Source organism: Vigna unguiculata, chromosome 5 (assembly GCF_037176805.1).
Source record: "Vigna unguiculata cultivar grain cowpea cultivar isolate G323 ecotype 2 chromosome 5, ASM3717680v1, whole genome shotgun sequence".
In the NCBI taxonomy this organism is placed as follows: Eukaryota; Viridiplantae; Streptophyta; class Magnoliopsida; order Fabales; family Fabaceae; genus Vigna; species Vigna unguiculata.
In genome coordinates this window covers 49,784,965-49,898,826 of record NC_140796.1, presented here as the reverse complement: position 1 = coordinate 49,898,826, position 113,862 = coordinate 49,784,965, and the positions used below count along the sequence as shown (strand labels likewise).

General features: G+C 31.5%; 16 protein-coding genes across 29 annotated transcripts; 15 read left to right on the top strand and 1 right to left on the bottom strand.

Annotated features, from left to right (window-relative positions):
• Window positions 1-4,638: 4,638 nt before the first annotated feature.
• On the top strand, window positions 4,639-6,203 carry LOC114182970 (glucan endo-1,3-beta-glucosidase 14-like). The gene is made up of 3 exons (XM_028069782.2): window positions 4,639-4,752; window positions 4,828-5,855; window positions 5,956-6,203. The coding sequence occupies exons 1-3, from the start codon at window positions 4,698-4,700 to the stop codon at window positions 6,025-6,027; spliced, it is 1,155 nt and encodes a 384-aa protein (XP_027925583.2). The 5' UTR covers window positions 4,639-4,697; the 3' UTR covers window positions 6,028-6,203.
• Window positions 6,204-16,549: 10,346 nt separating this feature from the next.
• Window positions 16,550-19,981, top strand: LOC114185784 (glucan endo-1,3-beta-glucosidase 14-like). Of its 4 annotated transcripts, none has more exons than XM_028073700.2 (5): window positions 16,550-16,810; window positions 17,146-18,179; window positions 18,300-18,420; window positions 18,801-18,970; window positions 19,750-19,981. In XM_028073700.2, the coding sequence occupies exons 1-3, from the start codon at window positions 16,756-16,758 to the stop codon at window positions 18,366-18,368; spliced, it is 1,158 nt and encodes a 385-aa protein (XP_027929501.1). In that variant the 5' UTR covers window positions 16,550-16,755; the 3' UTR covers window positions 18,369-18,420; window positions 18,801-18,970; window positions 19,750-19,981. The 4 variants fall into 4 exon arrangements, with proteins under 4 accessions (XP_027929501.1, XP_027929500.1, XP_085530234.1 ...); XM_028073699.2 differs by having other exon boundaries at window positions 18,801-19,047; XM_085674108.1 differs by having other exon boundaries at window positions 18,801-19,850.
• A 1,880-nt stretch (window positions 19,982-21,861) lies between these two features.
• Window positions 21,862-24,050, bottom strand: LOC114185463 (Calcium-binding EF-hand family protein). Its single transcript, XM_028073197.2, has 5 exons — window positions 23,563-24,050; window positions 23,412-23,458; window positions 22,919-23,094; window positions 22,562-22,580; window positions 21,862-22,357 (listed from the first exon to the last, which is right to left on the bottom strand). The coding sequence occupies exons 1-5, from the start codon at window positions 23,915-23,917 to the stop codon at window positions 22,247-22,249; spliced, it is 708 nt and encodes a 235-aa protein (XP_027928998.1). The 5' UTR covers window positions 23,918-24,050; the 3' UTR covers window positions 21,862-22,246.
• A 2,728-nt stretch (window positions 24,051-26,778) lies between these two features.
• LOC114183088 (rho GTPase-activating protein 5-like) lies at window positions 26,779-30,242 on the top strand. Of its 2 annotated transcripts, none has more exons than XM_028069942.2 (5): window positions 26,779-27,276; window positions 27,721-27,841; window positions 27,989-28,108; window positions 28,948-29,178; window positions 29,445-30,242. In XM_028069942.2, the coding sequence occupies exons 1-5, from the start codon at window positions 26,918-26,920 to the stop codon at window positions 29,883-29,885; spliced, it is 1,272 nt and encodes a 423-aa protein (XP_027925743.1). In that variant the 5' UTR covers window positions 26,779-26,917; the 3' UTR covers window positions 29,886-30,242. The 2 variants fall into 2 exon arrangements, with proteins under 2 accessions (XP_027925743.1, XP_027925744.1); XM_028069943.2 differs by having other exon boundaries at window positions 26,786-27,258.
• Window positions 30,243-33,078: 2,836 nt separating this feature from the next.
• LOC114183090 (uncharacterized) lies at window positions 33,079-35,235 on the top strand. Its single transcript, XM_028069944.2, has 3 exons — window positions 33,079-34,330; window positions 34,592-34,756; window positions 34,896-35,235. Exon 1 carries the CDS (start codon window positions 33,233-33,235, stop codon window positions 33,935-33,937), a length of 705 nt encoding a protein of 234 aa, XP_027925745.1. The 5' UTR covers window positions 33,079-33,232; the 3' UTR covers window positions 33,938-34,330; window positions 34,592-34,756; window positions 34,896-35,235.
• A 2,151-nt stretch (window positions 35,236-37,386) lies between these two features.
• On the top strand, window positions 37,387-41,964 carry NLP1 (nitrilase-like protein 1). Of its 5 annotated transcripts, XM_085674031.1 has the most exons (11): window positions 37,422-37,553; window positions 37,672-37,746; window positions 38,326-38,491; window positions 38,877-38,925; window positions 39,834-39,925; window positions 40,087-40,238; window positions 40,314-40,360; window positions 40,474-40,507; window positions 40,768-40,934; window positions 41,256-41,352; window positions 41,628-41,964. In XM_085674031.1, the coding sequence occupies exons 3-11, from the start codon at window positions 38,406-38,408 to the stop codon at window positions 41,801-41,803; spliced, it is 900 nt and encodes a 299-aa protein (XP_085530157.1). In that variant the 5' UTR covers window positions 37,422-37,553; window positions 37,672-37,746; window positions 38,326-38,405; the 3' UTR covers window positions 41,804-41,964. The 5 variants fall into 5 exon arrangements, with proteins under 5 accessions (XP_027926042.1, XP_027926041.1, XP_027926044.1 ...); XM_028070241.2 differs by lacking the exon at window positions 37,672-37,746 and having other exon boundaries at window positions 37,387-37,558; XM_028070240.2 differs by lacking the exon at window positions 37,672-37,746 and having other exon boundaries at window positions 37,401-37,553.
• Window positions 41,965-42,111: 147 nt separating this feature from the next.
• On the top strand, window positions 42,112-43,713 carry LOC114185786 (casparian strip membrane protein 3). The gene is made up of 3 exons (XM_028073702.2): window positions 42,112-42,987; window positions 43,088-43,211; window positions 43,296-43,713. Exons 1-3 carry the CDS (start codon window positions 42,674-42,676, stop codon window positions 43,509-43,511), a joined length of 654 nt encoding a protein of 217 aa, XP_027929503.1. The 5' UTR covers window positions 42,112-42,673; the 3' UTR covers window positions 43,512-43,713.
• A 1,626-nt stretch (window positions 43,714-45,339) lies between these two features.
• On the top strand, window positions 45,340-46,381 carry LOC114186224 (putative germin-like protein 9-2). Its single transcript, XM_028074264.2, has one exon. The coding sequence runs from the start codon at window positions 45,578-45,580 to the stop codon at window positions 46,190-46,192; it is 615 nt and encodes a 204-aa protein (XP_027930065.1). The 5' UTR covers window positions 45,340-45,577; the 3' UTR covers window positions 46,193-46,381.
• A 2,286-nt stretch (window positions 46,382-48,667) lies between these two features.
• LOC146886516 (uncharacterized) lies at window positions 48,668-51,472 on the top strand. 3 transcript variants are annotated; one of them, XM_085674151.1, is made up of 5 exons: window positions 48,668-48,901; window positions 48,986-49,047; window positions 49,506-49,569; window positions 50,206-50,355; window positions 51,209-51,472. In XM_085674151.1, exons 4-5 carry the CDS (start codon window positions 50,233-50,235, stop codon window positions 51,260-51,262), a joined length of 177 nt encoding a protein of 58 aa, XP_085530277.1. In that variant the 5' UTR covers window positions 48,668-48,901; window positions 48,986-49,047; window positions 49,506-49,569; window positions 50,206-50,232; the 3' UTR covers window positions 51,263-51,472. The 3 variants fall into 3 exon arrangements, with proteins under 3 accessions (XP_085530277.1, XP_085530276.1, XP_085530278.1); XM_085674150.1 differs by having other exon boundaries at window positions 48,668-48,906; window positions 48,990-49,047; XM_085674152.1 differs by lacking the exon at window positions 48,986-49,047 and having other exon boundaries at window positions 48,668-48,906.
• Window positions 51,473-53,613: 2,141 nt separating this feature from the next.
• LOC114182978 (uncharacterized) lies at window positions 53,614-54,956 on the top strand. 2 transcript variants are annotated; one of them, XM_085672864.1, is made up of 2 exons: window positions 53,614-53,799; window positions 54,423-54,956. In XM_085672864.1, exons 1-2 carry the CDS (start codon window positions 53,670-53,672, stop codon window positions 54,794-54,796), a joined length of 504 nt encoding a protein of 167 aa, XP_085528990.1. In that variant the 5' UTR covers window positions 53,614-53,669; the 3' UTR covers window positions 54,797-54,956. The 2 variants fall into 2 exon arrangements, with proteins under 2 accessions (XP_085528990.1, XP_027925589.1); XM_028069788.2 differs by having other exon boundaries at window positions 53,616-53,799; window positions 54,408-54,956.
• An 8,351-nt stretch (window positions 54,957-63,307) lies between these two features.
• Window positions 63,308-64,129, top strand: LOC114185881 (uncharacterized). Its single transcript, XM_028073822.2, has 2 exons — window positions 63,308-63,470; window positions 63,586-64,129. The coding sequence occupies exons 1-2, from the start codon at window positions 63,341-63,343 to the stop codon at window positions 63,972-63,974; spliced, it is 519 nt and encodes a 172-aa protein (XP_027929623.1). The 5' UTR covers window positions 63,308-63,340; the 3' UTR covers window positions 63,975-64,129.
• Window positions 64,130-73,521: 9,392 nt separating this feature from the next.
• Window positions 73,522-74,899, top strand: LOC114184259 (NAC domain-containing protein 90-like). The gene is made up of 3 exons (XM_028071549.2): window positions 73,522-73,775; window positions 73,867-74,156; window positions 74,287-74,899. Exons 1-3 carry the CDS (start codon window positions 73,622-73,624, stop codon window positions 74,587-74,589), a joined length of 747 nt encoding a protein of 248 aa, XP_027927350.1. The 5' UTR covers window positions 73,522-73,621; the 3' UTR covers window positions 74,590-74,899.
• An 8,683-nt stretch (window positions 74,900-83,582) lies between these two features.
• On the top strand, window positions 83,583-85,362 carry LOC114184016 (capsanthin/capsorubin synthase, chromoplastic-like). The gene has a single exon (XM_028071241.2). It carries the CDS (start codon window positions 83,695-83,697, stop codon window positions 85,189-85,191), a length of 1,497 nt encoding a protein of 498 aa, XP_027927042.1. The 5' UTR covers window positions 83,583-83,694; the 3' UTR covers window positions 85,192-85,362.
• Window positions 85,363-86,416: 1,054 nt separating this feature from the next.
• LOC114183148 (mitochondrial fission protein ELM1-like) lies at window positions 86,417-91,089 on the top strand. Its single transcript, XM_028070054.2, has 10 exons — window positions 86,417-86,737; window positions 86,811-87,022; window positions 87,105-87,201; window positions 88,750-88,899; window positions 89,025-89,151; window positions 89,805-89,917; window positions 90,006-90,069; window positions 90,168-90,261; window positions 90,466-90,574; window positions 90,692-91,089. Exons 1-10 carry the CDS (start codon window positions 86,549-86,551, stop codon window positions 90,791-90,793), a joined length of 1,257 nt encoding a protein of 418 aa, XP_027925855.1. The 5' UTR covers window positions 86,417-86,548; the 3' UTR covers window positions 90,794-91,089.
• A 2,707-nt stretch (window positions 91,090-93,796) lies between these two features.
• On the top strand, window positions 93,797-98,906 carry DCP1 (decapping 1). Of its 2 annotated transcripts, XM_028072877.2 has the most exons (8): window positions 93,797-94,118; window positions 94,206-94,246; window positions 94,362-94,411; window positions 94,910-95,054; window positions 96,205-96,261; window positions 97,012-97,138; window positions 97,736-98,191; window positions 98,351-98,906. In XM_028072877.2, the coding sequence occupies exons 1-8, from the start codon at window positions 93,960-93,962 to the stop codon at window positions 98,405-98,407; spliced, it is 1,092 nt and encodes a 363-aa protein (XP_027928678.1). In that variant the 5' UTR covers window positions 93,797-93,959; the 3' UTR covers window positions 98,408-98,906. The 2 variants fall into 2 exon arrangements, with proteins under 2 accessions (XP_027928678.1, XP_085530094.1); XM_085673968.1 differs by having other exon boundaries at window positions 93,797-94,246.
• Window positions 98,907-103,586: 4,680 nt separating this feature from the next.
• LOC114183350 (Leucine-rich repeat (LRR) family protein) lies at window positions 103,587-107,400 on the top strand. 2 transcript variants are annotated; one of them, XR_003604346.2, is made up of 11 exons: window positions 103,587-103,782; window positions 103,872-103,943; window positions 104,049-104,141; window positions 104,361-104,442; window positions 104,574-104,630; window positions 105,410-105,474; window positions 105,562-105,657; window positions 105,780-105,866; window positions 105,965-106,045; window positions 106,126-107,009; window positions 107,162-107,400. XR_003604346.2 is itself a non-coding variant. In XM_028070354.2 (10 exons), exons 1-10 carry the CDS (start codon window positions 103,684-103,686, stop codon window positions 106,879-106,881), a joined length of 1,488 nt encoding a protein of 495 aa, XP_027926155.1. In that variant the 5' UTR covers window positions 103,587-103,683; the 3' UTR covers window positions 106,882-107,096. The 2 variants fall into 2 exon arrangements, 1 of the variants encoding a protein (XP_027926155.1); XM_028070354.2 differs by lacking the exon at window positions 107,162-107,400 and having other exon boundaries at window positions 106,126-107,096.
• Window positions 107,401-113,862: the final 6,462 nt, after the last annotated feature.

Genomic DNA, 113,862 nt, shown 5'->3' with positions numbered 1-113,862 from the left:
CAATTAGAATTCAATAGTAATTATTGATGAATATTTACCAACGAATTTATTAATGGGTTTGCGCTTGTCAATAATTACCTTTGGGATCCATTAGTAAAATTTATTGACGAACATTTTACTCACATATTTATGACCGTTGGTAATTTGTGGTTAACTCAGATTACCGATGGATTGTGTCCATCAATATTAAACGATTTTCTTGTAGTGATTCTTCTCGTATCGAGCATTAAATAAGCAAAAAATAAATTTAATTGTCATTTAATTAAAAATGCTTTTTTTCAATGCTTAGTCACATTAAACATTACTCAGTAATGGTCCACAATACGAAAAGTTGGTATTATGAGAACACTTTTATTATTTGGATGAAAACCTTCATCCATAGAAAAACATGATCAATCCACCTAAACACACAAAGACATATGTAACTTATATAAACTTATAATTAGTATTGCAATCTTTTGTCAAGTGTTTTCTACAACACTCAAAGGAGTTTCCTTACAATCCTCACTACCTACAAACTCCATCAATTATTTTCTAATACTTATCTAGAAATTTAAAGTTTATTATGCAACAAGGCAACGTAATGAAAAACACCAATTACCTACAAAAAAAGTATAAAATAATAATAGAACAAATATATTTATTAGTTCTTGGAGAGATTCACCGTTACGATAATCAAGATATGCATTTGCAATAATAACATCGTCATTCACATAAGGATAACAAAATCATGAATTGTTTCCTTCTTTTATTATTTATGCATTAATATCCAAAATGCATGGATAAGTTGAAAGCATGAGCCACTAAATACATGCATTTGGTGATTTAATTAAATATTACACATATAACTAAACAAAACATCATATCAAACATAATGTCAATTTAAAGATATTATAAAGACTATCAAAATAAAAGACATGATAATCAATTATACAAAAATTAACTTAAAAATAAAAATGCATTAAAACCCGTCATGTTCAAGAGTAACATGACATGAATACATAGAACTATCATTAAGATTGTAGTTGGCTTCACCTATAATAACAATACGATTTTTACTAAAAAAAATCATGATCTTTAGATAAACCATAACACAATTTTTTTCTGATCATATTTAAAAAGTTTGATTCCTCCTATCACTTTTAGGAATAATAAACTTTGATCATTTCAAAATTACTTTTATGTTTACGTTGCTTTCGCTTGACTATGGAGTTCAAAGCAACTAATTTGTTAGTCGTTTCTAATTTTGTTTCAACTTTGAAAAATTCATACAGAAATGTTTCGTGTGTTATTTTTTTTTAATCAAACTTGTTTAACATGTACCGTGGTATTCGTTCACTAGTGCCATATATTTTGTAATTTAGGAATGATTTGTAGTTTTTTTATTCTGCAATTTGTATATTTAATTCGGGAGAACCGTATCTGCATTGTTTAAAAAAAAGAAGAATGAACTAGGTGTGATATGTTTGTATTTTTATTAATTTAAAATTTTATATATATATATATATATATATATATATATTTAGCTATATATTAAATATAAAAGTTAAAATGAACGAGGAATATATATCTTTGAAAATCTTTTTCAGTTTTCTAAAGATTCAGGGGCTACGCTTTTGGAATTAAAATATTAACTTTTTTCTTTTTTCTTTTAATTAATTTGGGAAGATGGTGATAGACTACTCTTAACCAATCAAAGCATGGATTTTGTTGACTTTTATGTCTTGTATGAACAAAAATAAAAGTTGAAAACTTAATTGTATGCGCCACAATTTATAGACCATTATGAACAAAATTAAGAATTGAAAACTTAATATTATAGTCCTCAAGTTATGGACCATCAAAATCATTAAGGATTCCCACTTGAAACATTACATGTATAAAGTGTTAGTTACGTGACAAACTCATCATAGGTTTGTGTTTAGATTATAATTAGGTGAATGACTTCAATTTACCAAAAATTATGGTAATGTTTTCGGTGGAGACAGTTTTCGTTTTCAAAATTAATTTTCAAAACAAAAACACTTTAGAACAACTAAATAACTTATTCCACAATTTTGAAACATTATTATATTAATTTTGTGATTTAAAAAAATATATTCATAAATTTAATTTCTAATCTGAAGAAGATTTAATTTATTTATAAGTTTATAATAAATTTGAAATTTTAAACTGAGTCTTCAATATATTTGTATGATATCTCAAAAAAAAAAATATTTTTTAATTAAATTTTTATTATCAAATTTTTTAATTAAACTACGTCATTTTATTAGAATATATAAGATCTCTGATTACAGACATTGTGATAAATATATGTAACTATTATTATTATTATATTGTTTTATTATTGATAATTATCGATTTTATTATTGCTGTTATTGCTGTTATCAGTGTATTTTAAATATAAAATAATGAATAAAAATTCAACACCGAATATAAATTCATCGTATCATTGTATAAATATATTTTAAAATTAATTTTGACATGATACAAATCCTTAAACTAGTTTATTTTAAAACTAAAATTAATCCTGAGCTAAAAACAATTTTCAAAAACTAAATTATAGATATAATTTTGTTTAACTTACACCTTAAAATTATCTTCAAGAAGAATTTTGGTATAATTTGTTATAACTGTCAGAAAATAATTACCTTCTAATAATTGATTTTGGAAAACTTTTAGTTAAAAACTGCACACATAGCATAATAGAATGATTGATATTTTTAAGGGTTGGAGAATGAACCCACTTATTTATGTGAAAAGTGGAGGAAAACTCTTTTCATATAGTAGTTCTAGGAGTTTGAATTTTAAACATGCAAGAATGATATGCTACTCAACCTCATTAAGATCCTTTCCAGTAAATAAATAAAAAATATATATAATATTGATTATCTTTTAAAAAAATATTAAATTTACAGAAAAATCAATCAAATAAATTTATTTAAAAAATAATGTAATGCTCTTTTCAGATATCTTATTATCAAATGTGATCGTAAACAATTTAACATGAAGGTCAAAGTTAAAAAAGTAATACTTGAAATTAGATTTTATTATTTCAATTAAATAAAAAATAAGTATATGAAAATTATAATTAATTTTTTTTAAGTTTTTAAATAAAACTATCAATTAATTTTTTGATAGAAAACTTTATCAATTAACATGACAAGAATAAACATTTAAATTTGATTCAATGTCGTATAAAATATTATATACTTTTTACTAATGCGTGCAAAGAATATTTCTCAGCAAGTATTTTTATTTAGTTATCTAAATTAAAATTTAAGAACGTTACACAAATATTAATTGATTTTAATGAGATCAAGTTATTTCATTGAAGACAATGACACTAGATTAAATTATGATATGGTTAATCATATATACTATTTATTATAATGATTCTAAATTAAGAAAATCGTGCTAAATAAATGTTTAAATAAGGCACATCACACCAAATCAAATATAAAAAACAATAAATGAAAAAATAAGAATTATGTTAGTCTGATTGACATGGATTGATCTATGCATTAGAAGTAAAAGATATTTATATTCCAAAATTAAGCAATAATATTTCAATTTTAAAATTAAAAAACAATACATTCTTTTTTTTTAAATGATCAACACCTTTTTCTCTTTATTCATTAATATCTCAATATATTTAAATAGTAAAAATATATTTTAAAATTAAATGATAATATGCTCTTATAATTGTTTAAAATAAAATAAAATAAAAAACAATAAGAATAATAATAATAATTTTATTATTTTTCATTACAATAAGCAAAATGAACACAAATGCACGTTTTAGTAGTGTTTATATAAAGTGCGTACAAAAAAAGTTAATTAATGAAAGCAGTTGCTATCCTATACACAACTTCATTATATTATTTAATCATCAATGAAAAAGGACACGAGGATATAATACAAAATATCACGAATTTAGATTTTGTATTGATTGTATTGATTTTGTTGATTTGTGACCTTAAGTATAATGATTTATATTGATTTTGATGGTTTAAAATATATTAACTTTTTTATATATAACAAAAATAAATATATTTTAAAAATATGAAGAAAGAAAAGATAGAAGAGAATCTAATTTGATCATCGAACACTGATATTCTTTTTTATTCTTTATTCACTATGTCCTCTCTTCAGATTCGGTAAATAAAATGTTAAAAAACAATCAACAAAGGACAATAAAAAAGAGTTTAAATAATTAGGAGCAAGAGAAAATAATCATGATTTATTCTGAAATTTATCATTCATATTAATAATGATTAAAATAAGTGTAATTGGTAAAACTATATTACAGAAAAGTTTTCAGAAATCAATGTATGAATGATTTCTACTAAAGTTTTTAATTTGTAGTCTAATATAGCGATAATAATTTTTATTTAAAAAAAACATATTCCTATCTCCTCAAAATACTATATTGGGAAATTTAGCTCACATGTAAGAGTTTATGCGAGTCGAAACATAAAATAATGTCATAAAAAAATTAAAAAAAAAATAAAATAAAATTGCAGAGAGAAAAGCATATTGCATTTCCTAGTTTCCACATAAAAACAGCAGAGGTTTGTTGTGTATAAATATGCAATAACATTGCTACTTTGCAATTTACAAAGCTTGAATATTCAGCTCGAAAGCGTAGTGGCCTAGGTTAACGGTTAACCTTTATATGCAGTATCAGACTAACAATGAAAACTTCTTCATTCTTCGTGGCTTTGCTGTTGCTGTCTCTCACTTTTTCAGGTTTATTATCATTCACAAACTAGAGTTATCTCTTTTCTGTATATTCTGATGATTTTCTATGACAATTTTCTTCAGATTTGTTTGTGCAAACCCGGGGCTTTAATTTTGGAATCAACTACGGACAACTTGGCGACAACCTTCCATCTCCCTCTAGTGTGGCTGCTCTGATAAAATCTCTGAAAGTCTCCAAAATCAGACTCTATGATTCTAATCCAGATATTCTATCCGCATTCGCCAATTCAGGAGTGGAGTTCATCATAGGAACGAGAAACGAGGATCTGCCGAGCTTGAAAGACTCTTCTAATGCTCAGAGGTGGATTCAGCAACATGTCCAACCTTATATTTCCCGAACCAAAATCACTTGTATAGTTGTCGGAAACGAGGTGTTCGACTCCAATAACCCTCAGCTCACAACAAGTCTTCTCCCTGCAATGCAAAGTATGTACAATGCTCTTGTTAGTCAAGGACTTGCACAGAAGGTTACTGTTACTTCTGCACATTCTTATAATGTTATAGCCTCCTCATACCCTCCTTCATCTGGGGCCTTCAGACAAGATCTGATACAGTATATTCAACCCATTCTTAGCTTTCATGCTCAGACCAAATCACCTTTTCTCATCAATGCATATCCCTTTTTTGCATACAAGGGAAACCCAAACCAGATTTCCTTGAACTATGTGCTGTTTCAACCTAATTCAGGGTCTACTGATCCAGTTACCAATTTGCATTATGATAACATGTTGTTTGCTCAAATTGATGCTGTCTACGCTGCCATTAAGAGACTGGGCCATACTGATATTGAAGTCAAGATTTCAGAAACTGGTTGGCCTTCTAAAGGTGACCCCGGTGAAATTGGAGCCACACCACAGAATGCAGAAACATATAATAGTAATCTGCTGAAAAGGATAGAACAGAATCAGGCTACTCCTGCAAAACCATCTGTTCCAATTGATGTTTTTGTCTTTGCACTCTTCAATGAGAATTTGAAGCCTGGTCCTTTATCAGAGAGAAACTTTGGTCTCTATTATCCTAATGGCAACCCAGTTTATAACATTGGATTAAAAGGTTATCTTCCAGGAATGATTGGGAAGTCAAATTCTAACGTAAGTATAAAGTTTCTTGGCTTTTTTATTTTGAAACTTTTTAAAGTAGATGTCTGTGTCTATTTGATGTATCTAATGCTCTGTTGTTATTGTTATGCAGGTGTTGTGTATTAATTTTGTTGTCTTCCTATTACCATTTTTTATGTTCACCTCGGAGTTTTCAAGATACTGATCAGGAATATAACAAAACCAATAACTTTTTAGAATTCATTCTAACAAAGGTGACTAAAATTTTAATATTGTTGATATCCTTTCTATTATTTAGATTACAAATTCTCAGTTGAAAAGTTAGTTACCATAAATAATGAAATTAAAATTGTTTTGATGTAGTTTTTTTTATTCTTTGGTTGCAAGAAAGCTAATTCTGCTTGTAAATCTCTAATGATTAAAATTTATATTATGATAACAAATTAGTAATGATCACGGGTATTAAGAGATTGATGTGAACATTAATGTTTTAAATTAGTAACATCATCTTATTAATCACATCTTACAAATCTTTTTATTTTGTTATTTATTATTATATCGTGTTATTATTATCAGATTAATTACGTATTTTATTATTGATATTACTATTATCATATACGGTCTAATAGAAAGATATACGATAATTTAAATTCATCATTAAATTAATTTCGACATGACAGAAATCTTTAAACTAATTTATTTTAAAACTAAAAATACTCTTAAACTAAAAACATTTTTTTAAAAAACTAAATTCTAAAAATAATTTGTTTATCTTACACTTTGAAATCATCTTCAAGAAGAAATTTTGTATAGTTGGTTATAACCGTCCAGAAAGTTGGAATAATTGCCTTCTAATGATTGGTTTTTGAAAATTTTTAGTTAAAAATGCATACAAAAACATAATAGAATGATTGAATTTTTGTAGGGTTGGAGAATGAATCCACTTATTTATGTGAAAAGTGGAGGGTTGCTTTATGAAGAAGGGTGATTTGAATATTTTGTTTATAGTTGAATATTCATGAAACGATATAATTAATAAATAGAATAGAATAGAATCATATAGTAACTTATCATATATTCCTTTCTTTTCACGACTTGTTTTTGTTATTATAAAAAATTACATATATAATTGCGAAGAATATGTGTTAAAAACTCTTTTCTAGAAGCACTAAATGGGATAATGCTTGAAACACTCACCAACTTATATCATTTACATATATATACTAATACACTAATACAGTGTTTCTCTGTTTTAGAATTTAAAAGTAACTTTTCGATTGGAATCTTATGATTGGCAATGAAGAAGATTTGAGTGTTTTTTATGAGCGTTGGTTTTAACTATATTATTTGAAAGGTTAATAGAAAAAGGTTCTTTAATAGAAGAACTATTTAGTAATGCTTTTTCCATTAACAATTATTCTTAACTCTTTAATCAATGCCTTCCAAATAGAGTAATGTTAGATTCTCCTTCAAATTCTCTTCCAAATCTTCCCACTACTTTCTAAAGTGTTAAAGTATTAAAAAAATATAAAATATTGAACAAAGTGTAAAGTATTAGATACAAGAGTTAATATTCTTTTTCTTCTTTTTTTTGCTAAAGTTGTCTTTATTTCTTACACTTTCAAATTGATAAGTTCAATAATGCAATTTTTGAAAATATGTAATTTGATTTGTTTTAGTTAAATGTAATATTTAGTGATAGTTTTATATCATCGCAAAATTGGTAGAAGGATTAATTGATTCATATAATTATTGGATTTATTATTTCTTTATATAAAGACTCTTTGATAGTTTGCAAGTTGACATTGATATAAATTTGTGAGAAGATAAAATGAACAAAGTCAAATATTCTCTTAAAGTTGATAAAGATGTTGACATTTGCATCATAAAGAAAATTGCATATTGTTTTGATACTACACAAGATGACATTTTGAAAAACTCTATAAGAAGATAAAATGAACAAGGTGAGATCATGATGTTAGCTCCTATGAAGTGTTTTATGGAAAAAAAAAAACAATAAAACGACAACATATTTTGACCCAAATGTAAAGATTAGTTGCGAATTTGATTTGAAGAAGTTTTCCATAGAAGGAATTCACGATGAAAGAGTAGCTTTCCAAAAAGAAGTGGCAAGAAATAAATTTAAAATTCATCTTCCAAAATTTTTTATGGAGAATTTTATAAAATAAAGTTTCAATTTTAAGTAAAGTTTGAATGTTTTGTATTTTTTCAATTTAACATTTCTATTCAAAACTTGTTATAAAATACAAATAGACTTAAGATTCACATTCCTAGCTACGACTTTACATTTATTTACAAACAATGAATTAACATTTATTTATAAGCAATCAATAATCAATGGTGATGTGATATATTAATGGATAGAAATAAAATATTCCCCTAACATTTAAAATTGTATAGCATGTATTCATAATGTTTTAACTAATTTAAAACTTTTTACGTTAATATTGGATTTCATTTCATTTGAATGTGTGTTCCTTTTCAACATGTGTTGTTTTATATTTATTTGATCCTTTGGTTTTTATGATCTCCATCATGAATAATTGTAATTTTAACAATATATGCCATTTTTTTTCCAGAAAATCTCATTTTCTTGTGAATCAAATCTTAGTCGATTCTGAGTAACTAAAAATACAACTTTTGCAATGAAATTTTCATTTTTACGAGTATGATGTTAGTCATCTAATCTTCTAGTAAATAACAATTCTTAGTTGTTTTTATCATATAATGCAATTTCTTGTCAAAATAAATGATGTTATGCATACTTTTAAAAGTTAAATAACCTGTAAATATTTACAAGCTAAATTTCAATCAAGATCTTTTATTTCCTTCTTTCAAGAATAACTTTGTCCGCAGATGAATAATATCACATATCCATAAAATGACTTGTGGTATTAGAAGTTTAAACATCAAAAGTTAAATTTATATTCAAGACCTAACCTAAACATCTAAGTGTTTCTCTTCAACACTTTAGAATTCCATGAAATTCAGCAAGATCAATCCGAATGTAAGTTATTGCATGAAAAGAGGAAAAAAAAAATAGACATTTTAGTTTAACGTGAAGAGAAAGACCAATCTCACACACAGATTTAGAATTACTAAAAATTCTCATATTATACGAGAATATTTTTATAGTTTGTTAAAAAAATTTACAAGAAAATTTTTTTTCTATTATTTTTTTCTAAAAATTTTAATTGACAAATAATTCTTTCATAGATAATTATTTCTTACAAAATTATAAAATTCGTAAGTATTTTTTACAAAATTTGTTACGAAAAATGTTTTATACAAAATATTTTGCGAAAAAATTGACAATAATTTTCTGCAAATTTTTTTTTATAACAAAATTTATAAGTATTTCTTAAAAAAAAATTAATAAAAAATATGAATTTTTTTAATAAGTGTACTTTAAAGAAGGATATATACTACATGAGTGAGAGAACATGTAAGTATAAAGAGTTTCATGAATGAAAATGAGTGAAAGAAAAAAAAACTTAAACATATATGTAACGATCAATGCATTTTCTGTGATTAAAAAAAAAGAACTTAATTCGATTGTTAGTTCGGTCGTAGAAACCAACACTTTCATTTATTGATCGGAAGTTAAATTTCTCGCTAAGATAACATTTACCAAATACAACACTTTCATTTCAACTTATATAACTACAAATTTAGGAATGAAAATTTAACCAGATTACTATTTTAATCCCTAATTAATATTACTGAAAATTTATTTAGTTACTATTTCGATTATAAACTGATAGACGTCATTTAATAATTGTTTCAGTTATAATTTGGACTTATTTATTTCAATCATTAAATGACTCATTTATTGTATGACACTATTTTTTTATAATCACATACTCCATCAACGGTCAAAAAGTTTCATTTTAAAATGTGAAGACTTGTACATGTTAAACTTTGACCGATTTTACTTGGGACCAATATTACCTGACACATGGTTGATTTTACATACTTAACTATCACATCAAATTATCTTAATAATTATGAGGATTACTAATATGTGCTTTTTGTAAAAAAAAAGAAGAAGAGGATATTTAGTGATAACTCAAAACTAAGGTGTTGGAAAAATCTGCCATGTTTGCAGATTTCCAAGCAAATGCTGCTAACAAATGAGCAGTGACAAAATAGGCTGAGTTTCTAATGTTTTTACTTTCGAATTTCGAATCCATTTTCGGGAGTTACTAATTCATATACAAGTCAATCATCTTGTTTCTTTCGATTTTACATTTTGTTCATATTAAATGTTGTAAAATTTAGAAATATTATTTGCGGTTACAATGCTCAAATTATATTCTTTTAGGAAAATAACTCGGAAATTCAATTCCCCTTACTATCAATTTATTTGATAAGGCATTATATATATTTTTTTGGCAATAAATGTCATGTGAAACCCTTTTTTTTCTTTTAAAAGATGCAAAGTTTCATGACCAAAAACACTCTCCTTCCTTTTTTTCCCATTTTTTCAATTTTCCACATCTCTTAAATAACCCATCTTTCTCTTTCTCATCTAATCCTCGTCTTCTTGTGAATCAGAGACCAGATTTTGGAATTGTGGTGGAGTCCTCCTCGAATCCATTTGAGCAATTTCTCTATTTGTATTAGTTGAAAATTCAACATTCTTCTTCTCTTTTAGTTTAGGGGTTGTTGCATCAAGTTCCTTTAATGCATGTGGTTCTTAGAGCCTTTGATTCTGACCAGAGCCTTATCCTTTTATATTCTTTCGTTTTGGCTTCTCTAGGTTGAATTGGGGTTTTGGTATTGTATCATCTTGACGTTTTCTTCATTTCAATATTGGTCTACACTAAAGGTAAGGAAAGCTAGGTTTTCTGTTAAATTTTAGTGTGAATTGATCATTTTGGTAGTGAATGTGATGTTGTATGTTGAATTTGATGAAATTTATATTTATTTACTTATTATTTGATTGTGCTTGGTCTTGATTTGGAAAAAAACTTAAATTTGTGTTTTGAGCAATTGGGTATCATCATAAATTCTATAAACCATTTGTAATAAAAAAAAACATTAAAGGAAAGGTACCAAATTAATCAATTGCTCAGGTTTAATTTTTTCCCAAATTGTTGTTCTAATACACCGTTAGATACCGTAATAGCACCATCAGGCGCCACTGAGACAATGGCCATTGACTTTGGGGCACTGGGCACCGCTTATGGACCTTCAGGTGCACAAGTCAGTAGGTTCCAAGAGTTGTAGCGTTGGACGCCACTTCTCAGCGTCAGGCGCCACCCTGTTTTTTCTAGTTTGCATTCTTCTTGTAAAATGAAGATTCTCACTTTATTAACCGTCTAATCGAATTGAAATTTTGACAATTAATCCTAGACGTGTGATTCTTCACTTTGAACAATGATCATTTTTTTGAAGTTTGTGGTTAGAGAAATGGTTTTAATCGTTTTGATATACTTTATGTATGTATATGTTTAAGATTGTAAATTGTCATTAATCGAGATAGAATTATTGATATGTGAATATGAATATGTGATTGAGGATGTATAAGTGTGAAAGTAATGAATTATGGTGATAGTATTGTTGTGAAACTGTGATGATAATGGGATTGTTAATGTATATGAGCTTTGTATGTGTTTGACGTAATTACATAGGTCTCATAGGTAGATTTTATGGTGGTGTTATTTTAATATATGCATTGAACTATGGATTCAAGTAAGGTGACATCCTGAAACTCTAATGATCATTCACATTCAAATAGAGTAGAATGAATCATGTGGTGGGAGTAGGAGGAGGTCCTAGTTTATGGTAGGATAACGAATTTAGATAATGATGGATTAACCTTGTGTGTGGTAGGGTGAAACCCATTGAAAATGGCTTTGTGGAACAATAGATGCCACCACAAATGCAAGTCTCTAGTGAATCCAATTCCAAATGCATATATACGAATAATTGAGTTTAGTATTAGCTGTATGCATGTGTACAATTATATGAATTATTGTAGTTATTCCATCCACCTCTTATAATTGATATGAGTTAAATGTTATTAGGATAACTCTTTTGTATATTATCTTACTCTTGTACTTTGTGATCTTGTGTTGTTTTCTTTTTTTTGCGATGATCATCATTCTTGTGTGAACAGATGAATGCATGTTTAGAGACACTTATGAAGGATGAGAAGTTCATAATTAAAATTGTGATATTGTATAGAAATATTTTTGCAGGTTTGATGTTGTTGTATAAATAGTATACTTTTATAGTCTGAATTCTCTTAAGACTGTATTCATATATTTTTTTATTCGATTAATTTATCTGTAAATATTATTATAAAATATTTTATTTTATTAATTTTATACTATTAAAATTTAAAATGGGATTGTACACGTTACCTTTTAATACAAAAAGTTACTAAAATTTTCAACCATGTATGAAATATGTTTAGTTTCATTTAATAATTTTATAAAATAATAAAGAAATGAAATAAAAATATTTAAATATACTCTTCGAGACAGTATGGTTGAGATCGAGGCGAAAGTTAAAGAATGAATATATTTTGCTTTTGATAGCTGAAAAGTGGTAATAACAGAGAAAGGTGAAACCATATCTGAAGCTGAAAGACGCGGTCAGCGCAGTGTCCGAAACCCAAACAATATTGACGCGGAAAGACGTGCGGCGTCTGAGGTGTCAACGTGCTTTCAGAGAAACGGTGCTTAACACATGGGCCATTTTTTTTCTTTTTACCAATCCCAATATTAATTCATTATCAAATAATAATTAATTAGTTAGTCACATCTCCATAGACAAAGGGAAAAATTAGGTAGTAAAATTAACAATTAAATTTATTTTTTATTTTTTATTTTCAGTAAATTTTGAAATTAATTTGTTTCAAAATTTTGAATCAAGATAATTTTTTATCTTTTAAAATACGTAAATTTAATTTTTTAATTAAATTTTATTAAATTTATTTAACATTTTAAATTTGTTTTACAATAATATTTGACTTAACACTAAAACAGAAATGTGTTAAACACTATAAACAACTCAAATACAATCTTGAGATGCTTACGAAATATCAAATAAATCTAATAAAATCTGATTAAAATAACTAAATTTACATATCTTTAAGAGAGGAAAAATTAAATTAGTCCAAAGTTTTGAAATAGACTAATTCCAAATTGTAGTGAAAGTTAATCTTAAAAAAATTAATCGTACATTAAAAGCCTCTAACAGAACAAATAATTAATTAATTACTTGTTAACCTCTTACAATTCTGAACTTTTTTTCGACATTACCTCTAAGCTGTTCCTGTACTACTCTTATTTTCATTCTAAAACCAAGCTTTCACGTTTTAGGCGTTTGTATATCATTTAAATTATTTACTGTATGAACATAAAAGATGCTATTTTCATTTTCCACATTAATATATTAAATTTATTTACTACAATATATTAAAATTATATACACATAGTCACCGATTATATGGATCAATTAAGGTAAGTTGTCCAGTTTAATTCGTGCTCTGGACTTTGAATTTTGAACATGCATTAATGAAATATCGGAAAAAAAAAATTGTCGTGGTGGTCCAATACTGGAAGAAAACTTTTGTCCTCCATATTGTTACTCAACCTCGTTTGAAATAGGCTCTTTTCACTTAAATATTTCAAAAACGTTATCCCATTTATCAATTGTGAATTCTCATTATTTTAAGCATTCATCAATGTTTTGTAATAAAGTTATAATACTAACTTTACCATTGTCAATAAACCACCAAGTTTTGTATCTTAAGATTTTTTTTCTCTAACATCTAAAATTCATGGTTTCATACATCTATGCCAAATTTGGAAGAAAAACATTTAATTTTTTCTAGCTTTTAAGAATGTCTTGCATCTTACAAATCATCTCACAATAACACTTGTGTTTTACAAATTATCTAATAATAATGTTTACATTTTACGAGCTATCATCGGAAAAAAAATTGCATTTAACAATTATTATAAGGAAAGGAATTATGATTTACAAGTCATCATTAGAAAAAAAAAAAAACTTGCATTTTACCAGTTATCATCCAAAAAAAACTTGAACATTTTACAAGTCATCATTGAAAAAAAGCTTGCATTTTACAAATTATCATTAAAAAAAACACTTGTATTTTGCAAGTAATCACCAGGAAAAAAGGCTTGCATTTTGCAAGTTATCATCAGGAAAAAAACTTACATCTTACAAGTTATCATCGAGAAAAATACTTACATTTTACAAGTCATTATCGAAAAAAGGCTTGTGTTTTACGAAGCATTATTATGAAAAAGGATTGCGTTTTACAAGTCATCACTTGGAAAAAAAGTTACATTTTACAAGTCATCATAAAAAAATAAACTTACATTTTACAAGTCACATTGGGGAAAAAAGCTTGCATTTTATAAGTCATTATAAAAAAAAGTCATCCTAAATTGACCATATGCACAATTCGACTGAAAATTCCTCATTTATAGTCCTATATTGTTTCTAATTTTGCATAGATGGTTCCACTAATGGCCTCAACACCTCATTATCACATCTCAACTCTCCCTGTTGCGGACAAAAGTCTTCAACTCTCTCACGAGCTCCTTATTTTGTCTTCTTTATTCTTCCATCATGACTATAAATCATTATCCCTACAATCACAGTAAAATCAATAGCTTCCCTTACCTGGACTGCTCAAACCCAATATCTTTGAACAATAGACCTCCTTCAACTCACATGATACTCTATCTATACACAAAAATATCACAAACATGATCAGACCATAACATCATGATCACTGATTAATAGAGACTCAAAGGAAAAGACTAAAACATCACATTATAATTTATTAGTTGATCTTGATCAATTCGCCGCAATGAATAATCCTATGGTTTGTGTTCTTCAAAAGGATAGACGAACAATGAAAAATTTTAGAGAAAAGAAAAAGAGTTCTTAGAAAGGTATTTTTAAAAAAATAACATGTTTTCTAAGTAACAAGATCTTTATATGAAATTTATAATTATACATAAACCTTTTATTGATAAAATAATATAATTTTATTATTTTAAAACACAGTCTTCCCTAAAACATAATATTTTAAGTTCTCACGAAAAATAACATAATGTTATTTTGTTTTTTTATGAAAAATCAACACCTTTCCTCTTTACATGATTAATATATCCTTTTATATATATATATATATATATATATATATATATATATATATATATATTATATGTTAAAAATATATTTAAAAATAAAATGATATTAAACTCTTATATTTTCTTAAAAGAAAGTTAATATCTCTCCTGCTTTCAATTTTACATTTTTTTATTTGAGAAATATATGATTATATTATTATTTAATTTAAAAATAAAAATATATATATTATCACGAAACAAGAAGCAATAAATATATTAAGCTTTCTTGCAGAAAAGATTAAATTGTAGTGTTATTTAATTTAAAAATTTCCATTTTATTATTAATAATCATATCACCATGAAATAGTTAGTGAAATTTAATACGAATAAGATTCACATATAATATATTTTAGATCTTTAATTAAATGTGCTTTATATACCTTAAATAATTTACATGGTTTTCATCATTTAAGATTATTTTAGATAATCATATCAGGTTTATACAAAGCGCGTACGAACAAAGTCAGTTGATGGAGACTGTTGTTATATATACACAATTTCTTTATATTATTTAATCATTAATGAGAAAGGACATGGGGATGTAATACAAAATATCACGGAATTTAGATTTTATGTTGATTCTTTTGGTTAGTATATTTAAGTACAATGATTTACATTGATTTTAATGATTTAAAATATATTAAAAATTTATAATATAACAAAATGAATATATTTTAAAATATAAATAAATAAATAAACACAGATATTGATATTCTTTGATTCACTGCGTCTTACTGTGTGCCTTTCTCTTGATAAATGATCAGCTAGACCAGATAAATAGAATGAAAAATGATAGTTTGCTACACTTTTCTAAAACTGCGTAAACACACTTTTTTATTAATATTATTTTCAATAATTTAATTTATATTCTAAATTTCTGTCTTAATTTAATATTTTATTAATAAAAAGGAATATCAAATGAATGTAGTTTTAGAAGAGTGTGTGAATTATCATTTCTCAAATGAAATAATCACACCTTTCAAAAGAGAGGAACAAAGGAACTAAAAGAGAACCTAAATGATTAGGAACCAGAACAAGTAATCGTTATTTATTCTGAAATTTATAATTTATACTAAGAATGATTATAATATGTGCAATTGGTAATAAAAATACTACAAAATATTTTTTAGAAATTATGTATAAAATGACTTTTACTATAATTTGTTGTCTAATATAGTGATAGAATTTTTATTAAAAAAATATATTTTCATCTCCTCAAAATAATGTTTTGAGATATTTAGCTAAAAATCATGATTATTATGATTTCTTGTAAATATTATTAGTTAGAAGATGTACCAAATTTTGAAGAAAAAAACACTTGTTATACCGTATGTCTCTGAAAAAAAAAACGGAAATAGAAAAAATGAGACAAATGATAAAAAAAAAGTCAGGTGAAAAATTCAGATATTTTACATTGTAGATGGGAACATGCAAATTCTCACGAAATATTGAATAAATCTCAGTATGTCGGCGGAGTTGCTAAGGTTGCTGCTACCGATGCAAGAGTTTATGCTACTAAAGTTAATAGCAGAAACATAAAATATTGTCATAAAAAAAATATTTGAGAGAGAAAAGCAAATTGCATTTCCTAGTTTTCACATAAAAACAGAACAGGTTCGTTCTGTATAAATATGCAATAGTTCTGTAACAATGCATTTTGCAGAGCTTGAATCTTCAGCCTGGGAGCGTAGTTGTCTTGGTTAGAGGTCATACGCGGTATCAGATTAGCAATGACAACTTCTTCCTTCTTCTTCGCTCTGCTATTGATTCCTCTTACTTTCTCAGGTTTGCTATCATTCACAAACTAGTCAACTGAACAGATTGTACAATTACATCAATTGTTGTGGCTGTGGAGTTATCTCTTTTCTGGTTTTCTTGGCAATGGACCACCATTCTAAACTGGGATCAGAATATTATTCCTTAATTTAGCTTTCGTATTTTGTCAACTGGGTTTGAGTATCTATTCTCCTACCTCTATATATTATAAGTTTTTTTTGGTAATCTGAATTACTACTTCGTCAGTGTTTCTTAATTGTCTGCACCGCCTGACTCTGTTAAAGGTTTTATTTTAATCTCTTTTCTGTATATTTTGATGATTTTCTTATGACTATGGTTTTCAGATTTGTTTGTGCAAATCCAGAGCTTTAATTTTGGAATCAATTATGGGCAACTTGGCGACAACCTTCCATCTCCCTCTAGTGTGGCTGCTCTGATAAAATCTCTGAAAGTCTCCAAAATCAAACTCTATGATTCTAATCCAGATATTCTATCCGCATTCGCCGATTCAGGAGTGGAATTCATCATAGGAACGAGGAACGAGGATCTACCGAGCTTGAGAGACCCTTCTAATGCTCAGAAATGGATTCAGCAGCATGTTCAACCTTATATTTCCCGAACCAAAATCACTTGCATAGCTGTTGGAAACGAGGTTTTCGACTACAATAATCCTCAGCTCACGACAAGTCTTCTCCCTGCAATGCAAAGTATGTATAATGCCCTTGTTAGTCTAGGACTTGCACAACAGGTCACTGTTACTTCTGCTCATTCTTACAATGTTATAGCCTCCTCATTCCCTCCTTCATCTGGGGCGTTCAGGCAAGATCTGATACAGTATCTTCAACCCATTCTTAACTTTCATGCTCAGATCAAATCACCCTTTCTCATTAATGCATATCCCTTTTTTGCATACAAGGGAAACCCAAATCAGATTTCCTTAAACTATGTGCTGTTTCAGCCTAATTCAGGGTCTACTGACCCAGTTACCAATTTACATTATGATAACATGTTGTTTGCTCAAATTGATGCTGTTTACGCTGCCATTAAGAGATTGGGTCATACTGATATTGAAGTGAAGATTTCAGAGACTGGTTGGCCTTCTAAAGGTGGCCCTGATGAAATTGGAGCCACACCACAGAATGCAGAAATATACAATAGTAATCTGTTAAAAAGGATAGAGCAGAAACAGGGTACTCCTGCAAAGCCATCTATCCCAGTTGATGTTTTTGTCTTTGCACTCTTCAATGAGAATTTGAAGCCTGATCCTGTATCGGAGAGAAACTTTGGCCTCTATTATCCTGATGGCAACCCAGTTTATAACATTGGATTAGAAGGTTATCTCCCAGAAATGACTGGGGAGTTCTATTCCAAATCTAAAGTAAGTATACATACACATGAGAAATTCAGTCACTTTAACTGTGAAAAGTTTCTTCACTTTTTGGTTTTGAAACTTTTTAAAGTGGATGTATATAATGCTCTCGTTGCTATTGTTATGCAGGTGCTGTCCATCAATTTTGTCTGCATATTTTCATTTCTGTTGTTCACTTGGGAGCTTTTAAGACATTGATGAGGAATATAACAAAACAAATAACTTTCTAGAATTCATTCTTTTGTTAGAGGTGAGGAAAATTTTAATATTGTCCATATACTTTTTTATTCTGAAGTGTTATATTCTATCTTTTCTTTACAGTTGCAGTAAATAATGAAACAAAATTCTCTTTTTTATCCTTTGGTTGCAAGAAAACTAGTTCAGCTTGTGAACTTGTGATGATTCATGTTTATATTATGATAGCAAATTAGCAATGATGACGGGCATAATTAGATGTGAAATCTGGAAAAAAGAATTCAAAAGTGTATTTGATTCCATGAAGTTATTCTTTGACTTTTTGACAGTACTACTATTGCTAAATATGTAATCCGAAAAATGATATGATGGGAAGGTTTTGGAACCAACCACAGCGTGTAAAAGTCTGTGCCTAAATGGTATCTCTTTATGCAGAGGCTGTCAAATGCTGTCCAATTAGTGCTAGTGCATGCACCAAGTGGAGTCTGGTGCCCCTGTAACCACCCTCAGAAAACCTTATTTTCTTCACCATGTCCATTAAAAAAATGGTGATGGGTCTCCACCTTCATTATCTCCCACTTGCAATCATGCATGTGAATCTTCTGGTGAATAAAATTCTCCTTGTCTTCAGCTATACAAAAGTCCAATTTCTGTTATATCAAACGTGAAAGAAAGCCTTCAGGTTCTCCCTTGACAGATAATCAAACCTCGTGAATTTTGTCCTTGTTTTTCAACCTTATCTCATATGTGTCTTCTCTTTCAGCCACGTTAATTTTTATCTACTATCAAAGTAAAACACTGTCCACAAATTGATTTCCTTTATCAGTGAGTTATAGCTTGTGCTCATAGAATTTCCTTTGTGTGAACTGTTCCAAAGTCAATTATGTTACATTACATGGTATGTTGTTGTGAGAATCTGAATGGAGAAAAGTTTCAACTGTGGAACATTATTTGCGAGTGTAATTGTGCCTCTTTGTTGGACTAGAATGAAATTATGTTGAAGATTCAACAACAAAGTCATAAAAATTGGTCTGGAGGCGGCTGTTAGTGATGGTCCAGTAGTGTTCAAATAGGGTTCTTACATCAGCATAGTTCAATTTGGATGAGTTTCACAGATAGGAAATGAATGGAATAAGAAACATAATTTAATACAAGTTCAGACAGCTTGGGACAGTAACGTAAGGATAATGTGTGCGTCATTTAATAGGTATATCCACTAGCATGTGCCACAAATATCGGATAAAAAAAGTAAAACACTATTTTTTTCATGAAAAAACTAAAACAAACCAGAACTGTTTCTGCTTTTGATTTTTTTTACTGATACTGTCTTTTATGGAATGGTTGATTCATATTGTTGAATTAATATTTATACATGTTTTTGCAGGAAGACAGATTCAAGGCAAATTCTATACTTTTTTTTTGTGCACAGCAATGGGAGGAGTTCTAATTTGTGTAATTTTTTTTTAGCTTAATCCATTCATATGATTTTTTTTCTTTCACAGTATGCAATAGTCAAAGGTATAGGCCAGAATTGGATTCATGATTTTTTGACAGAAAGTTGATACAGAATAAAATATCTTGGTTTTTTGACGGAATAAAGTAATCTTTTAGATGCACGTTATGAATGAATTTCTTCTGTTTATTAGTTGGCAAGTTTAATAACGTTGATTTTAATTTAATTTTTCTTTTATAGTTTTAAATTTATTTAATAACAACAAAGCTGAAAAAGAGATAGAAGATTAGGCGTGTAAGAAACCAGAAAGGGAATCTCCGAAGAAAAGATTTATAAGAAAAACGCGGAATCGTTTTATTTATTTTCTTGTTGTCTTCTTCTTAACTGCAGACATAACAAATAACATATATTTTGATTCGAAGGAACAATTACATTTTGTATTTGACAAATCACACGTGAATTGTATTAAATGAAATTCGTGTAATTTTATTTATAAAAAGTTCTGTAATTTTTATACTTAAGATATAACAATATTATACGTTTTTAATATCATAAAAAAAAACGATACAACTTTACTAAAAAAACTGAAAAGAGTTAGTTTAAATTTGTTTTGCACGCTTTGCTTTTGTTGAGATTCTTTACTTTGAAGCATTGATTGAATGGTGGGCCTCCCCTTCTTGAGATGTTTTGGGCTTTGAGTTTAGAAAAAAAAAATAGTATGAATATGAATATGAAATTTTAGGCCCACTTGAGAAAATGAAAGTTTACCAGCAATTTGAATGATTGCTCTAATAAATTGAATGGGTGGAGTTTGTGGAGGCGTACATATGAAGTTTAAGCTATCATATCATAATATATTAAAAAAATGAAAATGAAAACTCATATATTGGAGATTACATAATTACAAGATCTTTGATTATAGTTGTGTTGCACAGATTATGATGAATGACTACAAAGCTAATAATGGCCTCAACAATGTGAACCGAGGAATTCATTATTTGGAAGACAGATTTTAACTGCAATTGTTAATTGAAAAACAATGATTAAGACAAAATAATCCTTATTATAAAAAAACAGTTCATATTAGAGATATTTACTTACTATTTAGTTAATTGTAATATAACAACTTATAGTTTGACTTATCTTTTCTGATAGACTTGTATTTTTCTTCTTTATTGTTTTAAAGCTCTTTACATTTGTATGAACTTATTTCAGTATAAATAAAATAATTCATTTTTGTGTTTCTTAGTATAATTTGAGTGATTAAATTTTGGATTTCACGAATTATTTTCCATGATTACTAAGGAAGATTTTAATCCTTTCATCATTCTTTCATCTAATAATTTATTATGTATGTTTATATGGCATCTCTTATGAGACAAGTATAAATTTTTTAAAGAATAAGATCGAAATTTAACATAAACTTCAATTCTGTTATGCATTATGTCTTGAAAAAGAGTCACCATTATTTTTTATAAGTCGCATCAGTATTTTTAAGCCCAAAAGATATTATCTTAAAAAAAATGTTTTCCATAGTGTAATAAAGGTATTTTTTGTTTTCATATCCTCAAGTATCACTTTAGTTTGATTATGTACTGAAAATCCATCAATAAATGAGAATAACAGATAATTCAAATTCGAAATTTTGGTTGTTGTCCACTAGAATGTCAATATATGGTAACGAAAAATTATCTTTGATACTTTTTTGAGTGACATTCTTTTCCTTTTTTAAATAATAGAAAATCTTAATACTACACGCAAGTTGGAAAAATATTATGATGATATTTGGCGAAAGAGTACACATGATGGTTTTGTTATTTGTCTCTTTTCTATTATAAAATTTATCTGCCCACTATTTTATTCGTGTATATGTAAGCATTATGTATAGTTTTGACCCCTCACTATATTTCTATCCTTGTCTTCTTTTCTGATATACAAGTGATACAAAGATTCTTCTCAATGATCTCATGTCAGCATGTATGGCAATAACGTAGAAGTTAGTGTTTTCGCTTTGATTTTTGCTTCTTTTGATTGTACACAAAATTCATAAAATGTCGTAATATTCATTCATTACCACTTTTCATTTTCTTCTTATTGATAAATACTCAAACAAAGTATGGGTACATAGCACATCTCACCCCATAGTCATGTACAACTCTTACATAATGTTTAGAATCAAAAGTAATAGAAAAAAAAAAAAGTTTAAGCACATACATTCTTCTATATATATACACACATTTCCACCACTCACCACCTACTCTCTACTAATAACTTTTCTTGCCACAAACTCCCCTTGCTGGTCCAATAAATGTAAATGAATGAGGTATAATTGTCGGAACTCAAATGAATATAACGAATTAAAAGTTTCTTCACAACAAAACAATCAATTGAATGAAGCACCAAAGAACTTGGAAATCTCTGCGATTTATCAATCATAAGATACAAGGAAAGGAAGAACCATGGTCATGAAGGCATCGTATGAAAGTGTAGCAGAACCAGTATAACGTGTGTCCTTCTCCTTGAATTTATCAGTGAGACCCTGAAAGTGAAACAAGTAATTAACACTTTAACAAACACAAGTACATATACAAGAACATCTTTTTCTTCTCCAAGTTTATATGTAAAAAACAATGGAACATGTGAAACTTGGTCTATATCAATGGAAGGGATGAAACAGAAACACAGATGAAGAAATGAGAAATAAGAGGCACGTCAATAGAGTCAAAATCTCGTTGAGTTTTACCTTAATAATCATCCCACACCTGCATACATAAAAAAAAACAGAACATTAGATTGATGTAATGGCATTGACATTTTCAAATACAACAAAAGCTAATCTAATCCTCATTTGAAAGATTTCAGGTCACTAATTTGGTGCTCCAAACATTAGCTACAGCAATGTTGTCCTCAAATCATCGTTTTATCATTGCATGACAAGTTTACAACAGTAAAACTTGTCTACTTTGGTGCAAGAATAGAGAAACATCATTCGAGGACAAGATTGATGTAATACCAATTATTGGACCAGATTAACGATCCAAAGTTCTTTCAGTGACCAAAACGATAAAAAATTTCAATGACCCAGATAACAATAACTTACTCGACAAAACTGTCAAAACAAAGCTCAACCCTTCTTCCACTTCCATCACCATACTTGGAAAGCAGAAGTTGCAGAACTGAACCAGGTACAGCATAACCAATACCATACAGAGCATCTCTTAGTTCTAATGGATCAATTTTCCCACTCCTGTCTTTATCATATCTCTCGAATATTCCCTACAAAATTGAAATAGCTCATTTAAGGCAATTACATAGATGAAGATCGATCATAAAACATAATTTATTTAACTTTTTTTGGTAGTGAAAGCAGAGACACCATCAAAACTATTCAGTATAATAAAAGCTCATAATTTGATGAAGTACTTGTCAGCATAAATCCACCCAAGTTTTATCTAGTTAAATTAAAACTACTCAATTAGCTCATGAATTATACACAAATTTCAAATTTAAGACGATTCATAACCTAGCTCAACACGAACCGTGCTTATCTAGAGAAAGAAAAGAGTATAAGAAGAAATGAAAAAGAGACTCACTCGCCATTGACCAAGGCAACTCCAGAGTGCTGCAAATTCCTTTGGTCCTGCGAAAAGGCACAAGCGATAGCCAATTGATATCAAAACAATGAAAACCCCAAAAAAGGAAAACAATAGAAAAAAAAAATTGGAAGAGAAGTTAGTAAGCTACCAACTGCGAGGGGTTGGTGTGGATTCTTGAAGAGGAACATAAGGAGACGAATGGTGCTGAGATTAAAACGGTGAAATCCAGAAGAGAGAGCTTGTTGCAGTTCCCGCTCATCGATGAAGCCACTCCGATCCCTGTCCACCATCTGAAAGCTGGTAATCACATCCTGGGGTGTCCCTGGTGGAAAACTTGAAGACCCAGATGAAGAAACGTTGGCATAATTGTAACTGGAGGAAGAATTTGAAGGCGGAGGAACATTGGAAGTAGAAGTCTGATAGTAACTAGAATATGGAGGTTGTTGAGGCGCAGATGGAGCATACTGAGATTGATGTCCGTATCCACCGTAGGAAGAAGACATGGCTAGTTACAATACAACCTTGGTGTGTGGATTCAAGTTGTTCAAGTTGCAGAACACGTAGAGAAAAAGAGAGAGATGTTTCAGATAACGGTAGTTTGTAATTTGGAAAAATTGAAACTTGAGGAACACATTGTGATTTAAAAGTAACGTTGTTATAGGATTTGACGTAACGAGAGAAATCGAGAGACGCCACGAAAGCGTTGTTTGAAAAGACGTGGTCAATATCGGTAGTCCATGCCGTGTTTCGTGTCACCAATAATTATCCTTAACCAAACATAGTTTTAACAATTTGATTAATGGTAACAGATTTTTTATTTATTAAAATATGAAAAAAAAATTAAGTTCTTAAACACTCTTTCAGTTTTAAAATTGTTGTAGTTAATTTCGGAAACTTTTATTGATTAGTGTTTTCATTTTTCAATAAATATTAACTATTTTTAAATAAATTATATTAATGTTATGTTGTTGTAGAAGTAATTTGTTTACTGCATAGGTCAGATTATGTTAGAAAAGTTGTCTTAATCATGTTTATTATTTTTTAATCTGAGTGTAAAGCTTTAAACGTTAAGCAAGCGACCAAAATAATACTTTTTAATGCATTCTTGTATAACTTTGATACTTCCTTCACATCAATTAAAGCAATACACATTTCAATATACAAATTGATTTTGTAAAACCTAATGACAACTAAAACGTTTTTTAGACATTGTACATTTGTATTTAAATCATCTCACGTGTGGCTTTCCAAATAGAGATTTTTCTTTCTTTCATATTCTTTTTTCAAATAATTTGTTGAGAGACAAGAAAATTAGGATATAATGTCTTAGGGAAAAATGAAAAGCTTCAAGGTAAATGTTGTGAAAATTGACAAAAGGACTTAAAAGAAAAAATATTTTATTTAGGAACAAAATACATGATAAATAAAAACATAAAAATAAAAATAATAATTCACGTCTATATACATTTAATTCTTGATTTGACTGAAACATGTACGTTGTCGGTGAACCGTGGTGTCTTTGAAAAGTATTCAGTTTTTTCGTTTATTTATTTTTTTTTGTAAAATCAATTAAAAATTTTAATGTTATCAATTAAATGTATACAGAAAAGAATGTTAATCAAGTTTAAATATTTAGAAAACAAAAGTAGAATTAATATATATTATATATAGCTTTACAATAATTAGGAAAAGTAACAACTTGATAACTCGAATTGGGCCTAAGGTGGGCTTAATTTGTTTAATGGATGTGATTGACATCTTTCATAACCTAATGCAAAGCCCAAAACCACAACATTGGGTTTGATAACATTTATTTAATTTTTATTTTTAATATATAAAATTGTATGATTACAACTGTATTCTTCATCATAAATGTAATATAAATAATTTTTGATAGAAGAAATAATATTAAAATAAAATTAAAGTCATTATTTAAAATTATAAAATTTTAATTTATTTCTAATTATATTACTTTTATTTTTATTATATTATTATTATTATTTTATTCATTAAAGAAAGTTGTCATTATTATTATTATATCATTTAAGTTTTTTCATGCACATTTCAAAAAGTAAATAAAAGTTAACTATGAGTTAAATCAGAGTGACAATCACGTAAATTTAATGAAATTAATGAAATGACTTTTCTTACATATCTCTTCATGAGAGAGTGTCAAAATTCAGAAGTCATTTGCAACTCAGCACTCACAGTTCAGAAGTCAACCTCTTCCTTTTTATTTGTATGAATAATACTCGAATGGATCTAAACACAACATAAGTAATTCAGTAACTTGAGTGTTAAAGAAATAAAAAGTCAAAATGATAAATAACTTGTGCATGTGTGTAATTAGGTGGGACAAAAAAGGAATTTTTGTAGAAAATTTATGATATATTATAAAATTTATTTTAAAGCTATTTAATATTATAATATTCAAACTAATATATAAAAAATTACTAGCTGTAAAATAATTAATTTTTTTAATAAAAATTAAATGTTAAAAGAAATTTATTGGATGAAAAAGAAAAAGAATATATATATATATATATATATTATTTAACTAAATTACGTATAAAATTTTCGATTATTTTAATTAAATATTATTAGTATTTTTTAGGGTTAAACTAACTATAATTAGCCCAAAAATATTATCATTCAAAAGGGAAGGATTGAAAACTTACAACTTTTGATTTATTTATTTTATGGATACAATCCCATGCGTATTAATTATGACTTTAGTAATAAATACTCTTCCATCATTCATAATCTAAAAGAAGGATTTCAATAAATTCTTTAAATAGAAACTAAACATAATTAACTCTGGTCTACCAAATTAATACAATAATGACAAATACTTATAACATAAAAAAAGATTGTGCTCTCTGTCATTCTATAAATAGATACACACACCAAACTGATAAAACAATCTGCAGAATTCAAGGACAGAACTAGGTCATCACAATATTAACTTTTTTTATTCATAAGAAATTAAAGTCTAATTTCATGTCAACTAAATATTGGTAGGTACAAAGCTCCTATATTTATTAAATATTAAACCCAATATAAATAAGTTTGTGACGAATGGGAACTGAAAAATGAATAATATAGTGTTACATTACTGAACTGTAAAAGTTCATTATTATGATATTCTTTTACAAGTTTTCACCCTCTTCATGTGTTGAGTTTATGTTGTTGTCTGTGATCTGTCTTTAGTTCTACTCTTCATGTCCCTGTTGCTGTCTTTCTTTCTCTCTCTCTCTCTCTCCACTCACACACATGAAATATTCACAAGCGTGACTACATGTTGAACGCTCCACAACACGCAACATAAAAAAAACCAAGTTAATGATTCTCACGTCCCACACCCTACAAACACTACAACACTTTCCTTCAATCAAACTCCAACTCATAACTGTTAACCTTGGCATTTTCTGAAGGATCAGATCACAAAATCTTTGTGCTTTCGTTTTTTATATTCCAAGTAAAGGCCTCTTTCATTGCCAGCCATGACCGAGGTCCTCCTCTCCCCACCCCATTTTCCATCTTCTTCATCACCAACAACAACAAAGACAACCTCAACCACAACAAACTCATCTCCTTCTCCTTCTTCTTCCTCTTCATTCTCTCGCAATGCCTTTCTCCGACCACACCTCTCTCTCTTGGCTCTTCTCTTGACCCTTTTCCGGAAATCCTTCCTTCCCCGCAAAACCATCTCCTCCGTCATGGACATAGGCTCACCAACTAACGTACGCCATGTTGCTCATGTCACCTTTGATAGGTTCAACGGTTTCCTGGGTTTGCCTGTTGAGTTTGAACCTGAAGTCCCCAGAAGACCTCCTAGTGCTAGGTGTGTGTCTGAGAGAGAGTGAGTGTGTCATGCATGTATATATATTACCAGAGATCAAGACACTTCTTTCTTCATTGTTGAATTATCTAGAGTCACACTTTCTAACTGCATGTTGGTTTGCTTAGTTTTAATATGTAAGAGGAATATATTATGTGTTTTTGATGCACATTATGGTTTGATAATCAGTTTTATTTCTATACACAATCAGTTTTCACAGTTTTAATCAATCAGAAATCATACTAGATATAACTTGTAAAGTAATTGTTTAATGTCAATCGATCAGAAGTCGTGTTCAATATGAGGTTTAAGGTAGCTGTTATACAAATTAACATGAAAATTTATGCTTAGATGAGAATGTTGGAACTTTTTATATACTTTTGGATCTGTTTAAATTGGAGACTCTAATTTCAAGGTTGTGTTTTTGTTTTATTTAATTTCTTTGGTTTTATTTTTCACCTGCAGTGCATCTGTTTTTGGAGTTTCAACAGAATCCATGCAGTTGTCGTATGACTCCAGAGGGAACAGTGTGCCAACTATTCTGCTGTTGATGCAAAGGCATCTGTATGCTCAAGGAGGGTTGCAGGTTGATCTTCGAGATTTGTTGTAACTTGTAAAATTCACATTCTGTGTTGGTGATTATAGCATTAAATTTGTGTGAAACCAACAAAAATGATTTGCTTTATAATGGAACTGTTTTATGGAGACATTTTTGTTCATTTTACACATTCAGGTGGAGGGGATTTTCAGAATTAACGCAGACAATGGTCAAGCGGAGCATGTCAGAGATCAATTGAATATGGGAGTGGTTCCAGAAGGCATTGATGTACATTGTTTGGCAGGGCTAATTAAGGTATAGCATTGTCTGGTTAATAAAATTGAATCATTAATTGACTAAAAAATGTCTCTGTTGTTTGTAATATGATGATTACTTTTGCTTGTAGATAACATAATCATTATTTTCATCACTATTCTTAATAAAGCACAAAAGTATAAAATTCCTTTTCTCTTCTTATAGATCTAGCATGTAATGGAATCATCTGTGCAAATAGAATTGATTCAACATGTAAAGTTAAGAGAGAGGAACTTCTCAATTTCAGAACAGTTACCTTTCTGTGTCTAATAAATGAGAAACAAGCATCATTTCCAAAGTCCAAAGTGTATTTGACTGAATAGTACCACATTGCATATCAGATGACTAGTATCCTGAATGAATTGAGGGTCTAGTGTGAGGGAGAAAAGTTAAATTCATATCTTAGGTATTATTTTTATAGTTTTATAATTATAATTGAAGTTTTACATGGATGTGAATCATTTAAATAATTCCTAAAAGAATTTGTTTGTCTGCTTTCTGTTCTTCTTTCTTGTGCTGATGAATTGTATCCATATCCTGCTTATGCATTAACCTTCCAACTTTTTCACTGCTAGCAACCTGCAACCTTCCATTCATCTACTTAGTTGGAATATGTAACCTATAGGTGTGGTTAGGTGTGGTGTTGTCCTAGCAATCAAAACCAGAACTCATTTCCATGATTCCATCTAATTAAACTGTCATACATAACGAACTATTTGGTTGTTTATGATGAAATACAAGGTAAATGATACAAAACATTATTTTGCAGCTGATGCTTACAATCTATTATTTGTTCTTTTGTTTTGGTTTACTGTGACATTTTTTTTTCAATTTTCAAGGCTTGGTTTAGGGAACTTCCTACGGGCATTTTGGATTCATTATCACCGGAGCAGGTTATGCAATGCCAAACAGAGGAGGAATGTGCTGAAATAGTGAGACATCTACCTCATACTGAAGCTTCCCTCTTGGACTGGGCCATCAATCTGATGACTGATGTTGTTCAACATGAACATGTTAATAAGATGAATGCACGTAACATTGCTATGGTTTTTGCACCAAACATGACTCAGGTGTGTTTGCATTTTTTTTTTCATTCTCAATTGATTGCAGGGAAGACAAGATGAACTACATGAGGGTTTTATGATTTTTCTTCCTACATTACTAAATTGCATGTGTACATCTTCTAAAATCAAATAAGTTTTTTTTATCAGTGAAAATCTTTTCTGCTGTATTTTTTTTATATTGGTCATGGCCATTCTGACAATACTTTACCCTTACTGTTCTATCAAATAGTAGTTTAGTAGGTTTGATGCAATGAAACTGTTTCTGACTGCAGATGGCCGACCCAATATCTGCACTGATGTATGCAGTTCAAGTAATGAACTTCTTGAAGACACTCGTATTAAGAACACTGCGGGAAAGAAAGGATTCTGTTGTAGAATCTAATCCTAGATTTTATGCAGAACCTTCTGATGGTAATGGAAGCCAAAGACTTTTGGAGTCCCTCCAGGAAGATACTCATGCAGAAAATGAAGTGTCTCAGGGAAACATTGTTTTAGAGAAAACTGGCTTAGAGTGTTCTCCAGAATCAGTCCAAAACAACTCAACTGAAGGAGAATCTGTCACTCTGACAAACTCTTGTGAGAATCTTGTTAGCAATGAGGAATTGTATTGTGAGTTTCCACCCGTAGGAAACATGGGAAAGGGTAAAAGTGGTCAATCAAGTAAATCAAATGGTAGAAAAGAGTCTAAAAAGACTAGAAGCATCCTCCCATAATCCATCAAACACTTCAGTTGAGAAAAAAAGGAATTGGAGTTTAAGCAGCATTGATTCATATATGAGCATATCAAAGCTTGGCTGCGAAGAAGCATTAAAATGTAAATTGATTATTTGACAACGTGGCATTGTATGTTTGTTTGTCTCATGTTGAAATTGCTAGCAGAAGTTTGTGAAGTGGCTTCAGTATGTTTCTTTTTCTTATTTCTTTTCTTGTTTGTTTAACTTATCTGATTTCAACAATAGTACTATGAACACACTAACATTGTAATGAAATCTCATTCCCTGTGTGTTTACTTGTATTCATAAATACTCCTTAATCATAAATACACCTTCTGTTGCACTTTTGAAGTGGTATTTGGTATTTTTTGTATAAAATTTAAGGGGATGTACAAAGTTCCACCAAGTATCTCTTTGACCCTTTTTTTCTTCCCTTTGTCTGCAAATTTTGATTCAGCCATCTATAGAATTTTATATAAAAGATATAGTGTACAAGAGCACTTTTTTTTTTTCTATTTATGTAAAGAAACAAGGAATGTATTTTTGTCCGTAATTCTGATAATATACCCTGTTAATGAATTTTGATACTTGTTTTTACAGGAATCGGAGCTTAGTTTGTTGTTGTCCGATTGAAAAAATTGTCTCCATAATGTTTTCAAGGGGGTGTCTTTCCTTTCTCTACAAAGAATACATTCAGATCTCCATTTATCTATAATATTTTAACGAACCAAAAGCTACATAAGTCTATACACATATGCTACATATGCTTTATACAAATAAATACATGAATGCTCTCTGTAAACATAGGACAAATCACTTACCGACATAAACAACAAATTTAGTTATAAAATGAAACATCATGTTCATACATGGTCAAATGATTTAGATGAATGTCTATGACTAAAGTACACAACAAAACATCAAATTACTTAGCTGATTGATCATTAATTCCACAGGTTTATTAAATTGCATGGCATTGGCAGATGATATTGTTGTGTTATCCCTTTTTCTTGCCTTGTTGGTGAGTGATAAATGCTCTAGAAGTTTGGAAAGTCTTAAACCATTCCAGGTATTATTTTATAACAGTTACAAGGTCAGATGTTGTATCTATCACCGAACAGGAGGCAGCAATGCATAATCCATCAAAGACGGTCAGTTGAGAAAAAAAGGAGTTGGGAGTTTCAGTGTTTAAAAAAAATATAATTTTTGAGTTCTGCAATTCATATATGAGCTGATATCAAAGCTTGACTGTGAAGAAGCATTGAAATGTAAATTGATTATTTGTAAATGTAAGTTTGTTTGCCTCACGTTGGAATTGCTAGCGGAAGTTTGTGAAGTGGCTTCAGTATAACTTTTGTGATTTCAACTTTCAACAACAGTACCATGAACACACTAGCATTGTAATGAAATCTCATTCCTTGTATTGATAATTATTCCTTAATCATAAATATCTGGTCCAATAAGTTTGGCATAAAACTTACATAACTAAGACTGGCAATAAGACATGATACGCGTTTAGGTACAAGTGGAACCTTTTATTCTTGGACCATAATAGTGGCCGTACAACTTCACAACAAACTTTTATTGAAAAAATATCGTATGATTGATTTGGGAGGCATCACGTCCACAAAGGTTAAACCAATGGTAAGAAGTTTTATGGAGGTGGGAAATATCAAGAGGAATGAAAACCACAAAACTACGAAACTTTAAAGAAAAAAAATTGCAAGCTACTTTCACACCAAAACGCATCTATGGGTTAATTGTATGCACATTTCCATAATGGGACAAGGCAGTGAAAGGGAGGGCTAACTAAGAACCAACCATTTTCCTAGAAAGGAGTCATCAAGTTTAAAGGACAGAATGGAATATTCCTCTCCCTCTTTCCACCAATTATAAACAACGATCACAAGTGGTAATGGTGGAACTAGAAGCCATGCATGCATAAGTTCTTGGTTTGTGGCAATTCTGTTCTGCATCCTACTAGCCTTATGCTAGCAAGTGCAGAAAGCTGAATGAGACTGTACAGTGTTCAATGATAGGGAAGTATTCCAAATTTAATGAACAATCCATTAATTAATTTTATTCCATTATTCATCTTAAGGACACACTGTGTATTATTGCAAGAAGTATAATACCCTGTGTGTGACCTATGTTTAGGTGGTCTTGGCCTAAAATCGCATAACTTTAAGCAGTGCAAAGTAGCTAGTGTGGTACCAGCTAGCCTACTACTACCAGGTGTGGTCAAGAGACACTTGTGTATAATCATGCCACGTTGCTTGCGATGTTCAAACCTTTCAGAGCCACTTGGACAGTTACAACTTACAAGTGAAAACGGTTAATTGAACGTGTACACACATTGAAATGTTACATTTTAAAGATAGGAGAGAAGGGTGTGGCTGAAAGTGTGTGTTTGCAAGTTCACATCATTGTACTCTGGACAGCACCATGGAAGGATCGAATCATTGCTCAAAATTTGCCCCTCACAAAACCAAGAAAGTTGTGGTCCTGTCCCTTGTTTCCTTCCTCAACGGGAACGTCCAATTGGAGTGCCATCTGCACATGCAAGCTCTTGGTTATACCACTTTTATGGATTCATCTTCACAGACAAATTAATGACTACACATTGTTTTATGTATTTAGGTAGAAACCTAAAAGGCTATAATATTTGTTGCCTGATGCAATCCGTGTATTGGATTTGCACCCAAGACTAGGTCTATGTTTTGGAAGATACCAAGTTTTCAAGTCATTTCCAAGACCGTGTATAAAAGTTACTTTCAGGTTGGAAGCCCTTTTAATAAGGGTGTGAGAGTGAGAGGTCCTAGAAAACTTTAGCAATACATGGCATACTAATTAAGGGTGAATGCTCAAGAAATCATCTTACCACAATTAACTAGTGTAGGATTGTCCAACCTAAGTAGCAGATGTAAATTTGAGTTTGAGCATTAGATATGTGATTAAATACTTAAAAAATGATTTTGTTGTTGAAGTTACAACCAAGTTGAAGAGAATTATCTGATGTTTTTGTCTTAGAAAAGAATTAAGATAAATCTGAGCCTATAGTTTGTTACCTAGGACTTTTATTATATGGCCAGAAAATCCAAAGCTAAGCTACGTAAGCATAATCACCCGTTGGCCATTTATAAGCCACACCAACTGAAATCAGAACTTTCTACTGCATATATAATAGCATCTTCCCCTTGATTATTTTTCAACTCATGCTATTTACGTGCCTCTTTACTCTTTTCCCCTATCCCTCAACTACCAAAAGTTAGCACTTAGAACACCCTTTTCTTTCTTCCTTTCTACACAAAGCACCAACTCATACAACACTGGGTAGCAAGAAAGGCATGGCAACATGTGGGAGCCTGCATCACATCTTAGATACCCTATTGCCAGAAAACACAACACTGCTTGAATCCCTCTCATGGAACCAAATAAAGCCCGTAAAACCCGCAGAGAAAACCCTTTCCTTCACTGAGATATTTGCAGAACCCTCCATCCAGCCCTACGTTTCTACTTCATCATCAAGTGAGAAAACATACAACACCAACAGCCACAAAAGCAGTGATAGCTTCTCATCCTTGAGTTCTGAGAGTTTGCAGCTTTGCACTGAGGGTCTTGGCTTTGAGAGTTCAGATGATGTTGAAGACTTAAAGGATGGAACGAATGAGAGTTGGGAAAGGTTTAAGGAGAAAGAGGGTGTGAAAAGGTATGTGAGTTCAAGGGTGAGTGAGTACCCTCCTCCCATTTCAAGCATAGGGAGGAGTGGGAGGCCTTGGGTTTGTTTCAAGTCCTACAGGAGTGAAGGGAGGTTTGTTCTCGAAGAGATAAGGATTCCCACGCACGAGTTCCTCCATGCTTGTAGAGAGGATGGAAGGTTGAAGCTGAATTTTGTTCACCCTGATGATGAACTTTCAGAAGAAGAAGAAGAAGAAGAAGAAGATGCTGATGTAGGAAGTATAGATGAAGAAGAAGAAGAAGAAAACATGGGTGAAGAAAATGATGGTTGTGTGACAGATCATGAAAATGAACAAAAAGAGATTGATGCTTAAGTGACTAGTCACTCACTTGATAAAGAGCAGAAAATTTGGATGCTATAATGGACAAAAAAAAAGAAATTGAAGCACTGTTGTGATTTTGTATCATTTCTCTTTATTGTTATACTCTACCCAAAAAAAGAAGCATGTGGGAACCATTCTGACCTTCCTATACACCAAAGGATTTACCAAAAATTTCTGTCTCTATCTTTGTATCATTACGTATTTAAAGTATGTTTATGATCATAATGAGATTTAGATCAAATCAACTATTTTTCCTACTAATTACTATATAATTCACATGCACGGCAGGGCTCATAGGTTGCAGCAGGTAGCCATCGTTAATTTAACTGAACAATGGCTGGCTCAGAACAACTAAAGTAATGAACCAATAGTACACAGTAGCAGGTAAGTTTATTGTTTATTACGAGACATTCGGCAAATACTTGATAATATATGTTACGCCATCATATATTGTTAAATGTATTTACACTAAAGATCTGTTAAAAATCTAGGTTTGAGTCTATGTCTCACTTTAGACAAAAACGAAAATGTTGAATACTATATAAAAATAAAGATTCATAAATCCATCACTTTAAGATTATGAGTTGAAAATGATGTAGATCATTTAAGATTATGAATTGAAAATGGTGTCGATCCCTTATACAGGATCAGACTCGATCTGTGTTGTTTGTCATTTGGTTGAAGAGATGGAGTAGTTTCTACTTTGGAGTAAGCCAAATAACATTCCTGCTCCATTGGACAACATCACCATCCTGCAAACACTCTTTGCCAACCAAGGACTTGATTTGAAGGACTTGGTCCTGCTCTCTGGTACTTTTTATTAAACAATTTCTTAAGCATTATTGTTGAAGTATGTCAAATATCTGAATGGATTGTTTAGTTTTAAGGAATTTGCTAATTATGTTGCAAATATCAGAAAGTTGCTTGTAACTAATGGCTAAGGTTTCAGGTGCTCACACAATTGGTGTGGCTCATTGCTCATCATTATCAAATAGCTTGTTCAACTTTATTGGGTGATCAAGACCCTCCACTGGACACTGGACAGTGAATATGCTGAAAATCTGAAAACTTTAAAGTACAAGAACATTGATAAGTTGAACACCACAAAGAACATTGAATTGCTTGAAGGATCACTTGAAAATTTGTTTGCTGAGTTTGCCAGCTCCATTGAGAAAATGGGAAGAATTAAGGTGAAGACAGGGACAGAAGGAGAGATCAGGAAGCATTGTTTAATTATAGACAAAAAATACAACATATATGTTGAATGCATTGCCTTCTGTTGTTTTTTATTTTTCAAATTGAAGTAACTATCCCACTCATGGAAAGTTCTATAGGGTAAAGTATAGATATTTTTTATTTTGAGAACACAACAAATAGTAGCCACACGTTTTAACATAAGTATATCCAAAATTATTCATAGAATTTTTCTAAATTTTGACTTTATAAACTACGATTTTATTCCCTTCGACCCTGCCAGCAAGTAAATGCAGAAGCCAGTGAAGAAATCATTGTTTAATCTTGTGATAGAGACACAGTGTAATCTTTCTGCCAACAACACATTCTTTTTTAGATGATGTAGTAAAAGAAGGAGAAACAAAGCTAAACCTTGTTTGGATGTGTCAGATCATCAATGTATAAAAAGTAATCCTCCACCGGAGAAGCCACAACCAAATCTCTGCCAATATAAACTTATGATTATATCAGTATGATCCAAAATTTGAATTATAATTTCACTGCTCAGTTTACTTCAATGACTACTCCTATAATGCAATATTCAAGCATTGTTTTAATGGAAGCAAACAAGACATAAAATATGGCTAGGAAGAATAGAACTAAAACAAATCTTAATATATTAAGACTGAGAAAATTATAGTGATTGGGAAGGTGATTTGTTATTATTTTTTATTTTTAAAAAGAATTTATAGATTACTGATTATTGAAAAAAATTATTTTATTTAAAAGATATATAAAATAGTTATTATAATATAAACAAGTTATATATATAATTATTTATTAAATAAATTTATTTAAAAAGTTATTATAAGATATACCGATTTATTATTATTTTTATTTAAAATATTTCTAAGAGATAGAATCAAAATGATAGGAAAATATATGGGGATGAAACTCTAAGCTTATAAGATCGTATTAATTTTTATCAAAGAAAAACAAGATTAATTGAGACTATTCACTCAGGAACACATCAAGTCAATGATAATTTTTGTAACTATTGATATTATGGATTTTAAGTTTATGTGAGGTAACATGGGATCCATAGTAGGTGAGAAAATTATTCGTTTGGTAGAATATACTATTAATAAACTTTTACCTCTTTTCTTGTATATGTTCGTTCGGAAGGTTAAAATGGGTTGATTGTTATATGAGATTGACTCGTATGATCCAACGTGTTAGTGAGTCAGACGTGTTGAGCTTTCTTAGATTGGCGAGTCCAAAAAATAATCCAATCCACTTTTTTTTTGGGTCAGCAGACTAGTCCGTCAGATCTGAACCATCTTGACATCCTAATAAATATAAATCGATCTTATAAATGAAATGTTCTAACTATACTAAATATATTTTTCCTCTAAATAAATAAATAAAACAAATATTAAAATTGCAATCATAATATAACAAAACATATATCATATCTCTACATATTAACCTCTACTTCCCTCTACCAATTGCTAGACAAGATAAAAGAAGTAAGAAATTGTTATATATGAACAACTTATTATTGTTACCATTACCAATATTTTAAAAGTAACATGATATTTGTGGTTAAAATGATTCCTCAAATTTAGCTTATTTTCTTTATTCAAATTAAGAATAGGAGCGGTAAGAAAATTAAAACTTGTCATGTATATTTTAATTTAGTAAAAATATGTAAAGTAAATTATAACAACTTTCGCACAGTTAGATTAAGATTTCAAAAGAAACAACGATTTTCAATTTCTATACAATATAAATTACGGATTTCATTATAATTTAACTCACACGGAGAGTTGAGAAAAAAAAAAGGTCATAAAAGAATAAAAGTACAACTAGAACTAGAAATAATTTGGAGAATTAGGGTTTTTTATTGACGCCAATTGAAGTAACTTAACTTTTTAGTCAATATAAAAACATTATTTCTTAACGTTGAGATTATTTAACAGTTAATATAATTTTTTGCTATTTTTTTATTAATATTTGTCAATGTTTTTAACTAATATTAAGGGAATACTATTTTTCTATGGAAGTCGACCAAAATTTTCAATTGAAGTATTAATTTATATATTTGGTATTTTTGTATTTATTATTATTAATAATTAAAATAATGCATTCAAATATAAAAGTTAAAATTTAATAAATTTAAATTACTTTATCTAGCTCAAACATTTTAAAAAGTAAATAATTTAAAATAAAACTAATTTAAATTCAAAATGTTTTAATTTTCTCTTTAACATCTTTAACATGTGCTCCTAAAAGTAGGGGTTCAGCAAAGCTAGCTATTCCTCAATCTCACCCTTTCACCTCCATCTCTGCAATCACCACTGTAGGAGAAAAACCTGTCCGTGAATCCACTTCTGGAGTGAGCATTGTTCACGCCTACCCTTGCCTGCATCTGGTGAGGTCATTTTTTCACTCTTTCTTTTCCGATTTGGGTTCCTTGATTTTTAGAGTGTTATTGCAAAAGGGTCACGTGTGTTTGTAACCTCACCGGAAATTGCTTGGAGCGAGTCCAGATAAGGTGCCGCAGTGATCGGAAATTTCTGCACACGGCTCCACAGTCTGCGAGATGTGGGAAGGATTTGAGAAATGTAACACTAGTCAATCTAGCTTGCAAAAAATAAATACTTTTCATGTATGAAGATGACTCACATCTTTTTCTGACCACATCATTTTCCTAATACTTTTCATGTTGAACTCTGAAAAAATGTTCTAACACGTGCTTCTGGAATTTTTAAGTTCATATGCTTCTCGTGCCTATTATGGTATTCATTAATTATATAGATTGCTTTTTCGGATTCATTCATGATTATTTTGTAAACATAAAATGTGCGGTTATGGACTTATGGTAATTAATGTATACCAATATAATATTTGATTGTTTGTATGGTAAATTGGTAATCATTATGGCCTTCCAACTCTACATATTTTTGTGTGCAAGGTAATTTATACTTGATTTCATGTCTATATTGTGCCATATGCTATCTCGAAGACTAAATATAATTTCACTGTATCTCACTGTATGCAGTGCACTTCCAAAAGAAAGGGAATAAAGGGCAAATAATCCCTAAGTTTGAGAATTGTCGATGGGACTTAGAATCTTATTCCCTTTAGAAAAGTTGGTTGGTCTTGGCCGAATATAATTTCACGGTATCTCTCACTGTATGCAGTGCACTTCCAAAATAAAGGGAATAAAGGGCCATTAATCTTCTGTTAAAGAAATCTGAGTCTAATTACGTTGTTCCTGCGGATGGAGAAGCGTAGAACCGTGGTGGTTTCTGCTCTGCAGTTTTCTTGCACCGATGATGTCTCAACAAATGTCGCCACCGCCGAGAGGTGACTATTTCGCTTCCTTCCTTATTTTCCTACTTACAATTTCAATTTATTTCAGATTCTTTATTCTTGCAATCTCAATTCCATGCCCTGAATCCTGAATTAGTGACGAGGTTTACAAGCTGCCCAGGTTAAAAGATTTAATTTTTAGCCCATGCTTCCACTGGATGTCGCTCACATTCAAAAGGAAACATTATAATATTTTCTTTAGCTTTGGCTCACAGAGACAACCCTGACCGTCCTTACTTCAATGCTTGCAGCTTGTGAACTTTTTGAGCTTCAGTTTTTTTCCCTAACTATTGTTTAATTATATAAGAGTTAATTGGTAGATTGGTCAGAAATGAATTTCTATCCATGTTATGTGATACCTTTGGCTCTTCTGCTGCAGGCTAGTTAGAGCTGCACATAAACAGGGTGCAAATATCATTCTCATTCAGGTGTGTTTATAACCTGGGATGCCCTTCCTAATAGTGCTTCTTTCTTGTGTTACATGTCAATTATAGATTATTTAATTCCATCCAATAGTTTTGTTAACTCCTTTAATTCCTTCATAAGGTTAGGGTCATGTAGATATGTGCATAAATGAATTCTAAGTGTATTCTTCATTCACTGGGTCAAAACCATGTGATTATTTGTTCACAACATCAATTAAAAGTATTCTTTGTTTTAAGGAAAATGAAGATTTAAGAGCAGCAAGCTCCAACATAACAAAGTACATGTTGAGATTGTGGACTAGAAGCATAGATCTGGTTACATTATCAATTTACATGGAAATAATTTTCTTGATTTATAAATCATTTACTCTATTGTATCCGACATTTTATAAGATGGTATTTCTTTCATAAAACTATTTTTTACCATGAATAATACAATGCTATGTTATGGTCCAGAACTTATGGGTCAAACTATGGGACACTATAGATGATAAACCTAGTGAGACATGGGTGAATTTGTTTGACTGTGAGTAGAGTTGTTTTTTCTGCCATATGCCTGTATGAAATGGAATTTGGGTTAGATTTGAATAAATTACAGCCCTACTTCTTCACTATTTATTAATTTAATTAGCATTGTTTTGTTACAAAAAATGTTGATTTCATAATAATGCTTATGATTCTTGACAGTAATTGCTGATATCGTCAGAATATTTTTGCTGTAAATTTATTTATCTTTGGAACTACTGGCCAGACAGACTAACGGATTATTATGACTTTTGATGTTGATACTGACAAAACAGATTCCATATCCTATCATTGTAGGGATAGTAATTTTAATGTTCATTAATCTGATGGAAAACCCTGGTTGGCTGTGTGTTTGAATCACATTAATAATGTTTGACTAATTTCAGGAACTCTTTGAAGGTTATTACTTCTGTCAAGCGCAAAGAGAGGATTATATTCAAAGAGCTAAGCCACATAAGGACCATCCCACAATCCTCAGGTAAAATAATATAAATTAGCTTCTGTGATCTGCTTGTTAGTCACTACGTGCATGCCACTGAACATAGTACTTTTGGGGCAGAGGAACAAACATTGGCATAGCCTTTTATGCTCATCGTCCTATAGTGAATCCTTATTCTTGTTTCAATGTTCATAACGTAGGATGCAGAAACTTGCAAAAGAGTTAGGCGTAGTTATACCAGTTAGCTTCTTTGAGGAGGCAAATAATGCACACTATAATTCAATAGCCATAATTGATGCTGATGGCACTGATCTTGGGATTTATAGAAAGTCCCATATTCCGGATGGACCAGGTATGCAATATTCTGGCCACTTATGTGTCAGTTAGAATGTTTACATCCTAACCCATCAAACAATCTCTCCTACAGGTTACGAGGAAAAGTTCTACTTTAATCCAGGGGATACTGGATTTAAGGTGGGTACCTAAGATAGCCTTAATTGATATGCACTGATTTGAATGAATTTGGTTTTATGGTCCTTTTTTATGACTATTGAACGCCATGTAACATTGAGGCTTTTGCTGAACAGGTTTTCAAGACCAAATTTGCAAAAATTGGAGTTGGTATTAATTTATAATTACTGTAATTGTATGCATTCTATTTTCCTTTCCTATACTGAAACATCTATTAAACGTGTTATGTATAAGATTTTGACTGACAGAAAAATGCTGAATCTGTAAAAGATATGTCCCCAATGTTGACTTTATCTTTGCAAAAGCAACCCAACACATTTTGGAACATGCATTTTTTGTCTTCGTGTGAGATAGCAGCTGAAGTTAACATTCTTATTTTCTGTTACTATTTTACCTAATTTTCATGTCAGCTATATGTTGGGATCAGTGGTTTCCTGAGGCAGCCCGTTCAATGGTGCTTCAAGGTGCTGAGATTTTATTTTATCCTACGGCTATTGGGACTGAACCACATGATGCAAACATTGATTCGCGTGACCACTGGAAACGAGTTATGCAAGGACATGCTGGGGCCAATTTGGTAGGTTTTGTATGCAAGTCAATGGTTACTCACCCACATAATTTTTTTCATTTATGATGTGTTTCTGTTAGGTGCATATCTTGGCTCCTTATATATAATCTGCTTGCAGCTCTTTCTATTTCCATGTCTAGATTCTATAACTCCTTAAGCATTATTTGTTGGATAAAAAACAGAAGATACAATGCTAAACTATGCATCAGAGAAAAGAAAATTTACTGTTTGATAATATTTTCAAGAAAATGTGGAGGGTTGAACCATTTGTGTAAACATTAATACTTAAACTTTCCAACATATGTTATCAAATAATTTTGGAAAATGCAGGTACCTCTTGTGGCTTCAAATAGGATTGGAAAGGAGATAATTGAGACTGAGCATGGAAAAAGCGAGATAACATTTTATGGAAACTCCTTCATAGCAGGTAATTTGACTGAACGGATTTCTTGCTGGCACAGAAATACACTTTACTCGTTGTCCAGTGCAGTCATAAAAAGCTTTTCATTGAAAATATGATATACTTTTTCAGCATTCATATAAACCTTTAACTAATCTTATCTTGCTGTGCTCCATTGCCCCTTTCCTCTTTATACTGTAATAATTCTCTTACTTCATTTTTCATATACTTGGGAAGATTTAGCTGCTGCCACAAGTTCTCTTTTTCTGTCTGTCTTTTGACTCTGTTCTACTATCATACAGGGCCTAATGGAGAAATTGTTTCAATTGCTGACGATAAGGAGGAAGCAGTTCTTATTGCACAATTTGATTTGGACAAGATCAAATCCACGAGACATAGTTGGGGGGTATTCCGTGATAGGCGTCCCGATCTATATAAGGCGCTTTTAACCTTAGATGGCACCAATCCTGTTCAGTGATAGATAAAACATCTTATTTTGCAACTGTTAGAATGATACCTGGAATGGTTTAAGCCTTTCCAAACTTCTAGAGGATTTATCACTCACCAACAAGGCAAGAACAAGGGATAAAAACTGTTAATTTCATGCAATTTAATAAACATGTGGAATTTTTAGTTTAATATTTATATATGTCAAACATTCTTAATTTATATATATATATATATATATATATATATATATATAATATAAATAAGTTCAAAATTGTTTATTTATAGTAAATGTCCATTATATATCAGAAGAGGATTTTTTTTCTCTTCTGAATTTTATATAAGAAACCAAAATTCATGCGTATGGATTAGTTAGAAGGTAAATTTGGTCATTTAGCAATGTATATAAAAAACCAAAATTCAGTATGAACTATAATGCTTTGGGAAAGCAAATGGTGTTTTTGGAAGCTGGCGTATTGTGCAATTGATCTTCGTTCATAATATGAATCTGTGACGGTTGATTGTACGGTTTTTGGGTTTGGTTTTGAAAATTTATGTATCAAGTGCCAGTTATTTTATTCCTCTGTATTTTTATCAAGGCAATATAGTAACATGGTCCCAGTATAGGAACGTTAAAGAATAGAGGAAAAATGCTTTTGGTACGAGGTGGAGCAAGTACGTTCTGAACAACTCCTTCATTACACCTTACAGAATTAGACTTAACAAAGCAACATAGAGCATCTTCACTAACCAACTCCGTTAATTGAATGTCTCAACTTTCTTTATGCATCTTCTATATATACACAGGTACCAGTTTCCACATTACATACCAGAAAAAAATAAATAAAATCTTACTCCTTCTTCAGACCTTTTAAAAGGGTACCTTCCATATCCTATTGTGATGGAGTCAAAGAAAGAGGGTGTGGCATCTGCACCTACAAGCCCAGAATCAAGGAGGACGAGGAGCAATGGCAAAGGAAAAACCATTGCTGAGGCTGCTCCCCCTTCTGTAACAGTAGTTTCCACAAAAGTTACCCCATCCCCAAGGGGGGGATGGAGAAAGGGTGCCGCAATCCTAGATTTCATCCTTAGGCTCGGAGCCATTAGTTCTGCTATAGGTGCTGCTGCCGTCATGGGGAACAATGAGCAGATACTTCCATTCTTCACCCAGTTCTTTCAGTTTCATGTTCAGTGGGATGATTTTCCAATGTTTCAGTAAGTTTATGTTCCATAAAAGTATACACACTAAAAGTAGATCACAAATAGTTACACTAATTAGATGGAAATACCAACCATTTATTTTGGTGGCATGCAGGTTTTTTGTATTTGCGAATGGAGCAGCAGTTGTATTCCTCATCCTCTCGTTGCCATTTTCAATTGTATGCATTGTTCGACCTTTTGCAGTAGGGCCAAGGCTTCTACTAGTGATCGTAGACATAGTAAGTCTGAATTGAGATAATGCATTCACCAACATGTTTTGTTCCAACAATCATCTCACTCAATAACACTTAAAACTGTTGCAGTTTGCAATGGCATTGGTGATCGCAGCTGCTTCAGCTGCTGCAGCTGTTGTGTACTTAGCGCACAATGGGAGCCAAGATGCCAATTGGATCGCCATTTGTCAGCAGTACACTGACTTCTGTCAGGTTACTAGCCAAGCTGTGGTGGCTTCTTTCGTTGCTGCGGTTTTCTTAATTTGCTTGATTGTGCTCTCCTCTGTGGCTCTCAAAAGGGGTTGAAAAGAGAATTTGGATGGTAATGGCGGTGCTTCATAGAAGCTTCTCTTATATAATACTATTGTAAAGTTGCAAGAGTTTGAGGTGTAACTGATGTGTGTGAGTGTGCGTGTTACATTAAAGTCAAAAATCACGTTCCAGTTTGTCTTTCCAACACATTCTAGATTGCAAATCTGAGAACAAAGTTAAAAGCCCTTCTTCTCAACTCCAGCTTTAATTTTTAATTCTCATATTATTTAAAAATCAAGCTTAAAAATAGTTTAAATATATATTTATAATGTGATGTAAAATATTTTAACTTATTTTCTGTTAAGTTAATAATAATTAGAATTTAATGCTTTCAATTACTATCAACCTACAAAATATCAAAACACCCCTACAATTAGAAAATAATAATAATAACAACCAGTGATTCTTAATAAATTATATTGCAGTATACTCTTAACAAAATTTTACACTATATATTAAATTTGTTATATGTATATGAACGAAGAAATCATAAGAATTCAAGTTTGAGTTTCGGCTCTACAGGAAATTGAATATTAAAGAATTAGATCTATAAATTCATCTGAAAGATTTGAGTTAAAAGATGATTTCATAGGTTGAACTCATATATCGTTTCATATATCGTTGGTATTGTGTCTTTTTGGAATACTCAAAAGGCTCATATACAAAAGAAGACTTGCATGTCCACTATGATTTTGGATTAGAGTTTATATCAATCTTTTTTATATGAATTCAGCTCATGTTTAGTTTGTATTCCCCCTTAACATAGAAGAGGAAATTAAGTTAACTTAGAATGACAGAATCCAAATTGATGACATTTACTGTATAAATGTCAAATTCTTGAGTTTTTTTGTTTGAAAACCAAATTGAGAAAATAGTGATATTTGAAGAACCAGAATAACAAAATCTGTGATGAGCTCGACATGAGAGAAACTGTCAATGCTTGTGATGTAACATGTAACCTTCTGATTTCAACGATTTTCACAAGTTACATTTGGTTTTCTCATCAGGGACACTGATTCATCTTTTATGAAGTTATTGACAATTTGCATTAAAAAAAGTGACCGAATTTAGTAATTTGTAAGTATTAGTTGCTCCAATATGTGACACCTATTACGCAGCTGGAACTGATGTTTACTATGCTCATTCTTGTTTTCATTTTGGCAGTCCGCAAAATTTAACAACTTAAACGCCTAAAAACAACTAGAATATTCTCTCATCTTCTTCTTCTTTTTTTGATAAAGAGTATAATATTCTTTTAATTATTCTACCGAAATAGTATTGTGCGATGAACTTGGAGTCCTTCTTTTGTATCATTCTGTTATTTTTAATGAAGAAAGGATGAATGAGATGTTGACAATACATGTGGACACCATAATGTCTTCATGCATTACCCATTTCAGTTTACGGAACTCATAATGTTATAATCAAAATAAGCATAAAGAAAATATAAAGATAAATTACCTAGACCTGAAAGAAAAAAAGAAGAATATACATAGTTTCAAATTCTTACTCTTTTTTTTCTTTAAATAAAATTTTAAATTTTAAATAACCAAATCACTACGGTAAATTCTTATTATTTCAATTTTTTTAACATATATTATAACAGTGTTTCAAATTCTAAATAAAATAAATTATATCTTATAAAGATTCTTCATTCACACACCTTTCACACTTTGTATCCTTGTTTTTTTCCTTTGTGAAGTATGATTTATATCATTTGTAAGTTCGAAGAACATTTTTGTTTCTCAAGGATATCAGAGACACTCTACATAAAAAGCAATTATCCATTCTAATAGGTTAAAACAAAAGAAAAGCTACAAGTATAACTTGTCTCTATTTGGTTGGAATCGGCATGAAGAGTTACCCATGCAGAACATTCTTGTTGCAGTCTCTAATAATTGCAGACCACAACAGAGGTTAACCACTTTGAAATCTCCATAGTTGCTATAATACAAAACTCCAACACACAGCAGAAATCCCTATAAATAAACATTCATGAAATTTGAAACACCACACTCAAGACAGTAATAGTAATATTGATTTTAATCATAACCTTAATCATGTCTTCCACCACCTTTAAAGTAGTCACACTGATCATATCAGTTTTCAGCATCATGCAGATATCTTGTGGTGGTGACCCTGACATTCTCACAGACTTCATAGTTCCTCCCAACACCACTCTTGATGGCAACTTCTTCACCTTCACAGGCTTCCGTTCCTTGTTTTCACCCAACACTCTCTCAGCTTTCAAAGTGCAGAAAGCAAGCAGAGCAGAATTTCCTGCTGTTGATGGACAAAGTGTTTCATATGCAGTGCTTGAATTCCCCGGTGGGAGTGTGAACCCTCCACACACACACCCTCGTTCTGCAGAGTTACTCTTCAACGTTCAGGGTTCTCTTCAAGTGGGGTTTGTGGACACAACCAATAAACTCTTCACTCAGACACTAAAAACTGGAGATGTGTTTGTTTTCCCAAAGGGTCTGGTGCACTTCCAGTACAATTCGGATTCTCAGAAGCCTGCAGTGGCCATATCTGCCTTTGGAAGTGCCAGTGCTGGGACTGTGTCGATTCCAAGCACCCTCTTTAACACCTCCATTGATGACAATATCTTGGCTTTGTCCTTCAAGACTGATGTTTCCACCATTCAAACTTTGAAGAAAGGCTTTGCTCCCTAAGAGAGTGATGATGGATGGAATCAACAGCTTCCACAGTGTGACATTTTGCTTGTTTTGTTAACAGCAGTGTATTTTGCAGTTCAATAATGAGCAGTTCTATAAAGGGGTGTGAGATGCAGAATGCTTGATCCAATTATTGCTGTAATTGTAATCTCCCCAAATGCAATAAAGAACCTTTTTTTTTTGTTACTATGGTGAGTGACTTATCCAAATAAATTGTTTTTACCTCTTTTATTATTATTTTTTATGTTTAAACAAACAAATAAAAATTTATAATAAATAGTTTTGAAATTAAAATAAGTATATTTACTCTGAAAAAATAGTTTAGACTCTTAGATATTTTGAGTGCATCTCGAAATTTAGGAAAAATAATTTTGACAAACTTTTTTTATAAAGTTTTAACAATGTCAACATGTCATCACTCAATTAGCTAAATATTTTTTTAAAAATAATTTATTATGGTTTAAAAATAGAAGATAAAGGTTGTGTGAATACTTTGTAAAAATTAACAATAACTTTATCAAAGTATCGAAATCCCGAAATTTATAGCTTCCTTGAAATGTTTAAATAAAATCATTCAATGAATATTTAAATTGGTATTATCAAATAGATAATTCATTCAAATTTTCATGTGTAAACGAATTATTGAAAAAAAAAATCTACTAACATATAAGTCCACTGATATTAATTAAAAAAAAATAAATATTGTTTTCGTCCCTTAACTTTGACTGAATTTTGAAATTAGTTTATTTTAAAACTTTAGATCAATCTAGTGATTCATTTTTTGAAATACGTGGATTTAGTCATTTTAATAAAATTTTGTTAAGTTTATTTGACGTTTCATACGTATTTCAAGATTGTATTTGAATTGTTTATACTGTACTGTTTGACACATTTTTGCTTTAATGTTAAGTTTAATACTATTATGAAATGCGCTTGAAATATCAAAAAAATCTAACAAAATTTGATTAAAAAGACTAAATACACTTATTTTGATAGATGATTGACTAAATTGATCCAAAGTTTTGAAATTGACTAATTTCAAAATTCACTAAAAGTTAAGGGACAAAAAACATATTTAACCCAAAAAAGAATGTATCTATGTATATATCAAATATTTATAAAGAACTTATATATAAAAAAAAAATCAACAACCTATTTGGATAAAAAAAATTGAATAAGATAAATCAATAGATCAATTTCTATTTTTATTCTAAAACTATTTGTTTAATCTTCAACAAATTAAAATTATGGTCAATTTTAAAATAATAATATCCTTACTATATCCTTTTTTCAAGTTGATTCCTTATTTACTTACCACTAGGGATGGCAATTAGGGCTTGGCTGCGGGCCAGGGTAGTGAGCCTGCAGGCCCGCGCGGGCTCGGCTAGCATAGGCCCGCAAGCCCGCATAAAATTAAAAAAAAAAAAAAACTTGCACTTGTGTATATTAATTACTTCTTTTATGGACTCTTGCATTAACTTTTCAAATTCTTGTATAACTGGAAAAGACAAGTATTATGCAATTTTTAATGTGCTAAAATCTAAAGAATACATTATGTATGTCATAGTATGAATATGATGAAAATGTTGAATTATCAATTTATCATCTAATTCCCCAAAGTCTTTACTTAATTTTGTGAACTTCTTAAAGTTTCCCAATTTTTAAACATTGAAAGTTTTATCATAAAAAAAAAAAGTGGACCAGCCCACGGACCTACGGGCCAACATATACGCGGGGCGGGCCAGAGTATGCGACTCGCATAAAATGTGTGGGACAGGGCAGGCCGACCCGCGGTGTGCGAGCCTTATGCGGGGCGGGCCGGCCCGCATTACCACCCCTACTTACCACGTCAAATAATAATTCATAACAATATTCCTCTCCATAAGAACCATAATAATAAAAAAAATGCCAACTGAAAAACAATAATTTAGAGCATTTTTTGTCTAACATCAATATTATTATTTAGCTAAACAAATATCATTTTTAGTTAGTTAATGTCTAATAGGAACAATTAAAATATATATATATATATATATATATATATATATATTAACTAATATAAATAAGGTTTTTTCTAATGGGGTTATTTTTTTACCTATATCAATTGTGGGTATTTTTATTGACACCAATGGAATTTCTTATTCGTTGAAATAACTTAATATTTTAGTCAATATCAAAACATTATTTCTTATTGTTGAGATTATTTAACTACTAATACAATTTTTCTATGGAAGTCGACCAAATTTTTTAATTGAAGTATTAATTTTCATATTTGGTATTTTTGTATTTATTAGTAACTAAAATAAATATTTATTAAAATATTTTATAATTGGTATTTTTGTATATTTGGTACCTTGTCACCGAATCACAATCTTAGTAAATAAAAATAAAAATTAAGAATCAGAAACAGGTAACATATGCTCCTAAAAGTAGGTTCAAGCAAAGTGATTTTTTTGAGGCATAAGTGTGGGGGCTTAGTTTCCAGAAGAGCTCTTTCATCCTCCTTCTTCCTGCACCTTTCAAAATTTAATAAAACCCTAAAAAGTAACAACCCTGAAAACCTAATTACCCTTCTTACTTCCTTCTCTAGCCACAGCTTCTCACCCTTTCATCTTCATCTCTGCAATCCCCACTGTAGGAGAAAAACCTGTCCGTGAATCCACTTTTGGAGTGAGCATTGTGCACGCCTACCCTTCCCTGCATCTAGTGAGGTCATTTTTTCACTCTTTTTTTTTTCGATTTGGGGGTGGGATGTGTTGTGAAAACATATTCTTATTCCCTGTTTTTTAGCCAGAGTGCTTGAGGGTATTGCAAAAGGGTCACGCTTTTTTTGTAGCTCGGAGCGAGTTCAGGTAAGGGGCCACTGTGATCGGAAATTTCTGCGTACGGCTTTACAATCTGCGAAGTGTGGAAGAATTTGGGAAATGTGTTTGAAATGATTTTTTATATTTTAAACTAAAAGTTTTAAATATATGTATTTTAATACTTCTATTTATTTTTAAGGTTGAAATCTGAAATCATGCTGGACAACACTAGTCAATCTAGCTTGTTAAACAAACCATTTAGGGGTTGTCATTCGATCACAACTTAAGTGCATATTGTTTCGTTAAAATTTAGACCATCTAAGTTGATGGTCCTATTTAACATTTATTAAATATGTATTCTTTCTGATTTGCTAGTGAGTTGATTTTTGGTTGCTGCTGAGAGTTTTAGGGGAGGATTTGTTGAAGTTTGGAGCACTTATTCATTAAATCCTTCTGTTTTTTTTTGTTTTTTTTTTATATGTTAAATCCACTGCTATATTCTTCAGCAATTGGGTTTGAAGAGCCGAGGAACAGGGTTGCAATTTTCATCCCGGTTTAGTGCTGAAAGAGGTAGGTTCTTCGGTTTTGTTCTCTTCTCATAACAGCCTGTATGAAGATAAGACTCACATCTTTTTCTGACCACATCATTTTCCTAATACTTTTCATTTTGAACTCTGAAAACTTGTTCTAACATGTGCTTTTGGAATTTTTAAGTTCATATGCTTCTCGTTGCTATTATGGTGTACTCATTGATTAGATAGATTGCTTTTTTCGGATTCATTCATGATTATTTTGTGAACATAAAATGTGTGTTTATGGACTTATGGTGATTAATGTATACCAATATTTGGTTCTGTTTGTAAGGTAAATTGGTAATGATTATGGCCTTCCAACTGTACTAGGTAGAATTGTATTTTTTGTGTGCAAGGTAATTTATACTTGATTTCATGTCTATATTGTGCCATATGTTATCTCGAAGACTGAATTCTTAAAATTTTAAATATCTTTGTTTAACAAAAAGGGTTAAAGTGTTTTATCTTTTCAGTAGACTGACCCTAAGAAAGTTGTATTTGGGCTTTTATATTTATGGGTTTTGTAAGCATGATTTGTTTAATTTGTCTGATCCAACATTAATATTAATATGAATATATGTATTTATCTCTAGTTAAATGCTCTTTACCTTGAACTGAATTAATATGATTGCAGGGCTTTGTCTCTCCATAAGAAAGCAGTATGCCGCACAGAACACGACCCATGACAGCACTCTTGTTGTTCACTGCACTAAATACAGTTTTGTGTGCAAGCATTACTCCAGTCTATGATTTTGTTTGCTTTCTTCCGTACTGGGAAAGAAGGGTGAGATTTTTGCTATTTCTTTTTCTTTTTTGTTTCTTTGTTGCATTCCATCATCTGGTTCCTTATGTAACCGAAAAAAATCATGTGGTTCTATATGTCAATGAAATTATGTGAAATTACCCTAGTTAAGTTGGAGCACTGTTGTTATTGCCCTGGTATTCTGTAGATCAGATCTCACTTTCATTAATTTTTGAACTTGGTTATAGAATATGATGACTCACAGTACCCCCTTATGGTGCAACGTGAGGAAATTATTAGCGTGATTGGGTATTTTTGGCGTTTGTAATCATGTAGAAAAAATTGTTCTTAATGGCTTCTGATCTTGAAGGTGGTCCTTAATGTGAACCATAAGGTTGTTGCCTTGTGACCTAACATAACATCACAAATTCAAACCCTCCCTAATTCCTCTTTTCAGCGGCTTTTGATCCTGAATTAACGTTAATGATATGTTGGATGTTTGTTCATGACCTATTTTACTAGTAGTGGAACATAAGTACATTAGAACCTTTTTAATTCTTACTATGTTGGATGTTGGATCAACTCAGATTTCTCTTTTTAATTGCCCACTGTTTTGAAGATGTACATTAGAACCTGCAAATGTATCTGTTTTGGAATCATATCTTAGTTCATAGGAAATCTTAAATATTGCCATCTAGTGGTATGTAGTGAATAGTGATAGCCATTGCTATGCTTAGTACGTGCAAAAAACAGAGCAGATGAACTGGCAGAGAAGATAGCTCTGTCACTTTAATGACTTATGGATGTATTGGTAATGTTTTGGTTGGGGCTGACTTTGAAATAGTATGTGTTAATTGTCTATGTGGCTAATTCTTTACACGATCTAATGTTACAGAGGGAAAGGCGTCGCCAGCAACGAGAAGCTACTATAGCTAACAGTACAAATTAGCCATGACAGCATTTAATTGGAGAACCTTTCCGTAGTAAGATTTTTATTGTCCTTTCTTGCCCTTCTTGATGTAAATAACCATATTTGGAATGAAAATATGAACACTTGGACCCTTGGCCGCAATCGTTGGATATTTATATAAGTAACCTTACTGTAACATTACTTTATTAAGGTCGGAAACCAAATATTCAATTGAGTCATTTTTTTTTTAATTTTATTTCTTTTATGACCTTTGATTTACATGAATTTATGCTGGCTTTTATGCAAAATTCAAGTTGGTAACTTGAGTTTTGCTTTATCTTTGAATGCCATTGCCACATGGTGGGCAAGGAATCCGCCTAGAGAAATTAATAACTCCATTCTGTTCTATCACATTATTTGTTTAGGAATCCACATAAACTAGGATACTAGAACTGTGAAATTCTTAGTAATAGAAGCTCTTCTGTGTTGCATGGTTTATTGGCCTTTTTACACGCAAGTGAAAAATGTCTCACTTTAATTATATGTCAACTTAAATTATCCACTTCTGGTATATGTCCAAAAATGGATTTATGATAAATCTATTTTAATGGACTTAAGGTCCACAAATATATGAATATGAATTTAAAGTCCAAAAATATATGGATATGAATTTATGATAAATCTATTTAAATGAATTTAAAATATTATAAATTTGAATTATTATAGTTAGACCTAGTTTGTGACTTCAATTTGCGAGTATAATTGTTGGAGGTCCGTGCAGTTGAAAGAAACAGCAACAGGAAGAAAAAGGCGAAAATAATTAAGCAAACTACTTTTGTAAGTGCTGGTGGTAAAGCATTCCATTGCTACCAATTTTTCCTTTTCCATGTGAAAGCGTTGAATTGTTCTTCACACAGAAATTTCGATGTAGTTCCTCTTTCTGGTTTTACCATTTCCCTCAGAGAAGAACTTGTGACTTATTTAATGAGAAAAAGAAAAAAAAAGTTACATTTGGGATGTTTATTAGCTGCACGAAAGAGACGATGATGATTGTTCATGAACAACCACCAACGGTTCATTAACATGACAGCAAGTTGGTGCCATCTGCCATTGTAATTCTAGGGTTTCCCTTATATACCATGGCGACATTGAAATGCATGTTCTTCTTCCACGTTGAAGTTCTTAGTTAATCGGGGTTGTTATGGATTCCTTCTAGCAAAAGTTTTCCTACCTACAATCGGTGCTCTTGTACCACCCATTACTGCATTAATTGCAAGCATCTTTAAACATGCTCATTAAACATTGCCCCCTAATTAATTAACACTCCATTGCACTGAATGAATTGAGTTATATATCTGCATGGTGATTTTATTGTAGCATGTGTTTGAATGGATGCTCAATATACTAATGTTCGTTGGGAATAGTTCAAATGTGAATAAAAGTTTCACATTGGATAGAAAAGACAAAATTAAATACTATATAAGATACAAGACCCATAATCACATTGCCTTAAGGTTTTTGAATAAAAGTGATGTCAAATACCTTATATATGTAAGACCAATGCCATATATACATAATCTCTTAATGCCTATAAGCCATATGAAAAATATATAACCCATCGCTTCTTAACTTACATCTTTCATAAGCTTAATAAAAGTCATCAATAATGTAATACTAAATATTTGTAGGTGGTCATACAATGACAGAGTTACATGTATCTTTTCATCACATAATACCGTCATCGTATTTATAATATTCTTTTTTTCCTTTTCTCCCTTTTATAAAGTGCATCCAAAAATCATATTTTCTAAATAAATTTTAAAGGATTAAGGATTTGTTTCAACAAACATTGTAAAAGAAAAGTAAGAAGAAATAAATAAAATAAAATGTAAAATTTTAGAGAAATTATATGAAAAAAATAACTTGTTGAAAGGGACTTTATACCACTTTGATAGGTATCGACATTTTGTCTATTGTAACAAACCCTACCTAAACAAATATTGATAGGGTAGTGAAAATCGTGAATATTTTTGGTATTGGAATAGTCATTCCACCTATTTTGTCGAGATAAAGAAGACATAATTTATCATAACTAGTTTCTGTCAAGAAAAAAAAGGCAAGACCAATAAATCTGTGAGATTATTTTAAGAAACTCATATGAGAGATTGAGGAATAAACTATTTTTTTTATATTGCATTGACTAAAAGATGTTGAAGATCCATAAATTATTTGAATAGAACCTAATAACATTAACCAGAGAAAAAATATAGAATTAGCCGGAGATAATAATTCCTGACCATAGACACCAACTAGTACATTAGTTTTAGCTCCCTACATTTAATAGGTTTATGTCTCAAACTGTGACTATATATAACCTTCAAATTATCTTCTTCTCTTCCAACTTCTTTCTCTCTCTCTCTCATCCCATACCTATAGATTTCACATTATGGCGTTTGCTAAGGTTATCATAGCAATTCTTCTTGCACTCACTATGGTCGGAATTAGACCCTCGGCATGCCAAACAGTAGAAGGCAAAGTCTCATGCTCTGACTGCACTCACAACTACAATTTCTCTGGTTTGTATCCACTCTCAATATTATTTTCAAACAAATTCTGACAATGCAAATGTATTATATATACTGTATAAGGATAAATAACTTTTTAATCCCTAAATTTAAACACGAAATTGGAATTCGTTCTCTTTAAAATTTATATATATTTGGATTTTCAACTTGAAAAATGAATCAATATAATCTTTCTAACCCAATTGTGTTAATTTTTTGTAACGTGTCAATTAATGTTTTGGATCAATACTTAAGTTATTTATACCGTTTAATACATTTTAATTCAAATGTCAATTTCAAAGACTATTTTAATGCATAAAAAAACTAATATATTTAGATTAAAAAGATTATATTCATTTATTTTTAAAGTTTAAAAATTAAATTATAAAAGATATCGAATGAAAATAAATTTTAATTTTATGTCCAGAGACAAAAAAAAAATATATCTTATTATACATATTACAACTTGTAATCAGGTAACATTAGTATAAATGGACAGTGTTCATAAAATGACCAAAAACTTAAAAGCTTAAACTATAGTAGTTATTTTGAAGCTGATGTAGTACTCCATCAGAAACACATTTTGTGCACATACATTCTAGAACTCTTGATGTTTTCAGGCATTATGGTCGCAGTGAAGTGTGAAGGTGTGAAAAAGGTTGCTGCGGCGACAACAGAAGAGAAGGGTTTCTTTAAGGTTGATCTTCCCAGAGACCATGAAAAAGCTCTCTCAGAGAAGTGTCTTGCGAGACTTCTTGGGGGGCCAAATCAGCTGTATGCTACAGAGAAGAACCAGGTCTCTGAAATTGTGAAGGAAAAAGAGAAAAACACTTACACAATTTCCACTCCTCTTAGTTTCTTGAGATCGTGTCCTAAGAATACAGAATGCAAGGTTACTGATAAGCAGTTCAGTTCATCCAAATTGGATCTTCCTCTGCCTCCAGGGTGGGGTTTGCCACCCAATAGCTTCCATCTTCCTTTTTTCCCCCTCTTTGATTCGCCCATTTAACAGGTCAAATCTGGGAAGAAAAAAAAACAGTGTTCATATATATGCATATCATGTGTGTAACATGGAAGAATTTCATATAAATCTCAATGTGTGTCTTCAAGGGAGTTTATTTCGGCCACAGAAATAAAATTTCGTTTTAATTTGACCCAGTGGGTTTCTATTTTATTTTTTTTAATTAGAATGAAAGAAGATATTAAAATTGTTTATATATATATATATATATATATATATATATATATATATATGTTAAAAGTTAAAGCATTTTCTTTCCATAAATTTCACCTCATTGACGGTTGCTCAATACCACCGATCACAAAATGAAACATAAATATATGTTTATCATCTTTGTAATCCTAGAAATTTTAAATCACCTCATTAATCTTGAGTTTGGATTTATTTTCAGAATTCTTTTTGTATATTTTCTGCAAATACAATTACAAAAAAAATAATTCTATAATCACAGTGGCGGACCATAATGGTGGCAGGGAGGGCCATGGCCCCCCAAAAATTTTGATTTTTTTATGATAGGTATTTGAATTTTTTTATATAGATATTATGTATTTTAATTTTTTTTATTATAAATATTAAATTAAATATTCTTTTCTTTTATAAAAATAATAATTAATGGTAATAAATAATAAAATATAAAATCATATATAATAAAGAATAAAAAGATTTATCAAGATATTTTTATTATTTTTTTTATTATAGTTTGAGTTTCTCACAAATTGTTCTTACTAGTGCATTTTGGAGCATTTACATCGCAGTATATGCCTCGGTTCCTGCGGACCCGCTGCATATAAGCACGCGGTGGCAGTTTCGTAATTAAATTCATCTTTTATGCCTCGGTTATCATACTAACCGAGGCATATGGCTAAAAAAAAATTTTGACTCACGCGTTGACCCATAATTTGAATTTTTTTTTTTACTGAAGCAATATGCCTCGGTTCTCTAATAACCGAGGCAGTAGCGAGACAATAGGCCTCGGTCAAGCGCCCACCGAGGCAGTAAGGGTACAATATGCCTCAGTTTCGAATAACCGAGGCAGTATCCCTTCGTAGGGTTAAAAAACCCCAATTTCTTCATTGTGCAGCGACATCTTCTCCGATTTCTCTGTGAGCTTCACCATCTCCGGCCAGCCTTCATCTTCTCCAACGACCAGCGCCACCGTCCCGCATAGCTCCCACCGTCCAGCACACCTCCGACGCACAGCTCCCACCATCCCGCACACCTCCGACGCTCTAGGGCAGCATTTCGTCACCGCTGTTGCCGACCCCCGCCGTCGCTCCTGTGAGGTTCGTCTCCGCAGCTCCCTTCCGATCTCTTCAACCGCGACGACCTACGAAAATCCCGTTCGCGCAAACACGCCTCCGATGGCCACAGACATGACGACGCGATCGGTGTTGCAGAGGGCGAGGGAAGGGTTTGGCGGCGGAAGCAATGGCGGAGGACAGCGCAGCCATGGCCGCGGACAGTGGAAGGTTTCAGTGTGTAACAAAACTGAGTTGGTTGGTGCGGTGGAACACAATTACGCCTGCACCGCACCGCCCTTCTCCGACGACCAGCGCAGCTCTGCGTGTTTTTTTTTGAATTTCTGATGCTCATTAGGCCTCGGTTGTGCGAGAACCGAGGCAGTAAAAGTTAAATATGCCTCGGGTTGTAACCGAGACATAAAATACTAGCTTTTTACCTCGATCGTATATGCAGCGGGTGCGGACCCGAAGCCAAAAGCTGGAAATAACCGTTGTCATTTCCCTTCCCTGCACTAGTGTCTCATCTTTCATTCTTATGTGTTTTCGTTTTCTTTTGTATTTGAAAAGAAAAAAAAATATTTTATTTTTGCTCTTATTTCTCCTTTGTTCTCTTCCATTCTCGAGGAAGAAAAAAAGAATCGTCTCACTTGATGGTGAAATATTAGTTTAATCATTTATTTAATGAACCTCTTTTATATTATTTTTTTATTTTATGAATATAGAAGAAAAAGTATTGTACTGTGTGTTTTTTATAATCAAATTTTAATTGTGGTTCCATTATATGTCTATTTTCTTTTGTTTCTCAAGAGAAAAATATCTATTATTTTTGCTCTCATATCTTAATTGTTCTCTTTTATTTTCGAAGAAATAAAAAAGAAGTTTTTATCTTTTGTCTCACTTGATAGTGAAATATTAGTTTAATAATTTATTTAATGAATTTATTGTATATTAATTTTTTATTTTATGAATATAGAAATAAATGGATTGTATTGTTTTTTATAATTGGATTTTAATTGTGGTTTGATTATCATCGATTGATTTTTTCTTTTAGATTTTAAGTGTGGTTTGATTTCCCGTAATGATGTAGCTTATTGTTATACTAATTTATGTATTCATTTTTACGGTATTAATGTTAATAATTAAATGTATAAATTTTAAATGTATTTTTTTGACTCCCCCAACAATATTGGTCAAGATCCGCCACTGTATAATCATGGACAACATTCTTATCGTATTCCCACCGGCACCATATTCAAAGCCAAAATTCAAAAAGTTATTCGATTCCATTAAATACCCAGGTGTATTACGTGTGTTGCATGATAACTTAATCCAAAATTTATCTCTCTAGATATAAATATTTATAATCATTAAGTGAATATAGAAATAAGAGATAAATAATTTAAATTACATATAAAAAAAATATGTCATATATTATCTCGATCTATAGGTTAAACATTTATAAGCTAAACAATTTAAATTACATATAAAAAAAATTATGTCATACATTACCTCAATTTATAGGTAAGATGTAGTTTTGTTCCAATGTACCTAGTAGAACAAAACCTAGTATAATATAAACCATATAATTAATTTTCTATAGGCAAAAAAAATCAATGAATTATATAAAGTACATTATTTCATTAGACATCTTAACAACAGATGATTAACAGTAGACAATTAACAAGAAATAATGAAGTTATTTCAAGTGAGATATGTGTGTTACTTCGTTGCATCAAAGAGAACTACACATACATGTGCTGAAAAAAAAATTATTAACTTCAAATCAATGACAGATAATTACCAGAATTATTCCGCAAAAGGTTAAAGATTGTTATCTGAGAATGATTGAAGGGATAAAGAACCGGTCCCAACTTCTTCTTATTAGAATCATAACATAATAATTGACGTGAATTGCAATACTTTGGTAAGTGTTATGATTTTGATTGATCATTTTCTTCAAAAATAAAAATAAAAATGAAGATAACAGAGGGGTGAGGAGCATAAAGAGACACACTTTTGAAGTTGATGGTAATATTTAACTTGGTGCTAGTAGAAATTATGAAGAGTTTGGTTCTAAATTAAAGGAGTGAGAATTTATGTAGATGAATGATTTGAGTCTCCTGCAGTATTGGACGAGGTGCAGTTAGGGAAAGGGACAGTGCGAAGGTAAATCCTTGCTACTTTTCTGTTCAAAATTTTGATTTGGCTTCTGCTAAGAACCATTAAGGTCCTTTTACTAATCTATTAATCTTATACTCATGGCCGCATTTCATAAAAATAAATATTAATTTAAATTAAGATATTCTTTAACATGAAGAAACTATTTAATAAAATTAGAAGTAATAATTAAAAAATGTTTAACAGTGATTTTTATATTAATTAAATAATTAATTATTATAAATGTTATAAAGAAGAGACAAACTAAAAAAAATTAACATATTAATTTTTTAATTAAAAATGATGTTCTTTCCTTATTATTATTTTTTTCTGTTATATTAAATATGTTTTTTCATTAAAAAAATAATACTAAGATAATAATTAGAATGAGAAAAGTTAATACAATATTTTTACTGTTAAAATTTGTAAGAAAAAAACTTTATATTATTTCCTGATAAAACACGTATACAATCACTACTACAAATTCTCATATTACATGGAAATTTTCTTGCAAATTTGTTAAAAAAAATTGCAAGAAAAGGCTTTTTCCTGCTATTTTTTCTAAGAATTTTAATTGGCAGGTAATTCCTTCGTGGGTAATTATTTTCTACAAAATTATAAAATTCGCAAATATTTCTTACAAAATTTGTTGCGAAAAGTGTTTTATACAAAATATTTTGCAAAAAAATTTGGCAACAATTTCCTGCAATTTTTTTTTTCATAACAAAATTTATAATTATTTCCTACAAAAAAAATTTCAAAACAAAATTGACAGGAAATATGAATTTTTTTAGGAGTGAATTATTAATTCTTATATATTTAAATTTTAAAGTGTATTTATTTTCTATTGTCAGAAATTTAAAAGCATATGTTAAAAAGTTAACAGTACATTGTAATAATATAAATTTTATTATTTTATTTTAAATTAGAGGAAAAGTTAAAAGAAAATATGAATCCAGTCTTAAATTTCTATAATATTGGGATTAATAGTTATTTATGAAAGATAATTTTATTATTAACAAACATATTCAATAAATAATGTTTGCCATCAATTTGATAAAAAAAATAATATACCATTTGTTATATCAATCCTTATTTCATTCCATTTTTACTATAATTATTACAACACATATATAAACTGGTTTTATGAAAATCTTCTCATTTAAATATAAGACAGAGGGAATCAGGGATTAAGTTTAAGTACCACCAACCAAAGAGTTCAACGCATTATTAAAAATTCTCATATTATATGATATTTTTTTTACAAATTTGTTAAAAATATTTACAAGAAAAGATTTTTTTCTGTTATTTTTTCTAAGAATTTTAATTGGTAGGTAATTCTTTCGTGGGTAATTATTTTCTACAAAATTATAAAATTCTCAAGTATTTCCTACAAAATTTGTTGCGAAAAATGTTTTATACAAAATATTTTGCAAAAATATTGGCAGCAATTTCCTACAATTTTTTTTTTCATAACAAAATTTATAAATATTTCCTAAAAAACAAAATTCAAAACAAAATTTGCAGGAAATATAAGTTTTTTTAGTAGTGACACTAGAAATGAAGTAAACATGTTTCATAAAATTTCAAGAATCATATAAGATGTGAGATTAAGAATTTTAAAAATAAAGACTAATTTGTCTATATTTTAATTAAAGATGTCTGAGAACATATTATCTTGGAATTCATTATTTTCTTTTAGTATATTAAACGTATTAAACATACTATATCGTATTCACTCCAATAGTGTAACGTAAGAATCAACCATTACAAATTCACATGTTTATAGTATAAAATAGAACACTAACAAAAAACATATAAGAATCGACCATTATAGTTATTCATAGTATACTGAAAGGAATACCCAAAGGCACAACAAAATATCTCGAACAAAAATTAAACACAAATTTGATTAAACTGAAAATTTGCTCACAGAGCAAGAAACTACCTAGACATTAGCACCTCAAAAGTTGCTCAAAAGAGCCATAACTGACACCCCTAAACTGGATAGCAGCATCACCACCGTTTGAACGATCTCCATATCTGCTCAACCAAGGATTTGGTAATCATCGCAAAAAGGAAAATCAAGCAGGAAACAAACACAACAAGAAAGGGTAAGCTACGGAGTAAAAAGAAAATTTGAACATGTTATGGCAAGCAAATAATTAAAACAGATTGTAAATAGGCAAAATAGTAGGCATTCAATCATGTGATAGCAAACAAACATAACTCTGTAACTCAATTATCCGGATACATATAAAAAGATCAGATTTACTAGATGCTTGCACTTGTGGTGGTCTCTACTGCTCTGCAGAGCCATTGTCAATGGGTTTCACCCTACCACGCACAAGGTACGTAGCCTTCAATCATCTAGGACCATTATTCTGTCAAAGACTAGGACCTTCTACTACTCTCACCCCTTTGAATTAGTACGCTCTATGTGCGACTAACTGATTCTTTAGAGTTTCAGGATGCAACCTTGCTTGAATCCCTATCTAATTATATACATTACAACACCACCATGAAATCTCACCAAGAGATTCATGGAATTACGTCTACTCATGCCATGTCCATGTTTCTCACACCAAACCCTCATTTCATTTTAAACATTATAATATCATACCAAAGACTAACCAGCCAACCAATCCATTTATCGTTTCACACCAAATATAATAAAATCTCAGTCCCATTAAAGCATACCAAACATGCTTGATCACATACTTTGAGCTGGAAAAGTAAACAAATCAATTGTGCAACAATTTGTTGCTTGTTGCTTGTTTGGTGCATAACTTTCTCTATAGTTATTCAATTAGGTTGATTTTTATTTTTTTTGCATTTGGTTCTTGATTCAATCATCTTTAATTTGAATGTAAATACAATGTTTTTGGATCTTTATACAACCTGCAGTTTTATTTCTAAGATCCCAAATTGTTTGTACAATGCATTGTTAAGTTGAATTAGATAAAATGATAAGAATTAGTTTTTTTCCAAGAGAGGCATATGTTGTATGGTTTCTAATATGTGTTTTCAAATGCTTGTGTGAGAACATAAGAGATTCCATGGGAGAAATCCTATTTGATTTAATTAGTAGTGTGTTCATTGATGTAAGAAGTCAGTACTGGAGGTTTATCCTAATACTCTAATGCTCATTCAAGACTCATGTAAAGTAAAATGAGTCATGTGATGAGAGAAGCAATAGGTCCTGTCTTTAAGAACGACCCCAAGGCTAAAAGGAATAACCTTGTGTGTGATAGGGTAAAATTCATTGACAATGACTCTCTGCAGGTAGTAGAGGTCACCACAAATGTAAAAATCACCAAGAATTATACATCAATGTTTAGATCCGGATAATTGAATCTAGCGTGTCATCATGTGTGATGGATTAATTGATATTGCTTAGCTTGATGTAATTAGTGTATTGTTTTACAATTCTTTTAAGTGTTATATATATATATATATATATATATATATATATATATATATGTATATATGTATATTTCTTCTTCTTTTTGCAATTAGCTTATCCTTTGATGTGTTTGTGTACTTGTTATTCTCTCCTTTTATATATATATATATATATATATATATATATATATATATATATATATATATATATATATATATATATATATATATATATATATATATATATATATATATATATATATATATATATATATATATATATATATATATATATATATATATATATATATATATATATATATATATATATCCGTACTAAATTGTTGTTTTAATAATTCTATGCACAAGAATTTGTGAGTATAATTGTTGGAGTTCCGTGCAGTTGAAAGAAACAGCAGACAGGAAGAAAAGGCAAAAATAACTAGGAAAACTACTTTTGTAAGTGCTTGTGGTGGTAAAGCATTCCATTGGTACCAATTTTTCCTTTTCCATGTGAAAGCATTCAATTAAAATCTTCCAAGGCGTTGAGTTGTTCTTCACAGAGAAACTTCGATGTAGTTCCTCTTTCTGGTTTTACCATTTCCCTTCGAGAACAGCTTGTGAGTTATTTAATGAGAAAAAGAAAAAAAAAAAAGTTACATTTGGGATGTTTATTTGGTACACGAAAGAGACGATGATGATGTTTGTTCATGAACAACCACCAACGGTTCATTAATATAATATCAAGTTGGTGCCATCTGCCATTGTAATTCTAGGGTTTCCCTTATATACCATGGCCATATTGAAATGCATGTTCTTCTGGTTTAATCGGTGCTTGTTATGGATTCCTACCCACAACAAAAAGCTACTTTATCCTGCTTAATAATGTAGCACAATCGGTGCTCTTGTACCACCCATTACTGCATTAATTGCAAACATCTTTAAACATGCTCATTAAACATTGCCCCCTAATTAATTAACACTCCATTGCACTGAATGAATTGAGTTATATTTCTGCATCGTGATTTTATTTTAGCATGTGTTTGAATGGATGCTCCATATATTAATGCTTCTTAACTTTCATCGACTTTTATTTATATATATATATATATATATATATATATATATATATATATATATTATAATTTCATCTTATTTATAGTTTATATAAAGTCTTTCATAAGCTTAAGAAAAGACATCAATAATGTAATACTAAATATTTGTTGGTATGTGATACAGTGACACAGTTACATGTATATTTTCATCACATTATACTGTCATCGTATTTATAATTTTTTTTTCCTTTTCTTCCTTTTATAAAGTGCATCCAAAAATCATATTTTGTAAGTAAATTTTAAAAGATTAAGGATTTGTTTCAACAAACATTGTAAAAGAAAAATAATAAGAAACAAATAAAATAAAACTTTCCATAATTTAAAACTAACATATGTATAAGTTATTAATAAAATGTAAAAATTTAGAGAAGTTATATGGGAAAAAAAAAAAAAAACTTGTTGAAAGGGACCTTATACCACTTTGAAATGTATCGACATCTTGTCTGTTGGAACAAACCCTACCTAGGTAAACATAACTACTGACAGTTGACACCAACCACTACATCAGCTTTAGCTCCCTACATTTAATAGGTTTATGTCTCAAACTGTCACTATATATAATCTTCAAATTATCATCTTCTCTTCCAACCTCTTTCTCTTTCTCATCCCACAGCATGGCGTTTGCTAAGGTTATCACAGCGCTTATTCTTGCAGTCACTATGGTCAGAATTAGACCCTCGGCATGCCAAACAGTACAAGGCAAAGTCTCTTGCACTGACTGCACTCACAGCTACGATTTCTCTGGTTTGTATCCACTCTCAATATTATTTTCAAATGAATTCTAATAATGCAAAACGTATTATATATAACTAAAAACACATTTTGTGCACCTAGATTTTACAACTCTTGATGTTTTCAGGCATTATGGTCTCAGTGAAGTGTGAAGGTGTGAAAAAGATTGCCATGGCGACAACAGAAGACAAGGGTTTCTTTAAGGTTGATCTTCCCAGAGACCATGCAAAAGCTCTCTCAGAGAAGTGTCTTGTGAAACTTCTTGGGGGGCCAAATCATCTGTATGCTACAGAGAAGAACCAGATCTCTGAAATTGTGAAGGGAAAAGAGAAAAACACTTACACAATCTCTACTCCTCTTAGTTTTTTGAGATCGTGTCCCCAAAACAGAGAATGCAAGGTTACTGAGAACCAGTTCAGTTCATCCAAAACTTTGGATCTTCCTTTGCCTCCAGAGTGGGGTTTGGCACCCACCAGCTACTATCTTCCTTTTCTTCCCATCATTGGAATACCTTAGTGTGTCCATTTAACAGGTAATATCTGGGAAGAAAAAGAAAACAGTGTTCATATATATGCATATCATGTGTGTAACATGAAAAATGTCATAAATATCAATTATGTCTTGAAGGAAGTTGATTTCAGCCACAGAAATAAAATTTCGTTTTAATTTGACCCAGAGAAATAGAAGTAAATTAATTTGAGTTTCTAATTTTATTTTGGTTAGAATGAAAGAAAAGATAAAAATTGGAACACTTGAGTGTATAAATCCATAAACAAGCGTTTACATAAAAACATTTTTCTTTCCATAAATTTTACCTCATTTACGGTTGCTGAATACTACCGATAAAAAAATCAAACATAAATCTATGTTTATATATCATCTTTGTAATCCTACAATTAAGGTAGAAATTTTAAAATAGTGCTCAGATGCTTATTTTTTACAATTTGCATATCTGACCATTGAAGAGAATAATTTGTGCATTGGATTTCTTATACTATAATATTTATTTTGGAGATGACATATGAACTTATTTTTATGATTATTATCTAAACACATCCCGATTTGAAAAAAAAAAATACATTGATCAAAAATAGGATACGTAATACTCGATCTTTAAATTGAATATGAGGACATATCTTTGTCTCTCCTTTTAAATTACTAACTCCTCTAATTTATCAAGTAATCTAAAATTTATTTTTAGTTTCGTAACCTATTTTTAAAATATACATTTTATCATTTTTACTCTTTTGTATAATTATTTAACTAATTTAATACTTTTATTTAACATTTATATCATTATAATTTATTCTATGATATTTGAAATTATAAAAAAAAATTACATTTAATACTTGATAACATGGTATTTTCTTTGTAAAAAACGTTATTTAATTAATATTTACAATAAATTTTGTACAAAATAAGAGCATAAATATAGAAACACTTGAAATATTCCAACTCATCTATATCTCGATATATTGTACAATAAAATAAAATAGCGAGTGCTTATAAGATTTTATTTAGAAAATATTAAAATTAGGATGTTGTAGTTTGAGTTTTTAATAAATATAAGTCGCAATAATTAAAAACAGCAGAAAGAAGTTTATATATTTAAAATATTTGAAATAGTTTAATTAAGCTACAGAAGACACAAGAAAATTATGAATCCAAGTCAACACAGTTTTTAATTTTTTTATTATTTAATTAGTTCTAACTCCAAAAAATAAAGTCTCAAAGAGTTAAACAAAAATGTTTGATGAAGAGGTGTGTAATCCTGTTAAGAAATTGTGTGAAATATATCAAAATTCGCCTTAAGTAATATTTCATCAAAATTATATACTTCCGAATAAGTGGTAAAACAAAATGAATGAGTAACACACAAAAATTTTGTCCCACTTTAAGAATCCTAATTATCTTAATAAAATACTATAACTCTTACTTATATTTTTTAGAATCTTAGATTGAATAGACTGTTTTAAAAAATCATTTTAAAAACTTGTGAAATTTTAATTAAATACACCTATTTGGAACGAAAGAGAGTGAAAAAAAAAAAACATAGGTTGAGGAAAGTTGAAAACGCAGCCCAATATAATATAATTTTTAGTTTGGGCTTTATGGGCTCACGTCCTCCATTCTCCTTTTCTGATAGGGAGTTTCTCCCTGCACCTACAAACACTTATCCAGTATCCCAAAAAATTTTAAATTTTCACTTTGTCTTTTAGTTAAAATAAAAGTAAATATATTTTTATTCTTTGTAGCTCACACACTTCCAACAAATTTTTCTAATGGATGTCGACATTGTTTTATTTTACGATGTCATCATCGGTACTTTACTTTTTAAAAGAAATTTTCTTTTATAAATGTCGACATTTGATTTTTTTTTTATTTGTAGATATCAACATCCGATTAACGTATATTAAAAAAAATTCTATGCTGATAATATATATATATATATATATATATATATTTTGTGTTTTGTTTTTAAAATTTTTTTATTTTTTATATGAAATGTATTAATATTTATTTTATTTCTAAAATATAATAAACAAATTAAAATATTAAAATATAATAAATTTTAAAAAATTTAACAGCAAAAAATTGAAAGTAAATAAAAAATAAAGTAAATAAATGAATATATATAATTTCTTTTGTTGAAAAAATTATTTTTTTAATTTAATTTATTTCAGAATATTATTTCTTTTTCATAAATTATATAAAAATAAAATAAACAAATATATTAAATAAATGAAAATGTTCAGATAAAAATAAATTTTGAAGAAAATTAAAATTAAAAAAAATAAATGAAAGAAAATAAAAAAAATATAAAAAAAAGTGTGTAAATATATATATATATATATATATATATATATATATATATATATATATATATATATAATGATTTTGACATTCGTTTTTATATATATATACTAGAAGTCGATATCTGGTAACTAAGAAAAATTAAAGTTTCGAATCTCGACATTCGTAGAACAAAATTAAACATCAAATATCGATTTCTATAAATAAAAAAACAATAATATTGAATGTTAACGTCTAGTATATAGGAAATAAACTTGAAAAAATATCATATATGACTTACGTAGAACAAAAAATATTGGATATCGACATTCGTTGGAAAGAGAAACTTGGGAATGAACCAATTAGAGAGAAGAAAAAGTAATCACTTTAATTGGGAGATAAAGTGAGAATTTAAAATAAAAAATGGAAATATAGGAAAAGTGTTTGGAGGTGTAGAAAAGAACCCCTTTCTAATAATGTATTGATATCGTAACCATAATTAAGTTTGTCACATATAAAAGAAAATAAAATATAGAAAAAAGGAAAAATATTCTTGAAAATTGATATCATTATTTGAGAATTTTTAATTCATAAACTATAACTTCTTACTCTCACATTTTACAAAATTCATAATAAATTAATATACTCAAATTATACTTTGTAAACCGATAAAAAAAGTATATTCAAATACTCAAATATACTCAAATTAACTAAATATAAATATAATAATATCAAAATAATTTTAAAAATAATATAATTATAAATTTTATTATTATTTAAAATAATAGAGAAAAAAAATGTATATATTAACGAGTCTAAACCATTTTTTTAGTTATGCGGATACATTCATGGAATTATATCAACCCCAATTAAAATCCAAATTGACATTAGTAAAAATTATTATTACTTAATAAGTTATCCATCTTACATATTTATTTAGAGCATGGAGAAAGGAATATATTTCTTATGCTTTACATTTTATTGATTATATAAAACTCTAATACTAATAATATTAACAATTTATAGTGTGGATAAAATAAATTTTTAGTATTTTCTTAGAAAACAGAAAATTTGAAAAATAAGTTTTCCTTGTTTAGTTGTCACACCAAGTGAGGTGTGAACACCAAGAGAAAATTGAGACAAAGACATGTCACCAAATAAACCAACACGCAACACCTTTTACCCATTCTCACACTTCTCTGAGTAATATCATCAAACATTTTTCACTCATCACTTCAACTCAAGTCAACCATGTTCCTACTATCTTTGCCTTAAATAACTCACATTCCATTTAGACCTTTCATTGTTCTCGTATCTCTCTTTCCTCAATCGATTTCAATGCATTGTTGAACCTTTGATGCCGTGGTGACAGGGTCAATGATTTTTCATAACCAAAATCCAAATATTTCCCTTTCATTCCCTTACTATTCACATTGCGCCTCGATTCCACGTTAATGAGTAATCAACTCTACAATTTACGTCTATACTCATCTAATGTAACGTTTACTCTATCATGTCATTTTCTCTTTTGGACTTTATACAAGTAGCTTTCTAAGTGATATATGATTTATCTATGGTTTGCATTCATCTACTTAACATTAAGATATGCATATTGTTTTACCATTGTTAATTTCTTATATACTTTACGTATTAATTTGACAGGTTATGTATAAAGGGGGGAGAAAGTTTGTTTTTTTGACGAGCATCTACTATTTAAAAAAATAACTTTTAAGTTTAACTTAATACACAAAATTAATTAATAAATTAAGATTTTTATTCATTTATATGATATGATTTGGTCTATCTTTAAATGATATGTTTCTTCAGAACATTTTCTCAAGTCAAGACATGTATGTTTCAAGTGTGAAATTAGATATTTGTAAATTGTCTAATACGAGTGACATAATAGATTTGACGACCGAACTTTAATTGATTTTCATATTATTTCAAATATAAGAGTTGAACCCACAACATCTCACACTCTCCCTTTCTAATCTCACCAAATCAATTTTATCTCTCCAAATTGTTACTAGGAGGGATCAAACCTACAATTTTAATTGTTTTTACTTTGAGAATGATGTATATATACAATACATAATAACATAAATGAAAACAGAAAATGTGAATGAAAAAATATAGGGTAACAAAACGCGCTATAGTGGAGAGTCCCTCAAGCTTTAAATAAATATAAGTATTCCTAGCTTGGAATAAAGGTCTTGAAAGAAAGTTGAGAATAGAGAGTAGAGCAAATATGGTGAAAACAGTTTAATCAAACAATCATTAACCTTATCTCTTACAATGTGATAGTCATGTTTAATATCTTTTATGAAAAACTTAATTAGAAGTCATTTATAAGGTTTACCATAACCTGTTGAACTAAGAAAGGATATACAAAAATCTACAAGTAAGACGGTGAGTTATTAAATTTTGTCTAATGGAAACATAGAGTACTCCCTCTAAAAATTTTCTAAACACTCTAGATTGTTTTTTAGAACGTGATTATATTAATGAAGATATCATACAGATAACAAAAACAATATAGATTGACTTTTTATTTAAGAACTTCACAAATTACTTATATTAATATAGATATAATAATTATTTATTTAAATCCAAATATTTATGTTATTTTCACAATTGAAAGTGTTTTAACTGCTAATTATTATTAAAGAAATTATTTTCCACATAAAACCATATGTGTGTCGTGTGCGGTGAAAGTGAGAGTGTTAAAGTCGACTTAGTCTCTAATTTTAGAGTTTTCTATTGTTGACTTGTTTTATTATATATATATATATATATATATATATATATATATATATATATATATATATATATATATATATATATATATATATATATATATATATATAATTTTGAAATTAATGTTAGCTTCAAGCAAACATAAAGAGTCAAAAGATCAAAAGTCTAACATGATTGATGATAACTGAATTCTTTGAACGCGATAAATATAAAATATTATTTCTTTAATTCACCGTTAATTAAATGTACACATGTTACCTTATTGATTTAATTTACCTTTTATTAAATGTACACAATATGTTAACTCATTGATAATCCATTTTTTAATATGCTGAATAAATTATAAGATGATTACGAATTATTATTTTTTAATTTATCTAAATCATAAACTTATTTATTAAAATAATATTAAAATTTGACAAAATTTAAATTTATCATATTATTTAAATAGTTGCACATAAATTCATTTACTACTTTTTTTTTTTCATAATAAATGTATTCCTTGTCTTGTTTCCGTTTTGTTTCAGAAAACCGGGAAAAAATGGTATTTATCACGATATTTTGTAGAAATCCATGACGATTCATGTAACATCACAATATTTCATTAACACATTTTACACATCTTTTCATAGTATTCGTATATATAATCCTGTTTGTGTCGCATATATTAAAGTATAACCATTGTGGTGCGATGATGTTAATAATTACATAATTTCTATATAATTGAAAGTGTTATGAAAAAAATACTTAGACGTTAAAAATTTTAAGGAAAAAAAATATAATAATGTAATTAATGGTAAAAATTGAATATCAAAACGATCAATGATGAGAAAGTGGAAAGTTATGAGTAGTAAAAATAATAAGTCTACTTAATGATATGCATGTTTTTAACCATTTCATTTCAATAATTTATATTCCAATATTTCATCTTCTCTTTTACTTTGTTTCACAATTTATTTTAAACAGTTCTTCCTTTACTTCTATGTACTTTATTTGTTTTCACAATTTTATTTTTAATAATTTACTTTACTTATTTTCTCTTTTTTTTTCTACTTTTATGTATCACATGGCTTTAATATTTCTTATCTTAATTTTAGACACTTATTTTTCATCATTTCGAGTGAATTTTGTTTCAAGTACTATTATTATTTTTAAAATATTCATAATTACAATATGACAAAAACAATCATAAAATATGTTCTAAATCAGTTTAAAAATATAATTCAAAAGCCTTTGCAATTTCAAAAGATTGAGTAAATTTAAGTGAAAAAAAAAAGTAAAAGTAAAGTTATTTGAATTAAGAGAAAAATTATAAAAATGAGAAAAAAAAAATGAGAGAGCTAAATCTTCCTTCCACATTTCCACACTCACAAATTATCTTTAGTTGTTTGAGTGAAGCACGTTAGTCACTTGTTGCTTCTTTGAGATGTACATTACATGCCTAAAAACAAACATAGGTTCATAGATATCAACCTACTTCAAAAATAAATACAAAAAAAGTCAAGAATTCAATAGTTGACCTTAATAATTTAGATAAAAAATAATAATATTCAAATTGTAACGTCCCATTTAATTAGTAAACATAATTAAAAAAAGCGTCACACAATTATAATATAACAGCGCAATCCTGGAGTTTTAATCATAACTCCTTAAAATCCAGGGCATGCCAAAAATGCCCAAACAGGAAACAAGTCAAAACAATTTACTGGAATCATAAAGGAACTTAAAGACAGTCAAGTACATGGGTCGTAGCCCTAAAGAAAACCCAAGAAGAATAGGAAGTCCAGCTCGAGAAGATTAAGCAGCGGAATCGTCTCTCCCCTGTTGACCACGGGTACCTCTCACATTTGCTCTCATCAATAAATTGATGATCATCGCAAAGGTAAAAGAGCAACATACAAAGCAACCAACATGGAAAGGGTAAGCTAGAGCCAACAAAAATAGTGATCAAGCAATCAAATATATTTTCATAGTCCAATGTACATATACCACTCAAGCATGTCATGAGCTTTCAATCAATACACTAAGACACAACTCGACTCATCCGGATACATATAACCTAGTCGGATTGAGCGGATGTTTGCACTTGTGGTGGATACCTCTGCTCACCCCCGAGCTACTCACCCCCGAGCCATGTGTTACAAGCGTTACAATGAATCAATTTCCCTCACCACAAGGTTAGCCCTTAATGAATTTCAGGCCTCCTGCTACTCTCACCACAGGAGTCAATCTGCTCTAGATGAGACTAACTGACTCCTTAGAGTTTCAGGATGCAACCTGACCTTGAATCCTTACCCAGTTATACAGATGGGGCACCACCATGGACACCCACTAACAGGACCAAGGAATTACGTCCCGACTACTGAAGCACGACCTTGAGAGTCTCACCTAAAGGCTCCAAGGCATTATACGCTGACTCATAATAGACACATTCATACAATCAAGTAGTAATAATCATGCATTCGAACCTCGTGTCCACATTTGTGACCAAATTCCCATTCATTTTCCATGTTGTACCATACCATCTCATTCACCAATCTCATGAGTATAGAGTCTCATCTCATACCAATACAACTGTCATTTCCACAACATCCATCTCATTCACTTTACATGCTAAGACCACATCATTATATCCATTCAATCCATACCACATATATTCCATGCTATTTCTCATACTGCATACATAAACATACCAATCAATCAATCAACCATCATATATATAGCATTCCAGCGTAGAAACAGCAAGACCTCAACGCATCTCGCTCAAGCCAGAAGCCCTCGCTTAGGCGAAGGAGTTCTTTCGCTTAAGCGACAAGCTCTTGCTTAGGCGAGATCACGACAGAGACAATGGGAGGTTTCTCGCGCACTCTCTTAGGCGAGTCCTCCCTCGCTTGAGCGAGCCCACCCTTCGCCCAAAAGTGAGGTCCCTCGCTTAAGCTGCACTGCAGCGACACACCTCGAGCTCTCACGCGTTCTCGCTTAGGCGAGCATCTGTCGCTTGAGCAAGATGGTATTTCGCTCAAACCAAGACCCTCCGCTTGAGCGAGAGCTCGAGCACGAGCTGGGGTTTGTCCTCTGCAATTCTCGCCTAGGCGAGATAGAGTCGCTTGGGCGAGAATAACAGGTCTCGCCCACTGGTCATCCTGCAACAGCCATATTTTCATACCCAAACAATAACTCTAACCAGCACATACATCCACACTAACATACGAACTCAGACAAACATAGAACAAGGCAAAATGAACACTAAACATGCCAAAAAGAAGGTTTCTAGCTTCCCTTACCTGAAAGGGTTTAACAGAAGACTCCTAGACCAAACTTGATAAGCACAACAAGTCCGATGCTAGCTCAGGGATGACTTAATAAACTGAAAAAAAAAAGAATGATAGTTGAGGCATGAGCTACTCAGAGTAACAGTATCAGGAGTTTCAAGCACGATGGAGATAATACTTACGTGAGGAGGGAAACACCGGTTCGAACTTGCTTGACCACAGTAACACCAAACCCTAACGGAGCGGGAGACGGTTGCGGCTCTAAGGTTTTTCTGAGAATGAGCAAGCAAAGTGGGTTAGGACAGACTTGGAGTTCGGCTATATCACTTGGACCAACTCTAGGTCCAATTACAATGGACAGCCTTTTACTTTAGGGCAGAAAAGAGAAATAAATTTAATGGGCCTTACACAAATACCTATCTTTTTATACAATTTTTTCTCTTTTTTATATTTTTCTTCCTATTACATTATTTATCTTATAAATCTATACTATTATTATTATTATTTAAGTAATAAAAAATAATTTTTTGATTATGAAATTTTGACATTTTTTTCTTACAATCTTAGTGACATTTTTTAAATAATTTTCTATTTTTTTATTTCTCATTCTCAATATTTCCAAATTACTTAAAAAATGACAAATATATTATAAAAAAAATGGTTAAAATTTAATAGTTAAAATATTCGTAAATAATTATTGTAATGTGTCGGAGGCGACCAACGACCAAAAACAGTTGAGCAAGATATGATTGCTATGCTATACTTGATCTGGATATGTGGCAGAGTGAGTGCAGCTGGAAAGTTATCTGCTGACATCATCTTGCTAAAAAACAAAACACAGTAACGCAAGAAGACAAAGACATTACCACAGACTCCAAAATTTAGACTTGTTCCACCCACAAGATTCCCTGGCCCAGCTCATAACCAAAAAAAAAAAACCATTATTCATCATGGACGAAATGAAGATACACCAAAAAAGTTTAATTGGGTTGGGCTCACACAGCAAAATCAAGAACAAGAACAAGAAGAAGAGATGACTGATTCAAAGTTGATGTTTACAGCACAAAAACATCATAACATAAATATATAAAATATACACATGAAAAGGAAAGAACAGGTTTTGGGGGGCACAAAGACGTTTTCTTGATCCCTGCAACCGCGTGGAAGTTTCCAACCAATCTCTACTCAATAACTTTTTTATTTTCACTCGGTGAACCTTTCTGCCCCACTCATCTATAGCCACGCCATTTATGTTTTTTCTCTCCATATATTATAATTCTTCGTTGCTCCAAAAATATTCAAACGGTAACTTCACAGAGCAAAAAAAAAAAACCAAACATGGCAGATCTCCCACCTGGTTTTCGATTCTACCCGACAGAGGAAGAGCTTGTTGCCTTCTATCTGCACAACCAGCTCGAGGGACAAAGACAAGACACCAGCAGGGTTATTCCAGTCATTGACATCAATGGCGTAGAGCCTTGGAATCTCCCATGTAATTTACCTTCAACGTTTTCAGCTCTTTTGTTTAATTAGTACGTTTCAAACCTAAAATGTCTGTTCTTTTTTTCTTTTTTTTTCATCAGCACTTGCAGGGGAGCGTTGTCGTGGAGACACGGAGCAATGGTTCTTCTTTTCGCCCAGACAAGAGAGAGAGACGAGAGGAGGTAGACCCAACAGAACCACCGCAAGTGGGTACTGGAAAGCCACCGGTTCTCCTTGCCACGTTTACTCTTCCGACAACAAAGTCATTGGGATGAAGAAAACCATGGTGTTTTACGAAGGGAAGGCTCCATCTGGAAGGAAAACCAAATGGAAGATGCATGAGTACAAAGCCATTCAACACTCTCACCAATCCAACACAACCCCTCCCAAGGTATCTTCATCATCATTACTATTATAAAACCTTGTATATTTTAATACATGAACGTGTTAAGGTAGTTATATTGTTGTTGGTTTCATATTTAACACAAAGTACGATGTTCTTATAGTTTTTGTTTTGGCAGTTGAGGCACGAATTCAGCTTGTGTCGTGTTTATGTTATATCGGGAAGCTTTAGATCGTTTGATCGACGACCACTGGAGGTTGCAAGAGCTGAGTTACGAGTTGATGGGGATAGAGGTGCTGCTTCAACCAGTGCTCAAGAGAGAGCACCATTGGTGGATGGATCAAGCTCTTCTGATACTTCTCACTCTGGTGATGCTCATATCCATGAAGCTGAAGCTGGAGCAGGGTCAAGTGGAACACATTGGAATACAAGTAATAGAGTTGAGGAACCACTTTGGGAATGGGAACACTTAATTCAGTAGCATATGTTTAGATTAAGTTGCTAAGGATGAGAAATTAATCATCTAAATTTAGATGCAGTTGGGTTAATTAAACTTCCTTCATCTCAAGGAACGTGTATTATAGGATAGGTGCAGGTTAGACTTGTTTGGAAGATTTTTTTTTTTTTTTTGGTTAAAAATATAGAATTTATCGTAGGGAAGTGTCTAAAAAAAATTTATGTGTAAAATTAATGTTACTATTTGTTATTGATTTGTCCAGGGAATAAGATCCCAACATATATAAAAAAGGGAAAGTGACGGATATGTCCTTTTGTTTTGGTGTCTTTGCTAATAGTTTGTTGTTTGTTTTACACTCTTTAAACTTTCTTACTTGGTAGATCAAATGAAATTAATTGATATGTGGCAACATAGTATTCAATGATGTCTCCATAAATGTTTCTTTCATTCAAATTCCATTACTAAGAAAAAAATACCTTTAGAATTGCATACAGACTAGTTGCCTCCGGACAATATTCGTTGATGAGGAAAAAAGACTATTCATCTACCAATTTTACCCACCAATTTGAGATTGTTTTTAATTTCAATTTTTTTATTTATCAATTCGTAATAAGATATATGTTATGATCTAGATAATATTGAATTGATAGTGTTGCAAGTCTCATAATTGATAAAATTAATTTATAATATATAAAATGAATGCAAACTCACTTTAAAAATTGATTTTTTAAAGTTGAATTAGATTTAAAATTCATTTCTTAATATGGTATCTTAGTCATGAATTAAAGTCTATTCTAACAAAATTTATTGTATATTTTTATTATTTCACCGACTCAATAATACGTCCAGGATGTATATTCCTATATATAAAATGAATATATTAAAAATATCACATCAACTAATAATAAAATTAATTTATATTATATAAAATGAGTGCAAATATTACCTAATAAACTAGTTTTGTAAATAAGTTATCAATATAAATTATATGTAAAAATATATAGAATACTCAATTTGAGAATTAGACATAGATTTTGACGTGTATAACTTTTTTTTTTTCGAATCCATGTCTAAAAATGAGACCCCTTCGATATATGGTTTCATGTTTCTAAGTCTTGATTTGGAAAGCAAGAAAAAGAAACACAGTGATGTCTCTTCATTGGATTCAAATCATTAAAACTTCCAATGACATGTTTGAGCAAGTTCATATTTCAAAGGAATGGAACAATCAACTGACCTAACCTCTTAATATCTTGTATTGAAAATTTGGTCAAATTGCCACTACCTTTCCTACAACTAGGAAAAGGATGGGATAAAAAATTGTATACTAAGCCATAAATTTTGTTTCTTTTTCCAATAGCGTGTTAGTGGATTATGTACATAAATTAATGGCCTTATGATTATTTAAGAAAAATAAAAGTGTAAATGAATTGAGAATTTTGAAAATAAATTTTTTTCTGTCACCAAAAATTGACATTTTTTTATAGAATGAAGCGTGATCTTCTTAATTAAGAAAGAGAAAAAGACTCACACAACCATTATTATTGCAGAAGACAAAAAAAAAAAAAAAACAGGAGAAGAAGAAAAAAAAAACAAAAATTATGCAATAGGGGTGGCAAAACGGGCCTGTCCAGCCCGTTTTGGCCTGGCCCGTATGTGGCCCGTCAAAAATGAGCCGGACCGAGCTGGTCCGTCCAATTTTTTTTTCTTTTTTTTTAACTTTTTAAAAGTTTTTTAATTTGTTTTCAATTTTTTTTAATTTTATTTTTTAAATTTGTTTATATTTACATATAAATTATTATTAAAGTCATATTTAATCAAATAAAATATTTTTTAAACTTTTAATTGATTATATAATATTTTTAATTAGACAAGTTAAAATAATTATTAAATTTACATATTAAATTATTCAATTATAACTAATAATTCAAACTTAATCTGTAGGTGTTAATGATTTAAATTACAATACTATTATATATTTATACATTTAAAATATATAATATAAAAATTAATCTTTTTAATTATTTTTACTTTATTTTATTTTTTAAAAACAACCCAACGGGTTAGAACGAGCTGATCCATACTTTGGCCCATCAAGTTGACAGACTGGACGGGACGGGTCAGAACGGGCTGACGGGTTGAAATATTCAACTCAACCTGTTCTTTTTAACACGGGCTGACGGGTTGGACCCATTTTGCCACCCCTATTATGCATCATTATTAATATTATTTAACGCTCTCACATGTGAGAGATCATTGTTAAGTTCAACTTTTACTTCTCAAAGTATATCCTTCATTCATCTCTCTTATTCCTTCTATCTAAGTCATTATTATTTCATTTGTTTATTTTCATCTCTTAACTTCCTAAGCTCCTCAACTTCTACCATTCTCTTTTGATCATTTCTTTTAATAAGACCTTGAAAGGTTGTAAATTCAGGAATATTATTCTTTAAAAAATCTTGCATATGTTCGTCCGCATAGGATTATCATTGTATCTTCGTTAATTGACACCTGTTGAGAAGTTCACACCTACAGTGATTGAGGATTAACTGACACCTTCCTAAACTGATTAAGAGGCGCACGCGGTTAAGATTAATTTGATAGCAACAACAAAGGCTCAATACTAGGAGTTGGAGAAAAAAATCCTTTTCTTGTTAATAGGACAACTCAAATCTTTGCTTGTTTTAATAGCTTTTGGAGGCTCAATACTCAGGATTTGAAAAAGACATCCTTTTCTTTTTAATAGGATAACTCAAAATCTTTACTTGTTTTGATAGATTTCAGAAGCTCAATCAACAAAGTTGGAGAAGACATCTCTTCCTTTTAAAGTTGGAGAACCCAAATCTTTGCCTGTATTTTGAGTTAGAATTAATTAACATACACATTTTACACTTAATCATGAAAATTAAAAACTTAATAACAATAAAATATACATCATATAATAATTTAATCTAATAAATTACGACTTTCGTCATTTGCATTTGTAAAACATTGATCATACTTATTTTCGATTATATTGACAATGTAATTAATAATAAAACGTTTAAAAGTCTCACATTATCGATTACATTATTTGCACAATCGATTACTCAATTTTTTTTTAATTTAATCTTTATATTTGATATATTTGCGAATTTTACTCTCGATATTTATTAAAATAGAATAATTTTGTACATTTTAATTTGATATTAAATTAAATTAAATATATATATATATATATATATAAATATTGTAAGGCCCATTAATTTTGGCTTACTATTTTCTATCCTAGAGTAAAGGGCTGCCCCTTGTGCTTAGGCCTAGAGTTGGCCCAACTGATAAAACCCGTTTCAGTTGTCCTAACGCTTCACTTTCTTTGCATTCACAAAACATTAAGCCGTTCCTCTCCACCGTACCGCTAGAGTTCTGCTAGGGTTTTGAATCCCACCTCGAACCAGTTCGCCTAGAAGCTCTAGTAGTGATTCTTCTTCCACTTCTTCAAGTCCATCACTCGAGCTGCTGTGCTCCGAGGTTCTGCGTTGAAGTTCGGTTAGCTTTTCCCAGGTACGGGAAGTTAGGGTTCTAGTCTTTTTGGTGTTGTTTTGGCTGTTCTTGAGTTAGTTACTGATTGTATGAATAAATCCTTCGGTTTGGTGTGATTGAATGCTTTGTATGCTTGGTGGTTCGATAGATATGGCTGTTGCAGGGTGAAACAATGGCAAGACCTGTTAATCTCGCCCAAGCGAGCCAGTCTCGCCTAGGCGAGACAAACAGGGATTTGCCCAGGCTAGCTTGCGCGAGAGGTCGCTCAGGTGACCCGCTCAAAAATTTGAGCGAGCAGGTAACTTGCCCAGGCGAGAGGGGTCTCGCCTAAGCGAGATCCCGCGTTGCTCACGCCCCTGATCTTGTGCCCTCGCCTAGGCGAAGGGAGAACTCGCCTGAGCGAGACCCCTCAGCCTGAGCGAGGCGCTGGGCGAGACAGTGCTGTGTTTGAATGTTTGTTGATTCCTGGATGGTCTGTTTTGGTTGAGTATGATTGTATGTGAGTGATATGTATATAATGGAGTATGAAGTATGTTTGGCATGATTCATGAATTGTAGATGATAGGTTGGTATGAGAATCGGCATGTGAATTAAATGAGACGGATAATATTAAAGTGGCATGATAACATGATGAGTTGGACCTTATTTACATGGATAAACTTTGAGATGTTGGAAAGGAGTGGGGCCTGGATCACGAAAGGCGTTGGCTTCAAAGGTTGGTACGAGTGATGTACATCTATGCTTGGTAATTATTATTTGGTTATGTGTATGAGGTCGATATGTGTCAGTGCATAATTCCTTGGGGTCTCTAGGTGAGACTTCCAGGGTTGCGCTTCAGTGGTCGGGACGTAATCCCATGGCCCCTGTTAGTGGGTGTTCATGGTGGTGCCCCATCTGTATAAATAGGTAAGGATTCAAGTTAAGGTTGCATCCTGACACTCTAAGGAGCCAGTTAGTCTCACTTAGAGCGGACTGACTCATGTGGTGAGAGTAGCAGGAGGCCTGAAATTCATTAAGGGCTAACCTTGTGGTGAGGGAAAATTGATTCATCGTAACACTTGCAACACTTTGCTCGGGGGTGAGCAGCTCGGGGGTGAGCAGAGGTATCCACCACAAGTGCGGGCATCCGCTGAATCCAACCAGGTTATACGTATCCGGATGAGTCGAGTCGAGTCGTAGTGTATTGCATGAAGGGTCATGATATGTTTGGTTGTTGTGTGGGTATGAGATGAAGAAAATATAATTGACTGTATGATGATTATGTTTTTGGCTCTAGCTTACCCGTTTTGTTGTATGGTTGTATTGTATGTGGCTGTTTTTCCTTGCGATGATCATCAACTTGGCTGATGGGAGCAGATGGGCGAGGTCCTCGTGGTCAACAAGGGAATGGTGATTCCGCCGCTTAGCCATCCGGGCTTGGAGTTTTCTTTATGTTTTCCTTAGGGCTATGGCCCATGTATCTCTTTATGTATTTCTACTCTACACTCCATGTTTTTTTTTTCGTTTTCAGCTTTCCTTTGGCCTCGTGGTGTGCCTGGGTTTTGTCGGGGTTGTGTTGAGAACTCCAGGACTGCGCGATTATACTATCTTATGTGTGGCGTTTCCTTTAATTGCGTTTATAAATTAAATGGGACGTTACATTTATGGTATCAGAGCGGTCATTCCTTAGGTCTGTGGACTTGGGTTGTCCGCTTAGCTTTCTCTGTGTGTCTCTAAGTGTTTAGTTAAAATTCTTGCCTTTATCGAGCCTAACCAAGTGATTTTCTGTGTGCCAGTGGACTATGGCACCTCGTCATCGAGCTTCTCAATCATCCCAGGGGGACGCACCATATATCGCCAGAGCCATAAAGGCGATGGTGGCAGCTATGGCGCAGCAGAGTGCTGCGATGATGCAGCAGCATGAGGCATCCATGCAGTGACAAGCAGCATCGCTTGAGCAGCAACAGGCAGTGATGCAGCAGATGGAGGCTGCAAGGGTAGCTGCTGAGGATGCTCATCGACAGCACATGGAGGCCCTCCGCCAGTTGGAGGAGAACAGGGCGGTTGCCCCTGTGTTTGGTCCTGAACCACGACCTACAGTCAGGGAGTGGAGCCTGGAGGACTTTCTGAAACACCACCCGACGAAGTTTGACGGGAAGACCAGTCCTGACGCCGCAGACCAATGGCTGAAGGACCTAAAGCGCATCTATGACGCCAAGATGTGCCCTGCGGAGAACAGGTTGGCGTTCTCAGTTTATATGCTCACGGGGGAGGCGGAGCATTGGTGGAGCAGCACCAGATCCATCTTAGAGGAGAGGGATGAGCCAGTATCGTGGGAGACTTTCAGGGAGAGATTCCTATCCGAGTACTTTCCCGACAGCATCCGGTACGCCAAGGAGGTGGAGTTCCTCTAGTTGACCCAGGGAGGGAAGACTATTACAGAGTATGCTGAAAGGTTCAAACACCTCAGTCGTTTCTACACCCTGCCACTCGATGAGGAGTGGCGATGCAGGAAGTTCGAGAACGGGCTCCGCGGTGACATCCGCTTGATGGTGGCTCCTTTGTCCATCAAGGACTTTGCCGCTCTGGTAGAGAAGGCCAGGGTGATGGAGAAGATGAAGCGCGAGGTGGAAGGCCAGCGCCCACAGCAGCCACAGCCACCTCAGAGGATCGGCGGACCATCTAGGTCCAAGCCCAGGCATGAGGAGTGGAGGAGACCGTATGATAGGCCCCACCATCAGTCTCAGGGGTCTAGGGGTCTTCCTCATCAGCAGGGTCGAGTGCAGTGCTATATATGTGGGGGACCTCATCTGAGGAGTGCTTGCCCGCGTATGGAGGGTTACCGTCGGTGCAACAACTGTGGCAAGGAAGGCCACTTTGGGAAGGATTGTCCTACCCTTGCTAGGACAGCAGCACACCATCCAGTTCAGACTCCTCACCAGCACCAGCGGAGAGATAGAGGCAACCGGCCTCAGGCGACAGGCAGGGTATATGCCATGACCGGAGCAGAGGCTGCAGGCTCAGGTAATCTTGTTATAGGTCGATGCATGATAGCGGGTGAATCTTTGTGTGTGTTGTATGATTCTGGAGCGACACACTCCTTTGTGTCAATTGCTTGTGTGGAGCGTCTGGGTTGTGAACTTGCAGTATCTACCCCGGCATCGGGTTTGGTCAGGACGTCGTCCTTATGTGCTAGGCTTCCAATAGAGGTAGAGGGACGCAGGTACAGGATGAACTTAATCTGTCTACCCCTACAGGAGTTGGAGGTGATCTTAGGGATGGATTGGCTCTCTGCCAATCGCATCCTGATAGATTGTCGGGAGAAGAAGCTACTTTTTCTCGATGCGGAGGAGCCTGAGTTGGTGTCGTCTCAGGGTGTTATGAGGGAATTACAGGACGGTGCGCAGTGCTACATGATCTTCACACATATGGAGGTGGAGGGAGGAGAGGCGACGTCGGTGATACCATTCGTCCAGGATTTTGGGGATGTGTTTCCGGAGGAGGTACCAGGGTTGCCTCCCAGTAGGGAGGTGGAGTTCTCTATTGATCTAGTCCCAGGAACAGGCCCGGTCTCGATGGCCCCATATCGCATGGCTCCGGCAGAGTTGGTGGAGCTCAAGAAACAGATAGAAGAGCTAATGGAGAAACAGTTCATTCGACCCAACACTTCACCTTGGGGAGCACCAGTCCTGTTGGTGAAGAAGAAGGACGGAAGTTCACGCCTGTGTGTGGATTACAGGCAACTGAACAAGATGACTGTCAAGAACAAGTATCCGCTTCCGAGGATAGACGATTTGATGGATCAGTTGCATGGGTCATCAGTGTTTTCGAAGATAGATCTGCGATCAAGTTACCACCAGATTTTGGTAAAGGCTGATGATGTACAGAAAACAGCCTTCAGATCTAGGTATGGCCACTACGAGTATGTGGTCATGCCTTTTGGCGTGACCAACGCCCCAACAGTGTTCATGGACTATATGAACAGGATCTTCCGACCCTTTTTAGATAAGTTTGTCGTGGTCTTCATAGACGACATCCTTATCTACTCCAAGATGCAGGAAGAACATGCAGAACACCTGAGGTTGGTGCTTGGCGTTTTGAGAGAGAAACAGTTGTATGCCAAGTTGTCCAAGTGTGAGTTCTGGATGGATGAAGTTCAATTTTTGGGGCATGTGATATCCACCCAGGGGATTGCAGTGGACCCGGCAAAGGTCGATGCAGTGGTAAAGTGGGAAAGTCCTAAGTCAGCCACAGAGATAAGGAGCTTTGTGGGATTAGTGACAATACATGCGCCATCGCGTCTATGTGTTCGTATTTTCTTAATTTTCATAGAAATTTGAGTTAAGTTGAATAAAAAATATATAACTAATTTTAAAATAGTTGTTAAATTTAAAATTTGATTTTTTTTTTGAAAATAACAGTTAAAAACAAAAAAAGTTTTTAAAATAATGATTAAAAATAAATTATTTATAAAATAATTAATTTTAAAAATAATAATTAAGGGTAAAATTGAAATATCGAAATGTAGACATAAAATAGAGTATTTCTTTATATATTTTTATAAATTAAGATCTAATTTAATTTTAAAACTAAATGAAAATAAAATTAAACAAAGGTGACTGAAAATATGAAAAAATAAGTATTCAACGTAAATTATATATAAAAGTTTAAAAGTTCGTATGTGGTTATTATTTGGAAATAAGGAACTTAAACCTTTAATATATATGTATTAATTAAATATAAACTGTTTCATATAAATATTTATTATTATTTATGACTTTATTTATGACATTATAATGTATTTTATTTAAATATTAATGTAATTATCTTATTAATCAGATTTTAAATGTTTTTCTATTATTATTTTATGACGCATTTTATAATTTTATAATTTTATAATAATTATTTATTATTAAAAGTCATTTAATAACAAAAGAATTATACAAATTATTTATTTTTATAATTATTTTTAATAAAAAAAATATAATTTAATAAAATAAAATAAAAATAAAAAATAAACACACATACGCATGTTTTTGACTAATTTCCATTAATTTTTCCATATTTAATATAAAATAATTTTTACTTTTATCTTTTTTGAATTGTGTAATTTAAAAATAAAAAATAGTTTTAAATTATATAATCTAAAAATTTATAATCTTATAATTTAAAATTTCAGATTACAGCATTTGAAAACAAAAATAACTTTTAAATTATGTAATTTAAAAAGTCAAATACTGACATTTTTTTATAAAAGTTGTAGGAAGAAAGTGTCTATGGATGAATATTTGTTCTTCATCAAACGTTACCTTGTTTAATAATGACATAACAAGTATTAAATGAAAAATTAAAATAAAATATCGTAAAACACATCAATTAAATATTTTCTTTACACTAAATGACCTAGTAATTAATATAATTTATTGAATAAATGAGAAATTAATGTTTCCTAGAGGGGGGTGGGGAGCATCCTATTGGTGTGTCAGATTTTGATTCCTGTTTGTCTGCATGCATATCTCAATGGCCAAACACCCTTCACCATAGACAACAACACCTACCCCATCCTTCTTTCTGCACACTCTCCTTCTACTTTTCTCATCACTCAAATCAGAATCACTGCAAGAAAACATGGCAACTCGTTTCATGTTATCTTCTCAATCTTTTCCGCTTAAGCCTCACCAACCCCTCCAAAACACCCCTCCATTCCCTCTCACCAAAATCCATTACACAGCACCAAGAAATTTGATCAGAGGCAAGAGGGTCCACAGCACAAGCAAGTATGGGAACTTCCTTGGTTTGAGGCCGGAGCACCAACCTGAAACCTTAGATTTTGATCTTCCATGGTGCCACCCTTCTGATCGCGCTCATTTTGATGTGATAATCATTGGTGCTGGCCCTGCAGGCATAAGGCTCGCGGAGCAAGTGTCCCTCTACGGAGTTAAGGTTTGTTGTGTTGATCCTGACCCTCTTTCTGTGTGGCCTAATAACTATGGTGTGTGGGTTGATGAGTTTGAGAGTCTCGGTCTGGAGGATTGCTTGGACAAAACATGGCCTATGGCTTGCGTTCATGTCAATGATTCCAAGACCAAGTATTTGGATCGTTCTTATGGGAGGGTTGGTAGGAGGAAGCTGAAAGAGAGGTTGATCGAAGGGTGTGTCTCAAATGGGGTTAGATTTCACAAGGCAAAGGCATGGGAGGTGGAGCACCAAGAGTTTGAGTCTTGTGTTTTGTGTGATGATGGGGTAGAGTTGAAGGGGAGTTTAGTGGTTGATGCCAGTGGATTTGGTAGTCGTTTTATAGAATATGATAAGGTGAGAAACCAAGGTTATCAGATTGCTCATGGTGTTTTGGCTGAAGTTGAAGAACACCCTTTTGATTTGGATAAGATGGTGTTGATGGATTGGAGGGATTCTCATTTAGGGAATGAGCCTTCTTTGAGAGTGAGTAATTCAAAGTTTCCAACTTTCCTCTATGCAATGCCATTTAGCTCCAATTTGGTGTTTCTTGAAGAGACTTCACTAGTTAGCCGTCCAGTGTTGAGTTACATGGAAGTGAAGAAGAGGATGGTTGCAAGGTTAAGGCACTTAGGCATTAGAGTGAAGAGGGTGTTGGAGGATGAAAAGTGTTTGATCCCAATGGGAGGACCTCTCCCAAGGATCCCTCAAAATGTGATGGCTATCGGAGGCACTTCTGGGGTAGTACACCCTTCCACAGGGTACATGGTGGCTAGAACAATGGCTGTGGCACCTGTTGTGGCTTTTGCTATAGCAGAGTGTCTTGGCTCCACCAGAATGATTAGGGGGAAAGCGCTTTATGCTAGAGTTTGGAATAGCATGTGGCCAATTGAGAGCAGAATGGCGAGGGAATTTTACTCTTTTGGAATGGAGACTTTGTTGAAGCTTGACTTGAATGGAAGCAGGAGTTTCTTCAATGCCTTTTTTGACTTGAAACCTTACTACTGGCAAGGGTTTCTCTCTTCTAAGTTGACTTTACAGGAGCTTCTTTGGTTAAGCATGTCACTCTTTGGACATGCCTCAAACCCTTCTAAGCTTGATATTGCCACAAAGTGTCCTCTGCCATTGGCTAAGATGATGGGAAATATTGCTTTGGATTACATAGGATGATCTATGTGGAAGGTTGTGAAATCCATGTGTAAGTTTTTATCTGTCATCATAGCAGAATTTTCAAGCTGAGTTTGCATTGATAAGTGTTTGCACCAGATTTCTGGAGTCTAAATTGAGGCTGCTTAGAAAACTTAATCAGTTCAATTGAATGAAATAAGCATTCACTCCTTATGCACTTTTGTTTTCCAAAGAGAAATGATCCTTTAACATAAATTACATTTCTCTGAGACACGTTGTAACAGTAAAATAGTCGTTTAAAACTGAATAGAACATAAATGAAGATAAATCTGAACTCAATCAAGTCAAAACCTTGTAAAATAAATAAATGAATTAATACATGAAACAATCCAAATAGAACATTAATCATTAGATGGTGGGTGATAGAAACTAGGGAAAACTGAAAAAGATAGTATGTATTATTCAGCAATTTATGCAGTAAAACACTAATGGGCTATAATTCTGCAGCAAAACAATAATTCCAGAATGTATCAGAGAGCTACTACTTCTAACTTACTTACCCGTTAACATTTCTATATATAAACTTAAAAAAGAATTCTAATTAATTATTATTTGAAATTAATTCACAATAAATATTAATGATATTTTCTAAGATAATATATATATATATAAAAAGATGATTCTCTATTTTATGTTCACATTTTAAATTTTATCCTTTAAAATATAATTATTTATTAAATTTTAAAAATTGACCGTTATTTTTACAATTTTTTTATAAAACTGTCTATCTCTATTTTTTTATTTATTAATCATTATTTTTTCATCTTTTATGATATATTTCACTTTATTTTTAATAAATATAATTTTATTTTATACATTTAAAAAATGTGTATTGTGACTGTATTTACCTTAGTATATTACTAGCGTAGACACATGCGTGATAGCATTTGTGTGTACGCATTTTTTAAATTATATTAATAATTGATGATATTGTTATGTTATTAAGTTAATAAACAAAATAAAAATATATTTATAAAAATTAAAGTGAAATGCATGAAAAAAATATAAAAAAGTTAATTGTTGATGAGTAGTAGGAGAAGAAAGAAAAAGAAGATAAATAAATAATTTTATAAAAACTTATAAAAGTAATTATTAATTTTTAAAAATTTAATAAATAATTAAATTATAAATAATAAAATTGAAATTATGAAAAATGTGGACACAGAATCAGATTTCTTTTATATAACTGGGTGAAAGTGAGAAGAGAAAAGTGAAAACTGAGGAGTGACCAGAGATTTATTTGCAGGAAAATTGAACTTCCTTATTCCTTTTTTCATCTCGCGATGTATCATTGATTCATTCAACTCAATTCTTTCCTTCCAACTTCCAAGCCATCAGAATGAAGCCAATCCGGCTTCCGGAGCCGCCCAGTCCCACGGCGGCGCGTGGCACTCCGGACATCTTCGAATCCGGCGTCCATACTATTGTCCGCCGCGCCGTCGTCATCAGCAACGGCTTCCCCTCCTCCGAGAATAACAGCATCGGTTTGCTCCGCGCTCTCGGATTCTCCCGAAACCATCTCCTATACGTACTGTATTTATTTTCCGTTGCAATCTTCCAACTAACTTTTCTCTCTCCACTGATTCATCTTTTTATTGCAGCGCGTTACGAGGCCGAAAGGTGGAATCGACGATTGGCTCCAATGGCTTCCCCTCTCTCTCCATCAAAAATTCCATTATCTATTTTCCTTGTTCCGTGCCTTCTCCTCCAAATCTCAGTACCTTCCTATCACTTCGCACCCTAACGGGTTGTCTTCTATTCTCGAAGCTGATGCGAAACATATAGTCAATTTGGTTCGCGAAACTTACGAAAAGTGAATTTCTATTCCACTTCTTTTAACTGTAATTTGATGTATTGGAAATAATACTGTGATTGATATTTTTTTAATTCTACAGGGAGGGGCCGTTATTGGTGGTTGCATCTGGACGAGACACGATTTCTGTTGCGAGTTCCATAAAACGTTTAGCTCCTGACCTTGTTTTTGTTGTTCAGGTCTGCTCTCGTGTTTAATGATCTGAATGATTTTGTTTTTTGATGTGTTGTGTTATCAAGAATAACAAGATTGAAAAAAAAAACATTTTTATTAAAAGGGGAAGGATTTATGCAGAGAGTCTATCACATTTACAATGTACTATCTAAGTCCACAGCTGTATCTGTATACACAATCTAAGTTAAGGGAATAACAGAAAAAACCGTTTAGATAACAATGTCTAATAAATGCATGAACTACATGGTCTGTACATCACTACTAGATGGTTTCTAGAAGATGGCCTTCTACTCTTTTCTATCATATGGTCTAACCGTTTGACTAAGCTCTCCAACATATTGTCGATTGAATGTCATTTAGAGCCAACTATCATAATTCTCCACCTTGACTTCAAATCATGGAAGAACTCTCAGCATCATCTTTCTTTGCCTTCAAATGAAAATTAATCAAATTAATCTGGTCCAAGTACGGTTGAACCTCAATGTTGGCAAGGACTTCATAAACACATGCGGATTCACCTCCAAGGCTATCTTCTCGATTAAGACCTTCCCAAAATCAATAACATCTCTCACGAAGTGTAGTCTAAGGTATATGTATTTCGTCCTCTTGTGATGGATCTAATGATCATATGGTACTTTGACTATCACAATGAATAGTCACATAGTCCTACACAACTCCCCACTCTCAAATCATCCCCTTCAACCACTATGTCTCCTTCACCCCTTTTGTGGGTGCAATATACTATGTCTGAGTAGTAGCTAAAAGCCACCATTGATTGCAAACTGGATTTCTAGCATACCACAGTTCCAAATAATGTAAAAACATACCAAAAAAGTGATTTACTAGTATCAACATTCCTTGAATAATCAAGGTCTACAAACCCCTTTATGGCATCTTCGCTATGCGTAGATTGTTTATACACTATACCAAACAATATTGTTTCATTCAAACATCTCAAGATCCACTTCAAAACCTCCCAGTGAGCATGACGATGATCTGCCATGAACCTACTAACCACAATAATAGAATCAGATCTGGTCTACTACAAACCATCCCATACATTATGCTCCTTACTCTATGAACATATGGAGTAGTCTTTATCTTCCTCCTTTCTTTCTCAATTAGGAGCTTGGGTAACCAAGAGCCTTCCACATTACATATCTCAAAGGTGTTTCCACATGTTTAAAATCATGCATCCTAAACCTCTCAACCATCTTCTGCAAGTATCCTTCCGAGACAGACACAACTATTTTTTTCTTTATTTTCTTTGCATGTTACTATTTGTTTTATAGTGTCTTTCCAATCTTTTTGGGCAAATACTTTTTTAGATACTAAGCTGAGCCAGATGTTTTTTATTCTTTTTAATCCAATGAAAATAAGTAATATGTTCTTCTTCCTAAGAACATTCGATTATCCATATACTAATCAGTCTCAATTTTCATTGTAAGCGGTGTAGTGATTCGTTGCACTTCTACGTTTCTGGTGGTGCTTATTGCTTCGATTAAGTATTGTTTGATTTGTAACTTTGATTATTTCTTTTTCCTTCTGGACAGATACAACACCCAAGGTCTCATTTGAATAGGTTTGACATGGTGATTACACCTCATCATGATTATTATCCTCTGACTCCAGAAGGACAGAACCAGGTTCCTAGGTTTCTTAGAAGCTGGATAACTCCATGCGAGCCCCCTGATAGTCATGTGGTATGTGTAATGTGCGGCATATGTTGTGTGCTATTAGATTTTACTACGCTAGAGAAAATGCGAATTTACTCTGATGTTAGCTACTGTACATTGCTGAGGATTGTACATGTTATAATTTACATTAGGTTCTGACATTGGGAGCCTTACATCGAATAGATTTTGCTTCACTTCGCAGTGCTGCCATTACATGGCAAGATGTGTTTGCTCATGTTCCAAAGCCATTGCTCGTGGTCAACATTGGAGGACCGACAAGTAATTCCCTATTATACTTGTCCTAGTCATGCGTGATTATTCCTTGCAGTTTTCCTATGGTTAAATTCCAATATGCTCTTGTTTGGTCTAAAAGTGTTTATGTCATTGTTTGTGAAATGCTGGGTTGCGTTATAATTGTAATGTTAGTGAAAAAAGGACTACAAGTATACCTCGAGGAAAAATGGAAAATTTTTAGAATCCAATTACAAGGTGTGGGACTTAAATCTCCCATTAGAAATATGGGATTCTATGAAGTGTTTATAACACAAGGCCTTGGGCTCTCCAACTAACTACGTCTAGTTTTTGTTGTGTTTCATCCAAAGTTCTTATAAAAAATCCTAGGAAATAAGGGGAATCTGCAGAGGGAAGACAGAGTACATCACTAAAAACCATATGGGGACTTTGAAGACAGTGGATCACATTGAAATACATTTTACTGTACTGTAATAATTGTTTAAAAATGACTGGACTTTATGTAGAGTACCGGCTCTGTGTCAGAATTTCTGTACTCGTTATTTTCTTTTAACAATAAACTTTCTCATGAATTTAAAAATTAGAAATGTTAGTGATCATGCGTTGGGGAAGCTGAATAAAAGTTTCAAGTTGTTTAGAATTTCAATGGGTTACATGCCTAATTTCGGCTATATATACAGAAAATTGTCCATATGGTGTCGATCTTGCAAAGCAGTTAGCAACGTCTTTACTCAGTGTTCTTGGTAGTTGTGGGAGTGTAAGAATATCCTTTTCAGAGAGAACTCCACAAAAGGTATACCATGAAGTTTCTTATGCAGATATCGTTGAGCAATGTTTTCATCTCTGACACTTTTTGTTTCTTTTTTTGGTCTTTTAAACAGGTATCCAATATTATAGTGAAAGAACTTGGAAATAATCCAAAAGTTTATGTTTGGGATGGACAAGGTAAATATGTATTCAGGTTTAGATTGCTAAATCAGATTCTTTTAAAAAAATTTAAGAGATAAAATGTGGTTAATCCCTGACACTAACACAAATTTCAGAACCAAACCCGCATATGGGGCATCTGGCTTGGGCGGATGCATTTGTTGTCACTGCAGATTCAATTAGCATGATAAGTGAAGCTTGCAGTACTGGGTATGTCTGTCAAAAGTATCTCCATGATAGATTTTCTCCACTTTGACTCTAAATGAGTTTACTGAAAATTTATTTTTTAGAGTTCACTAGTATCTATTTGTAGTTTATCCCAGAAGACTTTGTAGTTGTTATTGTTCCAGATTGATACATGTATTTTCATCTCTGCTATTTGTTTTTAATAAATAAGTTTTGTTTCTCCCACAGGAAGCCTGTGTATATCATGGGAGCTGAGCGTTGCAAATGGAAATTCACAGAATTCCATAAATCATTGAGAGAACGAGGAGTTGTTAGGCCTTTTACAGGGTCCGAGGATGTAAGTTGGAGTTCTACTTATTCATGAAGCGCATAGATTAAAATGTTGTCTTGTAATTTTACATATTGTATTGTCAAGTATCCATGTTTTAATCAGTATATATTCTCTTAAATTCAGATATCAGAAAATTGGAGTTATCCACCTCTTGAAGACACTGCAGATGCAGCTAAACGGGTTCATGAAGCACTTGCTGCCCGAGGATGGAAACTGAAGATATAGAACACAATTCTTAGTTCACAAAGTACTCGATTTTTTATTTTATTTTTGTAAAGGCGGTACCATTTGTTGTTTGGAAGATAATTTCCAAAATATATGGTTCTCTGATAGCACAAATAGAAAATACCAATTTTGGTGTTCGTCATTCTTTCCACCACAGCAATTTTTAAGGGTGTAATGTAATATTGAGGTCGTACGATAGCAGCTTGTAAACTGGGAGAAAACTTTGACATTTTTATGGCGATTGACTCATTTTAATAAATGCGGTGAATAAAAATTTTTTTTGTGCTGTTAACAAATTGCACCTTTTATTCTTCCACTTTTATCTGATCCTTTTAGTTTCGAGACGTGGGTTTACTGATAACATACGGTACAATTTAATGAACTGACATTACCAATAGCTGGGATTTTTCTTTTGAATAAATGTAATGCTAAAACTTATGTAGTCTTTCACACGCAAATGTTATAAATTTATGATAATTTTAAGAATGAACTATCTTACCAATAGCTGGAACTAACGATTGAATAGTTTCCACAAAAGCTACCCCATCTGGTGGTGCTTCATAGAAGCTTCTCTTATATATAATATATTATTGTAAAGTTGCAATAGTTTGAGGTGTAAACTGATGTGTGAATGTGCGTGTTACATTAAAGTGAAAAACCATGTTCCAGTTTATCTTTCCAACACATTCTACATTGCGAATCTGAGAACAAGCTTAAAAACCCTCCTTCTCAACTTAAGTTTTAATTTTTAATTTTCATATTATTTAAAAATCAAGCTTAAAAATAATTTAAATACATATTTATAATATTATGTGATGTAAAAATCTTAAGATGAAACCATTGATTTTAAGTTAATAATACTAAATTATTTTAAGTTATGATAGTTACAATTTAATAAATAATCAGTTTAATGAATATTCAATAATCATTAGAATTTAATGTTATCAATAATTATAATTTAACTTGTCATTTTTTTTGTTCATTGAATAGTTACATGCGGGGTTCATTATAATCTTAATAACTGAAATTTAGAAAACATATGAATAATTAATATATTTATAAGGATAATTATAAATTGTATACACGAAGTAAGAACGTCTTTATTTATTATTTACTCTTGATTTTCTCAAAATTTTACCCTTCAACATTTTTTAAAAAATTTACCTAATTTTTAAAACTGCATTACTACCAAATTCTGTTGAGTTAATAATAATTTGAATTTAATGCTTTCAATAATTATCAACCTACATAATATCAAAACACCCCCACAATTAGAAAATAATAATAATAATAACAACTAAAAATTGGTTGTCATTTTTAATTTTTTAAGATATTATTGAACCTTATAATTAAAAATCAATGATATTTTTTCTTATATTTATTCTTTTAAGATCATAATAAATTTAACTTGTCATTTTTTTTCTTGCATTAAATAATTACATGTCGAGTTCATTACATTCCTAAGAACTAAAACTTAGCTAACGTACCCATAATTAATATATTTATAGAGATAATTATAAATTTTAATATTTTTACTATACACGCATACATAATATAATAATAACAATAGTAATAATAATAACAGTAATAATAATAATAGTAATAATAATAATAAAAAAAGTAACTTCATTGAAAATTACATAATTTAAAGAAGAATAAATTTTAATAAGAGATTATTCCATTGTTAATAAAAAAAAAAATCACTTTATCACACAAAACTTATTAACAATCAATGATATTTTATCTTGTATTTATTCTTTTAAGATCATCATAAATTTAACTTGTCATTTTTTTCTTATATTAAATAATTACATGATGAGTTTATTATGTTCTTAAGAACTAAAGTTAAAAAAATATATATGTATAATTGATATATTTATACGGGTGATTATAAATTTTAATATTTTACAATATATATATATATATATATATATATATATATATATTATAATAATAATAATAATAATAATAATAATAATAATAAAGTAACTTTGCTGAAAGTTACATATTTTAAAGAATAATACATTTTAATAATATCAATTTCTTGAATGGATTTTTTTTCGTCTATTAAATTGACATACGGTGTTAAATTAACAATGTGAAAATAGGTTAAAATTGAAATTGATTAATATTAGAGCAATTTCAAATTTCAGTTTTCTTTAGAAATATACCCTATGATTTGAAATTGAATTAAAACCTAAAATTGACAATTCTTTTACTCAAGTTAACTAAATTTAACACTTAATAAGAATAACTAAATATAGGAAACGAAATACTTAATAAGAGCCATCGTGTGACTTAATAATAAGGATTATGATAACTCAACCCCTGAAAACACTTTCATTCATGTGAATAATTAAATTCATAGAAGGTTTAGAAGAATTAATCATATAAGCTATGTTTTAGTTTATTTAATGTAAATTTCTTGGTATGACGTGAAAATTTATTTTTTTAGTTTATGTCGATAAATTTTTTTGTCTGAGATCTGAAATAAATCCCAAGGTAATAAAGAATCATTAAATAAACATTTAATTTAGTGTTAAATAAAAATATGAATACTTAATAAAGTATCATTAAACTATAATATCAATTTAAAAAGAAAACAAGTATAGTTTAAGAAAAGAAACTAGAAGATTGATATTCTGAAAAATTAATTTCTCTCATAAATAGAAAAAATATTAATTTTATTATAAAAAGTCATAATTAATAAGCGTTTTAAGAACACTCACAGAGGATTCCTTCGCGTCATATATTTTATCACATATTTTTATTTATTTTGAAAAGTGAAGTTTTGATATTTTTATTTTTATCACATCCTTTACTATTATAGTATAATAAATATATATATATATATATATATATATATATATATATAATATAAATAAGTTCAAAATTATTTATTTCACGTAAATTTCCATTATATCAGAAGATGATTTTTTTTTTCTCTTCTGAAATTTATATAAGAAACTAAAATTCATGCGTATGGATTAGTTAGAAGGTTTATTTTGTCATTTAGCAAGGATTTTCTTTGGGAAGAAGCTGAGTCTGATCGACTCAACCTCAACCTTCTTCTCCTGCGTTTTGTTGTGCTCTCTCTCACGGTTTCAGAGACGCAGAGACTCTAACCCCAAATTTCTAGGGTTTGGTACAGACACAACAACCGAAAATGTCTCAGAATGGGAAGCTGATGCCGAATCTAGACCAGCACAGCACCAAGCTTCTCAATCTCACTGTTCTCCAACGAATCGACCCCTTCGTCGAAGAAATTCTCATCACCGCAGCACATGTCACCTTCTACGAGTTCAACATCGACCTCAGCCAATGGGTTCGTTCGCTCGCTCTATCTCTTTTCCCTTCATTTTTTTTTTTTTTACTTTTTCATTCCATTCTCATCGCTCTGATTGCTTTGCAGAGTCGCAAGGACGTCGAAGGATCTCTCTTCGTTGTCAAGAGGTTCGTTTACTTTTCCTCCTTTGAATATTATTGATATCTCGCGATTCATCGCTTCGACGATCCTGGTGTTTCGATTCGAGGTTTATCTCGTGTTAATGGCTTTGTTTAATTTCAGGAACACACAACCTCGATTTCAGTTTATTGTGATGAACCGTCGCAATACTGGTTAGTGACCCAATCTGCCTTTTTTGTTGTCATTTTGTTTAAAAAAACTGGAAAGTAAAAGGTGTTTTTTGAAGCTGGCGTATTGTGCAATTGATCTTCGTTCATAATATGAATCTGTGGCAATTGATTGTACGGTTTTTGGGTTTGGTTTTGAAAATTTATATATTAAGTGCTAGTTATTTTATTCCTCTTTATTTCATGAAGGCAATATAGTAACATGGTTCCAGTATGTGGGTGTGGTTTTAACCTTAAAATTATAATTGGGGCTGGGGTATTGGTTATCGATAGACATTGCGTACATCATCTTCCACTCAATCTTGTGACTATTACGAATTAGTAATTGTGTAAACTGTAAATGTCTTCTGACCTGTTTTTAAGGATGGGAAAATGTGGTATAGATACTGTGCTGACTGTTGATACTAGACTTTGTGTTAGAGAACTGCCTAATGTCATTGCATGTAACTTGCACTTCGCTCTTTTCCATGATGGCATAAGCAGAAAATTTAGTGGAGAATCTCTTGGGGGATTTCGAGTATGAAGTTCAGGTGCCATATCTACTCTATAGAAACGCTGCTCAAGAAGTGAATGGTATCTGGTTCTATAATTCCCGTGAATGTGAAGAGGTTGCTAATCTTTTTAGCAGGTATTGCTCTTAGTATGTATTTAATTATGAAATCGCTATTTCTCCTGTGATTTTTTTCATGTTAAATTGTCAAATTTTGTCATTTTTAGTGATTCTGATCAATCAAGGGAGTGTTTTGCATGTTTGGATTACTTCATTTTGTGATAAAAATGCATAATCTTTATGAGAGTTTTTGAAAGAGGAAAAGAGAATTTTTTTCCCCAATAGATTGAGCAAATTCCTCGTACATGTGTATTGCTTCTAAACTTGATGGAATGTAAAGTTTTGGTTGATTTGGGAGAACACTTGGTAAAGGGGAGAAAAAAAGAACATACTGGGCTGAAACTTATGACACTGATGTATCTGTCTAAACTACACAATGGAATCCATTTTATATAAAACTTATTCCAATTTAATGCAAATAATTGTAGGAGATTTTAATCATATATGCATGATATGGTATGCCAAAATCCTAGTTAATTGAGGGATGTAATCATAAAATTTAAAAGAATAAAAAAGCCTAAGAGATCATCTAGAATACTCTAAAATATTCTAAGGTAGGTAATATCATGACATATTTCTCATATTTGTCGTGGTACCTATTAGGTATGGAATTGGTCAACTCTCCCCATGCCAGTTCAGTTCCTAATGGATGATTAATTCAACGCAGGGGTTCCTAACCAAAATGTGATGTTTAGTATGACAGTCAAAGTTCAATTTTTCTTGCATCCGTTGAATCCTTGAAAGAATCCTGAAACTAGTAATGATATTGCAGATAACATATAAGCTAAGTGCAACAATTAGCTTTAGTTCTTCTTTTGCGTTGCTTGTCATTTCTTTTGCACATTACCATGAATTTTAGTTGTACTTGACTTTATATAGCTTTTTGACATGTTCCTATGTACTTAGACTTTTGAAATATGATGTCACTTGCTAAAAGTAGTAAAACTTTGATTAAACAATAGTACTACTCTATTATGTAGATGATTTTCATCATAAAAACTGCAAGAAAATTTTCGAAATGTTGAACATATACAAAGAACTGGAAAACAAAGATTTAACTAGCAGCCCCATCCAGTGGTTTTAGTTGTTGATGTTTAGCATATAGATTGGTTGGAATTGGTAAAAGTCATGTCTCCATTTGATTCATATGTATTTGCATAATTTTCAGGATACTTAATGCATATGCCAAGGTTCCACCAAAGTCAAAGGTTTCTTCTACAAAGAGGTAATAATGTGCTCCCAACTGGTTAAATGACTCTGCCAGCATCTGCCTGGTCCCCCATGATATTTTTTTTTTTTAATTCTAGTTCATTTATCTTTTTTTTTTTTTAATTCTAGTTCATTTATCTTTTTTTTTTTTTTTGAAAATTTAATCATATCCACGTTCCTTTCAAATTCCATGGATGGAACTGATCTAGATGGATATGTTTTACCTCTCGAGCATTTTGTTGCATGTCAGTTATTTGGAGAGAAACCATGGAAGACGAAGCCCATGAGATAGTGACAAGAAAGAGCATGCGACATAAATTCACTTAGTACGACATAATAATGAATGGATTATGATGAGCATACATGTTGATAAATAATGAATGCAACTTACACCTAGTCACATTATCACATTGCTATTGCACAGGATTATGGTTTTGCCTATACTCTGGTGCCCTACCCATGCCTGTTTCAAGGGCATTTGCATTGATCCTGCCTTTGATGTAGACATACTGGGCAGCATTGTTGCTTCCTCAGTTTCGTTGGTTTCTATTTTTATGCTTTGGAGAAAATTTTTAACTTCATTGTACTGTAGTCATTTTCTCTCTAGAAAGAGGGATTCTTTTTTCTTTTGCGTGAACAATAGGTGATTACTATCTTGTTGACAGATTTAGCTTGCACTCCGTAGACATTACTCATTAGCCATATATTTTTGCACGCAGTATACTTTGAATCTGAGTAAATGAGGTTATGCTTTTACTTGTTGCAGTGAGTTTGAGGAGCTAGAAGCAGTACCAACTATGGCAGTTATGGATGGTCCTCTTGAGCCACCATCATCAACTACTTCCAATGTGGTTGATGTTCCTGATGATCCGTCCTTTGTAAATTTCTTCAGTGTATGGGCCACTGTTAGCAATGTTATTTGTTTCTAATATATGTTATTCTGATCTCTCAATCCATTCATTTATTTTTAAACTTTCTTGACAAATAAATGTCACAACATTCGCTCAGTGGAGGTGGATAATTGCATGTGTGCTTAGCATGATTTTGTCCTTTGGTTACTGGTACCTGTGTGCTTCTTTTTTAATCATTTATTGATGTATAGCAGTTTCAGCTATATCCCAATAGTCTTTTCCTGCTAATTTATGTTGGAGAACAAAGGGATTCCATTGACATAAAACTATACAACTTTGGCTTATTCCATCTATAGTTTTGAATTCTTCTTTCACTACATGGTTCAATTTTAGTATGTCTAGTGTTACAAGATATCCAGTTTTACATTTATCTTTTGAAAAGCTGCTCAATTGACAAAAGAGTAGCCCCTGCAAACTAACTGTGAAATCCTGAGCGATTCTCAACTTTTCAGCGTTTTCTTTGCTACACTATTATAGACAATTAGATCGTCAATTAGCTTTCAAATTTTCAGCCTATTCCTTGCTGAACTGTAACTTTGCAAAGAGAGAATGGTTTGTCCTGACACATTATTATTGCAGGCAGCCATGGCTATTGGGAATACTTCAAATGTTCCAATTACTGGCCAGCCTTATCAGTCCTCTGCTACAATTTCTTCATCTTCAGTGCAAACTCATGCTGCTACACCTACTGTGCCAACCTTACAGATACCCCCGCTTTCAGCATCTACTCCTCCAATACCCCATCATGATGTTTCTGAATCCATCAGCAGTAATCGAACCACAAAACTTGTGAAGCCTTCTTTTTTCGCCCCTCCCCCTTCTTCAGCAATGATGATACCCCCAGCGTCTTCATCCACACCTACTGCCCCTCCACTTCATCCTGCTGTTAATGTACAACGTCCATACGGTGCTCCACTGCTACAGCCATTTCCACCACCAAATCCACCACCATCACTTGCTCCTGCTCCCTCTCCAAACTACAGTCCTGTTATTTCTAGAGAAAAGGTTCGAGATGCTCTTCTGGTGCTTGTTCAGGTTAGTCTACTTGCTTGGTGCTTGTGTAATTAATATTCTGTGCTAGTGATCTTAAATGGCTGTCTGTGGTGGATAATTTTGTATGATCCAGTCATTTTATCTCCTACCAAGGTAAATTATTATTATACTAATAATTTGTTGTTTTTGGCTGTGTGGTAGGACAATCAATTCATTGATATGGTCTATAGAGCGCTGCTGAATGCTCATCAATCATGACTTTCAAGAGGTTTTAAATTAGCATCTCACTGGATGAATTGTTTTTTTTTTGGGCTGAATTACATTTGCTATAATTTTTAGGCCAGGCTATATTATGTCCTGAACTTTGAAATGTTTCAGTCATTTTCAATTTGTAAAATTGGTTGTGCTTTGTGGTTACCATTTTGGTCTAGCTAGTTTCCTATATGTCACAGTTTTTTAGAGAAGGCGTTGCAATTTAACTGGCATATCAATTGTAGTGGCGTGACGTGACAGGAAATGGTGGGGTCCAGATGTTAGCGATTCGGAACCGATTTCACAAATTATGTTGATAGATTGAAACAAATCACCAAATTGTGTAGGGGGTGCATAGGTTGTTATTGAGCCTTGTTTATTGTGTATTTTATAAATTGTTATATCGAGAAAACTTTGTATAGCAAGCACCATTGGTCAGTGTTTCAAAGAAAATGGACTGCTGCATAATGCAAGTATATATAATCAGCCCAATTTTTTTGATGGATGACGAGAGTAGCTGAGAACCATTCTTTTGATGACAAATCAGCTCCTTTTTCCTCACCGTATTGTAATATCTGGCGGTGTTAATCAACCAGCCGGTACTCGTAGACTCGCTTCAAAATGAATACTGACTGATCACTTCGTTTAGGTAGAAAACTCTTGACTGATACTGAAATTAAATCCAACCTTAAGCTGCGACCACAAATTCGCATTTGGTGCGGCACGTTTATATTTTTGTATTCACTTGAGTAATACATTCTACCTTGAAATACGAGTTTTAACTCTTCATTGTCGATGAAGATCCCAAACATGCCTGGAAAAAGCCGTGGTGAAGAGGCACATTTGATTCGTTAGAGTTGACAAACATAGCTAGCACACTGCTTCAAGGGCTATCAGAAAGTCAATGAAATTGTTGTTAAAATGCTACTGATGAGACAACTGGAGGTCCAAAAATTGTAGCTGGAATCGCAAACCTATCATGATCCACCACGAAAACAAATCTTGAAGGTCCTCCTTCCTCACCTATGCCAATTCTTGTTTTTTTAAAAATGATTATATAATAAAACCGAACTCACCAACAGAATTGCCTGCAAAACACAACTTCTGGGCTCTATTTTGAATTAAGGTGTAATTTTTATGATAACATAAGTATCAATTTCTGATTTACTTATTATTGGAAGACTTAATGAAGGACACAATACTTTTCACATTTTCATATTGATTTTGAGAAAGGAAACATTTTTTCATTATTTTAAAAAGTATTCATATGTTTCGTAATAATGAAGACTTTCTTGTTGTGAATATTCGAGGAATAATTTCAGTATATGATATACAGGAGCGGAAACCGCCCTAACATTCATTTGAGTCGGAACATTTAAATTTCCTTTCTTTTTTTCCATCTTGGTCTTTGGTACACTGTTGGAGAAGGATGGGGAGAGGATTGGACTGAATCCCCAGAAGTAGGATATGAAGGAACACCTAAAACATTTCACTTTGCTTCTCGGAATACACACCATATTTAAACATTTTGTAAAATATTAACAAACTCCTTGGCATTGATATTTGAAAAGTTTTATCCGGTGAATCGGGTAGGGTCACTGTTAAAGATCAATAGCAGTAGTCGCTATTCTCTTGTACTCTGGTCTTCTCATTCATGGATTCATAAAACAATACCCAAACCGTCTATTGATTGATTATGAAACATGCACTTGAGTTTTAGCTGTTGTTTTGACATAATGGGACTATTTGAAAGTTCCACATATGGTAAGGATGAAGGCTAAATCATTGCAGTAACCTTGGGAAGCCTCCAAAGTTGGTTTTACTATGACAAAGATAGAAAAAGATTGAACGATTAGAAGGAGTTGTGGTTGATCCAGTTATAAACTATAATACCAAGTTAGTGAGACATTGTTTTTCAAAGCATTCTGCAAAGCAATGAAGGGAAAGGGAAAGCCTACCTCCATTGACAATGTTATCAAACAACATCTACTGCAACAAGCCACTCCATTACCAACACATCTTGCACTACAATAACAAAATATAAAAGAATTATTAGCTTAATTCAATATTACAAAATTGATTATTAAGCTGGATTTTATGTTTAATTATATATATTATAAATTTATTTTATTTTTAGTTAGTGTAAAATCTAACACCCTTTCATTGGTTGTCGACCTGGGTCAACTTTCTCGGTTCTGGTTGGCTTGTCTTAGTTGTTGACTCGGGCCAATCTGTCTCATTCATTGGTCCAAGCTAGCCTGTGTCGACAGTCAGCTCGGGTTGGCCCATCTCGGTTGTCAACTTCGATCGAAATGAGTTAGCCTGTATCTCGGGTCAACTTGTATTGGCTCATCTCGACCGTCAATCCGGGCTAGCCTATCTTAGTCGTCATCCTAGGGTGACCTGTCTTGGCCATCGGCCTGAGCCAACCAGTGTTGGTCGTGGGCCTGGGTTGACAAGTCTCGATTATCAACCTCAGCCAATCTGAGCCGACCCATGTTTGTTGTCGGCTCAGGTCGGCCTGACTCCGCTCGTCTCGGTTGTCAGCTTGAGTTGGTCCTGTTAAAAACAGTTCTGTCTAATACTCTTAACCACAAAGGGATCTGAATTGATTAATGAGTTTTTCACTTACTTAATGTGAATCTTGAAGGAGTCTTTAAGGTTTAAAACTCAATTAATCAATTTTGCAGTTCTGGGTTAATGGACTGTTTAAATCAATCAAGAAAGATTATGAGAGGGAAGAAGGAAGCAAGACACACAATTTATACTGGTTCGATTCAAAAAGAATCTACATCCAGTCTTCTCCTAAGTAACACACTTAGGAGGATTCCACTAAACAGAAAGGTTCCAAGAATTACAAGCACACCTATGTAATTCTAACCCCCAAAACCCAAGAACTTGATTCAACAATCAAGAACTCCCCCTAGGAGCAATGCATCCACACAATTGCACCTAGGTCCACACTTCAACCACTGAAGCTACTGTAATCAAAGATACAGAAAACAGAACAAGAAACGAAAACACCTAAATTGTGCAGATTTGACTTGATGCTCCTTGAATCAAGCAAGATCCATCATGGTAGAGTCAACCATCAATCATTCTTGGATCTGTGCTTGGGTTATTGCAGAATCTTCTGAAGCTCTTGTGTCTCTCAGATTGCTCTTTTCCAGATGCAGACTGCGTGATCTATCTCAAAAAATTCCAGACCCAAAACAGATTACAAAACAGCTTTTATACAAAGGTTTTTGCTGTCACTAATTCAATTAGCTATTTACCTAATCGATTATCGTGAGTATATTTTCACTTAGTACAATACTCACAGCTAATCCATTAGTTAAAGAACTAATCATATACAGAGTTACACAGCAAGCCTGAAATACAAATGATAAAGAGAAGCTAATTTCCTAATGCATAACCTAACTGGACCAAGCTATGTTTTATCCTAGATCAGTAGACATCATCAAAATTGTTCTTCGTTTATGGAAGAAAGGCTCCCCCTGCCAACAGGTCCATCTCGGTTGTTGGCCTTGAGCATCCCGTTTCGACCGTCAGTCCGGATCAACTTGTCTTGACTGTCGTTTCGGGTGGTCTGTTGTGGTCTTCGACTCGGAATGGCTCATCTCGACAGTCGACTCAGATGGCCCATCTTGATAGTCGACCTGGGACGACCAGTGGAGGCTTGTCTCGAATGTATGCTCGGGGCGACTCGTGTCCGTCCTTTGCCCGACCCAGTCGGTCAGTCTTGAATTTCAATTTGAATCGATCCAAGAGGGCTCGGCTTGGTATTTGAGTGAGACTCAAAATATTCTTTTTAAGGAGCCAAGTCACTTTACTCTTGAGACAAACCCACTTGAGAGGATTTTGAGGGTTAGGGCTTTTTCTTTGGCCCCCTAATTTGGGACCTTTAAAAGAGGATTTAAGGAAAGGTGAATAAGGACTAACCTATAGATAATTAAGTTGACATCTCTATCCATAACTTTTGTTATTCACGATTAAAATTATTTAAGTTTTTTGTTGGAAAAAAATTAATGTACGGAATAGTTTTTAAATAATCTTGTAAAATGAAATAAATAAATTCAATACAATGTCTTATACATAGGGACGAAAAATATCAAACCCATAAATTTATTAAAATTAGGTTTAATTATGTCTTTGGCCCATTTTTGTAGCAAAATATCGATTTGGTCCCTCTATTTTTTTCTTATCTCAATTTGGTCCCTGTTTTGGAAAATATGATGCAATCAAGTCATTTTCGTTAGTGGTATAGTAGCAGCATTAAAGGGGATGCCACATGTCAGGATTTTTTGATTTTTATTTTTTGAATTATTTTTTTTAATTTAAAAATTATCCATGTGTCATGCTGACATCGTGCCACGTGTCAATGACAACGTGATGTAGTAGTGATAGTGCCACATGTCACTATTATGTTAGGTGTCATTTTTTCATTCTCAATTTGGTCATGTATTTTAATTTTTGTCTCAATTTAGTCCTAATTTTTTTAAAAATTAAGCAATTTTGTCTTTCTCCAAATTGAAACCAAATTTAATGTTTATATAAATGTACAAAAATATTTCTACCCAAAATTGATATTTCAAGTAAATATTTTTAACAAAATTAAGTTTATTTAAATTTATATTTTACATTGAACTTTATTTAAAATTATTTTAAAGTTGTTAATAGAAAATAATGTTAAGAAAAAAAATTCATAAATTATATTGATATTTTATTACATCATACTTTAATATTGTTTTTTATTTGAATTTATATTTCAAATAATTGTATATTTTTAAAATGTGTAAAGTTCAATAATTTCTATCCAATTGTTTGAAACACACGAACCAAATTAAGAATGAGAAAATGACATGTGACATTATCATTGTCACGTGGTACAATGTCAACGTAGCACGTTACAAATTTTTATATTTTTAAAATTTTTTTAAAATAAATAAAAAGAAAATTCAAAAAAATTCAAAAAATTTAAAAAATTCAGAATTTTACGCGTAGCATCTCTTTAACATTATTATTGTTTCAGTAACAAAAATAACTTAATTGCATTACATCTTTCAAAACAAGAACCAAATTAAAATAAAAATATATGGAGGACCATACCGATATTTTTTAAAAAATAGGACAAAGGCATAATTATCATTGATATATTTTTTTTATTACCAGAACAAAAATATAGGGTTTTATGTGAATATAGGTTTAGAAGTTCGATTACCCTTTGCAGGTTAGTGGCAACTTCGTTGAATGACTGTTTGTGCCGTGAAAGAGAAGAGGCAATGACTCGCCTCAGCTCCGAACAAGTCTTGAAGGACAACAATGTCTCCGACCCAACTTCCGTCACAACTCTGCATCTCACTTACAAAGCTCTTTCCGATGTTAGATTCGATACCCTTTTGTTTTATGTGCGTTTTTGTGGTTATAACGACCAAAGTTATTGACTTTTTTTACTTTGGAATTTACCCAGATAACATGCTTGGCCAACTTCATAAACTTGGAAAAGCTTGACCTTAAGTTCAACAACCTCACTTCACTTGAGGTACTTTATTTCCTTCATCTTCTTTATTGAAGAAAAGAAAAGGCATTTTGTATCTGTTTTAAATTATTGGCGCGTTTGAGTGATGTGTTCTGCATGCTACACCAGGGGTTGAGATCATGTGCTAATTTGAAGTGGCTATCCGTTGTAGAAAACAAATTAGAAAGCTTGGAAGGGATTCAAGGACTAACTAAGCTCACTGTAAGCTGCTTTAGGTTTTGTTTCGTTACATTTTTGTTTTAACTGTCAATCTTATGCATGTGTGCTTTGTTTTTTCAAGTGGTTTAGTAAGTAGTAAATTTAGTGACAACTTAAACTTACTGGTGTGTTAGTTGTTAGAAGGTGGTACATATTTTTTCCTTTCAACAATTTCTTGAATCTGGTCAAATGACCTGCGTAATATATGAATATGTGAACCAGGTGCTAAATGCAGGGAAAAATAAGCTTAAATCAATTGATCAGATCGCTTCAGTTGTTAGTCTCCGAGCTCTTATTTTGAATGGTGAGAATTTTTACATGATCACCTGCTAACCACATCTATTTTAGAACAATGTGAAGAATATTAGCAGTGATAATTTCTATTATTTATATTTCCCTTTTCTTTACTCTTACTTTTCTTTTTGGCTTTGGCAGAAAATAACATTTCCTCCATTTGCAAATTGGATCAGTTGAAAGAATTGAACACTCTTGGTATGATTAATTGTACCTTCAGTCTGATGCTTTCAGCACCTACATAGTGGGATAAGATTTGGTTGTTCTTTATCATTTTATTGTCTGATATGTCTTGGATAATGTTATGGTTCTTTCACAAATGCACAATAGGCTGTATTATTTTTTTATTTAGTTTCTTAGTTATTTTATTCTATATTCTTGAAGCAAAGTTTACATGGAAACGAGTAATAAAGAACCCGTACCAATGAGGATGAAATGAATTGCAAATTTGAAAGTACTTTCTTGATAGATACCGATATATTAAATATATTTTTGACTAAATCACAATGATACCTCCCAAGATTTTCTTAAATTACACTCACATCCCTTTCTACATTAGAGAGTGCACGTGTAATGTAGAAAGAGGTGATAATGTAATATTTTTTAACACAAAGAGGACGTTTGTGTATGATTTTAAAGAAAGAGGGATGTCAGTGTAATTTTTGCTCTATTTTTTAGGAGGTTTAGCAGCACATTTTCAAGTTGTAAAAGGTCATTGATAATTTTATGTAAATGGGGCATATTACGTATTAAGAAGTTAATCTTTTAGCTTTCAATCTTGTTTGATATGGATACTTGGAAACCAATACCATTTTACTTTTTCTTTTACAGATGTTTGTGTATGTTTGAAATGCATGATTATTTTTCGCCAGATAATATCTCATCAACTCACAATGGTTAGAACTGGAATATGTACAAAAGGTGTGCATAATTGTAACCAAAAACCTTGAATAATCTTCAAATATCTACTTCTGCAGTTCTATCAAAAAATCCTATCCGTAATATTGGTGATGCTCTGCTGAAGGTGAAATCTATCACGAAGGTAAGAAGTGCCCCAATATGTTGAACTCCTTTGATGCCTATTTCACCACTGTATTCCTATTGCTCATGATATCTCTCTTGGTTCCAGCTTTCCCTCTCTCATTGCGAGCTTCAGGGTATTGACACCTCACTCAAGTCTTGTGTTGAGTTGAGCGAGCTCCGCCTTGCTCACAATGAGATCAAGGTGTGTTTTTTATGTGACTTTGGATCAATATCATGTATCAATAATACATGATGCAGAATTCATATTTATTTCATGAAGTCATTGCTTAAGATTTTTTTAATATTCTTTAATTTGGATTTCAGTCTCTTCCGGATGAGTTAAAGCTCAATTCAAAGCTCCGGAATTTAGATGTGGGGAATAATGTGATCACGAGGTGGTCAGAAGTAAAGGTTTGATATTCATATCTAGAGTTTTCACGTTTTCTGGCATATTCTACAATTTCCTAGAACTCCCTTTACCATGTTCATTCATCATGTTACATTTATAGGTGGTCAAATTGCTCACAAATTTGAGAAATCTTAATCTTCAAGGAAATCCTGTTGCCACAGTTGATAAAATTACGAGAAAGGTGATCTCATTGTGCTTCTTATTCTATGTGAAGTCGCACATGATTATTGAATTTCGTTCTTACTATGTGTAATGGTACAGATTAAGAAGGCACTGCCAAAACTACAGATATTCAATGCTAGACCAGTAGATAAAGATACTGAGAATAAGCAAGGTGGCGTAGTTGATGGAACTCCTGATTTTTCAGTAGACCAGACAGGTCAAAATTTGAAAGACAGCAGCGAAGAAAAGAGTGCAAGATTTCATACAAAAGATAAAAAGAAGTATGATCACCTTGAAGCCACAGATGATCTTGACTCGGAGAGAAAATCAAGTAAGAAAAGGAAGAAAACTGATGATGTATCCAAGAAGGAAGACATGGTGGTGATTGCTGAGGGAAGTAAAGCTCGGAAAAAGGATAAGGCAGATAGAAAGAAAGACAATCTTATAGTTACTGTTGATCCTGACATGGAGAACAAATCAACCAAGAAAAAGGTGAAAAAGGATGACAAGCCCTTGGACAACAAGGGTTTTGCTTCTGAGGAGAATGTTTCCAAGGTTGGAAAGAAGCTGAAGAAGAAACGTAAGAATGAGGAACAAAGTGAACTTGACATAATTGACGATGCAGAGGCTTCATTTGCAGAGCTTTTTAAAATCAATGATGTTCAAAATCAGAATCATGGTGATGAAATGAAAACACAGGAGAAAGTGTCTAAGGATGTGAAATTTGCAGGAATCACAGTAACTTCATTTACCAAACCTAAGAATGCTAAAATGCAGAATATGGAGTCTCTTTCATTTTCATTTCCAGTAGTAGATTTTGGAAATGGAGGGCCATCAACATGGGGTGATGAGTGATGATAACATGTGGAAATATGTTGATGCATGAAAACTTGTCCTCAAGAAGTTGAAGACTATTTTTTAGTTTGACTCTGCTGTCAGATTTCTCATTGCATCTCAGCTATTTTCTGCTTCTGAAATCCAGGGTACTTTTGCTATGCTTTTAGTTCGTGATTTTGTTGTTAATCTGAATTTGTACCAGTTAAAGAAGTTTTCTTGATCTGCCATTGATATTCCCTTTTCCCTTTTAGCATTTTCAGTGAGAAATGCAGTTAGCAATTGCTATTTTATCTTGCAGAGAAAACTGGCAAAGCGTGCCCCTATAGTCCGATATAAGTGGGCCTGTCCTTGGTGGGCTGGTGGGCTGGTCCACCCATCAACAATATCAATGATTGGTTTTCTAATAAAAGAATTTATTAGCATTCCATTTATATTGATTTGATTATAATTTATTTATAAGTAAATACTAGTTATTAATTTTTATAAATTAGACAGTGACAAATATTATATTAGAAATTGACTGTCCAAGTTATTATAGACATTATTCTATTCACATATATATTGTAACTAAAATTTGTGTTTAAACTTTCATTGAATTCATTAACAAATGTAAGATATTAGGATACACATAATCGCATATTAAATGATATTTTGATAACCATTTAAATTGAAAGGTATTTTTGGTGCTTGTCTCTTAATTAATAAATACTCAAATTGGTCCTATAAATATTAGATGTTGATTGATAGGTTCTTGAATAATTTCCATTTTGGCAAGGTTTATTTTTTCTCTTTTTCATTTTTCTCTGAAACTCTTTAACAGAAGTCTACGTTTACGTTAAAATACTATAATGACACATCTCTCACTCCTACGAGACTCCCTCTTAAGTTTGACACATAATCAAATGAGTCTTAAATATAAATTCTTGAACAATTAACTTTTTTAAACATAAATTTTTCAGTTACTTTTGAAAATTTTTCCAAGAATCACTCTTATAAACCAACCCAAAACTCTCATCACCAGATGGAAATTTAATTTACCCATATGTTTTTTTAATTTGATGTTACCGTGATCGTCTAATTAATTTCTAAAATTCTAATTTATCAATCTATTCTAAAGTAAAGATATGAAAAATAAAAACGTAACTATAATCATTTATATTAAACCATCTCCCAACCAAAAAGCTCTTTTTCAATACTAAATGAACACTTTTTCAATTAATTCAAAGAATGACTCAGTTGGTCAAATGATTATCCATGTATAAAAAGCTGGACCAGTTTGAGCCGGCAATTACTTAATTTAATATTTAAAAGAAAAGAAAAAACAGAGTTTAGTCCATAAAATACCACAATGCATTAATTTGCCCTCACATTTCAAAAGTCTTGAGTTGAAACTCACCCCTGCTCAAAATTCATTCATTCATTAGTGCCAAGACTTTTCAGCACAAAATGCACATGTTGCTAAAAAATTCAAATTTGAGTTGAGACAGTATTGGTAACTGCAAATTTTTCAGCACCAAAATGCACAGTTCAAAGGTTTAGTATGTGTTTGGTGGAAGAAAAAATGGTATGCAAATTGCAAACAGTTGACAAGGGAAAAAATGGTGTCAACTACAAATGAACCACCATCACCAATTTGCATTCCTAGTTGTTCCTATTTTGTTCTAACTCCTTCTAACCTTTTGCAGTGACACAGCACAACAGCTAGTTGCATCAACAATGGTGTAATTGACAAAAAAATATTAAAGCTTTTATCAGAACAGCTATCGAAAATCTTGAACACATATTCAAATCTTAAATGTTGAAAGAGACAGGTTCAATTTATTGGGTGGTGTTGTTGTTGAAAGTTTCACATCGACTAGAGATAATGACAATTCATAGTATATAAGTGGGTGCAATTTTCATCTTAAAAATCGATTTTTATGAAATTGAGTTAGACTTAAAGTACACTCCTAACATGGTATCAGAACCAGTGTTTAAGAAAAAAAAAAAAAACCTATACTAGCGTAGTGAGTGATTAAGGGATAATTCTGATTGATTTGATTTATGATCCAAAAACCAAACTGGTTAAGTAAGTTTGTTAGTTGAGATTATGTTGGAAATATGTAAATGTAATGTTGTGAGGGACGGCTTAGTATTGGTTAATTAGATTTTGAAAATGGTGATTCTTCATTAATTACTACTAATGGAATCAGTTTGGCCGACCCACACAAATTTACTTATCTTACGTTTTTGACTTTTGATTGGTCCAAACAAACCTTAACCTCCGGCCTCAGCCTGTGACTGCTAACATTCACATTTACCAAACTTCACAAACACTGCAACCACACATTTAACTGTTTCTCATCTTATCGTTATTCGTCAACTTTATTCACTTACCCGTGTTCACTTGAAAGAGGATTTGAAAGTAAGAAAGTAAACGAGTTTCAGTGAATTCGAGAGTTGATTATATGTTATTTTTTTTTAAAGAATTTAGAGGTGGTTATGAGTAGATTTAAAAATAAATTTTATAAAAATTAATGAAAAATTTAATTGATGTGATAAATTAAAAATATATTTTAATATAAATATTGATTATATTACTATTTTGTCTTTTATGTAAAAAAAGTAATATAATTTGATATTTGTATGAGTAAATTTATTTTGTTATTATTTTTTAACCACTAAAATTGAAAAAAAAAACAAATAATGTGGGATTGGATCCAAGTGATGTGGAATCAAATCCCTTCTCTTAAGCCATGTCGTGGATCCGTTCCAACTTTGCTAGGATAGAATCCTTCACTCACGTCATTCCCCACCACATATGATAGTGTTATTCTTGTAAAATTACAAAAATACTATATTATTTACCTGCAAATCTCTTGGTGAGTAACTGGATTATGGATTTTCGATATCATACATATTCGTGCTCACATTCACACACAAATTCCTAACGAGGTGCTTACCCGTCGATCAGTCTCCTCAAACAATAATTCTCTCAGTGAACAAAATCCTATATTTCAAAACAAAAACACTAAAAAATAAATTAAAATACGATGGTTCTTTCGAGAGAATTAAAAATAATAAAATTTGAACTGACCAGATAGATTCAGCAATAATGAAACGTTAACCAAAATTACATGAGACATGAAAATTATGATTCAAAATCTTAATATAATTTTTTTATATACTGTCTCTAACATTCATTTAGACAGTGTATTAACCGGAACTGACTACCATAGTCAACAAATTAACAAATATCTTAATTAAATTATTAATCTCGATTAATTTATACTATGTTAATTATTGAATGATTAAGCTCCTAGTGAAAAGGAAAAAGTCCATTATTATAGATAGTATAAATAGATGCCCTAGATAAAATAGTTGGAATTTTTTTCATAAACATTTACTATAACATTAATTGAAACAGAAATTAATTTGACCGTCGAAGTGTTATACTTCAAAAAAATCGTGTAGACCAAACTAAACTAAAGTGAAAGGACGAAAGAGTATAAAGGAATACTTGACTTTGCGATCCTTTTTAAATGAAACTGGTTTTAGTGATGCAGTTTATCATTTTCATGAACATGATTAACTAGTTTCTAAGATGAAACTTGGACACTGATATTAAATTCAATATATTAACTTTTTATGTGCAACTTTTTAATTTTTTGAGGTACCATACCATATATTTTATTTATGTAATTTTTTTAAAACATCTTAGTGATAGAGCGTGTACGAAGTGAAGTTTGACATGTGATTTATTTTCTTTTTCATTACAATATTCTATAAAATCATATTGCTTTCACTTTCTTCCATTACGGCCAAATCATGTGGTCCACGTATACAGTATAGTACTAAATCCATTTTTTAAAGATCATATCAGGAAACAATGAGATTATTTTGGGCCTCCACTCCTTACTTTTTAGATTTTAAAATTAAACATTTATCTTGGTTTGTTGATTGAAAAATTATTGTTCACGGGATGTGTTGCAACTTAATTAGAACATTTACCAACTTCATAAACAAGGTAAAGAATGGTGTGAATGCTAGTATGGATTTAATTGAGACGAAAAAGGGAAATGGATAAGCATATATATTTTCCTCCAATTTGGGATACTTGGTCTAAAAAGAGAAAACAAGTTTTTGTCTTAAAGTTATTAGCTTTTCAAATGTTAATAGTTTTGTGTTTATTCAACATTAATGGTCTAAAGTATCATAATTGTTACGTCTTTATACAACAAATATTATTTGTAGTCATTCGTATAATCTTGTGAAAAAGTGTAATATTGTATTCAATTATGTTCATTTTTAATTTAATATTATTGATTTTCAAAAGTAAGATCATAGTAAAAAACATGTTATTGAAAGATACATTGATCAAGAACTTGAAGTACAAATTTCCTACTATTGTTTTGTCGTGTAGTTTATATATATATATATATATATATATATATATATATATATATATATATATATATATTATTTATATAAATTTTAGAAAATATTTTTCAAAACTTGTTTTATTTCTCTAAACGTTTTCCCCTTTTTTTCTTCTTTATTTAGTTTATCTCTCTCTCCCTCTTTCTTAATTTCTCTTTCTTTCCCTATTTTTTTTTCTTTCTTTCCCTTTCCATGTACCTTTATCTTTTTTTTTACACTTTATTTCTATCCCAAATTTTATCATTAATCTCTCATCCTTTTCAAAATTAAATTAGAATACCGTAAAATTGAAGAGTTATGAAACATTTTGGATATCAATTTTTTCTTTTGAGTAAGTTCATTTTTTATTTCTTTCTTATTTAAGCAATTTGTTTTATTCTTGTGATAAAATTGTCTATTGTATACTACGATGATAAACTTATATTTTTATAAATAGGTGAAAGATAATAAATCTATATTAAATGATAAATTTATATTTTTGTAAATAGGTGAGGAGTGATAAATTTATAATAGAAAAGTTATGATAAAGAATAAAAATATTAATCTTTTTTCAAGGGAAAGACTTGTGATAAAAATGAAAAAAATGCATTTACGTCAACTAAATTTGAGAAATTACATGAGTCCAAGAATTGAATAAAATAAAAAACAAAGATCTCTATAAAATTTCTAGAGTTATATGTAATGAATTTAAAAATTCTTTAGAGCGTGATCTAAAAATATTTAGCAAGTAGTACGATAATTATTGAATGATTGAAAATTTCAAGTCACCGAAAGAGTTTAGAGTATCACTTTGACTAAGAGTGACTTTTTTTTTCTATATTATTTTGATGATAAACTTTATGTTACACTTTTGTATAAAATTTAATTTGGCACCCCTCAATTTTTTCTTTTAGTTCCGTCCGTGATCGAAATATACATTGATCAAGAAACTATTAAGTTTTATTTGAAGTATATGCTATTGACAAATTTTCCAAAAAATGCTACAAATGTTGATAATGAGACAATAAACTAGTAAGTGCTCTTTTAGTAAATATAGTAAGTAAATCTCAAAGAAATTTGTGTTATGATGTTTGTATACATTGAATAAAAAGAAGAATAATATATATATATATATATATATATATATATATATATATATATATATATATATATTTATGAAAAATACGGTTTCATTAATTAAATAGATTAAATATAAGTTACTCATATCTAAAACAATATAATTATAATTTAAACCTATAATGACCCCGTCGTTAAAGAAGTGTAAATGGAAAAGTAGTGGAATTTGTATGATAATTAAGAAGGTTTAAAACTTCTATCTTCTAGCATAATTAATATGGATTAAATTTGTTAATTGTATGTACTATACACCGATTGAGTCTTCAAGTAACTCGATGAATACTAATGGTCACAAAATTGACTAAGATACATACTACACACAAATTACGAATAAAGACTAAAAAATGGCACTCGTTATATACACCACACCAATTCAGTTGCTGATTCATTTATTTAACACCTAAAATCCCATCCGCATCAAAATGTTACCGCATTTTAAATCAGTTACCATTTTCGGGTCGCTGAAATCAAATCAGTTACTAATATCCAACAATTTTACAGTCAGTGATATTATGTTGCCAATTAGTAATTCAGTTACCCTAATAAATAGTCAATCGCTAGAAAATAGTAATGATAAATTTGTTAACATATTTATTTTTCTAGTTAAAAAAATTGACAAATAACTCTACTGTTTACTTTTGTTGTTTTTAAAATATTATCATTATGAACATAAACTAAATATATATTTTTTCAAATATATTATTATTAGCGAAAACGAAATACTACAAACAATACAAATAAAATGAAGTATATATATATATATATATATATATATATATATAATTGAAAAAGAATGGAAAAAGTTGGATGGCGGAAAGTGAGATTGGATAAGGTTGGTTTTTTTTTTTTTTTGGGAAATGATGGAGCAGGTTGTTGGATGGACCATGATGCATGTGTTGCAGGAACAAACAAACATTTGTATCATTAACAGGATATTTTTGTTCCATCTCATTTCTGTCAAGTTGTGAACCTAATCTGCTAAAAAGTTATTCGTTACAGATTATGCGCTAACTCTGTGCACGGGAGGCGTAAAATTAACTCAAACAATTCCAATTTTTAATAAAAATATACGCAATAAAGCAAATAATCTCATATTTATATTTTGGGTATGAGTCAAACATAATTACTCTGCACAAAGAAAACACGCAACTTAATTAAAATATATATAGAGAGAAAGAACAGGCACGCTGTAAAGCATAAAGTAATTGTTTATACGAATAAGTCGAATGGAATTGGTTGATAAAATGTATAATTTATTGTAAACTAGATGTTAATAAGGGAAGTGTTAGAGAGTGGAGACCCCTTAGTTGGAATTTGAAGAGTATGTAAATTATAAAAAATAAGAAATCTAGAAGCGAAATATGGAGATAGTTTGTTTAATGAGAGTGCTTGACCCTACTCTCATCTCAACTTGTTGTTTTGCTAAAAAAAGTCTTAAAAACAAGTCTATATATGACCTATCCC

Coding starts and splice junctions, on each gene's coding strand:
- NLP1 (XM_028070241.2), top strand. CDS start 38,406: ATGGAGAAGCGTAGAACCGTGGTGGTTTCTGCTCTGCAGTTTTCTTGC. Junction 39,926..40,086: donor GACCATCCCACAATCCTCAG/GTAAAATAATAT, acceptor TTCATAACGTAG/GATGCAGAAACTTGCAAAAG. Junction 40,935..41,255: donor GACATGCTGGGGCCAATTTG/GTAGGTTTTGTA, acceptor TGGAAAATGCAG/GTACCTCTTGTGGCTTCAAA.
- LOC146886516 (XM_085674151.1), top strand. CDS start 50,233: ATGCCGCACAGAACACGACCCATGACAGCACTCTTGTTGTTCACTGCA. Junction 50,356..51,208: donor TTCCGTACTGGGAAAGAAGG/GTGAGATTTTTG, acceptor CTAATGTTACAG/AGGGAAAGGCGTCGCCAGCA.
- LOC114185784 (XM_028073700.2), top strand. CDS start 16,756: ATGACAACTTCTTCCTTCTTCTTCGCTCTGCTATTGATTCCTCTTACT. Junction 16,811..17,145: donor GATTCCTCTTACTTTCTCAG/GTTTGCTATCAT, acceptor TATGGTTTTCAG/ATTTGTTTGTGCAAATCCAG. Junction 18,180..18,299: donor AGTTCTATTCCAAATCTAAA/GTAAGTATACAT, acceptor ATTGTTATGCAG/GTGCTGTCCATCAATTTTGT.
- LOC114183090 (XM_028069944.2), top strand. CDS start 33,233: ATGGCAACATGTGGGAGCCTGCATCACATCTTAGATACCCTATTGCCA.
- LOC114183088 (XM_028069942.2), top strand. CDS start 26,918: ATGACCGAGGTCCTCCTCTCCCCACCCCATTTTCCATCTTCTTCATCA. Junction 27,277..27,720: donor AGGTGTGTGTCTGAGAGAGA/GTGAGTGTGTCA, acceptor TTTCACCTGCAG/TGCATCTGTTTTTGGAGTTT. Junction 28,109..28,947: donor GTTTGGCAGGGCTAATTAAG/GTATAGCATTGT, acceptor TCAATTTTCAAG/GCTTGGTTTAGGGAACTTCC.
- LOC114183148 (XM_028070054.2), top strand. CDS start 86,549: ATGAAGCCAATCCGGCTTCCGGAGCCGCCCAGTCCCACGGCGGCGCGT. Junction 86,738..86,810: donor CCCGAAACCATCTCCTATAC/GTACTGTATTTA, acceptor TTTTTATTGCAG/CGCGTTACGAGGCCGAAAGG. Junction 90,070..90,167: donor TTATGTTTGGGATGGACAAG/GTAAATATGTAT, acceptor CACAAATTTCAG/AACCAAACCCGCATATGGGG.
- LOC114184016 (XM_028071241.2), top strand. CDS start 83,695: ATGGCAACTCGTTTCATGTTATCTTCTCAATCTTTTCCGCTTAAGCCT.
- LOC114183350 (XM_028070354.2), top strand. CDS start 103,684: ATGACTCGCCTCAGCTCCGAACAAGTCTTGAAGGACAACAATGTCTCC. Junction 104,142..104,360: donor AAGGACTAACTAAGCTCACT/GTAAGCTGCTTT, acceptor TATGTGAACCAG/GTGCTAAATGCAGGGAAAAA. Junction 105,475..105,561: donor AGGTGAAATCTATCACGAAG/GTAAGAAGTGCC, acceptor TCTTGGTTCCAG/CTTTCCCTCTCTCATTGCGA.
- LOC114184259 (XM_028071549.2), top strand. CDS start 73,622: ATGGCAGATCTCCCACCTGGTTTTCGATTCTACCCGACAGAGGAAGAG. Junction 73,776..73,866: donor AGAGCCTTGGAATCTCCCAT/GTAATTTACCTT, acceptor TTTTTTCATCAG/CACTTGCAGGGGAGCGTTGT. Junction 74,157..74,286: donor CCAACACAACCCCTCCCAAG/GTATCTTCATCA, acceptor TTGTTTTGGCAG/TTGAGGCACGAATTCAGCTT.
- DCP1 (XM_085673968.1), top strand. CDS start 93,960: ATGTCTCAGAATGGGAAGCTGATGCCGAATCTAGACCAGCACAGCACC. Junction 94,247..94,361: donor TCTCTCTTCGTTGTCAAGAG/GTTCGTTTACTT, acceptor GTTTAATTTCAG/GAACACACAACCTCGATTTC. Junction 94,412..94,909: donor GATGAACCGTCGCAATACTG/GTTAGTGACCCA, acceptor TGGCATAAGCAG/AAAATTTAGTGGAGAATCTC.
- LOC114185463 (XM_028073197.2), bottom strand. CDS start 23,917: ATGTCTTCTTCCTACGGTGGATACGGACATCAATCTCAGTATGCTCCA. Junction 23,459..23,562: donor ACACCAACCCCTCGCAGTTG/GTAGCTTACTAA, acceptor GCCTTTTCGCAG/GACCAAAGGAATTTGCAGCA. Junction 23,095..23,411: donor GTTGCCTTGGTCAATGGCGA/GTGAGTCTCTTT, acceptor TCAATTTTGTAG/GGAATATTCGAGAGATATGA.
- LOC114185881 (XM_028073822.2), top strand. CDS start 63,341: ATGGCGTTTGCTAAGGTTATCACAGCGCTTATTCTTGCAGTCACTATG. Junction 63,471..63,585: donor TCACAGCTACGATTTCTCTG/GTTTGTATCCAC, acceptor TGATGTTTTCAG/GCATTATGGTCTCAGTGAAG.
- LOC114182970 (XM_028069782.2), top strand. CDS start 4,698: ATGAAAACTTCTTCATTCTTCGTGGCTTTGCTGTTGCTGTCTCTCACT. Junction 4,753..4,827: donor GCTGTCTCTCACTTTTTCAG/GTTTATTATCAT, acceptor AATTTTCTTCAG/ATTTGTTTGTGCAAACCCGG. Junction 5,856..5,955: donor TTGGGAAGTCAAATTCTAAC/GTAAGTATAAAG, acceptor ATTGTTATGCAG/GTGTTGTGTATTAATTTTGT.
- LOC114185786 (XM_028073702.2), top strand. CDS start 42,674: ATGGAGTCAAAGAAAGAGGGTGTGGCATCTGCACCTACAAGCCCAGAA. Junction 42,988..43,087: donor GATGATTTTCCAATGTTTCA/GTAAGTTTATGT, acceptor GGTGGCATGCAG/GTTTTTTGTATTTGCGAATG. Junction 43,212..43,295: donor TACTAGTGATCGTAGACATA/GTAAGTCTGAAT, acceptor AAACTGTTGCAG/TTTGCAATGGCATTGGTGAT.
- LOC114182978 (XM_028069788.2), top strand. CDS start 53,670: ATGGCGTTTGCTAAGGTTATCATAGCAATTCTTCTTGCACTCACTATG. Junction 53,800..54,407: donor TCACAACTACAATTTCTCTG/GTTTGTATCCAC, acceptor TGATGTTTTCAG/GCATTATGGTCGCAGTGAAG.
- LOC114186224 (XM_028074264.2), top strand. CDS start 45,578: ATGTCTTCCACCACCTTTAAAGTAGTCACACTGATCATATCAGTTTTC.